The 116,296-nt window shown below is 34.8% G+C and overlaps 10 protein-coding genes across 16 annotated transcripts; 5 read left to right on the top strand and 5 right to left on the bottom strand.

Annotated features, from left to right (window-relative positions):
* Positions 1-4,720: 4,720 nt before the first annotated feature.
* Positions 4,721-18,345, bottom strand: LOC120337488 (uncharacterized). Its single transcript, XM_039405280.2, has 14 exons — positions 17,939-18,345; positions 14,373-14,466; positions 13,452-13,541; positions 12,099-12,175; positions 11,585-11,676; positions 10,823-10,875; positions 10,408-10,502; positions 9,578-9,671; positions 8,545-8,705; positions 8,094-8,184; positions 7,638-7,679; positions 7,139-7,376; positions 6,539-6,709; positions 4,721-5,832 (listed from the first exon to the last, which is right to left on the bottom strand). The coding sequence occupies exons 1-14, from the start codon at positions 18,130-18,132 to the stop codon at positions 5,642-5,644; spliced, it is 1,683 nt and encodes a 560-aa protein (XP_039261214.2). The 5' UTR covers positions 18,133-18,345; the 3' UTR covers positions 4,721-5,641.
* Positions 18,346-28,938: 10,593 nt separating this feature from the next.
* LOC120337123 (sulfoquinovosidase-like) lies at positions 28,939-40,505 on the bottom strand. Its single transcript, XM_039404844.2, has 20 exons — positions 40,341-40,505; positions 39,481-39,615; positions 38,999-39,125; positions 38,555-38,696; positions 38,236-38,398; positions 38,064-38,152; positions 37,681-37,777; positions 37,448-37,569; positions 37,106-37,205; positions 36,732-36,767; positions 35,878-36,005; positions 35,106-35,200; positions 34,406-34,547; positions 33,630-33,784; positions 33,238-33,369; positions 32,698-32,906; positions 32,226-32,410; positions 31,151-31,307; positions 30,375-30,540; positions 28,939-29,608 (listed from the first exon to the last, which is right to left on the bottom strand). The coding sequence occupies exons 1-20, from the start codon at positions 40,464-40,466 to the stop codon at positions 29,400-29,402; spliced, it is 2,715 nt and encodes a 904-aa protein (XP_039260778.2). The 5' UTR covers positions 40,467-40,505; the 3' UTR covers positions 28,939-29,399.
* A 265-nt stretch (positions 40,506-40,770) lies between these two features.
* On the bottom strand, positions 40,771-46,123 carry LOC120337907 (meiotic recombination protein DMC1/LIM15 homolog). Of its 2 annotated transcripts, none has more exons than XM_039405814.2 (11): positions 45,935-46,123; positions 45,292-45,336; positions 44,612-44,772; positions 44,203-44,253; positions 43,627-43,721; positions 43,310-43,474; positions 42,672-42,745; positions 42,435-42,549; positions 42,036-42,096; positions 41,420-41,536; positions 40,771-41,072 (listed from the first exon to the last, which is right to left on the bottom strand). In XM_039405814.2, the coding sequence occupies exons 1-11, from the start codon at positions 45,986-45,988 to the stop codon at positions 41,003-41,005; spliced, it is 1,008 nt and encodes a 335-aa protein (XP_039261748.2). In that variant the 5' UTR covers positions 45,989-46,123; the 3' UTR covers positions 40,771-41,002. The 2 variants fall into 2 exon arrangements, with proteins under 2 accessions (XP_039261748.2, XP_039261747.2); XM_039405813.2 differs by having other exon boundaries at positions 44,203-44,285; positions 44,623-44,772; positions 45,935-46,121.
* A 383-nt stretch (positions 46,124-46,506) lies between these two features.
* LOC120337908 (Golgi to ER traffic protein 4 homolog) lies at positions 46,507-51,535 on the top strand. The gene is made up of 9 exons (XM_039405815.2): positions 46,507-46,890; positions 47,236-47,314; positions 47,451-47,532; positions 48,318-48,473; positions 49,042-49,180; positions 49,300-49,440; positions 49,875-49,950; positions 50,033-50,108; positions 50,891-51,535. Exons 1-9 carry the CDS (start codon positions 46,772-46,774, stop codon positions 51,016-51,018), a joined length of 996 nt encoding a protein of 331 aa, XP_039261749.1. The 5' UTR covers positions 46,507-46,771; the 3' UTR covers positions 51,019-51,535.
* A 740-nt stretch (positions 51,536-52,275) lies between these two features.
* Positions 52,276-68,031, bottom strand: LOC120337906 (DNA excision repair protein ERCC-6-like). The gene is made up of 26 exons (XM_078117061.1): positions 67,844-68,031; positions 66,735-66,891; positions 66,416-66,515; positions 65,892-66,033; positions 65,563-65,650; positions 64,719-65,033; positions 64,279-64,377; positions 63,737-63,832; positions 63,422-63,545; positions 63,002-63,169; positions 62,179-62,476; positions 61,470-61,640; positions 60,888-61,064; positions 60,251-60,463; positions 59,351-59,569; positions 58,673-58,783; positions 58,282-58,496; positions 57,707-57,843; positions 56,774-57,319; positions 56,266-56,403; positions 55,546-55,627; positions 55,287-55,373; positions 54,930-55,063; positions 54,362-54,550; positions 53,778-53,860; positions 52,276-53,571 (listed from the first exon to the last, which is right to left on the bottom strand). Exons 1-26 carry the CDS (start codon positions 67,874-67,876, stop codon positions 53,407-53,409), a joined length of 4,287 nt encoding a protein of 1,428 aa, XP_077973187.1. The 5' UTR covers positions 67,877-68,031; the 3' UTR covers positions 52,276-53,406.
* A 163-nt stretch (positions 68,032-68,194) lies between these two features.
* On the top strand, positions 68,195-69,978 carry LOC120337911 (uncharacterized). Its single transcript, XM_039405817.2, has one exon. It carries the CDS (start codon positions 68,265-68,267, stop codon positions 68,913-68,915), a length of 651 nt encoding a protein of 216 aa, XP_039261751.2. The 5' UTR covers positions 68,195-68,264; the 3' UTR covers positions 68,916-69,978.
* Positions 69,979-69,990: 12 nt separating this feature from the next.
* On the top strand, positions 69,991-71,212 carry LOC120337909 (uncharacterized). Its single transcript, XM_039405816.2, has one exon. The coding sequence runs from the start codon at positions 69,991-69,993 to the stop codon at positions 70,657-70,659; it is 669 nt and encodes a 222-aa protein (XP_039261750.2). The 3' UTR covers positions 70,660-71,212.
* Positions 71,195-73,059, top strand: LOC120337913 (uncharacterized). The gene is made up of 2 exons (XM_039405819.2): positions 71,195-71,297; positions 71,914-73,059. Exons 1-2 carry the CDS (start codon positions 71,295-71,297, stop codon positions 72,448-72,450), a joined length of 540 nt encoding a protein of 179 aa, XP_039261753.2. The 5' UTR covers positions 71,195-71,294; the 3' UTR covers positions 72,451-73,059.
* LOC120337912 (protein BUD31 homolog) lies at positions 73,028-74,747 on the bottom strand. The gene is made up of 3 exons (XM_039405818.2): positions 74,449-74,747; positions 73,887-74,053; positions 73,028-73,387 (listed from the first exon to the last, which is right to left on the bottom strand). The coding sequence occupies exons 1-3, from the start codon at positions 74,663-74,665 to the stop codon at positions 73,337-73,339; spliced, it is 435 nt and encodes a 144-aa protein (XP_039261752.1). The 5' UTR covers positions 74,666-74,747; the 3' UTR covers positions 73,028-73,336.
* A 10,380-nt stretch (positions 74,748-85,127) lies between these two features.
* Positions 85,128-105,394, top strand: LOC120337526 (transmembrane protein 104-like). 6 transcript variants are annotated; one of them, XM_078116905.1, is made up of 18 exons: positions 85,128-85,382; positions 85,759-85,833; positions 85,916-85,987; positions 86,376-86,454; positions 88,985-89,038; positions 94,942-95,028; positions 95,523-95,644; positions 96,176-96,245; positions 96,801-96,845; positions 98,293-98,461; positions 98,962-99,066; positions 99,172-99,271; positions 100,506-100,614; positions 100,973-101,066; positions 101,805-102,103; positions 102,644-102,760; positions 103,040-103,290; positions 103,744-105,394. In XM_078116905.1, exons 6-18 carry the CDS (start codon positions 94,987-94,989, stop codon positions 103,934-103,936), a joined length of 1,716 nt encoding a protein of 571 aa, XP_077973031.1. In that variant the 5' UTR covers positions 85,128-85,382; positions 85,759-85,833; positions 85,916-85,987; positions 86,376-86,454; positions 88,985-89,038; positions 94,942-94,986; the 3' UTR covers positions 103,937-105,394. The 6 variants fall into 6 exon arrangements, with proteins under 6 accessions (XP_077973031.1, XP_077973032.1, XP_077973033.1 ...); XM_078116906.1 differs by having other exon boundaries at positions 85,140-85,382; positions 85,759-85,829; XM_078116907.1 differs by lacking the exons at positions 85,128-85,382; positions 85,759-85,833; positions 85,916-85,987; positions 86,376-86,454; positions 88,985-89,038 and adding an exon at positions 94,839-94,857.
* Positions 105,395-116,296: the final 10,902 nt, after the last annotated feature.

Raw genomic sequence — 116,296 nt, 5'->3', positions numbered from 1 at the left:
CAAGGCCTTTTGTCGACCAGTAAATTTCCACTACTACTCAGCTCATACAAACAATAACGTTTATAACGAAAAGTCTGACGCATTATATCTATTTTTCCAAACCTGCTAATTCAAGCACATGACTCATTTTCAGCACAAATATATTGCTAAATGCTCCCACCAAGGAAATGACTATAAATTCTCAAGCATAACGGATGGCCGAGTATGAGCTTCTTAGTTTTGAACACATTTAACATATAATCTGATTATTGTAGAACTGAACAAGCACAATGTGACAGTGTGGGCGGAAATTCTGACGAAGCATATTTCTTTCCTGAACATAACGACCTGAACACTGACTCAAGTCTCCGTGAAATAGACTACTGTAGCAATAATTCTTAGAATACATCACCGAGTCCAATGGTGATACTGACCTTGAATTAGTTGAAGCAAATATTGTCTGTAATGCTGGATTAATTGTTTTCAATATATATACTATACTATAGCACAGGGCTACTCAACTATTTTTACCGAGGATCCGCATACAAAGCTTCAAAATTATTTGGATCCGGTATTTCAAGGAATTATAATTCGGCATCATTAGACGCGCACTTTCTCGACCGGCTAATTAATATTAGCTAATCAAGATTGTTATTATGGTGTTATAGTTCTTTACATATATATTCAAAACTATAAAAGTCATTTTATAAAATGAAACTTTAAAAGTGGGAATAATGATCCAAAGTAAAGAATTAGGTGCGGTCCGAATCAAATACTTGAAAGGTCTGGATTCGGACAGCGGTCCGCAAGTTGAGTGGCCATGTAGTATTCACCCAATAAGCCGCCATTCGGAACAATGTTACCTCATCTTGCAACGCTCAGCCTATTGTCGAATTTGGTCGCGGACTTATCCGCCACATTATCTATAACACAATGGCTTTCATAAAACCTGTATACGTGCGCACTGAGCGAACGTATCCTGTCTATCATTTGATATCAATCTCGATATGCAAAATACCCTAATATGAGAGCTCGGTCATTGAATGAGATCAAATGCGTTGTACTATTTCACATTACCACCTACATATTATCATTATGGTATCATGAACAACCTGAGCTGGCAATACCTGTCTGCAAACAAACGTAATATGATATTTGGCATAAATCATAAACCGAAATACTGTATATATAGTAAAAATGGACGTAGAATAAAGCAGAGCGTCACTACTCCACATAAGTACATCACAAAGACACATTAGTATGCAATCTCAATGATTTTAGTCAGGGTTGGTAAATGAATTCTATGAGAATGTCTTCTTGAGATTACCAACGCGGCACCAATTGAAATGACATTCCAAAGTGGTACCAACGTCACAATAAAACCCGCCAATACAAACCCCAAATAAATCAATATGTGATATTATCAGGAAAACAATTCACGTCCTCGAAAGGATAGTTGGAATATAAGGCTTCGTCCTACTTAAAAAATATTCTGAATCAGAATCGATATCAAATTTTAGCGATTGATATTTCTGTCGTCACCAACAAGCTCACTAATAATTCATAGGATTATGCCGAACAATATATATATAAATACTACTCATTACCCCAAGTGTAGGAGCTCCAGAAATAATATTTAGACTTGAGTTTAATAGATTTAAAGTCTCGATCTAACATCGAAAATTCTTTTTGAGTTCCTTCTCCCACTATGATAGACTGTCGCAAATTTTGGATGAAAAACACCATTCTGTACTGACAAGCCTTGTTGAGCACAAAAGAGCTTGAAATAACAACTATTCTTTCTTACTGATAAGCTCCACTGTGACAACTTTGGTCTTTTTCTTGATAAAAAATTATAAAATATAATTTTTATTCAGCTAGTAATGCGGGCGTATATGTGACCTTGCTTTTAACGATTCCCAGTGCCATGTATGGTATAAGATAAACATTAGATTATTGAGTAATGAACTCTTTTGTTTATGCTACGTTGCCCCGTAACTGTTTCATCATTTAATAAATATGAGCAGTACTTCCTCGTTATACTTCCTCGATGCAGAAGGATTATATATACATTACTAAATCCAACCATTTGCAAAAGTATATAAATTTCAACGTATACAGAAACTACATTTTTGATTGTAACGAATCTACGCAAAGCGAGTAATAAACAATATTAAGTCGGATACCATTGATCCCTGCTTGTTATCGTAAATTACAATATTGTCTTAATTTTTAGCAAAGATATGCATAAACAAAATAGAAAATAACAATGACAAATGACTGTTTCGGAGTCATAACAACGCTGTCAACATAACAACGCTGCCTGGGAGCTTTATTACTTTCCAACGTCTCGGATTGTTACATCACATGGCATTTATTAGGCTGACTCCGATTGTACTTGATTCCCATAAACAAATCAATTACCGATATACAGGTAAACCGCGGTTCAGCGCTTGCGTGGCTATTTGCCTGGCGGTATGCGGTCCGCTCGAACGTGCACGGCGAAGTTTCAGATTTTTAGATGTACAGTGAATTTATAAATTGTTAAAAATGTTTATCGACACAAAGTAGACCATCGAATTGTTTTCCTAATAAATGTTGGTATCGTTTCTATACAATAGCTGCGCATAAGTATGTTTTCTTCCGCGCATTGAAGGAATTAGGTGCTGTCTTACGTCCGCAATTATACCACTCCTCAACCTTCTTATCTTCGACCCACTGCCCTACCTCTCCCAGACTTCCTGCTCTGTTCCATCCAGTTTTATATCGCCGACTCATCTCCCCCAGCCTTCCTATCTTTGACCCACTGTCCTATCTTCCTTTCCTCAAACAACTATCCTATCCTTCATAGCTTTCCTATCGCCAACCAACCATCCTTTTCGGATTCCCTATCCCCGACTCGCCGCTCTATCTTCCTCAGCTTTCCTTTTCTCTCTTAGCCTTTCTATCCTCGACCCACTTGCCCCACCCCCCTTTCCCTAAACCCCTTTCCTGCCCTCAACCACCCAACCTGGTGTATCCTAATCCAACCGCCTTCTACTCACTAATCCTGCACTTGATCCACTCTAACCTCACGCACGTTCTGACCGTCATACTCGACCTTCTTTGTGTGCAATTACGCAAACTTTCAAGCTTTATACGGTTCGAGCATGTCAATGATATTATTGAAGCGTACGTCGGGGAAAGGTTGAGGCATTTGTAAGATAATATAATGGGTATATTTAAATACAAATTTGACCACCCTAATTGGTAGCTTAGAAATGTGCTACTCGTACCCAATGTATATACGTATTTATTTTTATGTATTCATCACCCCAACTCTATAATTACTAATTTCTTATTTAAAAACGTGGCGTCATTTCTCCAGTCTTCCATTTTTTGCATTAGTGGCGGGTGATCTCTGTAGGCTTAAAAATGCACGATTAGGAATGAATAAATTTTTTGCTGGTTCCGTAGATTATTTTGAGAAAAATTATCTATTTTTTACCAACGTTGGTAGACGAAGTAAGTGTGTGTAGAGCTATCGGTACGGGCGACGAGCTTTTTGTTTATTTATTGAGTTACCTCACCCTAACTCCTGTAGGGCGTCGAACTCGTTGTTTATTTACTGACTTACCTCACCCTAACTCCTGTACCTTCACAGAGCAGCCTACACAATTTTTTACTGTCTGTATCCTGGGCACTCTGTTCTTCTGCCACCAATCCCAGTCCGACTGTTTGAATGACTTTCTTTCTTCCTATATTATTTCCCTGTCTCCTGGCAACTCTGTTCTTCTTAATGCCACTGATCATAGTCTGGCTGTCAACCGGCTTGCTCACTTCATCCTACATATTGGCCACTATATACTTCTTTCCGCCACTGATCCTGACCTTCCTATGCCACCACCTGATTTTTGGCCAGATATTTTTGCTCCTTTTATTGACTCCAGAACTCTGACTACCACTTCCTTTCCCCGACTATCATCACAGCCTGGTATATCCTCTTGGATTCAAACGCACTAGAGTTACGTTTAACGGCACCTAAACGCTTTCCATGCGCCACGGTTGCTGACGGGGATACTGCCGTCAGAATATTACTTAATTAATAGATTTTTTTTATCAACATCATGCTTAGCAAGTGAGGCTAATAAACTCGTCAATTACCATGCTGCGTTTGTTCGTGCTGTACATTGATGCTCATAAAATATATCCGACCAAAAGTGTAATGGGTTTCAACTCCAGAATATATATGTTATTATATATTATTACTAAAGTCGATAAGACGGCGTAATTTTACGGAGTAACACGGCCTCGCGTCCGGTTACCAGTCCATGTCTGGTATGGGATTGGTTAGCCAGGTATCCTGTCCAGTTAGTCTAGTTATCAAACATGGTATCAATTATTGATGCAACCAAGTTGGTTTGAAGTATTTCTTGTCAAAGCGGAACCCCAGTTATTTATTTCAGAAGATTTAAGAATTAAACAGTGCGATTGTTCAGTTGTCTGAATGGTAGGCTATAACTATAAATATAGATAAAAGCAAATCAAATACTGGCGACGTAAAATGATATCCTTCCTCAACGCCTTCGTGCTAGTGGTTCCCTGTGAGTATAATGCAAAGATGTTATAGCAGGAATAAACGAGACTATACCATGCAATTCAAAAAAGTTGCTGTCTTACGAGTTTCCTGTATCTCAAAAATACGCGTAACGTAGTTTTCTCCCCCTCATTACCACCTCTACCATAAACAACAAAAGCGCGATTTCGATTCGCATTTATTAAAAATTATCGAGATCAATGAAAATGGAAATGAGAAAAATTTCAGGAAAATTTTACAAAGGATTTTAAAAATCAAAATAAAATACAAACAAATAATTAGTAGAATAATTAGAACAGTGAGAGTTAGTTTAAAAACATTTGATTCAAGAATAAGATTTGTCGCGCTTGGTTGGATCATGCTGCCACTCTGAAAAGGCAAGTTCATTGGGGTTAAAAGTTTTGATTCGGCTCATAAATTGAAATAAGCCTAATTTATAATGGCAATTCTTCGATTCGTAAAACGATATTCAAACTTCAAATTTTGAAACTATTCAATACTCAAAGACCAGAATGGGTGAATGTAAGTTGTCAATACTGACAGGGAACAATATGTCATTTCAAACGATTAAACTCTTATTTTGAGCTTGTTTGAAATTTCCTAAATCAAATATTGTAAGATAATTTCAAATTAGATGCTGAACGATTTGACGAATCTCAGAATTAATTAATTAACCAATTTAGTCATTTGTTCTTCACAAATCAATATCAAAAACTACGATATGAATAATTTGGAATGTAGAAAGTAGTAAAGTAGAGAATCATCAGAAATTAACGAGAGACGCAATGGAATATATTTCAAAAACCATGAATGTCTTTGAACTTGATGGTATCGGCTTATGCGAATTAGAAAACATACAATTCGAAAGATTGTTGTTTCAAGTAACTTATATATTGCTCAAAAATTGAGTCGTTATTAGAGTTTTAGAATCAAAAATTACCCATAACGCACAAGATCATCGCAACTTTACCAACGTAATGTTTAATTGTTTGGGTATCCCACTACTTTTTGTTACGGTAAGAACCCCTCTCAAATTTCCGAACGTTCAAAAACAAAAATTATTTATATATGAATCAAAATGTATCCTTATGCAACGTTCATTCTTGCTGCCTCGGATTTCTTTTTCCCAGACAAAGATAAAGATCGTTTATGCCTCGCCGCCAACAAAGCACTTCTTCTGGTACTTTGTTCCCTAGAGAGTGGTGCGAGAGTAAATTCCTCTCCTAGAACCATAGATTTGCACCGTGTTGATTGTACTCGTCGCCGCATTATTGAAGCTGTAAAAACGGATTGAATTATTAGAAATTGACGAAACAACACCATGGTACGGGATTTGTATGCATATCTCTGTATTCCAGAGTGAGCATTCAATGGAATAAATTTCAATCTTTGGCTATTCAATATTAGCAAACGATCAAATTTCCGCGCAACACTGTTCAAGATTTACGCTTCATAGACATCGTGTCTGATAAGGATTCAACTATTTTCACTGGGTTTCTTATGCTTTCAGAACTCAAAATAGTTCGAATAGAGATTTTCAGATGCAGAAGATTTTCGGAGTAGTTTTTGAACTTGTTCGGTAAATAGGTACGATGATCGTTATCGTTATCGCATTCGATATAATCGTATTGGCGTCGCTCTTCACGGAGTGCAAAAATGGAAATTTTTCCCAAAGTAGCTTTGTGATATTGTGATATCTCACAACGCAGCTAACAATATAAATAAGAATTTTAACGATAGCTTAAATACACACATCATTATCTACTTGCCTATGGGACTTATTTGCAGCGAAAACATCAAACAACGCATGGCCCTAAACACAATGATTATATTTGAAAAAGAAGAGTTTTAGATTCAGCAGAATGTATGTACAACCATGTACAAAGCACACGATGAGTAATGATTTTTTTCAACTTCTAGTTAAAGCAGATTTCGTTACACCATCCCCAAATGTTTATAATTGAACAATCGACCATCACCCACCTCTCGCATACGCTTTTGCAGCAGCTGATTTCTCCGGTACCGGCGTTTGTTTTTCCGTTTCACTTGATTCGGTAGGATTATCTTTCACAGTGCCAGATGTCGTTGAACGCCTGACTGCAGGTACGGGCATGTCCTCAATTGTATTTTCGCGAGCACAATTTTCAAAGAATGCTGAAAGATATTTCAAGTCAGAATGCATAATGATAGCCAATAACATAACTCGATCATATGTCGAATCATGCTTCTATCCGATTACCATTCCATTATAAACTTATAATTAACTTCTTCTGAGTTCTATATGGTACCCAATATTTCATTTAAAATTTTGCTGTATTATTCTAATTCATGGAATTCTTTTTGTACTGTATGGAAACACTTTGTTCACGTCGCGCTTGCCAAACTTTGAGGCAAACTCGTTGGTTAGCTAAGTGCTTGCCGGCACCGATGCACATATTTCATGCCCACATATTCAAGCATTGCCCTCGTTTCTAACAGGGACAGATAGCTTGCAACTGTATTAGAGTTAATTTTAGTAGTACCGGTATATTTTGGAAATAGCTGATTTAAAATACAACAGTGATCTTTTATATTACTGTTTACCTCTCAAACTCTTTACATCACGAAGTATTTGTTCGTTGCTTTCCGCCGCTTCTTTCTGCTGTTCAATCGTTGACTTGTTCGAAGCTGGGCTGGTATCAGTACCGTGATTTTCTACGCCATTTTGAGTCGGCTTTCTTGCAAGCTGAGCGTTACTCAAAGCTTTTTCTTCCAAACGTTTCAAAGCGGCTTTGCATTCTTCTAGTTCGCGCTGAAGCTCCATTCGAGCGACGATCTCTTCCTGATAAAAATATTCGGAATTGTGATTGAGATTCCTTCGTAACAACGTGTCTAGTCTGTGTTAGTATTACTCCCTCGGTATTGTTACTTATCGATCTTAAGATCGGTTATTAATTAATTGGTGATGGGACACGCGGTGTCACTATTGAGTCAGAGTGAATAAATGGGGAATCCCCTAACTTTCATCGATAAGTATTCGGTCTCCGACCGATATTCTCGTTTTAATGTTAATAATTTTTATTTGGGTGATATAATAGTTTACCTTCAATTCTTTTTCTGCAATTTTCTTTTCAACTGAGAGATTCTGAAACAAAGTTACAATCACATTTATATTATAACGCTGAATTCAATACTTTATGACGCGGTTCACAGATAACCCAGCCTACTGGTGTACTGGGTGGCTCTCTCTAGTGGTCTATGTTAGACGAAAAGTCGCTAAAACCGTACTCAGTAACATGTGCTAATAACATTCATCCAAAAACCCAAACTCGCGAGCTTTTAATTCTCAATTTTTTATTAGAATCTTTAGTTACTGTCTATAACCAAATATGATGTCCCTCTTCCCGTAAATGTGTTCACCTTTTTTTTGAAATTTGGTAAGCGATTGTTTCTACTAGTGGGAAGGTATTGAAATGAAAATATTTATAAAAGATTAATTTTTGAATTGTGAAAAAATCGCAGAAATGTATTTAAAAAAATAATATATACTAAATTGTACCTGCATTTCAGATTTTAATTCTTCGGCTTCTAGCGATATTGCTTCTCTTTCCTTCAGTATGTCCGTCGACATTCTTTGGTTTTCTTCAAGTCTAAGGGATAGTACATAAAATAAATTTACGAAGCAGTGAGACTTTACAACAGGGCAGTATGATGCATGACCGTCTGGATTGACTTTAATGGACGCAGCACAAACGTGTCTTGGACGAGGTGAGGATTTGTTTAACATATTCCATTCACTGGATGTAAACGTTTTGGTTTGTGTAATGGCATTGCGACGGAGCATCCTTGTCTCAATCGTACAAGAAAAGAGCAGATAACAGAAATATATAATAAGTCAATGCTAAATGCATGTCGTATCATTTTCATGCCGCGTCATACAAATCATCACGGACATTAATCATCTACAAATTTACAATTTATTCCCAATATTCGACCTAACATATTCTTACTTGAGACGAATAGCCTCTTTATCTTTCTCCAGACTTATGGCTTTTTGTTCAATGGCAGCTAGTTGTCGCGCAAGTTCAGCATTTCGCTCAGCTGGCATTTCTGCCTTTGCCTCGTGATCCTGTAATTTTTGTATGATGGCTGCTCTCTCACTGGACAGGGCCTAGAAACGATGAATTAGGATTTAATTTCCCCAACGTGGTTTTGCCCCAGAATTAGTGGAAACTGTATTAGTTAGAACTTGGGAACAAGTAATTTATATGGCAGCAAAGTATACGAAAGCAAAGTAACAAAAGCTATAAAGGTGGTCTATCTATTCATATCAGAGTCAACATAGACGATATATGAATTACTGCTTTATCAAACAAACTGTATTGGCCAAAGTGCATATAGAATTTATGTCGCAGATAAATGATTAACACACAGGAAAGTTATGTTGATAATAAATAAGGCACAACCGGTGTTAGCAAAACGATGTAATTTGCCGACGTTATTATTTTCAGAAATAAGGTTCAAATTAATACTTAAATCGTTTTATCACTGCTCAGCATCTTCAAAAGTTAGACGAAATCGCTTCTACCAATTTGTCCCGGTTTTATAAAATTATGAGTCAGTATCTACTAAGTATGATAGTATGATATAGCATCATTCTGTCGCCAAGTCAATTTGATTGAAACAGAAACATGGTGAGCAAAATGTAACTTCCGCGTTGCACTCAGATCGTCAATAGCTTGGTCATAACTTGAGATTATACAGTCATATATTTTATTGCAACAAGGCTATGGAACAACGTTTGATGTCATGCGATGTTTTCTGGTATCTATTAACGATATTGACAAGCTTTGTATTCCACATTTAAACTTATTTTTTGTGATGACACCATTCTCTCGAGTGGCATATATAGGGCATGGCCATACTTGGAAAAATATAACAGCTTAAAGATAATATGATCTTTTACAAATTAATGGTCAGTGTTCAAAGATTTCGAATGCTGCTTGGTCCATGTGTAAATTACTTTAAGTTAAAACTACCCACCTCCAAACTTTTCTGTAAATCTTTCGTTGTTGATCTCATTATTTCTCTTTCTTTTTCGAGAGCTTTGCTTGATTCAATCGCTTTCAACAATTCACTGATTAAAGAGAACATTTAAATTTCTAACAAAGTAATTATTTGTACAATGTATTGTCTACTTGTATTTCTTTAAACATCATAAAAAATATCTCAGGAACGATTGAATATATTTAAATAATAACTCCAATAATCGAGATCAAAAGTCTATTTGTTAAAATTTGACATACATTTCAGAAGAAGAAAATTTCAAATCATAGGTAAAGTTTGTATGTCAAGATGAAATTTTGAACTGTTCCCTAAATACTAATTTCGGCATAACAACATGGTATGGTATTTGAAAATCATAATCCAATACTTTGGAATTGTAAACTTTCTCAGAAATATTTTGTTCAATAATAAAGAAAATCGCATTTATTCAAGTCAAAATGAAAAAATAATTGCAACGTGACTGTGGACCCTTGTCTAGAGGTGTGCCGGTAATAGTCTCAAAATGAATAAATTAAATTGGATTTTTTTTGTTTATCAATTTTTCACAAACTTTCGAAAAGTGTTTCCTAATCCCTTCAGCCGTGCTTTCATTAAATATATCGGTTATATGCAATGTGCCTACGTCACTACCCAGAGTGTTCAGGCATACGAAAAAGAGTAAATAAACCACAACTTGTGCAAAAAGTAGTTTATCTCGACGTATAGCTAGTCCACACAGTCTACGTAATATAACTGAAGTCATATCGGATTGAATATAATTTAAATCATAATTTGAAATATGAAAAGATTCTACTCTTCGTACTTACTTCTTAACTTGATTGTGAGCATCTTGTAATTCCTCGACCATTCCTTCAATTCTTGCGTTTTCTTCTTCTAATTCTTGGTTGAATTCTTCCAATGCCTGAACATATTCAATTGATTAAGCGCGAAGATAGAAATTGCAGTGTTATCGCTGTTACGATTCGGGGATTTTTTAGCGTATTTCAACTCTATCTTCGAAGAAAACAAGGTGGATGCTCCTCGAGATCTAACATGCTTATTTTTGTTTGTTTCAGTTCGTTACAGCCTGTCTAATTTATTACAGCTTGTGCCAGGTGAAAAGAATCGTTTAAAGAGTGAGCTACTGCCTTCCAATTTTGCTTGGCATTTTACCCGTGGTAGTAAAAATTAATCAACAAATAAATTATTGATATATGCTGCATAACAGTTGTGATAACATACCTCACGAAGTTCTCTTTCTGCTCCTAGTTCCTCTGCTTCGTTTATAAATTTATCTACAATATAGAAAGTTTGATTTCAATATTGTCAGAATACTTTCAATTCAATGAATGCTGCATTGATAATTTAGAAACATTCATTGGCATTGAATTACTGTGACGCATAAATCTTTTCGCGGTGAAAACATTCGAAACACAAACTAGATATGATAGAAAACTGTGGGTCAATTGATAAGTACGTTGCCCTTTAATTTTAGTTTCGTATGTCAGATGCTAAGTTTGGAGCAAAGGAAATGTAAAACCCATTCTTAAGACAAAGAATAAGAGAATTACTGTGAGTATTTATTCTACTCGATATATAGGTAAATCATTAATTGTTTTATTTCGTAATCGGGCAATCACGTAATTTTCGTTCATACATGGTCAAACATGAATGGCATCTCTGGATTATGCTAGCTGAAGCTGAATCACATTTGTTCTGCTAAGTCGGCAAATTTATTAAACTATCTATAGCCGACCGACTACTCTTTACAGATATTGAACGGAAGAGCGACTTCAGCTAGGCCCAAGTCACTAATCATTAGGACATAGAACCTACAAAGGTGAAACAAAAACAGGCGAAGCAACCAACTCTCCAGTTTTTCTAGCTTCTACTGAAATGCCTGCTTGTAATAAATATTTTCGTAGATAAGCAGTGGAAATACAAAAAAAAACTAATAGAATCTAAAATGTGGATATATTTATAATAAAGCAATATAACACATACCAACATATTCCTGTCTTTCTCTTGCTAATTGCAAACTCTGTTCTTGTAATGATTTAATCATTGTTTCTGATAATCCCGAGTTTTCTACAGTCCTGGAAAAGATATGGGGGGAATCAAACATAATTTGCAAAATATAATGGTTTGACAGCGATAACAAGTGCAATAAATTAACATTTTCAGCATTTTGTGTATTGCAATTTTTCAAAGCAGGAGGCAAATATTCAAGTATTCAAGTATATTCAAGTACAATCATCTTATAGGAAATAACAAAATTAGGGTTGATGAATTAAATTCGATGACTTCCTAGCGGTTTATTCCATATTTACGTATTGAAAATTCGGTATTAATTGATTCATCAGTTACGTATAACGGAGAATTTTCCCAACAATTTTTCAAAAAAATTGTGTGCATTTCCGGTCCACAAACTTTGACCACAAATTAACGACATCTTTGGGTAATCGTTTTACCATGCAGCCTTGAAGTACTCTACTGATATCATTACGCAAACGCTTACACTTTTGTTGCTCTATCCATTGCACGAAGCCACATCTTCCTCGTTTCTTCGTCGTCAGCAGCGACACGTACTTGCAACTGAATGTTAACAAATATGGTTAATAAGAATTCTATAAACTAAAATATAGAAGGGTAATCAATTACACACAATCATCTATCCAAAATATCCCAATATATGACAATGAATTCTATCAAGAAGAAAAATACTAGCAGCATGATGAACACAACATAATAACAAAATGAGCCATATGTACATTTCACGTCCAACAAGCAAACAGGTTCGTTCAGCCCTAACTGTTGCTAGTCTTGTACTACAAACCCCCTGGAAGGAGGCAAGGATTCGTATTAAGCCAAGGCTAAGCTTTATTTCTGCTAAAATAGCTACAGATTGCGGAGAAATCATCACCTGCATTTTTCATTACAAGTTCCAAAATTCAGATATATATTACTTTTCTCCTGGTGTTTATATTATTACTATTAGCAATATGATATGTACATTATTTGTCGATTAGTATAGAGTTTATGAAATATAGCTTGTTATTAGATTCTTAGTAAGCACGACACCGCCAAAGTACATACAAAATTTTTTATCATATACGGATGTCATTTTTGTTGTGATTAGCGGTAGAAATATTTTTTATATATGAAGCGTGGGAGTCATAGAGCAATGAACAAGTTCTGGAATACAAATTATACATTTGAGCTATAGTTGCCAAGATGATTTCACATATCTTGACTGATTTTTAAAAGTAAGTCCACACGCGTTGTCATGTCGGATATTTAACCGGGATGTGGTTAGTAAATATGTCTGTTATACTTCCTCGCGTCATAATCTATAAATCATGAATTCGTACGTTCAAATCTAAGTCATCTTTGTAAATACAAATAGCGCTTGTTGAAAATAGAATTAAGTGTACTGGAAGGTTGCAAAATGTTTCATAGCGTATTTTCAATGTTGCTGTGGTGAAAACTAGCTACAAAAATATAATATATCAAATATAAGGACCGATAACTAAGCGTAGTACCGTCAGCCCATGCAGCTCACACAACAATGCGGCTCAGCGCTGAGATAACAACAGTGTTCACGTGAATTAGAATAAATAAAAGTTAGAGTCATCTGGCGACGTCTACCATCTTTGTGTACTGAACATATGAATTCGAATGGTTCATCAGTTGCGGAGATAGTGATTTTTTCAAACCAAAAGGTTGTTTAAAAAAAACTATATAAGATACTGATGCATATGGCCACTTCATGTCTGAAAACTATACTATATTATCCGCCTAATTTTTTCCGGACAGCACCCATTTTCCAGCTAAACCCGAATAAAAGTATTAAGAACTAGTATTGACTTACCTTTAGCTCGGGATGTGAGATATTGATACAATGTGGCATTCCAGGTAACGTTACATTTTCAATCGTACAGTTTCCAAGAGGTATCACTCCCTGAACAATAATAATATTACAAATCAATGAACGCCATAACAAAAAGTTTAATTGAAAATTGGTCTATTTTCCGAGTAGTATAGAAATTCAGATAAACAATTCAGTATTATGGTGACACTGTAGGCCCAAGCAATTGCTTGCAGTATTTGTCATGCTTGATTTGAAATATCTAGCTCGGACAATCTGTATACCGATTCACCACAATGCAACAAATTACCATCGTCTCATTGTCCTTTGACCTGGTTAAATAGTAACTGAGTCACGCATAGCACGTCGTTATATATTAGAGCGATCTCGATCTAATAATGATCAGAATAGAAATTGGAATTACATTTTTATCAACTCTTCTCAATGACGACGTTTGTCTGCACCGCACCGTACAATTTCAAAACATGTATCAAATAAACCATAGGAAATTTGGTACTCCCGAAGTATATGAACCAAGATGGCGGACACCGAAACGTATAGTATGTTTACCAGGTTAGGGTTAGGCCATAATTTTATTCCTATTTTCCTTAATTTAGTTATATTACGAGTTCGGGGACTAGCCAAGTAACTCCCGTAATATTTTTACCTGAAATTATGGCTTAGCCCTAACGTGTTACACATACTACGTTCCGGTGTCCGCCATCTTGGTTCACATACTTCGGAAGTACCAAAAATCAAACATCAACTTTTCACTCTTCTTATTGACGACGCGTGTCTACACCGCATCGTATCATAGGTACAATTTTGAGATAACCTTTGAACTTATACTGTGTAATACAGAGTTTACCAAACCAAAATCACGTACACATGAACAATATAATGAGCTAGCTATATATACACTACCTTTGGATGTATATTGAATATTTTCTTCGTATCGAAAATTTTCTTCTCTGATTCCGCATAATATAATAAATATCCTTCTTTTAGGATGAAGAATCTAAAAAAAAACGTAACGAAATAAAATTAGCTGCTGAAAAACTAAAAAAAGTATGGTGCGTGTCAATTTATTACGAAAAATATTTATCTTCGAGTTTTTTATGGATTTGTTATTCGTCATTTTTATTCAGCTGTATTCTCATTGGTAAAAAGATCTGGAGTGTTTTAAACAGAAGGGAGTAAAACATAGAATCAAAGGATAACGTGATAGATCTTCTTAGTAAAAATGACCGTTGATCTGACACGCTTATATATAATTAACTATATTAAAAGCATGTGTAACATGTTATACGTCGCCCCACATTTTGACCACTAATTTGGATTTGGACAATACCAGTTTAAAAAGAAGACAAGATCCGAAAAATTGAACAAAACAGTCAAACACGAATATATATCACTCCTTGCCAGATTTATCATATTTCGTACAAAGTATATGAACGTATTTGCATTGTTGTTTTAAAGAAATATTTTTGTTTTTGATTTCAAGCTCAACCCCTAATCCGGCCCAAGGTCAACGCCCAATGTCTCAATGTGTATTGTGTGTGAAAAACTGAAGCTCATCAGTTTTCAGTCAATTGTACGGGAGTGAGTCACGAACGAAGAGTTGTTAACTGACTCACTCTTTTGAGTAGAATTCAGAGATACGCTTACGGCTCAAGTGATAAAGCCCACATTATCTTAGAGTCCGAAGTAGGCTCAGTAGTTGGATTAATCCAATAAGTTAATTATTAATACGTTTAATGTCAGAAATGAACGTGGTCTTACAGATTTTAATATTGTTCCGAACTGGCACTATATAAAATATAAATGAATAAGTTGCCCCGATCACCATTTGAATGACCCCCTCTTCAGTAGAGGGCTATTGGGCTGTCGCATAGATATGAATTTCTGTTACCTAGCTAGAGGGTAAAAAAAAGTAATCACGCATAGCCAGGCACCATTCCCTTTCAAGTGGATTACGACCACCTATCGGTTATGACAAAAATGAGAATTTTTTAGAGGGAACGTAACAACGATCCAATGCCAACTAATTTTCTGAGAAGAAGATATTTATTCTTATGATTTCTTAGACATTCTTATTCAAAGGCTACTTCGATTGCTATATAGCAGGGGTAGCCAACCTATCTTTGACTGAGATCGACCGAATTTTTTTTCGATATAAAATGCGATCGACCAATCGATAATAAATGAGTAGTAACAATTCTTGGTTTGCTAATTACTATTCAGAATTAACTTTCAATTGGATGTTACCACGCTACTGCTACTTTTGGGAACAAAATGTATAGACTCCAGGGTGATGGTGGAGAAGTTAAGAGCAATGAATTATATAGTTGAAGACAATTGTTTAGCATGTTGTTGATAAAGTTGACTTAAAATCAGGTACGATCGATGTGTTGCCCACCTCTGCTATACAGAAACAAGAATGCAGATGGAAACAATAAACGTCAGTATAAAGTACTGAATACAAAGCAGTATGTTTCCAAAAACATTCGAAGAAACATCCTTATATGGAATCTACGTATTGTTCTAATTTTACCCAGAGTTTCATGCCATGTGGGATTGTTTAACGAACGAATAAGATATGTCTCTGCCTATGGCTGAAATAAACGGATATATTAGTTGGTCCTTAACATAATATGATGCCAATCGAGATGATGGAATATAATTAAAATTTCAATAGTCATTTTATCTAAACGACATTTGGAGTAATCATTTATGGAAAACGTTATTGCTCATTGAGCTACTTCGAGTTCGGGGACTAGCCAAGTGACTCCCGTAGTATTTGTACCTGAAATTATGACCCAACCCTAACCTGGTTCACATACAACGTTCCGGTGTCCGCCATCTTGGTTCACATACTTCGGGAGTACCCTTCCGTTATAATAATATGTTATCATATATTACGCATTATTTGTACTCGCTTACAGTCGAAATAAGTTATTTATTTGCCGCCAACACGATGTATGCATCCCTTATCAGTGCATAAGGTGAATCATTTACTTTGAAACCTCTTTATTTACGTCAAAATTGCATTTACTTCTCATAATTTTTGGATATATTTGATGAGTAAGCTTATCAGGCCGATATGTATGTTACAAGGGATTATATTAGCATCCGCAATACTAGTGTGTCATCGATTGGTAATCGCTAAGCAACGCACCCACGTCATATTTTCAATCCAAACATACACGACACATATATATTAAATGTGGCCATGTATATGCCAATGATATCAATCTCAGTTTTCAGATTTCGTGAATTGCAATGTATAGCAAATAATTAACTCAGTAATATTGAGTCGTACAATAGGTCATGGCTTTCAAACCAAAAATCTTCAGAAACAGAATTTTTCTATCTCCCATACCTGACCATGCTGAATCAGAGAAATCTTTCCAAACCGGAATTTGTTGTCACGTGACTCATTCCACGGCATAACATTGAAGGGGAAAACAACCAAACTATACATTCCGACAAGCGAGGACCAGAGTTAAATATGCTTCTAATCGCATTAGTTTGGGCTCATACATACAGCATTAGCGGAACTCAATCCAAATAAATTACAAACGCATATTACAGCAATTGGTCTGGCATTTCCAACACGATAAAAACGTGTCGGTCTGTTTCATAAAATTCCATTATTATCATAAACGCGCACAAATATAGATTTGATTTCGATGATTTAAAATTAGCAACATATAGTAAATTGTAAAACGATTAGGTCAATTGCGTTTAGATTGTCTCGTAAGCTTCTACTATATTGGAAATTTGGTATCAATACATAAATAGCTGAATAGTGTTTGACGCTAAGTTATTGTTTTTTGTACTTTGGCATTGTGTTCTTCCATATCCAAACTACGCACTCAATAATATACTGCTTAAATAGTTTATGATAGATTACCAACATTGGCACTGGGTTGAGACAATAGAGTCTCGTTGTAATGTCCTATCAGAATTCTAGATACCTCCTATGCTGGATGCGCTTATAATGTTTTATGGTTACTCTATATATATATGCATAATACCTGTGCCACAAACGTAGTTGAAATTTAAAGATCATCAGCTGCGAATGTATGGGCCAAAACCCAAGATTTTAAGAATTCGTAGAGACGGATATAATTCTCTATTTCAATTTGATGAGATACAATGTGAAACCATTTACCATTTTTCAAATCATATGGATTTTAGTTTATCCGATACAACTGTACGTTATACATGACATACGTTCTTATGTTTCCTTCCGAATGAAATATCTTAAAATCTATCCGTATTCAATTTTAACAAGATATATAACGTATCAAAGCTAACGCATCGAATGAGTTTTATTTGGCTATTTTTTCTATTTACGTACGCAAAACTTTGTCAGCTAATGAATAAAGTTCACAGTCAATGCCTGTGAACCGCATTTTCTGAATGGAGATTAAAAAAAAATACTGAAATGCCCTAAATCGTTAAGAAAAGGTATATCAACGTACCTCCTTGACCATTTAGTTGATTGGTGTCCAAACGGTTTTTTCATCATGACACCACTCATTTGTACCACACCTGCTGACCCTTCACTCCCGGAAATATTCCCATTGTTACTTCCCACTGATCCACCATACCCTGAGTCCACAGTTGTATTCGACATTCCCGATTCTCTGCGACTTTTAAACCAACTGATTTCCATTACCCGGACGCTGCAACGTTATAAGCATAGACTTCTTAGTAATAGAACGAATCTGCTCGTTTTTTGCTCCTCACTCTTTTGTTTCTTTATTTTATTTTTATGAAAACGTCACAATCAGATACAGCTCATGAATAAACAATAATGCAAGCAGATGGCTGACGTGTTGCAGGAATATAAACTAGACTTGAAGTGTATCTTATTCTATCAAGATATCTGTCACAAATAGATAAAATTATTGACAAAAAATCATCATGAAAAATAAGATTTGGAATAAAATCGATGATTATTTTAATGTTACAAATATATGATCCTTTTATTTACGAGCTATTTATAGTTATTTTCGTTAAAATATGCTTTTTGTTATCATGCATATAAATAGCATGTTTGATGTACACATAGGAATTACTATGATGACAAAAAAATAACGTTCTAACAAATTGAAATCTTTTGACAAGGATTGCCATCATTTTTGCAGAAATTCCCCGTTATACTTTACTTCTTGACTAAGTATTCGGGCTATTTTCATATTATACAAATTCTATACCATTGCCACACGCATCTTTATATCCCAAAACATTAATGCTTTCCTGTACACTAGTCATTGCTATTTCTAAAAATAGAGACCAGACGAAACTGCATTGTATAAAATATAAAGCAACCATGTCCAAAAATACTGTAACATATGTACGTCACTCAAATTGACAAACATTAATTTTGATATTCAAAAAAAAAGTTTCATTGCTGGCTACCATTTTCTATGGAATATTTTTAGGGTCATTCAATATAACTGAAATATACTGCATATAAAAAAGTATATAAAGGACAAGTTATCCGCTTTTCCAACAAAATTCTCATCAAAGTATCAGTATAGCTTGCTTGAAGTTATTTGGTGTCGGATATTTCAGAAACCGTGGTTCCGTGGGGTTGAAACACGTAAAATAACCTCGCAACTAAAGACATGGAAGCACCCTTTGGTACATTCTTTTCAGTATAAATCCCTCCCAATTCAGGCAATATCCCAATATAACTATTATCCTCGCAATCCCAGTCATCGTTAATGTTCTTCTGTTCTACGTGAAGAATTACGGCTTTTATTTGTGTTTACATAATTTCGTGTTCTGGGGTAGACTGCATAACAATCTATATTTATTTCTAAATCCACAAATATGTTGCAAGTGTCATATATTCTCTTTGTTTGAGTTATTTACCTAAACTGCATTGTTTTAAAATGCATAAATTCAACTTTCGCAAACAATCTAATGTGTACGAAACTTGTTGATAAGCCCTAATTCGGGTACATGCAGATGTTTATATAACTACAAGAAAAATAGTAAAATTAACAAACTTCAATGCGTTAATGCATATCTAGATAATTGTTATGTGACATAACGAAGGTTTCCGTTCAGTCTTGACACAAAGATAATAATACATTTGTACACGTACCGTTTAGTTACACATATTTTCAACAACTGAATTCGTTTGTTGATTTGATATATGGTAACTGTAAAATGCATGTAAATCACCGATTTTTTAAAAGTATTTAAAATGTTCCGCTCTACTAATATACAACGAGGTCAGTCAACATTATCTCATGTATAATATAATAAAATAATGAACTATTAAATACTTATTAATTACACATTTTTTATTGCTTAAACTTTTTACGTTGGGCGTTTTACGAGGTATTCGTAATGATGTTGTTGCGAATCAATTTTCTATTTAATCAACTGCACGATATTTCAAAATATTCACAAATTTACTTATATTTTATTGTAATTTTATATTGAAATTATATTGTGAATCACCTCACTATAAGGTCAATGTATTAGACAGTATCTGGGCACCGGTAATCGCATCGTATTCTGGACTTCCGTGAGTGAACCTCATCGAAGTGTTACGTATTGAGGTAATTTTTGTGGCAAAGTTTTTCATTTTTCGTCACCAAGTTGACTTTTATTCACATGGAAATTCACGATTTACTTTTTGGAAAAATTTGTAAACTATATTCGATTTTGGAGTAATACAACATTTTCAATTCTAGTTTATTTGGCTAGATGATGTTCTTCCATACCAAGCAAACCCGAGGAATAAATTGTCTACATGTACACCCCTATTATCAAGTCTAATACATTGAAATTACATTAAAGTTTTCTACAATACTTAACAGTGCAGTTAGAATCAAAATTAGCATATTTAGCTAATGCACTTACATGCACTTTAGTTTACAGTATATGCAGACCACGCATGTTTTTAGTAAAAACGGAAATTAATAAAAATGACGACACATCCTTGAATAGTTCAAAATATGAACATTATAATCCTGTACTTAATAATAGTTTGAAATATTATAAAAACAACAAACAAAAGTAAGAAAAGGCAAAATTAGTTAAGATTGAAAATTTACCTTCGACATTAGTGCAAAATGAAAAGGGTATAAGGTCATCTGCTGTCATAAGACATCCGCCATATAAGGTCAAATAGTTAGCTTTCCAGGTTTTCTGACGTCTTTTAATTGCAAAATCGTAACGCACACTTCTATGCACGCAATTCCAACGCCTATAGTCTGTGTTTTAATGATTCCTGAGTGAACTATCATTCGGTTTTCTATAATTGCTCCAACAGTCGGTCGGTCGGTCTCAATTGCGACCCCAAAATGTAGGAAACACCTGACATTGTGACCAAATTTCTTATCTAAACGTAAAGGTGTATCCGACTAACAGCTGTTAAACCATATTCACTTATTAATGTTGAATGTTCTGAATTGAGTTCAAAATCATTTATTTGTCCATATTGAAACTCCTCTGTGTGGATCTCACTGTTTAGACTCAGCTTTTTTCTCTATATATATGACGCTTATTCACGTCCGAGCAAAGCACTATGTTAGCAGCCAATGATGCCTACCAATAAGTTAACATCTACAATTTCTATGACCTCAATATTTCCGGTTCCGCATTGTCTACCCAATCTATTTCACCCTGGGTGAGGTGATGAAAATAAAATTGAACCCGATATGTGTAGCCCACAAAATTGCTAAATTAGAACTTGTCATGTTCTATATTTTGTTCTTTCTCTGCGATCTTCAGCTGAATAGAAACCACGTCAGGCAATTCCTGATACCGATGTAACGACAAATCTCTAAACAATCGTTTAATGTCAATACAGCCGGAGCTCTTAAACAAATACGGCATTCAATCACATGATTGCAAATAATGGCATTTCATAATATTTCACCCTTACTCAATATATCATAAATGTTTCTCATCATCCGTCGCGATGTGTTTTTTACATATATACATTTACTGTTAGTAAATTGTACATATTTTAACACAGGCCATAAACAAACGTACATATGTGGTAATAACTAGAGTAGGCCAACCATGGAAAAACGTACTTTGATTCTACGTGGAATAATCCTAAAAAATTTAAAGTGAAAGTCTTTGAAGGTCACTAAAAGATTTCAGCAAATAAACGGTTGTATATTCAAACGTTTAAAGTTTGGTGACATACCTGAAATTGTGAGTACTTGCGGGATACCGCAAAAACATCAATCTGACAACAATTTTTGATCAAGATCTAACGGAATTAGTTTATTGGTACATCACTACACTAAAATGCTATTTATTTTACTTCATATTTAGAAGCTTAGTTTCGTGCTAATGGGGCTAGATAAATATTGCTCATATCTTAGGTACATTTCGTCCATGATTCACAGCTTTAAAAACTTCAACAAAAGTTACCTCAATTTTGAAGTAAATATAAACAGTCTCATACAAAACGTTTCAAGCTTGCAATTCGTGACGAATTATATCGTTGTACAATCCTGTCATTACCCCGAACTGATCTGTTTTTCTTCGTTCTTTTTATTTCAGGCTAGGACAAGTGAGGTTTGTTTGCCACCACCACCAGGGGAGTCGCCAGGAATTTTCAAAGAGGGGGAGTCCGAAATTTCTAAATGCTAAGCTAGTCTGTAACAGCTAGCGGGTATGGCCCGAGGCTGGCAAACGGGGATTTTCAAGATTCTTGAACGTCCCAAAAGGCGATTCAAGCTATGAAAAATTGGTATGTATAACACGAAAAAATCTTATTTACATTTCATCCCCCCCCCCTCTGGTTAGGCCCATGTTTGCGCGTAACACCTACTTAACACCCACCCCTGGTTACGGCCCATGTTTGTTACCCAGGTGGGACAATACAAGAATAGAAAGACCGTCACCGTTACCAAAAATCAGGTTATCCTACTCAGATTCTCAGCTATTAATGATTTGTATTATTTGTTTTAGTTATAACAAATTTTGATTTTAGGTTTGATTAAAAAATTAATTTTGGGTTGTAAAATAAAAATATTTTACAATTGCCACAGTCCTTGCCAATCGAAGACTTCTCGGGTCCACACTTGTTAATGGGTAATAAAAAATTTTTTGGTAAAACTAACATACTTTTGTAATCGAATCATGTAAAGCAATAGGCAAAAATATTTTTGTAATGTAATAATTAAAATTTTCTCAAAATTGATAATGACAGTCGATATAAATTAGTCGCTAATTTGATTACTGTAAACACGAGGATACGATAATTTATACATAACTTAATGTGGTAGAATCTAAAAGCAATAATATATAATGAATAAGTGACAAATTATTAATGATATTTATCATTCTAATATGCTCAATTTTCGCGATTTCAGTCACAAAAAAAAATTATGTTCAAAACTTTAAAAGTATATTTTAATGCCGAACATCCTTTACCTATTAGCTATAGCAAAAGGTATTGCTTTTAGATATTCCATGGGTAGATGTCATAGCATTGAAGTTGAGCTTATTTTTTATTCCAATAACTTGCACGCCTAAGTTTTTATTTGTCTTTCGATTGAAAATAAACTCTCCTTCATTGGAAAAGTAGAGATTCACTGAAAATACTTCTATACAACTCAAAAGTAACTAAGAGCTCACACTACACGAATACTACACTGAAATGAATGTTCATCTCATCGTATTTCAAAGAAAACAAGTTTTTGATACCTGAATTAAATTATTCATTGGTTTTATTCGTTCTACATAATTAATTGAAATTTGATCATCCATCCTGTAAAAATACACTTGATACCTACATCCCTCAATTGGCTGAGTTGAAATTAAAAAGGTACAATTTTACCAGAAAATAAAATCGTTGTCTCATGTTTGGCTATCTGCATTATAACAAAGAAATTCTATTTTAAAACGGTTAAAACGACAATTTTACACTTGATCTAATACTTAATGATATTATAATTACGAAGAAATAATTTACTTTACTACGAGAAAAATCAATTGAAATTCAATGTCAATCTGTCACGATCAAATTAAACTGTGTTATCATAATTACATACCATCAAACTAATGTAACGTCGATGCAATTAGGTTTTCAATGAAATTGAATATTTTTTCCGGTTTGCGGTTGTGCTTATTTATGCATATCATATTAGTTAGCTGTTAGTTTTATTGTTCCAACGCAGACATGGGCAAATACGACCCGCGGGCAAAATACGGCCCGTTGGGTAATTCAATCTGGCCCGCCTGTTGCTGCCACAACCAAAATGAAACCAAATTTTGATGCTTCACCTAAAAATAACTTGAAGAATTTGTAGAAATTGCGGTTAAATTTAGTTTTGGCACGAGGCTTATTGTTTTCCACTGTTGCTTTTGTAACACTGTAAATGTTGTTCATAAAATGTAACTTTTTTACGTCACACTTACATGGCCCGCCAGTCGAGGTAGGCAAAATCCCCCCCCCCCCCCCCCCCCTAGTTCAAAAACCTTGCTCACCCCTGTAATCCAACGTCCTTAGAACTTTTACTTCGTTGTTCGATTTCAGATGTATCCGTAGCTTATATTTAATATTTTATTTCGACAATGGTTTCCGTATTTATGGAATAATCTGATGTATAATATTGTGCCTAAAAATACCTGTCACAACTTTTCCGTAAAAACCATCTGACTTGAAAATTTATAAACCATGAGTGACATAATTCGGGAATAAAAACTAGAAATTGTCTAAAATTATTACAAAAATAGAACTTTCCTAATATCGCTCGCGCATTCGACTAATAGCACAAAACTAGGCACATTCCACTTCTGAAACTGCAAACTATAACATTGATGTTTTATAACTAATACTGATCAATACATGCACTACAGGTATATAACCGAAACAGTTTCACCTATTTCATAACTTTCAATAAATACGTCATTAAAATCGATGATTGTATAAAATCTAGTACTGTTAGAAAAATTCAGAAATTTCACTCGACTTATAGGTCTTCGTGAAGACAAAACTAAGGAATACCAACGTATTTTCATGGGATAGGATTCTAACACTAGAGATGTCATAAACCATATCAATGATTTACTAACAAGGTTAACGAACAACCAAACACTAAGGCTCATCATCAAAACATGAATCTTATTTTAAGTGACCCGCAATGGTCGATACTAAACTACCCACTTAAACTTGAAACTGCAGTTAGATTTTGAAAACCAATTTTATTCACCATCTATAATATATCATTGCAAAATATATCTTTGTTGTTTATTTGACAGTACTTGAGTGACTTAGACTTGTAAACTGGTATGACTTTTCAAATACACAATTTTGTTTCAAAATATTCAAGCAACTGCATTGAAATACTACCTACAGCTAATTTTAGCCTGGTTTATCCCCAATTTTTTGGGTCGTTTTTTCTGGTTACCGAAACTAAGCAGAAAGTGAAACCTTTTTGCAATAAAAGTACCGTTGAGTTATTTCATATTTACTAACACATAACTGAAAACTCGCAAATAGTAGTTAAACAACAAAACAATCATAGTTGAAATTTTATCAGAATGCTGGAATGGAGAAACTGTCTGAACGACTACTAAAATTTCATTTGTTGCGTTATCGTTATGTTATTTCTGATTGGTCATTGTGTCGAAGATAAACAAGGAAGCCAATGCTCGGCCAAACATTGCTATTACGAGTACTATATTGAGCAAAAATTGAACTTAAGATCTCTTATTTGCAATGGCAAAAAAATATGACCTACTTTCTAAATTCTGAACACTCAATCTAATCTCCAACTTGTACTTCACTAACACACTTGATTTGCAACGTTGCCATCAACGCAATCTATATGATTCATGTTTTCCATTATTTCTGTATTACTTATCAGGTCATCCAAAGGTCTGCACTCTTCATTAATAATATTTTCGGCAGCTATGTAGTGGTGGTATTGGAAGTAATCGGCGCCTAGATATCTTTAATCGTTAGAAATGGGCAGCTTTGGTCAGCAGGTCCGCTGAAATCTTGCACCACCCAATGTGGCTTAATGTAATCCATAATATGTTATATGCATCGAATCTAAATTATAGTATTAAAGAAAATCTGAAAACAAATGAATTGTGTTAAATTCTGTGGCGACTCGTAAAATTTAAAATACACGCGCGAAACTGAATTGAAAATGGGTTATTTACTCAAAAATCGATGTAAAAAGACATGAAATCTGAAACTGTCTAACGATCATATCTAACATATCTAACGATATGTTATATCAACCCTATTGATGTTATCCATCCATAATTGATTTACCGTTTTTCGTGAATCTAGTCGCCAACCAGGCGGAGTAGCTGGACACCACACAGCGGTGGTCAATACATTTTTGACAGACAATATGACGTAAGTGTAAGAGAACTGTTGACGTCATGTGTCACGCAGCGTCCAACAAAGTCGACAAAATTCAAAATCGTGTCGAAGATGCGTCAACTAATTCAAATATATTCTGATCGATTCTGTGTTCGTAGTTAAGGTGAGGCTGATAGTTCTAACAAATCTGGTACATATATAAATAAAGATACCATGGTGTGTTTTATACTTTAACCACGTTTGGTAATATCGTAAAAAATGACGGTTTTCCTTTTAGATTTGATTCAGTTTTCTTTTTGGTTATATTCTGCTACCTATGAACTTGATTATTTTGCGTGGATATCAAATCTAGGGTGTGAAAAATTTGAAATTTTGAATGGCATCGGAATCTAGAGATTTAGAAGGAAATTTTGAATCATACGACGTTAAATGTTGCAGTCGGAAGTTTGAGCTGCTGGGCATCTGAAAGTTGACTACTACGTTTTTAGTTGTTCTACGCCAATTTTCGATTCGCTGATGCCACAGTTTTGTCATAGCTGTCATTAAATGAGCGAATAATTTGAAACGGAAACAAAACGATTGCCAATACGGTAATTGTAATCGAACTCAGACTCGAAAACACTATCGAAAAGATGATAACCATATTCCCGCTGTCATGAATCCTAACCATTGCCAATATCTAAAGTGCCAAAACCTATACTTCTGCTGTCAACCACATATAACTGTATAAAAACCTAGGACGAATAATTGAATCTAGTTACAGAATCACGAACCTTATTACGTCGTACTGAATTGATAGACAAGACGCAGTTAAACATTTTTTCTTCAAGTAGTCTATCCACATCAAAAATATTCGCGGATTTACGGTAGAAAAGGTCACGTCAAAACGACCTGAACTCTAATGATTGAGAACACACAACAACGTGCCTTCTTGTTTGGCTTTATTCATACTAAACTGCGTCTATAGATTGAGGACGAACTTTCTTAACCTACCCAGCTACCGACAATTATAATCACTAAGTATCGTAAAATTTCCGAAGACTCACTTATATTTTAAATCTATAGTTATGGAATAAATCTCACCTTCGACAAAAGTTTGCATCACACGAACTATCTCATGTCTCACTCACATACAGCAATGAATCAATTGATAACACGTTCTAATGACGTCATCACCCGTTTCCTGTCTTGAATGTCTTCTTCATAAATGAACACGTGACAACGATCAGCTGATATTATCTTTGTGGGAACCAAATATTAGTATTTGTTTTGAATGCGATACCTTTGAATACTCTCTAGTTGGTTGGCGTTGGTGCAGTCTAGTGAACAATCCTCAAAACAAGTTTGTTTTCACCGCAGAAGGCTTTGCAACATCCAAATTTGGAGCAGTAGTCATCAATCTAACTTTGAACGACACTTTGATTGCTCTATCGCTTCATAGAATAGCCGATGTTGGCGGGTCAAATACTATGATAGAATTGATTGTTACAAAAAATTAAAAATTACAATTTTAAAAGGCAAATTTCAACTATATGGCATGTCTTTCTACTGCTTTTGCAAGCCTGGGCTTGACCTTCGGTGGCCAAAGCTATAGTGAGTAGAAGGGACACTAAATTATATTATGTAAAAGTAGTATTAAAGAATCGAGTTTAATGTATTTACGTGTACAGAAAATAATTAGACTCTTTTGCTTTCTTACAAATTGATTGTACTGTTGGCTATAGTATACTGTAACGATGTTGCGAAAGATATTTTTTGTATACTTCCCGATGCGAATTCCATTGAAATTACAGTATACTTTTTAAATTTTGTTAATAGCATAGGAAATTTGAAAGATATTAATAAACACTTCAAACGTTGGAAATCACATCCTGTATTGATATCCAGACAAAATTTCCAGGAAATCGGTTTTTATGTCTGAAGGCGCCCTCCTTCGAACATTGTATTATAGACTTGTTGGATGGTAATAACAATGTTATCACAAGCGATGTCTTTGATATTGACAAATTGTGTATTGTATAAAGAGAACCTCCTTTATTTATCATAGTACGTACATGGTGCGGGATCAATTAGAAACTGGCATACCGAGGAACTGATATTATCTAATTCAGTGGTTCTCAACCTTTTTTTGTGCAACCAAAGTCTATTTAAAGATAAATTTAGTAGAATCCCGCGACCCAGAGACATGCCCAAATACTAAACGACATGTAGCACTTTTATGGTCGCAAACTTAATGACCAATATTTTTACATAACGTTTATTACCCCCAGAAATAACCTCAAAGTGTGTTTTTGAAATGATGACGTAACTTTACTTAGCAAAATGAATGCTGCCAACTTTTTACGCATTGACACTTCCCACATATTCAATTACTTTTTAGCACACTTCAATACCAAATAAACAATAAAATGTACTAGAAAATAAAATTAGTAACTTTTAGGAAAATCGCGACCCATAGGAACATGGACCCGTTTCGAGAAAAAGGTAGTTTAGATACCATCCTGTTTCGCCACTGATTTTCTGATCTGTTTATTTTGATTCTGTTTATCTTACGATAGACCAGAATAGCTAACCTAACTTGTGTTTTGGCAACATGATAGGAGTACCCGTATATCAACGCAATAATGAGTTCACAGTCGACACTTGATATTCTCGAAACCAAATTTAGACCTTTGTTTTTATCTGGTCTGATAAGCTTCAAGAAATGATTTTGGTAGTCAAAACAGAATTGACAGGCAAATTATGCATCACTAGATCTATGTGATACACATTATATTGGACAAATAGTATGTTACGTCGTGCAAACTATAAATTTTCTGACAGATTTCAAATTATTTCCTCAGAGTTCTAATCACACTTTGTTCTTTGCTTTACTTTACGCTTACACTAATTTATTATTCATCCATACTATACTTTTCCTCACACTCCTACTTCGTCTCACCCAGTAGTCATGAAAATTGTTTTGCAATGCCGTCTATTGTCAAATCTTCGACAAAGGCGCTCGTCCGCCCAAATTTTCTGGTATTGCAGACAGGAATTACTTTCTTTTGTCGAGTAGACGATCAAAATTTTGTAATATCTTTTCCAGACTTATAATGCGTCATTTATAAATTGCGAGTCAATTAAGATCATTAAAAAGTTAATATATTTGTTATTGTATACTTATTTATAAGTCAATACTAGTCGTATTCAATAAATATGTAAATTTATCCACATAATAGACGTTCCGTAAATTGATTAAAATTTGGCAAATGATAATAACACAGTAGCAGACCAATTATCGAATATAGACTAAATCAATTTAGAAAATAAATAAAATAATGCACAGAACAATATCCAATACTGTATTCAAATATTTTAATTGCTCGTTTGGCGCGAAATACAATAGTATGCTTTGAAAATCTTTCACACTATTTAACATTACTATTGCGAAAATACTGAGACCAGTAGGCTGACAGACTTTTCTCATTTTAATATATGAAAACAGGAAATTTTATAGCACAATTACGAGTTTCTTTCTCAAATCAACCATTTTACAGAAGAGCTGAATACATTTAAAGTAGGAAATTTACTAAAAAAATCTGCAAATTGGGAGATTAGGTTAGATAAAGTCATTAATTCATCCCAATATCACGATCCATAGATCCCATGACAAACACATCAAATAATGGTGGAGTCAATTTAATCCACATGGTGTTCATTTCATCGTCAAAAAACCATTCCGATACCGTTGAATTATCGACTTTGGATAATAAATCTTGAACGCTAGAAGCTTTAGGCAATTTTATTTCACCTCCTTCTGTTTGGACGCCATTTGGCTTGACTAAAATAAAGATATTGTAAATAAGAGAGCTATGCTCAAATATATGAGTATGAAAGCCAAAACGAAGTAGTACCAGTGGCGTAGCATCCACCCCTGCAACCCCCGCGGTAGCGGGAGGGCCCACAGCGCAAAGGGGCCCAAGCGGTTAGAATTTAAAAATTTAAGCCGCAAAACCAAAAGCTGCATTGCAAAACCAGTAATGCACATCGCTTTCGTCGTCGCTTTTCGGCGTCTTGTGGTTTGATCGCACCGGCAAAATTACGAAGGCTGTCAGAATGATGTCGAGAGCAAAACCTCTCAGCGGCGCACAGAAACGCAGAAAAATGGCTGAAGGGGAAGCACGTATGAATAAAATTAAAAGTAATCAAGATAAACGGCAAATTTTAGGTTACCACTGCCTTTTAATAGCGACATTTTATGCTTTTTGACGAAATAAAAAAAGCGTTGTTTTAGCTTATGTCCGAGAGTTTTAAGGGTCATTTCCACTAAATCTTTTTGCGGGAGGCCCACGAGAGTCTTGCTACGCCACTGAGTAGTACATGTATGCAATCTGTCACAGTAGACTACCGGTACCGGAACGGCAGTCTTCACGACTAACTTAAATTGACTAATCAATAAATTGAATGAAAAAAACGATGTTTTCATAACAATGGAGAAGAACAACAAGAAGAAACTTATTAACAAGAACAACAACATGTAGCCTACTTACTTCTACAAAAAGTCCCGCATGCATGAAAAGTATTTAAAATAAATTCAAGTAACTAACCTATCCAAGGTCCTGCAATTTGAACAACATGGGTTATATTTTTTGGTGTATTGAACGCAATAAATTCACAAATGCAATTGTCTATTTTTCCGTAGTACAGAATATACATAGAATCGTCGTGAAGACGTCCTGACGCTATAAAATCATTTTCCCTCATTGGCCATGCCTGAAAAAAGAACACTCGAACCAAATGATAAGTGACTTGACTTCGACTACCCACTAATGACTACTCGTGATAAAAGATTAAGTCGTATTTTTAAACTATCCTACTAAAACCCAAACAGGATTAATTTTTCTTGTGATTTTTACAGCCAATAGAGAAGTCTTGCCAAAAGTTTTCCTTCTTAAAATTTGATTTTCTTGGAGCTGAAGTCGAAAATCTGAATTCATTAGTCGAAGTCAAGAGTCAATATTTTTGTCAACCCGGAGTCGGTAGTCCGGTAGTAATTTGTACATTTTTGACTCCCGACACCGCATCCATTGTTTGACAATAGCAGTCTGGCATTTTATTCACGCTTTAACGACCGTCAAGTTGTTTTTAACAACTGTGTCCGTGTCTCCTTACTCAGAGCGTGATAGGTTAAAATAAATTAATAGATCATAAAACTTTATCCCCGAATGCGCTCTTATTACAAACATTTTCAGTAAAATCACTAAAATTGAAGTACAACGCGAATGCGGTTCCAGTTTCCTCATATCCAGACTGAATGAAAGTAAAATTACAGTTAAGCCAACTTACTGCCACAATAATCGTATAACGAAATAAGATATATTACCCAGACGTGTCTTATGTGACTCATTGATTGAAAGGTCTTCACACTGGAATTTTTAGCAGGACTCAGTGTTTGTACTCTTGGATCTGTCGTTATAATAATATAACCAGCCCTAACAAATATCGGGATATTATCAACAGGAGCATCCACTTCAACCGTTCTAAAACCAAAAAAATTATCTATCAGGGCTGCTTGTGCATAGACTTGTTCAGAACGAACTTCATAAAATATAAAAATACGTCACGTCGTAAAAGCAAATCACGAAATAGAGCAGTGACTAAGTAATACGTGTCTGATATCCTATCTGATATTTATTTATAATTATATTTAAGTTTAACTCATATATTACAAATATACAGTTGACAATTCAGAATTTAATATTATTGAACACCAAGTGGACCAATGGATCGCTTTGTTATTATGTTGTTGTTATTTTTTATTTTCTTAGCATTTCATTTCTTCTTGGTGTTATTAAAACAAGCTTTTCTCTTCGGCTACTAGACCAATTGCTTTGTTGTCTCTAGATTTTTGATTATTTTTCAAAAATAGTTGTGAGCTCTGTGAGGCTCGTTTTTAACTTCGAAGTTTTGTGTGTGATGTGATCCTATCTCAGTAATCTGGTGGCCAGACTACCGGCACTGTAAAAGATTTGATACTTCGTCGTTTTGGCTTTCGTGTCCATATATTTGAGCGTTGCTTTGAGCTTTTATTAAGCTATGATGCTACAATCAAAAATAAAAAAACTCATATTGCCTTTCATGGGTCGGGTATATGAATAGTCAACGGCTTCAGAATTTTTATCACATAAGTTGACTTATAGATAAATTCTTCAATTCACTGGTATTAGATATTCTCAAAAAATGCAGTATAACTTGATATAGCCCACCACCACTCATTTTTTAAACTATGTCTGTTTATCAAAAATTGAGTTAATTTATTGTCTTACAGTTCAACTCATCCAAATCTAACCGAATGTAGATAGAATCGAAAAAGATCATAAAATTATCAATACTGACCGTTGTCAGATTGTTGAATCTGAAACTTGCAATCCTACGTACTGTCAATATTGTCAACTTACGTCCCACCCTTTAAATATTCTTTGAATCCAATTCGAAAACTACCATCCTTTTCAATATATTTGGAACTAGCAAAAAACTCAACCCAATTGTTAGAAAGGTCTTCAATTACAGGGAGATACACCGACAACTTCGTTACACCTTTTTCAATTACTGGTGCAACTAATATTCCTTCACCAAACATGTACTAAAAAAGAAAAAAAATCGTATTTTCAGAACAAAAAAAAAAAAGCTATCGAACGCAAAAGAAATCTATCTGTCAAAAGCGCAATGCAAGTTATGAAAATTACTAGAGGAGATGTGGCCATCACAGACAATTTTTCTGGTTTTGAGAGTTTGAGCCAGTGTCTTTTTTCTCGAAAGACTCCCACGGCAGACACTCTCGGTCTTGCATGGAACTAACTAGCTGTTAATTGAGGATTCACCAAATAGGGAAAAACCCACTTCAAGAATGAAAAGCATTTTAACACCTACCTGATACTCTTGCTCCATTGCTTTTGAATCCCTAGGATACGTTAGTATATGATGTCGCATTATTGGTGTTCCACTTTCGCGCGCTTGATGAGCAGCGTAGTAAATGTATAATGATAATTGAGTGCGAAGTTTTGCATATTTTCGCCAAATCCTTGTTCCTTCAGCTGTGTCAAATATATGAGTCTTTGGACCACGGCCGGTTCCGCTCCCTTGGTAGAAAAAAATACCCAATTTTTTTTTTTTTTATTAATTTCCCTGCTACTTCCGGGGTACTGGTAAACAACAAATTTTTGGTAAAAAGATATATTTTTGCACAACAACCAGACCGTATGTGATGTTCATCAACATTTCTCATTTCGCAAGTTCAATACGAACGCTCTGTTCATTTTCTTATACAAATTTTAATTTTTCTCATTCATTAACACGAGTCCGCGCAATCAGTTTTACATAGAAGCTTGTCCTAAATATTTGAGGCTATACCAGAATGTCGGATAAACATCTGAAATAGTAGCACAACAGGGCGTACGTTACTTTACATACCTTGTTCATGCATCAGACCACTAAAACATCCAAGTTGGGTCCATCTTGCCCAGAGTTCCATAGTCGGAGGTGGGTCTACGTACCATGCAAATCCGCCAATATCAGAACCAGAATATGGCATGCCAGATATGCCTATGACGTAAGACAAATAAATTCATTTATCATTGATTATTTGCCAAATCAAATATTTTCTGTCTTTTTCGAAGACGATCCATTAAAAAAAGCATGCCTTGATAAAGAGTTTGATATATCTGATAAAATAGATTTCAATTTTTCGTTCAAGTATCTCTTATCCCAATCTTTGCAAGCAATCTCGGTCCTTGATGGCCATCTTACTATCGACTTCTGGCAACCATAATATTTCAGTGAGTCGAGAAAAGAATCACCCTCACCTATATTCAACATTGCGACAAGTTGTGCTGGGAGTCCACTTGCTTTATTCCAATCGGCAGAAGGATCTCCGGTCCAATGCGCCCAGGTTACGCGCTGTGATCCAAGATAACCAGAACGAACATAGAATACAAAGTCAGGAGCGTAATCTGAATGCCTGAATAATATCATGTAAATGCATGTAATACTACTAAAGTACGTCAAAGTGTCGGTGAGGATAATAACACTTTTGATTATTAAAAGATAGATAGCATATAGTTTAAGGAGAGATTGATAGAAGTCTGCTATCTATCTGATATGTTATAAGGAGGTTATCATGTGTATCGTTTAATATACTACTAATAAAACTGATAACTCTTTAGTATAAGGGTTCGGTTTGCAACATTTGTTACTTTATGCGCCGACTCCCGCAGTTGAGGTTATAGATGCTGTACATTGTATTTAATAATATGCGACTATGTTACTATTCCAATTTATTATAAAAATGAGTTTTTTTTATACCACTCTGAATCACGCCTTTTGCCACAAACAAGGCCATGTACATCAGGCACCGCTATTTAACGATGTGTTGGGAGCTACTATATTCCAGTTAGACATTGTATGCCCAATTTATTGCACCAATTTATGAACTGTGCCCGAAATGTGTAATTTTCCACGCCATGATAGCGAAGACTAACTATATTATCGCTAGGCCATTTTCGATGCTATGAGTATGAATGAAAGTGTTATATAAAATAAAACATCCAAAAAACTGAAATGTTTCATGAAAATAACTCACGGTGTCCCAAATACATCCACGAGATGATCGAAACAAGCTTTTTGATATTGGAGAGGAAATAGATTGTGCATATATAAACCATCATGTCCATCGTATGATACTGAATCATGAGGAGTATATTCACCGAAGTCGTACATCCAACCTAGATTCAATCATAGATGTTATGAAACTTGAAGGTGTGTATTTTGATTTCATTGTTTTTTTACTCTGGCCAGTAATTTGAAAATGAACGAAACTTAAGTTATTGCGGATTTTTTCGTTATACTTTTACTACCACCTTAATATGTAAATAAAATATAATTTTTCATGTAGTTTCGAATTGAACTCGGCCAGCTTATTTACTACTTGTAAGCACTATTCTGGTATATATTCTGATTTACCCTCTTTTGAAATTGCAAAATTACTTTTTGGCCAACAACAGTAAAAAATTCACGACCCGAACTCGCAACCACGTCCAAACAGAAATACAATGTTACATTATAGATTTTGATATTGGGAGCCACTATCCTAGTATAATTTAATAACTCTTTATCTTTTTTTAATACAAAATTATACTATTTGGACTAAAATTGTTCAAAATAATCTTAGTTGATGAAAATTCGTAACAAGATCTAATGCTACATTACGAATTGTGGCCGATAAGGCTGTTTGTATTATAAGCTAATAAATTTATTAGTAGTTCATAACAATTATTAATTACCTTTAAATCCAGCTTCGATAGCAACATCCAGCTGTTGTTGGTACCAATCTACCGCTTTTGGGTTTGTAAAATCGACTTGTGAAACTTGGAAATCTCTGAATATCAGAATTTACATTATGATATAATAAACGGCTAACAACTGGTGTTTGCAAATAAACTTCATCAAACAGTTAGAACGTTTTTTTTTCTTTTTGTCGTTTTTGTCCCCGAACAAATATGTGCAATTTCATGTCTCTTATGTGAATAATAAACCCTTCCAAAACCCACTTGGACGAAAGTTGGAAAAGCCGAAAACACAAACAAAGCATGAGATTTCTAAACATTCTCCGAAAAGTGTACGTAAATGTCAAACAGCTGACAATAACTAACAATTTGAAAATGCTTTCTATTGTGTACAATATTCAGAAAAATAATGTAAATATTCGATATTGTTCTTTTATGAAATTTTGTTGGTACTCCCGTAGTATGTGAACCAAGATGACGGTCATCGGAACGTACTATGTGCACCAGGTTAGGGTTAGGCCATAAGTTCAGGTACAAATACTACGGGAGTTACTTGGCTAGTCCCCGAACTCGAAATGGAACTAAAATAAGGAAAATTAGAATAAAATTATGGCCTAACCCTAACCTGGTACACATACTACGTTCCGATGTCCGCCATCTTGGTTCACATACCACGGGAGTACCACTTTGTTTATAAAACAACTTATGTACTACGACATATATTAATGTTGAAAGTTCGGAATAATAATTCGGAATAAAAACATCTTACGATGTAGCAAGGTATGAATAATTATAAGGTAGTCCTTCTTTTGTCTTGAAAAAATATCCTGAAGATGCTGCATAGTCATAAGCACTTGTCCATTTTTGAGAAACCATTGCATTAAAATATGCTGTTGACTGAATAAATACTACGACGGTTACACAAATAGGAATTGGTAGATGATTAATCGAAATATAATACAAAATCGGCAAAAACCTGTACTAAAATGTCGATAATTGTGGATACAGTGGCCTAGCGCAGCTGTTGCCATTTTTTTTTGTTCGCGCGGGCCACATTATCACGGAAAAAACTAACGGCGCACTTATACGAAAAAAATTGCTGCGGTTGAATAAAACTGAATTTTGTGATCGTTAATGTGTGCTTTATGCTTTTAAAGTTTGAAAACATGTACGCCTAAAGAATAAAGGCAATGTCACCCTCGTTGGGAACCGCTGGCATAATAGGTGAAGCGTTAGACTTGACTATGATGGTATTGCAGGCCTAAACCTTGGGTTCAATATGCCCACCATCTCATCCAGGTGTAATAAATTTAGTACGCAATGCTGAACCAGAAAAATCCCGACCAGTCCAAAAGCAGTAGCTCATTATCCAGTAGTGGCCGCTTGTGCACAGACTCGTAATTGAGTATCGTAATTCTTCATAGCACTCAATGAACAAGCTCGTTGCTAACCATTTACTAACGTTTTCTGTCAACAGCTAATTTGGTATTGTGATAAGAATATGTAACTATAATGTTTATTTTTCATTTTATTTGTAATTTTCAAACTGCGAATAAAATCTATACTTCGATTAACGTTATTTCGTTATATTCTATATTACTATAAATTTAAATGCCAGCATACCTTTATACCCAAAGAAAGCAATTCCTCATTTTGAATCTGAAAAAAAGGTTGTACATTAGCTTTCCATCTGCTTACGCCATTTTGTACCGCTTTGTATTGTATTGCGAGTGACAAAATAAAGAACATGAATTTGCCAAAGTAATTGGATGAATAATTGGACAGTTCTCAAATTGGATCGTATACATCTAACTACATAAATAAAGGAGCAACTTTTTATTTTTTGCAATAATTGACACGACAATTGTGAAAGAAATCTTCTCAACCGATTACCAATATTAACAGATATGTGAATGCTGTAAAAAAGAATATTTTTGTTTGAGATTATTCTTATTTCAATGTCTTAATTACTAAATGATCAAGCTGAAATATCTCACTCTCAATTGTTTCCCATTGTCTCTTCCTCCTCCTTCAGGAAAATAATGCACCGTGTTAACACAATGAGAAAATGGTATGTCTTCCTTGAAAAGCAAATCCCTGAAATATTGAATTAAAGGCCTCACAGAAACAGTTGTATAATTGCTATCACAGTTTGAGGGTACCCTTGATTAAAATGTAAAAAATAATTAAGAAGATGTGATGTCGCATTGTGAAAATTTATTGGCACAATCGCAATGCCAAGGTACGGAAGGCATGGCTCACTACCCCAAGATCACTGCATAAATAGGCTGTGTGTACGGAGGTCTACTTAACTGGATTCAATCAACAGTGTTACTAACTTTGTTCTGTTTACTATTGACACTCCTGCTACTTCATCGCCCACTTGATTCCACGGTCCAAATGCCCACAATGGTGGAATGAGGGACTTTCCATTTTTTTCTGACATTTTATGAAAAGTACCCTAATAAATATAAATAAAATATAAAAATAGTTTTTTGTACATCATTTTCATGTGACAGTCACAACTACAATAGCTTAAACGTATATTGTGCCGATTTGCATCACAGCTCACCGAAATTGAATTTTTGCAAAATATCGTCAGGTCCATGGAATCTGTCTCTGCCAAGATATGCATGTGTTGATCTGATGTTTTTGAGTCGAATACGCTTCTAAAACATAAAAATATTCAGATTTATAAAAAAATTATAGATTAACGATATAGATACCATGCAATCAATTTCAAATATCTGCACAGTATTTGCTTTTTTATTTGTGTAGCTCTAAAGTCAACCCGTCTGCCTTCAAATAAAAAGTTTTGTAAACTAACCAATATTATTCAATCTTATTAATGTATTTTACAAAGACTTCACAACAAAAGAACATTTGTACTTTGAAAGTACATAATATTGTACATTGTAAGCACATATGAATTTTCGTGAAATCAATTTTGATTACCTGTGATACATGTTCAACTGCATTCCATAGCCTTTAGATGAAATAAGCAACGGCATTGGAACGTATGTCGCAAGCTCTCCTTTCGGTACCTTCAAATTACAAATATTATTAGTCCGTATTTGAAATAACAGATTTTAAGAGTTCAAACTTAAAAACTTTCTTTTCAACTCACCCTTATTTTCCCAGTTGGGTCAAATCTCCCTAGTCCCCAGTTTCCTTCTTCCAGCCACGATCCAACTTTATGTCCTCTTTGATTCGCGCCATTGAATCTCTCTCCAAATCCATAAAAAGACTCATTTTTATCCGGCGTCATATATCCCCAACCTACACGATTACTAGAATATAATTAATGCCAATGAAAACATTTTTCACTTTACTGGACAGAGCCAGACAGAACTTTGCGATTTTCTAACTCTTGACGAAAATACAATCGACAAGCAAAAGTTGAGCAATTTTATGTGCTTATTTTTTGTATATTCGTTAAAACTCACTATTTCTCTGTTGAAGAGCTTAATTCCACTTTCATTGTGAATACTCTTTCATCAAAATCCGTAAAACTAACCAACATGTTTGGAGCGGAAGGCGAAGAGGAATTTGATGCTACTTTCAATGTTGTGGCAATTACGCCATTCCCTGCAATAGTACCAGTAGTTATGGCTAATAAATAGGCTGCACATAACGACGTTTTATCCGAGATCGTGAATTCCCTGATAGTTGCGTTGCATACTTGATAATCAATCCATACTTGACGTTCTCTATAATCTTTCTAAAACTTTACAATTACGTGATGATAGACCGCATGCTAGAACTAATCAATTTTGTATCCAGAGGTATAGTGCCAATCGTCTGTGTGGCCTATTCAGACAGCCTATTCAGCATTGGCAGGGCCATGCGTAGCCCCGAGCTGTGTACGCATTGTTTAGCCTAGCCTTTACCATTTTGATCCTTTGTAACGTTATAAATAGCAGCTTCAGTGGCAGAATTCCACTCAACTATTTGTCCAATACGAAATAAATATCCTTGATATATATCCAAGTATTTTCCTTCCCATCTCCCGAAACCCTGCAGTGAAAAATAACACCAAATACTGAGCAGAGATGTGTTAACGTTACCACGATTTTGCATAGTTAGGAACAGGGCCTGCGTAAGTATTAATTTGTGCACAAAAAATGCATCTTCTTCAAATCAAATATTCATTCAAATATACTTTTACTATAATATATATATACGTTGTGTTGTAATTTGAACGCCCTGACTTAGTGTTTGGCTGTGTCTATAGCTGAGCTAAGTAATTACCGTCCATCTGTAGATCGTTGAAGAAATATTTCAAGAGAAGAAACACCATGTCTTTAAGTATCAATATTTCCCAACTTCAAATGAAATATTATATATACTAAAAATCTTACAAGCTACTTACAAGCCGCATTGACTCCTCCGTCGCTTCTTGTAAGTACACTTTTGACGTAAAATTGTCATGGATACTCAATCTCCACGAATTTCTGTCAACAATTAATGTTAAGTTTCCTCCGTAGATGTATATTCTGTTTGAATCCTAGAACGATTGTTACAAATTAAACGATGTAGAGAAAACTTGGCCTTCGACGGGTGCCCATGCACACGCGTTTTTGGCAATATCGGTTGCGTGTCAAAGAATTTGATGATCGACAACTCAAGTTTTTCAAGATAATAATGCGCCAGTGATCTGACTAAATAAGAATATACCGGTGAAGTGTCACTATCGGCCAATTTTCTCGATAGTAAGTTAATGCATTGGAAAATAATGTAATTTCGGGGCTCCCGAAGTATGCGAACCAAGATGGCGGACATCGGAATGTAATATGTGTACTAGACTACTAGGTTAGGGTTAGGCCATAATTTTAGGTATAAATACTACGGGGGGCTCTTGGCTAGTCTTCGAACTGATAATAGGACTAAAATAAGGAAAATTGGAAAAAAATTATCGCCTAACCCTAACCCATGTTACGTTCAGATGTCCGCCACTTGGTTCGCATACTTCGGGAGCACCGTAATTTCTTTAGTTCGGAGCTTCATTTTAGCTGTCTTACAATTATTTAAGTATAATTCTCCAAATCTTTGATTTCGTATTCTAATCACATCCTTACCAGTGCGATCTGGCTTTATGCCTCTTGTCTTGACCTTTTTATTACTTGAAGAATCACTAACTTTCTAGCAGAATATAGTTTGCAGGAACACATCTACTTTGCATTTTAGGCAATAAACTCATAAATATACACATTATCTTAGTTATACACTTACCTGTTGAACATGAATATACTGTCCAATCTTAGCAGGTGGTACTTGAGCTTCAACTATATTTTGTATCAACACACAACTCAAAACGGCCAGAATTATTACCCTGGGAAGATCCATTGTTAGCAGCATACATATATCTACCTAATGAAGTCTGCTACAGGTAGAACCGTCTTGTGACTTACCAATACCTATCTGGTAATATTTACAGAACGCACAATAATTGCAAGTAAGTAAACACTTTTGCGCACAATGCTGTCTAATACAACGTACATAATTTTTTGATTCAATTGAGCATGTCCTATTTGGTATGTGTTAGATTAGAGCGTCGCCACTCTACGACAGAAAAAGTAATTTTCAATGAATGAATTTGGTGAATAGTTTGTGCTATGTAGCCATTCCGATTCTCACTCAATCAACTGAACGCTTATTTTGAAATAAAATAAAAACGCAGACAACTTTATTAAAAAACATCCAACTAGAACAATAATAAATTAAAAACATTACAATCTCAATGTCAGGTAAACGATACATATATATACTAAGCCCACTTTTTCTGATCAAAAGTTCATGATTTGACCGAAAACCAAAGCAAACCCGGCACCCATTTCTATTGCATTTGGTTCAAACGTCGTTCTGCAAATGAATTTATGGACGTATTTAACTCTTCATTCTTTTGCATCTGTTATACCTCCATTAGTGATGCTGAATGTAGCTTCTGATTCTGGCATATCAGGACTGAAATAGAACAAGTACAGCTCATGGTAGGTACAATCAGTTCAAAAATAGCATAAGATCACCATCTTGGAATTTGAACCCACTGCACTGTGTATGATAATCAGTAGTGCGATGGCGATCCTGTTACGAAGGATAAAGCAAACGTATATTTACGTATAGACAAAGACATACAAAGTTTATGAATCACAGGACGTATGCCATAACTATAAAGCATTATGAATAGGATTTCGGTGATAGATATACTCTATCTCTATCGACTTTTAGTGCCATTAAATTTTAACTTACATTACATGTACCATATAAATTATTTCGACCTTATAAATACTTTTTAAAGTTATTCAACAAACCTGTCAAATATCTTAGCAATCCTATTCTCTCCTCTTCCTTTCCTCAGAGATATTCTTGTAGTTGAAGCATGAGCTAAGATGTGACCACCTATGGGTTTCTTAGGATCAGCCTGAAAGCTGAAAAAACAACCGATATAGAATACTTTTGGTTGCTTTTCTGATACGTTGAATATGGATATGTTCGTATCGAGTAGTTGCATATAAATGAAAAATAGCTTAACTTTTTTTCAAATGTTATCACCGCCATTTATATACTGTCTGTATCAGACTCCAGACATAAATATAATGTATCAAAAATTAAACCATAGTGAAAAATATGTCCCGATCGGCAGAATGGGGAGAGTAATATTACTATGGAAAGCCCAACTGATATTTTTCACCTGCTTTTTCAATTCTGCTATCACTGTAATAATGACGTTTTCAGAATTACATATAAATATTTGACCATTATGTCACGACAAATTTTCTTTGAATTTATAAATATTCATTGAAGATAATTTTTTCTGTTTGAAAGTAATGTAATATTGGTCTCCTATATTTCTCGCAGTATTGGATTGGTGAGATAACTTTTTTTTAATAAAATACAAACAGACGTTACGTCAGTGAATATCGTTACCTCATTGCGGCTCCGGGATCAGCTGTCATTTGATTTGTAACAAACACGGCAACGTTGTATTCTAAAAAAAAAATAGGAAGATTGGTAAAAGTCATCTAATTTAAAAATACTACTACTCTAGTCAATACGGAATAAAGGTGTGTATAAGCTACGCAATATCTGTAACTTGTGACTATTTTGTTTTCAAATCGCAAAGATATATAACAGAAAGAGTCTGCCATTGTTGTGCATTTATCAAATACACTGCTGTGTCACTCAAAACTGTGGAATTGTAGTACCAATTAAAACCACGATCAAGAAATTTAACAATGAAATACACCGCATTCGCCACACGATGTAAAAAATATCGACAAAAGCGACGAAGTTATCAGGGTGGGCAAACCACCGATTTCATCTTACCTTCAGATATTTTTTGCAATCTCGATAACATTTGAGCCAACTTTTGTTGTCGATCTGCAAGCTCTCCTCTACCACTAAAATCGACACGAAATAGTGCCATGATTGAGTCCACGATCTGTAAAAAAGATTATACTTTACAAAAGAAAAAGCTTGTCACTAGTTACGCGGTATGCCAAGTTTACGTAATAGATTTTTCGCTGTGCATGGATTTGTCCGTTTTGATAAAAAAATCTATACCAGCAATTTGAAAATTCCAGCTTCTTCATGAAATTTTGCGGCAACGTGGTCAAGGAGTTCCATCTGATGCTCACCTGTAAGTAAGATAAAGTGGTCATTGAAGAGCCAGTCAATCGAATCTATAAATATAAACTATACAAGGAAAATGTCAGGGACGTGGCATTGGCACGCAAGTATGTTGGAAATTTTTTACATTATTTTATGAACCTATACTGCTACCGTGTTTCCCCAAAAATAAGACCTAGCCTGAATTTAAAAAAAGATTTTAATATAAGCCCTCCCCCTTGAATAAGACCTAGTCAACATCGCGATTTTTTTTTATCTATAGTCAATAGCAAGAAATCTATGTTTTGCAGTTATTTTAAATAAAAACGTGTTATTTATAAGTAAATGGATATCGGTTTTCATAATTCGTAATTCTCTACTTTGTAATTTTGTTTTTGATAAATGAAAATATAAGACCTCTCCCGAAAATAGGCCCCCAGTGTTATTTTTCAGAAGAATGATAAATTTACAAGAGCGATAAATCGGAACAAATATCACTGCCGAACAAACCTTGGTTTCACACGCGAATCAAATCATATCGGACATGTCCTACTCGCCGAAAGATTCATAATGTAATGAAAATAAATACATACTTGTGTAAGCCCTAGCATACAAGACGTTGTCCAAGACAGCAGCTTGATCCAGATTGAAACGATCGGCAATAGGTCGAAGTCTATCAGGACGAAATGTATTTTCCGTGTCGATGAAAACAACTTTTCCTCCTGTGTATCCCATCGCTCCTGGCATTTGTGTTGTAACTAAAAAAGAAAAATGTAATAATAGTAAATCATATAATATTAATAACTGAATATGGTGATAAACATTACCGGCGAACTAATTTAATATATAAAATAAATAAATGGGCAAATTATACCGGAATTAGATTTTATATAAAACGGACTGGACATACCACACAGTGTATGTGAAATTTGTGTTTTTCCTGTGCGAAATTCTCCAAAAACTTCAGTAATGGCCATACTCTCTACACCTCCTCCTAGAAGTTTGCTGAATAAAAGAAAAAAAATTAATACATAGATAACGCCGGCTTCAGGCATGATTGGATGTTGTACTGGTGACGAGACTTTTTCGACTAAATTTCGGTGATTGTCACAAACCTTTAACTACTAATAATTATAATAAGGTGTGTTATTGTTTCATGATAATACTGATCAGAAGATAATTTTTATCTGAACTTGCTGTCTTTTGAAATAGGCTGATGCCTACATATAACACAGTGGCGTAGCCGGAGATCTTCAAAGGGGGGGGGGGGGGGGCTTCTGAAATTAGAATTTTTTAAGTTTGATCGAAACAGCTAGCGAGTCCGGAGAACGTGTGTTTTCGTGAGTCTTGAGAGGTTTAAGCGTTGTATGATACAGAAAGATGATTTTATTTTAATTTAATTTCAAAGGGGGGCAAAACCAATCTACGGCTACGCCCCTGCATAACATATAGTTAATAAATAACTTTGAGACATAAGTTCACTTACTCTAAGTCTTCGCTTCCAGTTGAAATCTTGAAGCATTGCTTTCTCTTCATACTGAAGTTGAGAGCAGACATAAACCCAGAATCCTAAATTTCGTAAATATTTTGCGCTACCAAAATTTTATAAACCAGCCGGGGATGGTATCACCAGATTACGCTTGATCTATATTTCGAAGGTATATTATCGGCTTTGATGTGATATTTGAATATTGTAATGGAATAGGAGAAGAAAAAAATTGCGAGAAATTCAAACTACGGACTTCAATATTCACGCAAATTGTAGCCAATGAAATGAGAAATATTTTCGATTCGATATCCGTCTGTATCAAAGCACTTTATCGTAATAGGGCGTGGAAACAGTGTCCCAAACATGACCTGGTGATACGCGCCAGCTGGACAAATAACAATAAAACCTCTCATCTACAATTGCCATCTTTGAAGCCGCCTCCTTGATTTTTTCAACTTTTGCTTCGGAGATTCCTTTGATGTTAGAAAGAGCCTTTTTCGTAGTCATTTGAACGCCTTTTATTGTGCATATTCCCGCTGCTTTGAGCTTTTTCAAATCTGCCGCATTCTGAAGTTCAATAAAACGAAGATCAAACTGAGCGTTTAATTGCCATTTGTCATACATACATTTATTACTACATACATACATGTAGTAATAAACAATTTTGGAAAAACTAATGGTGTTTAATATGCAAATGACATTACATTGAATCTGGGAATTAGGTAACATGCAAAAATACTGCATCTGAAACGAATACCTGTTCCCATACCCGACATATACAGATAACCGGACAAGATGTTTTCCCGTTTCGTTTTCCCGGACTAAATACGGAAATCATATTATATAGCTCTGATATTTTCGAAAATAACGGAAGCTGTAATAGCCTCAAATAGACATAAATGAGAGTTGAATTCCAGCGTAAATAACGACTAATTTGAATCGATTGGGGTAAATGTTGAAAATAATTGAAACGTCATGAACATGGCAAAAGTTAGATCTTCGTTATCAGGCTTGAAAAATATAAAAAATAGTTAAAAACAAGATTGTCATTTTTTAAAATTCCGTTTCAAATGTTTATCAACTTACGATGCCTTGATCCTGTAGCATATCAATATCTTGGAATGTAGCTTCCTGTAATTAAAATTGGACTTGTTAATTGATCGGAAATTGCGATGCCATACAAGCTATGATAGTAATTGATCTCACATTTGGAATTAGATGGAATGAATATTACTTTTGGAAATGTGTATAACCAAACTAGTCAAGCTTAGTTTACCCAGACTACTTTACTTCAGATGGTTTGGCAGGATGTCAGTCAGTCAGTCAGTAGTTTATTTTATCACATACAAAAAGTACACAATGGACAAACATAGATACGAAGGATATAAAAAAATACGTTTCAGCGTGAAAGGAGACGCGATAAACCAGGGATGGTTATCGAGCAGCGTCACCTACAAGGGAGTGAATCTAAAATTAAATCATACAAAGAAAAAAAAAGTCAAACATAAGATACTAACAAAAGTCGTAAATAATAAGACACAGTGATGGATGGATAAAAGTCTTTAAAAGAATTTATGTATTAGATTGAGTTACGCTCGTAGCGTCAATTTCCTTTCCCTTATGGGGATATTGCTTTTGAACTGCACAGATTTCCTATGACATGAAATGCGGAAAATATTGTATTTCTAACCAAACCTACCGGCACTTCTGCAACTATCTTATAACTTACCTCTCCATCACTGAAGTCTTCTGCATTCGAATCTACTACTTTTTGTTGTTGCATCGCGACGTTAATATTTATAATAAAGTGCAAATGCTTTATGAAGAATAGTAGAAAAACTATGGGCGAATGACAAAGCGAATATTCAGACCAGGAAGAGCGGAAAAGCGACGAAGTCGTCTGGTGACATTAGTTGCCAGAATAAATTTTGAAATGAATTACTTGCATTCAAAATGACGGACTTACAATGTCTAGCAAACCATGCATTTTATGTATAACTATTCCTTTTTCTAACAATTATAAAAATCTTTTCATTTTTTCAAAAATAGAAAAGAAATAAAAATATAGTCCAGTATTAATCTTCAAAATTATGATATCATTAATATAGATGCTCCGGTTGAACAAATTCTCCACATGTTTTGTTTTGATATTCTATGATTTTTACGATATAAATAAACTAAATTTTAGAATTTACCTTTAAAAAATATTTAAATGAGGAAACTGATTTAGGATAAATCATTTTTATTGTTATTTTCAACCATGCTATTGCAATTACAACGCACGGTTTATTGTGGGACTCTACGCACTTCAGAAAAGAAAACGAGCTGCCGAATTTGTTTTTCGATTTGTTCCTCATTGCGACTTCGTTTCTTCATTCCCGAATTTATTGATTGTATGTGTGCACTGATGAACAGCCCTGTCAATTGATTTCCTTCCGCCGTTGGGCGATAAATACGTTTCTGGATTATTTTCATAGCCTAAATCAGAAAGACAGTCAAAATCAACACGTCGGCCAAACGCTCAACACCTGTTTTTGAAGAGCCCACTAATAAGCGTCAGAAAGTCATGGCATCCCATACTGGGGGACGAGGGGGAGTGGGCCGCGTTGAAAAAAAGTTGGAAGCAAGTATTCAAAATGGAAATTACTATGAAGCTCATCAGATGTACAGAACTCTTTTTTCCAGGTGAATGTGGTTTTATTTTCTAAATTCTCAAACGCAATGTTTGTCAGTTATTATATCTGTAGTCTATATTCAGATATTGTAGTATTAGGTTACAGGGTTTTAACTATTTTTGGCAGACCCTGCAGACAAAACGGTATATGAATTCATCTAACATTCTAACTCTGAATTTAGACAATGTTTTTTCATTTTCTATCTTTCACAGTTTCAGTATTTGTTTTACTATTATTTTTGCTACATGTTATAAAACATTCATGCACCATAGTACATCATAAGTGTCGAAATCAAGATGTTGATATCGAGAAAGTGTGGTTATTAGAAAGTATAATTATCATAACTATTTTTCAGATATATGGCGCAAAACAGGCATAAAGAAGTTCAGAATTTAATGCAAGCTGGGGCTTTTTTGTTCTTTTCGAAGAATGAGGTAAGAAAACATTATTATCATTGTCAAAATCACTTTTGTGCCATTCAGGTTATCAGGAGTATGTCAAAGTGTGACGAAGCGTTCTTGTTGCGGTTCAATAATGTTTGTCGTTTATGACTGTTTTTAAAATTTACAGAGTGGCAGTGGAGTTGATTTATCCTTGCTTCTATTAGATTCGTTGGAATCCGCTAAAGCTCCAGTGACTGAAGAGCTGATTGGTAATTATTATCACATAGGATAGGAATAGGATTTACATATTTATCCCAAGGAGAAGAAACCCGATAAGACGGCTTATCCATATGGCGAACCACGGCCTCTCGTCCGGTTACCATTCCAAGTCGGGTATGGGATTAGTTTTACTGTATTGTTTGTTTTCGGAAGCATGGACTTGGTGGTGGAGGAAGCCGTAACCAACCAGCGGTTACGTGAACCACCCAACGCACATAACCATCCCTGCATGGGATTCGAACCTGCGAACCCACGCAGAGTAATTAGAGGTGCGGTGGCGAGCGTATTCCTAACGCTTAGCCCGTTGAGCCACACCGCCGCGTATCGTTTATTTAGTTTGACAGAACAGAAAATTATTTGGGTATAGGCATCTTTACTTGGAGCTGTGTCAGGGGTTATAGCTAGTTTGATTCCATGTTTTATTTTACTCGAGGATTTGTGAATTACCCGAGATTTTTTTCAATCAGGCGCTCATTCACGCCTTTTGCTTCAAACATGACCTTATACCAGCAACCAATGATATAATTCAGAAGGACCGGAATCTTTTCGAAATTTTCGCAATTCAGCATTTCTTACATAGACACCTTGGGTGGAGTGGGGGCTTTGGGATTTGAACTATAGATATATCATCATAATTCTTTGAACACAAAAATGCAGAAAATAATTTGCAGTTGTGTTGAAAGGGATTCAAATTAAAAAAAAATATGCAATTTGTAAAGGTTTTTTCATTCATTACTGATATGCTATATTAGTTAACAAACTTCTCGTTTTGCAGTAACAATCGGGAATCTTCATAAGAACATTGGTGTATCTCATCCACAGTTATCAAATTTTGAAGTGAAAGCGATTACATGGTCAACACATACTGATGGTGTTCCTAAAACAGGCCATGCAAAAATAAGGCATGCGTTTGCTCATAATCTATGGAAAGGTAATTCGTATTTTTTACGCACATATATCGTTAATGTAGTATTGACCAAAAATGTTACTAGTATTTTGTCAACTGCCATCTGCTATTTTTATTACATAGCTCATAGCGCATCAGTAATACTTGCATAATGCTATTCTTTCTATTATACCCCACTTCTGATTACTCCACTTTTGTTTGCTCGTTCGAATTTTGTGGGGGATAATTATGTGCGAGAGCCGAGAAGGAGGTTCAAGTAATCATCGGTTACGGCTTACGTCTTCCTCCACCATCAAGTCCATGCATCTGAAAACAAACAACTGAATACCTAAACCCCTTACCCGACATGGACTGGTAACTGGACGTGAAGCCATGGTTCACCCTATGATTAAGCCGTCTAATCCTTTCCTTTCCACCAGGATAAATATGTGAATCCTAACTTCCAGCTGAAGGCATGATATATTTCTTTATGGAAACTTGTGTATAAAATAGTATTATTACAATTTACAACCTTTTTCTTTACTCTAGTTTTTAGTAAGTAATCTTCCGTTCAATACTGAGTAAGAAAATCTATTTTTATTTCTATTTATAGAAAAATTGTATGGCGAAGCCAGACAGCATTTCTTATATTCAAATGATGGAGTAGGATCTGGTGAAATGTTAGTTGAATTCTCAGTCCAGCATGGGAAGAAAGAAGAAGATGATCTTTTTATAGCACAATTCGTTTTACAGTGAGATATAATGTATTTTACTTGTTTTTTACTCAAATTTTAATTTTTCGCTCAAGCTAAATTTATTTCAAAATAAAACGACTATTCTCCTTCTTTATTAAAAGTTATATTTAAAACAGGTTATTGTGCATTCAAGCGAAACAACCAGCTAGTGATGCGTTTAATACATACACAGAGAAACATCCGAGATGTGGAAAGAAATGGCCATTCACGATTCCTCTTCTTAATTTCTTATTTTTTCTTCTCTCAGCTGTTGAAACGTAAGTCGTTAGTTTTTGTTCGTAGTTTCACATCGGTTCATATTTCAGCAGCTGTAGCTTGAGTTAGCAGATATTAATGAATAATTTAATTATTAAATAATTGCCTAATTAAATAATTTAGTAACCGTTAGGCGTTAGCCTACTATCAGTATTTTTGCATTCCATATACAACTATTCAATAAGTACAGGAGTCAGAGTACAAGTTGCAAGTATCACAAGCAAATGTTCAGTTGAATATTGAATCACAAATGCAAAGATAGTTTTTATTATTAGTAGGACGGTCGATGACGAGCTTAAAAGGGAGGAATGTGTCAAAAAAGGTTGACAACCGCTACCATAACCTGTTGAACAGGTTACTCGTACCTTTAGACTTTATTAGACGAAAAATTTTCTGTATTGGGTTTCTATGAATTTTTATCCGTATATTTTTACAGTCAGAAGCTGGTTACATTCACTACTCTTTGTGACAAATATCAAACATCACTGAACAGAGATCCCACTTATTTTCAGGTTTGTTTTAATTTTGTCCAAATTTAATATGAATGCTCGTAGCCTCATTCTAATATTCTTTATTGTTCTGTTTACGTTTCAGTATTTAGAAAGGATAGGGGAGAATTTCTTTGGAGTCAAATTACCTAAGAAGCAGAAGAGACCCCAAGGTTTGATGGGTATGTAGAGTTTTCTTTACAGTTCTTTTAAACTTTGGAACTGGTTCTATCTAGAGCAGAGATGTTCAACCTTAGGCATATGCATATGAGCGCCATTTGGTCTTCTATAAGTAAACAGAATTTTCTTAATTGAAGTTGCCTATTTCCATGCATCTGGATGATCAACTACAAAATTTTTTTTTTACTCAAACCCTAGAGATAGCTGCACAAGAAGCAATTGTTTGCTATATGATTACCGTGTCTCAGTTATACTCTCAGCTTTAATTAATTTTTGCCAAGGCTTTTCTGGGTATTTTTATTTTTTGGTTGAAATTCAGACTCGCTATTGCAGGGGGTAAGAAATTCTGAATCATTACTCAGATTCGATTTCAGTACTACTGGAAAATTTCGCTTCCACATTCCATGTAACTGCAACCCATTTTAATATTTTTTATCGGACCCACGAAGTGTACCTATGAATCGTTTTGTTATGTCGTTGACTCGTTGTTAGTATTTATTTTCTTCTTATTGTGAAAATCACAACTTCTAAACCAATTGCTATTAAATTTTCAATGGTTTGAGATCGAATTTGTGGCTAGAAGGCTAGTACTTTTATTTATTTTATAAATTTTGTGGGCTCCGTGGGATTGTTTTTTTGTGTGTGATGTCATCAAAATTGAAAATTGCGCGCCTTTCTGCGTTGGTTGCTTTCTTTTTGGTGGTCAGGTGAAGTTGTGAAGACTGCGTACCGGTGGGTGATGTGATAGACCTGGGATTTGACAACATAAATTTTTTGTTTTCAGGTAACCTTTTTCAAGGTCTTATGGATGGAGACAAGGAAGGTGGTGATAATTTATTAAATGGAGGAAGTTCTTCATCAACAAGTACAAAAACTTCTCAACAAGCCATGACTGTTGAAGACTTGGACTAAACTTTTTTCTGTCTCTTGTTGTTTTAATTATCAATAACTTGCTTTTGCTGGATTGAGTTCAGGGTTGTTCATACGCTCGCTATCAATTATTGTTTTTTTGCAGCTCTTCGGAGAGTCCAATGTTTCATTTTGTTTCTAAATGATGTGTATGCGAACAACGCATCACAAGAATATTTTTCCATTAGGACTAGGCAAGTTAGTATTCAGCAATTGAAAAGTACTCAAGGCACAGTTCTTGAAATGCCACCAAGAAATGCCATTCTTCATTGACCCTGATAAATCAAAGAATAGAACTGTGGACCTTGATTCACTATCTCATTTTCACGCTTAACATATTCATTATTGAAATTCACAAGTTATGAAAGATACAAAATGACATCTCATGGTATGAATCTTTATTTCTTCTGAAAGGCTTATGTAAGAGCAACATTTATGTTACTATTGAAATAATAAATTTTATGAAGCTTTTAATTGGGTTGTGTTTAGATTTTATGAATAAATTTGGAGCAAAAGTGTATGTTATAAACTTTTCATGTCTATCCCAACATCCAAAGATTTGTTGTAAATGTCCCTCCGTCCACAGTGTTTGAAGTCTTTTTTTTTTCTGACGTGTTCGACTTCTTTCTCACCACAACCATAGTGTATACTTTCCATGAGAAGATTGAATAACATTCGTAATTGCTTCTATGCTATGTGTGCAGTCATGTTTCTGAAAGAGTTTGTAAACTTCTTTTGAATGCTGATAAAAGTTGTCTTAGTTAGAGATATTTTTTGAAGATTTTGTAAAAAGATAATAATTAGGTATAAACTTTTTTGAATATTCTTTTAATCTCTATGACTCCTAGTTAATTCTAGATTAAATCTCGAAAAAAACAGTGTTTCATAAAAGTCCCCAAATCCGAAGTCTCAAGTCTCACTCGGTATTAGGTAACGCAAAGTCTCCTCTTGGATTTTCCGTTAATGGTCTCTCCCTTTCCCAACTCTGGTCGAGTTAACATTACGCTCTCCGTTGCAACTGTGGTTGACTTATTTTCTTACAGTTTGATAAGATATATTTGATAGTGCGACTTATTTTGTCTTAAAAAACATTAATTAACATTTTCTGGTATTCGTTCAGTCAATAGAGTTCAAAGTTTGTATGAAAAACTATTCAGGAACTCTAGAACCAGTGCTGTAGTACAAATCCCGTCACTGGCCGTGGTTCGCCATATGAATATTACGTCTTATCGTCTTTCCTATCCTGGGCTACAACATGAGTGCGTTTTGGAGAGGAGGCATTTATCAGAGTATTCTTTATATGATACAATAATGCGAAATACTGTTACTTTTTTTGATTCCTCAAATTACAGTACCTTTTCTCGCTATTGGCTATCAAATATAACATACAAAGTTAGAAATTAATTCTTTTCACAGTGATTGCCAGATTAGAAATAGCAGCAGTGAAAATTATAAAACTGATAAAGGAACTTAGCATACACTGACTAGTCTTTTTCATGACTACTAACATTCAAGAAAAATCTTGATGCCACACGGATAAAAATAACATACTCTTCAGCTCAGCCGATTTAAAAATACTGGAATTATTCGACAAATGGAAGATTAAAACAAAATTAAAAACGTCAAAAGAATTAAAAATAGTCAGAAGCGAGGTCTTGATCGTTTACATGATTTGATGTTGCTAGTTCATAAAATGGCACATTTGGTATGATGGTAGATTAGGTTGAGGTCTTATTAAACAAAAAATTTGTTTTCACATCCTAATTTGGCAAGGTTTATGTATTACTATGCCCACAGATATAGTTTCAGGAAGGATTTATTTGTTTTTTTATGGCAGCGAAACAAATTTGCTATCATGCTCACTCATAAGTAAAAGAGTCGGGGGTTAGGTTGATAGTACAATCGTCAAATTTTTTTTTTTTTTTCAGTTTTCACACAATTTGAATAAACTAAGAAAAAGTATTTATAATAAAATAGATTTCGTAAATCCTAGAAAACTATCAGCAAAGTTATGGCCAGCCAATAGATAGCTACACAGAAAGATTATGAATTCATTTGCAGCAGTGGTTTTTAAACATGTCATAACCCTAGCCCAGATCTTATTCAAGGCATGTTGGCTGTGAATGATTACCACTGGATGTTCTAATCATATAATATATATATATATATATGCCTACCGAAACTCAGTCAAAAAATATTTATGGTAGACCTCTGAAAAAACAATTATGAGGCACCTTATATCTTTGCTCCAATCAAAGGGTTACCCAAGGAGCAACATCTACTGTGATATATATTTATCCAACATGATTGAGGGCACACATTTTTTTTGCATAATAATTGTACTGAATTATAATCTCAACAGCAGAAGATTAGCTAGTGGAATTGAACACATTATCTAAATTCAGGTTTCAGCGTCCATATTTTTTCATTTGTGTCTCTGGAATCTTCTGAAGTGCAAAGTTCTTTCAATATTGATTTGAAAACAGCAGCATGTTCTGGATCTACTCTATCACCAAAATATGACATGATTTCTGATGTTCTTGCTTGACCATCAACCTAAACAAAAAACAGTTGACATTGGAGAGGTAATTCCTAATTAGAGAAATATATCTTAGCAAGTTGCATGAGTATTATTTATGTATGATAACATACGTTTGATGAATTTAGACTAAGTTTTCTGGCCAAATTAACCCATACATATATTTTAAGGCCGAATGCATGGTCACGACAAACTTACAACATGAAATATAAATGTATCCTACCTCACACTGGAATGCAATAACATTTCTTAAATCATCCAAAATTTCATCATGTTCTGTTGGATTCTGGGTACAGCCATCCAAACCTAAATATACAAATAGACTGTTGGAAATTTTATCGACAAAACAAAAATTTGACTGGTTTCCAACCATGAACTGTAAAAGATGTGCTATATTCACGTGCCATGTATAAGCGAGATACATAAAAAAAGTGAATCATAATTAAACGCCTGAGAGTTGTGTAACCAAATTTCAAAATTATATTTAAATACCACTGCTGAAAGCATAGCTGCCAACTACAAATAAAATGGAGCAATACCTAATACAACAATAGCAACAACAATTACACCCACTCATTTATCAGCAAAATTTCTTTATTATGAACGAACTTGTATTTGGTATTTTACGGCAACAACTTGAGCTTTAGATAACTATGGTTAATGAACGACTGAACCATGATGCTAAGGTATGCTCAGAAAAATAAAGAATATGGAGCTCCCATAAAGCCTAGGTAACCAGTGGGTACAAACAGATAACGAATTTGTGTATAAACCAATTGATTTTTGAAAATACACAACGGATTTTACCGGATGTTTGAGAAATAGTGAATCCAAACATCTCGTTCTCCTCATTTTGTTGAGCAGTATCAAATGCTTCTTGTTTGTGAATTTCATCATGATTTCGTCTTCTCATCGATAGTAATAGTTGAGAAGCAGATAAAGGAGCAGGAGAATTACTTTTGCTTGAACCTGATTCACTTTCGGAATCTGATTTATCTACAAAGATTTTTTTTTTTATAATTTTGAAAAGTATTTTGTAATTTTTTAGTATATTGTGTAAGAGAATAATTCCCCAATAAAAAGATGACTAACAACCATCTATATTTTACAGAGCTTTTGTCATAAACCAAATCAGTCATGCATGGAATGCTAAAACCGAAATAATCTATCCAAAAATCGTGATTGTGGACTTTTATTTATATATACCCATATATTATAAATATATATCCATATATACCAGTCCCTTTATACAAATTGATGTATGAAGTAGGCAAACAAAATTAGTTACCTCATTATTGGTACATACACTTCTGGAGCGCCCTAGTTTCTATATTAATTTGACATGTTGATTCTAACCTTAAATAAAAAATCTTACCATCTTTTGACTCAGGTTTGATGTGAGAAGCTTTGAATATTTTATTTTTTTCTTTCTCGAGTTTGACAACAGAACTGTCATCTTTTTCCATCTTTCTTTTAGTCGTTGAAGATGGCTTCTTACCAAATCTCAACCTGAAAAAAAAAGTAGTTTGCTCATTGTAGGGTATTTCATTGTGGTTGTTTAATCTTATAAAATAAATCGAAATTGAATGATAAGCTAAAATTCACATCACAAAATTTGATATATATCAAATTCAGACAAAGAATGGAATATTGTTGTTCAAGTCAGCTTATTATTTAATACTAACACCGTTTTCAAATATCAATAACTCCCAAATTCATAATAAAATCTTACTTTGTTGTATTAGGTGATTGCCTTCCAGTAGGAAACTGATATTGCCTTCTTGATAAACGTAGGTTTCGCACAGATTCTTTTGCCACTCTGAAACAGAAAAATTACTTTTATTTGTCAGGGTAATGCCTTTTGAATACCTAAATAGATATAGTTATAGAAAAATCATGAATACTATGAAAATTAAACAGCAAAATTTGAGGACTATGGCAGTAATTCCAATAATTCAAATTCTGAAATTTGAATCTTTGAATATTCGTACCTTTCAGCTTCCACTTCAATCAAAGCAAAATCTGGATGAGCACTATCCATGATTGTATTGTGTTGTAATGCACTGTGTACACCTAAATAATCGAAAACAAAAAAAGGTCTTAGGTAAGAGGTTAAGAATTCCATCAATTATAACACGTTCCTGCTATTTCAAATGAGTGTTTCATACCCTCACTCTGAGAAGAGCGCTCTAGATTAAAAGCCACTGAGCTTTATGATAATAAATTGGGTACAAAATGCAGAACCAGAGAAATTCTGATTGTAAGCTACTCAGTGGCTACTTTTCTCCAGTCTGGTTTGGAGTGAACAAAACTCCCATAAATACTGCTATGTTTTGGAGAACAAGGGCCTTAGGGATGTAAGTTGTTCCAAAAATGGTAACTCCTTAATTAAAATGTCTACTGGTTCACAGACTCGTATGGTGTGAATGAATAAATTCCTCATGTAAAACTATATTCTGAAGATGTTTCTGCTATTATCAGTGGCGTAGCTACAGTTGTTAACTTGAGATGGTTGTATGTTATTATTTTATTGAAACATTTTACGATAAAAAATTTTCGCTCTTTTTGTGCCACAATCCAAGTGGCACCGCACCCATGGCACGAGCCATGTCTGCCATACCGTAGACAGGCCACTGACAATTATTACATGAAGTGTAGGGCATGTTTTTTACTACAGACCTCCATATACATTAATTTAATTTACATCTTACCTGCCCTCTTAAACAATCTTCGAAGAACATAATCATCTGTTGCTTTTTTACTTTTTTCTTCAATAACTTCGGCAGAATCATTATTTGATTTGAATTGTTCTACTGCTGTAACATTGTTCACTATTTCCCCGTCCACTTCTGTTAACAAAATGTCAAGGCAGAGATATTATAAATGATAGTACTGCTGATAAAAGTTGAAGTCTGTAGATTTAGGTTGGGTCATATTTCCAGTATTCATTTAGTCAAAAATTGATTGCAGGAGTCAAAATTTTCCACCGGCATCTCACCCACGTTGAAATAAATTGAGTAGACAAAGTTAAAATGAAACGATCTCAGTCCTCCTAAAAAATAATGGCCCCTTACACATCGTTAAATACCAGTGGATGATTTATTCAAATCTAATAAAAATAATCCAAAACTGGGGTCAAAGTGTAAAAATCCTAAATTTCTTGAACTACACCGATTTATCGTCTTAATTAAGAATTATTCACCATAAAACCATACTAACCTGCTTTCTTTCTCTTCCTTTTATTTTTTCTTGACTTTTTATTTTCTTTTGTCATAATATCAAGTTCCTCAGCCCTTTTCTTTTCTTCAAACTTTAATTTTGCTTTCATCAACGATTCTTTGAAACTAGGAGTTGTTTTTCCATTTCTATTTTCAGAAATTTCTCCATCTTTCATTGCATCTTTTAAATCATCTGTTTTTATATCTTCTTCAAGAGGCAAAGTTGTGATTTTACCTGTTTCTTCGGAATAAATTCCAAAATTAGTCGATTTTGCATTTGAATAATCAGAGGTAATGGCAGGTTTTTGAGGTAGTATAGAAATCATGTCTTGTTTCGGTTCTTTGTCGAGTTTCGTTTGATCCGCTAATTTTGATTCTGGTTTGCTTTTTCCTGATGTAATAGCATATTTTGTTTTCGAATTCACCATGATCATTAATTGGTTATTTTCTTGTTTTTGCAACATCTTTTTCTTCTTTGGAAGAACTTCTGAACCAGTTCCAGCAAAAATAGCAGCAGTTTCTGTCTTGCAATTTGCAGTTTCGCCATCTGAAATGAAGATTTTTAATATGGAACAAATGATGGATTGTGCAAATATAGATTAAAAGGTACACTAAATAGTGCTCCCGAAGTATTCGTACCAAGATGGCGCACAACCTGAACATAGTATGTGTACCAGGTTAGGGTTTTTTTAGGCTGTGCGTCATCTTGGTACGAATACTTCCAGAGCGCCCACTAAATACCAAAGAGAAAAAATTTAAATATACCTAACTACTTATCTTCCACCTATGATTTTATCCTTTTATGTGTTTCTGTATCCATATAATGCAAGAGTACTCTAGCAAAAGTGACCAAATATATATTGTCAAATTTCTTATTTGGACCAAAATGAGAGCAAAAAATTGTTTTCCGTTGATACATTGTAGTTAATATTACCTTTTTTCTTATCACTTTTCTCCTCGTCTCCGTAATCTTTTAAAAGAAATAATTCATGCAGATCATTTGATTTAAAAAATCTTCTTTGTAATGGATCTTTCAAAATACGATTCGACAGAAATTGTTTGAAAATTTGCCTGCAAAATAATAATTTTTTTCAATTTCAAAATCAAAACTCCAAATTACAATAAAACATTCATTAATATAAGGACTAAAATTAGGCAGAAATACAAGTGAAAGTATGTTATTGAAATCATTGAAAGTACTCTGAGATTTAAGGGTATAATGATATGCATTGTACAACTTTTTATGTTGGAAGTTATTCTCTCAAGATCATAACCCCCGTCTCAATGTACGGTAGTTTATTTGTATTACTTTAATTGAAAGAGGCATTGTATCATCATATGTGCAAGAAATTGCTAGATTTCCAATGTTAGAAAATGGTAAGATATTCCCCAACACATTTCAAACACATTCTTTTATTTAGAATGTTGAGATGGCTAAATTCATTAAAAAGGTTGAAAGTATTAATCAAAACTGTTTTTCACAGCGTTGTTCACAGAGAACCAATTTACCTATGATATATTTTTTCTTCTATTGTTCCCGATGTTAAAAGTCGATAAATCGTTACATCACGTTTTTGTCCGATGCGCCATGCTCGTTCTTGTGCTTGAGCATCTGTGCTGGGGTTCCAGTCAGGGTCAAAGATCACGACCCTATTTGCCCCAGTGAGATTGACCCCCAACCCACCCACTCTGGTTGTGAGCAGAAATACAAATAGTGAAGGGTCCTGGAACAATGATAAATTTTGGTTAAAATTGCTTGCCAGTCATTAACAGTCCCTTCTACCATCACATTAAAAATATCCCCCACAGAAAAATGACAAACAACCAGTTATATTTCACACAGCTTTTGTCATAAACTGAATCAATGCAATACATGGAGTGCTAAAGCAAACTTACTTACTTTGTTGAACCTGCTTACAAGTGGTTGTCTGGATGATACAGGTGTTCCACCATGCATTGTAAAATATCTGTATCCCTTCGATGAAACAAATATTTCTAGGACATCCAGCATCTGTGTTATAAAATAAAATCAGTAATTTATAATGCATTAATTAGTAATTATTAATTAATAAAATTCGCTTAAATCATTACTTATTCTGTATAGGAACGATAGGAAGATAGTTGATTTCATATAGGATATGATTTTCATATCTATTCCAAGTGAAGGAATCTAATAAGATGGCTTAATCGTATGACAAACCGTGGTCTCTCGTCCGGATACCAGTCCATGTCGAGTACTGAAATAGTTACTGCGTGCTTTCGTAGGTTTGAATCATGCAGGCGATTATCACATGCGAAAGGATTGCTGGACTGGTTATTCCTTGGTGTGACAGAATAAAGATCCCAGGTTTGAACCCCAGGCCCAAATGAAGTGAAGTGCAATAAAACTGGATGTCAGCCATAAATATTTTGGTCCTTTTCCAAAACCCTTCACATAATATTTCTGTCTGGAACCTTGTCTTGAGCACGAAGATATGAAAACAACCCGTCGAAATTTGATTTGATTACTGTCTGATCAAACTTTCATATATACTATATCAAAATTTATTCAATTTACAGCGAATTCATTCATACTCACTGCTTTACTTTGAGTGAACAACAATACTTTATGTCCCTGCTTTTTCCATATTTTAAGTAACGAAGCTATGACCAACATTTTCCCAGATCGTTTATAAAATCCGAAGCTACGTTCATCATTTGGATTTGGTGTGTCTTCACCAACCATAATCTTAGGACCTCCTGTATATAAGTCTGGGTGATTGCAAATTTTACGAAGTTGGATCAGCCCAGCAAACACCTAGAAAAAGAGTTTGGTTGAAATAAGATGGTACGAAATTATTCATGATCAGACCTAGTCACTGCTGGCTCACTGGCACAAACTTGTATATTACTACAAAATGACTATTTTTGAAATCTTTCAAATTCTTCTGAATGTTTCAGTGAAAAAGTTACCTGAAAAAATCCTGTATTTATGGTATAATCAAGAATGGCCAAATCTAATAATTTACTACATACTAATATTTAAGTACATTTAAAAAAAAATAATATTCAAGAGAGAATATGCGAAGAACTGTTTAGAGAGAAGGTTTCAAACATCTGATAAACATAGTAATACAGGGTGTTCATAAAGTCCCTTTACAATTTCAATTTTGTTATGAAATCAGTTCTCAATATAACCAGGTCTGTTGTTTTAAATCAGTTTTAAATAATTGTTTACGTATTTTTACTTCATTTAATACATCTGTGTCGTACATCTGATGATTTGATCTGATGTCACACCTGTAAACTGCACCCAGGACATTTGCACCTGCATACTTTTGCACCCATATATTTCCAACCATTTTAGCAACCGCATATAGATTTCACCCGCTGACATTTGCACCCATGGACGTTTGAACCCATTTGTAAACATTCGTCTATGAGCCAAAATATTCTATGTCTTATACATTAGATGCTTCAAAAAAAACGTGAACTATACCTTCATTTCTCTTGTCAGTATAGAATGCACGGCATCGGAGTCTAAATATTTTTTATAAACTTCGATTTGATGTTCACTCAATCTACAGAACAACACTTGTTCATTCTTTGACGGCAAATCAATAGCAACTTGCACATCACGTTTCATTCGACGTAACAAATACGGTGAAATTGTATCTCGTAATTTGCAAGCACATTTGTACGCAGTGTGCACCTAAAGATAGAAATAATACAATATATAAAACATATCCCCTATTCTACTTTTTCCTAATTAAAAACTCGAAGTGTGCTACTGAATATGAAAAGCTCCAACAAGCCAGTCCAAAATGAACCAAAATCCAAACTGATTTGAAATTATACATATTGAATATTCTTAAATTCTTGATTCAAGGAATAGTCTGGAATAGGAATCTGGATTTTTTCTACGACGCTTATTTCTGCCTTTTCCTCGAAATAAGGCCTTGTACAAACTTGAAAGAACAGAAATCCGTCAATGAACCCCCTTTATTACAACCTGGGTGAGAGGTTCAGAACGGGATTTGAACCCGAGATGTGAAACCTGTAATGCCATTATAGTCTCTAACGCTTCAAAACCACTAGGCACCCACAGACCCAAGACCCGGTTTACAAGTGCTTACCTGTATTTCAGTTGCATTTGAATATCCACCTTGTGTGATAGGAATGGAGAATTGTTCCATAAATACAGGCAGTGTTCCAAGTTTTCCAGGAAATATAAAATCAAACAACGACCATAATTCTCTCAAATTGTTTTGAACTGGAGATCCAGACAGAATAAGACGATGTGGAGTTCGAAACTGTATAATAAAAAATAACATTCCAGATTTGAAAACATTTTTTCCAAATAATATTATTTCCCGGTCTTCCCGACCATCAGTGAGAGTTAGTAACCTACCGTACTTGAAATTGGATATAAAAAATGAAGATTTATTAGTTTAAAGGTTTTTGAGGACCTTTCCATGAGCCACCTGAGGATTGTGATTTATTTACAATTATACTATCAAACTAGTAATAAACTATATTATCTGATAAGACTCCCGACTAAAACTACAAGTCTACATTTTGGCAGAGTGTACATTGCTGTTCTTGTTGTAATAAATTAGCAAAATAACTTCTTCATCTGCCTGTAGTATTTAACATACTTATTTAATCATCACCAGACGTACATATACATAGCCATTTATGAAGAACAAACATCTTACCAATTTGAGTGCAGTTGTCACAGCAGCCTCAGGGTTTCTTATTTTATGGCCTTCATCAAGGATCACATAATGCCATCCATATTCTAACAACATTTCGATGTTAATTCGAGCTCTTTCGAATGATGTTATCAAAATTCCTTTAGTTTGAGAAATATTGTCAATTAGTTGAGCCTGTAGAAAATAAAAAGATTTTTTGGATCTGTTAGATGTGTGTTGAGTTGTATATAGCTAGGTAGAATGTATGTATCCAAAAGTTGGTAGCACAAAGCTTCAACACATTATTGGCAATATAGACTCGAGTTATCTTAATGAATTTACTTCTTATTAACTTGAACGTGGACTAGCAAATCCATCAGAGCTTGAATTGACGATGACAAAAATATTTTGATCTTTGAAAGATTTTACGCTAGTGAAAAAATAACGTGTTTAATGCAAGATGGAAGATCAAAGTGTCAGTGTAAATAGGATTCATGTTTTACCATTTCACTGTTGTTTATGGAATTTACGATGTATCGTATTCGGCCCGAATGTAATTGAATTGGGACTCTCGAAATCTATTCAACCCAATTGTCAGACTAGAGAAATCGACAAATTGTATCCGTAGGAAGGCATCATTATGAGCCTTCTTAAAATTTTCTTTCAGAATGAATTAATTGAAATTAATAATACCAAATTCAAATTGATTTCATAAGCTATTGTACAAACTCACCCTTGAGCTATCGAAAGTTCCTGAATCGTGAAGAATAGCGACACGAGCCGGCGGCCACCAAGTTTGAAACTCACGAACCCACTGATGCATGACAGTTGTCGGGGTAACAATCAAAACAGGGCCGAGTCCTTCATACGCATGTCCAGGCACACTTCTACTCCTGAGACCTGAAAGTTGCAACCCAGCAAGAAAAGATATAATTTGAACTGTTTTTCCGAGCCCCATTTCATCTCCTAAGATTCCGCCAACTTTTTGTGAATGAAGCTCAAACATCCAGCGTACTCCTGTTTTTTGATACCTGAAAATAAACGAGCTAATTAAAAAAATTTAAAAAAAATCATGTACAATATCAAAGTACTTACTCCATTAGAATTATTCATTTTTAAATAGTCCAGAACTCTACTGAAAAGAGCTTCCAGTTCCAAGTTAGTTCACAAAAATTGAAATCCTTGAGTCTGACATAACTTACTCAATTTAGTACATTTCGATAATTATTAAGATAACGACATAGACACAAGATATGTGACTTCCGAAATCCACATACCAGTGGCAGTAGGCAATGTTCTTATCATTCTACGCCTACATTTATCGGCTACATAGATCACTTAAATTGGAAATTTTTGACTATGAAGATACAAAGAATTGAATTTTAATTATACTAGTCAGAAAGTACGAATATTTTAATAAAAAAGGCGATAATTTAAATTGTAAAATATTTAGTTTTTTAAGAATTCTTGACAAGTATTTTTTGTTTTTATACAATATGAAATGAAAAGAAAACTAATACAGGATTGAATAGTGTAAATTTCAAATGATTTTTTACTTGTATAATTTACTCCAAATCCGTCCTGGAACTTTGAATCCATTTCCTAAATCTTTATCCTCCGGTATTTCAATTCCGAGAGATTTTTCTTCAGCAATTTTCCGTCGATAAATTTCCATCCTATATTTATAATTTTCTATCTTTCCATCATCTTTGATTCTTGTGTAACTGAAAATAATTTTGTGAGGTGGTCAAGACTTTGCTGTGAAAAAGGTTCTGTACAAGCAAGTAAAAATCTTGAGAAATTCAGAAGAGTATAAAACAATCTTTTCATATTTGTATAGCTTAACAAACACTAAACCCTGATTGAGTGAGGAGGGGTGGCATGACAGAACAAGCAATTGCACAAATTTTTGATCTAAATTCTAACCGCAACAAATTTATTCAAACTCTATTTATAATACAGAAATAGGTTCTCACCCTTTTTTCAACTTCAATTTTGAGCTCTTTCTCTCAAATTCATCTTCATATTCATAGATGGGAAGTCCGGTATCTGGATCATATTTAGGTTGTTTTATCGGCTTTCTTTCATATTCTATATCTCCTGAGTTGAAAAATGAAAATGTGGAATAGATTATATAGCAGTCTAGCAGCTTGAAATATCAGGGTCTCCAGGGATAGTCATATTTATGTTGCAAGATAATATTTTAGATAAATTCAAATAAAAAAAATTATTTACAAAATGTGTCAAATTTATATTGATTGATAGTGAGCCGAAATTCTAGCATTCCTTACTTTCCATCATTCTTTCATTTATTTCTTCCTCCTGTTCTATCCTGGATGTTTCATCCTGATCTGGAATATAATCTTCATCACTTCCTTCTGGTGACGCTAAAAAAAATTAATAAAAATAATTTCTCCCAAACAGAAAGAAAACCAGGCACAAACTTGTAAAAGTTTATTCCAATACATTTTAAATTTTGATATTAAGTTTTTATCATTATCTTATTATTTTATTATCTTGAATCTCATTCCAAATTTTACCCTTTTGTGTAGCAGTTAACTGACAGTCAAATGAAACTAATAACAGGAAAAAAAAAACAATAAAAAAACCTTGTTTAACAGTTTATATGCCTAATCAAAAATTCAATTTCAAAAATAATATCAATTCGTACATGTCCACGGTTGAGCGTAATCAAGTCAACCAACAATAACTTATGCATAATGCACCACCATAACTCATTATAGTTTCTTGACTTTGCTCTGAGCAAATGTTACATTACTGATAGACATAAGTTACCGGTACATAACATTTGTATTATATATATTTATCAAACCCTTTGATGTTGATTCAAGTTCAACAGCTTCAGAACCATTCTTTGGACTCGATGTTCCTTCATTGCCTGCTGCTTCATCAACAATATCAGTCGATTCATCTAAAAACATATTTAACAATGTCATGATAGATGGGTCTCTGCTATAAACTCTGTCCGTCAGTGGCTGCTCATCACTGTTGGAATTTCACTTGTGGTTGAGAACTCAAAACCTTTTTTTAGGCAAACTTGTAAGAAGAAACAAAAGAATTGGAATGTTCTGATTAGCGTTAGTTAGTTTTACAATTTATCAGAAAATAAGACACATAAAACACAGGCCTACATTCAAGACTAGCTACATATAAGCACATATGACTGTTGAAAAACTGTATGTAAAAAAAATATACCCGAATAATTCGATATTTGTATTCAAAAATGTTCATGGTTTCAACTGTTAAGATTACCTTCAAGCCAAGACTTCAATCCTGTTCCTTTTCCCTTTTTGGGTATTTTAAAATTTTTATTTAATTCTGTATTCGTTTTCACTCTTTTCTTTGGCATTTTATCTTTATCCGACTTCTTTTTTGGTTTTATTTGTGCACTTAAAAAATTATTAAATCCTTCGTCCAAAAAAAATTTTTTCTTCGGAGGCTTTTCTTCGATTTTTTGTGATACTTCGGCAACTGAGCCAAATGGAGTCATGTATCCTAATTTTATTAATCGATCTCTTTCTTCGTCATTTTGACCTGTTAACGTCCAACTAACTGCAGAAGAAGTAGCTAAAATAAAAAAATTAAAATAAATTAGGATAGAATAGGATGTTCATATGAATCCTCAGGGGAAGAAAAGATGAAAAGACAGCGCTATGTCCAAAATGAATCGAATATTTGAAAACATTCAAAATTGGTTACCTATATTCAATAGAATAATTTCATTCAAAAATTTCTTTTTGAGCATTTGTTATCTTATGATAGACAAGAAAATTAGTAACTTCTGATAAAATAAATAGAGAATAATAATTAAAACAATATTAAAATCGATTATTCTGCATGACTTAATTTGATTTCTATGAATTTACAATTGTCTTATTTAAAGAATTTTTCTTGTCGAAAAGACCCATTTCAGAATATATTCGATATTTCATTAAGATTATTTTAGAATGAATTCGAAATACTGAATTATTCGGTTTTTGGCCATCCTTGGTTACCACTCCCAAAATTTTGTTACCCAGATGAAGTTTTTCTGTATTGATATTAAAAATCTGGTAGAAACCACTTTCTAACAACCACAAATGTTAGCATATTCTACCTTTCTCAATTTCTTGATCTTGGGTGCTCGATTCCGTCTCATCTTCGCTTATAAGACCTGCTGTCTTCTGTAGCCGTTTCAGCTTTGCCTATGGTTGGTATAATTGGAAAATTGTGGGGTTATTATATTATACAGGGGGGGGCATTCAGGAGGAATTCGCTCGTACCCATTCTTGGAATGTCATAGTATTCAGCAAACGCGTTCTTGTTCTAAATATTAGACAACTGCAGAAGACAATAACGAACAGTGCAATCTGATTAGTGACTATATTATATTGAATCATCAACCAGATAAAGGCATTCAATTGTTTTTATTTTGTTATTTTGCACCTGTAATGTTTTCAGCTGTTTTTCCTTGTTTGACTTTTGACATTTAATAGAATCCAATCTTTTCTTCGTTTCTTTATCATGAGCTTGTGATGTCACAATTCCCAGAGTTCTTTCCGCTTGAGCAATGCTGAATTTGACTTCTCTGCACAGAAGTTGAAATTATTTATTTACGGTAGATGAAAAAGTATAATTTAGATGAAACGTTTTTGCATTTAGAACTGTTTAAAAAAGGCATTATTTACAAAGAATTTTATATCTAATTTAGTTTTTCTATAATGTGCTTATTCACGGCTTTCGTTCTCAAAAAGGCCCGGTACAAGTAGCCACTGAAATCTAAAAATACCTTGCTACTATTTTTGGAAAGACCGGATTGTTTTGGGGTTAGAGGTAAAGATAGAATTCACTGACCAAATAAGCATATAGCATAAGAAGCGGTTCAAAACGAAACATTAAAACACCGATATTCATGGCAGAAAAAATTTCTTCGTTCAAGCAATATTGTTAATCAGGTGACATCACTTTACCTAATATCTGCCTGCACCAGTTTGATCTCCCTGTTTGCTCTTTTTACTTCTAATACTTTCTTTCTTTCATTAAATGCAGCATCCATTTGATTTATCATACCTGAAATGGTTTATAAAAAATTACAGATATACTTAATTGCAGCTTGTGTATTCAAAATTCTAAGGAAAGAAGCTTGTCTTGGAGTTGAAAAAGATTGTATATTAGGAAGTATAAGAAATTGTTAAGAAGTTGTTTCAGATTCATGTATTCAACTTGAAGGATAGTCCATAAGGTAGTAAGATGGCTTGAATGAATAGACAATTCGATATAATAAATTACCTTGCTCCAAGGCTTGTTGGTCGTACACAGTTACACCTTCAATATCCAATTCATGTTGCTGATTAACATGATGAACATCGGGTGCATTCATTTCACCAATCCTATCAACTTGTTGCCAAATATTCATTTTGCTTGTTGATGGCTTGGACCTGGAAGGCTATAAATATAATTTAAAAATAATGTATTATATGTTCATAATATGCCATAAAAGTATAGAGAATATTATATACTGCGACTCTGACTGTAGTATTAAAAGTTTTAAGCCTGATTAAAAAGTTGAAGAAAAGGGGTCTGCAGGTCTGGCATAGTTTAGTACCACATGCACTTCTAGTTGGCCTGGCTCAACAATTTTTGCATATGTCAATCCTAACCCCCACCTGACTACGTCACCGAAAAATTACGTCATTTCGTCGTCACAGTGGCGTAATAAGGCCCACTGAAGTATGCGGATGATCGTCCAAAAGGCGCAGACGGTCACCCGAAATCGAGCAAGCCATTTCTCTTGTTTTCTCGTCACAACGATCACGATCGGAGATAGATCGTTATCAGCGGCGCAGATGCCATTTCGGGCGATCGTAATTATACTTTTGCAATCCTATGACGTGATGGCGACGTCGTAGTGACGTAATTTTTGGATAGCATTTTCACATGGTATTTTGCATTTTCCCATGGTAGCAATGAAGGATAATAAAAAACAGCAACATACAAAAACTCGACTGTCATCCAAGTACCCCTGGAAATCTTCTCGTGAACCCCTGGGGGTCGCGAACCCCAAGTTTAGAACCCCTGTACTAAACCATACCGGTACTAGACCCAAGAAAAGCTTATCATGTTTCGATGTTCTTTCAATTCTGCAATTATCTATATAACAGTTTACAGTTATATTCAGATGTTACACGATGATATTTCCGATATATAGTACGCTTATACTTCTTATGTTTCAATATCAATTGAAATTTCGGGAACATTTTCTGTTTTTAACTCGCAGTCTTGTGTACCGTATTGTAATTTCACAGTACCGGTACCGGTACATTATTTCATCTAATTACTGAATTAGAAGTAAAAGTTTCAAACGCATCCAGAAATCACTAAAAAAAATTTTTACTTACTCCAGGGCCATTTCCATGACTTTTTCGCTCCATATCAGTGATGTCACAGCTTTCAAGCTTTCAAGATCTAGGGCTGAAATACTGTACTGAATTTGCATACGAAAACTACCGGTACTGACTGAAAATGAAGAAATTGCGTCAGTGTTGTGCAAGGAATCACTCGAGTGAAACCATATAAATCACTAGTTACGTAACAGAATTAACGATCAGCTGGTATCCTCTCGTCACGTGTCTTCGCACGATGTTTATAGTCAACGTAAACAAAGTTACGTAACAACAAAAATCGCAGCAAGCCCCCCTTCTTTGAATATTATCACATTAAATTAGGGAAAATAGATAGTTACGTTCACGCTAGTGGGCGCTCGATAGTTTGTTTTGATGTTTTCCAACTTGCCAATTCCGACAACTCAAGTCATTTCGAATGTCGGATTTATATTTTGGGTATTTTGACGTTTTATTTCTCGCTGTCATGATAACTCTTGTTCTTGTTGTCACGAAATTCATAATGGCCAGTTCGTCATCGGAACCACCACACACAGGACAGAAAGCTCCTATTTCTATGAAGCTTGTGATGGCGGGGATTCGAAAGAAATATCCTTCAGTTAAACACGTTTCCACGACCGATTTACATTCAAAAATGGATAAAATTCAACCAACTGAAAATTCTCCAAATCTTATGCTTTTGGACGTACGTTATGTGGACGAGTTTGAAGTTAGTTGTCTATCTAATGCTGTATGGATCGACGAAAAACTCCCTACTAAAGAAAAACTATGCGAAGTAGAGGAAAAACTTTTAGAAAAACAAAACACCGACGTCTATGTTTATTGCTCAGTTGGATATAGGTCGTCTGATTTAATTAGTCAAATCACGAAAAGTCCTTCATATGAGAAATTTTCAAAACAAAACATCAATTTTTACAATATTACTGGTGGAATATTTCAATGGGCAAATGAAAAACGGCAAGTATTTAACAAAGATGGAAATAAAGCTGACTTAGTTCATCCATACAATGCATTCTTTGGTAAATTACTGAACAAATCTTATCGATTTAAGCCAAAGAAACCACTTTGATCCTGCCCATGTCATGTGAGTATATAAGCAAATTTTAGTATTTTAAAAATATGTTTGAAATTTATCTTCTTTATAATGTTATTGTCAATTTATATTCAAGCATCTAAATGGGCATGTTTTAATATTTTATCATAATGCTATAAAAATTACTTCACTTATAAACCTCTCCCTTAAATAATATGCATTACATGTTGTGATTTTAGTAATTTCTCAATGTGCAAGTCTTTGTTACTAAGTCAGAATATTATCTGCTATTTTTGCAGTATTGATTGCACTTTTAATATCGGTTAGTTCAGCAATCCGCTGATATATTATGAGACATTCCATTTGCACAATATGGCAACTTCTTCAAGCTGTTTATATGGCGCTCCAGAAGTATGTGTACCAATATGTAGGTAACTAATTTTGTTCACCTACTTTACATCAAGTTGTGTAAAGGGACTGAAACCTATGGCCAGGGGGTATATTCACTTGGCTATAACATAGACAGTCCCCAAACTCAAAATAGACCTAAAATAAGGAAAATCGGAATAAAACTATGCCCTAACCCCAATCTGGTACACATACTACGGGAGTACCGTTTATATTTAAAAATTTTATACACAATTTTATATGTTATATTTTTGTTGTTGAATGCATTCATTTTCAGGTACTTTTTCGACTTAGATCTATAGTTACTTGACTATTGAGTGACCTATATTTTGAAATTGGTTCAACATTACTGGTATCTCATTTAGATATCCCTTAAAATTGCCAACACATTATTATGGTGTAAATTGGATTATGGTACCTATGTTTGAGTGGCCTTTCGATCAGAACTAATTAACATCTCAATATTAGCAATATGGTGTGAAAGATTAAGTTAATTCATCATTCGTTTGATGCTTCAGCATTCTACAGGTTTTTCTTGAATATTATAGTTTATTACTTTATTGTATTAACATGTGTATGTTAAAGTATACTACCATCAATGGGTCTTCACTTGTAAAAAAGTTTTCAAAAACATTTGTTACAATTTTTATCTGCCTACCATTATTGTTGATTGATATTTTTGTATCTCAGATTTAAATAAAACATGAGTGATACAGAGCGCGAGGATTTAAAAAAATTGAGCAAATCTTTACGTACTATAATATCATTGACATCCAAACAATTTCCAGAAGTTGAGACAATTACAACTCAAGAATTTGAGAATATTTTGTCTAAGGAGTCTTTACTTGAGCCGAATTCGAATGTCAATGAATCAAATTCGGATATCCTAGTCGTAGACATCAGAGAAAGAGCGGAGTTCGACGTCAGTCACTTGTTGTGTGCTAACTGGGTGGATTTTAACAAACCATATAGAGAGCAATGCGACTGTGTCATCGACCTTATACAGGAAAAGATTGAAGAGAGAGAGAAAAGGGATAAAGAGTTGGATGTATTTGTGTACTGCGCTGTGGGAATCAGGGCTTCAATTTTGGTGTCAATTACGCAACGAAGGCTTAAGCGAATGAAAGAAAAAGAAGGGTCGCCTGTTGACCCTGAAGAATTCCTCACAGATAATACTGAGAAATTACCGTATTCCAGCATTATACTTCGAAATGTAGAAGGGAGTATCTACAAGTGGGCACACGAGCACAGGCCATTGGTCGATAAAGATAATCAAAAAACAACACTGGTACATTGCTGTAGCACACTTTGGGGGAAATTGTTTGTCAACAAAGAACTTCGGCACCCCGGACCATACAGTCTCATTTTTTAAATAACAAGCGCAATCATAAATGCCAAAGCATGCTCTGATAACTTTCAATGTTATTGTTGTTTCAAAAATCTTGCCAAAGTGTGAAGAAGTGCAATGTATCATCCTGTTTTTTGCCAAAAAAACTTAAAATATGCTCCATATTATTGAACCATGCATGACAATATGTTAATCAGGGAACGAATATTATATATATATTCTCGTTATTTTATTAATCATGTTTATTCAATTAATAAGTTTCCCTCTATTACTTTCTTTTATGCTACTATTCAAAGATTGATAATTATCCTTCATAATAAAATACTTTAATATGCACTTAGTATAGAAATTAGTTGAATGTTTTCGATAAATCATGGCCAAGCCAGCACTTACCTTCGTTTACAATTCTATTATTGTTAAAAAGTGCCACATTCACGTTTAAATGTATTACCAGTAATTATTTGTCAACAATCAATCATATGATAATCCCTTTGATGCAATATACTTTTTGTTTATTACTTCATTGAAAACATTATGCTGATTAAACTTTCATATTTTTGTGTTTTATTTTACGCAGGTGTATTTTTATATCTTAATTACTAAAATACAATAATAGCAAGAGGATGTCCGATGCTGTGTGATCTGAAATTTCAATTGGAATGGTAATGAAATTATAGTATGATCAAAGGATGATTCATGTCATTACTCTGCGTGTTGGGTTGCTATATTAGCTAGATTAGGGTCACCATATTTGGAAAAGCAAAATTCCGGACAGTGCATGACTATTTTCATGACCTCGTAGTAAAAATACGCGCACGGTACAAAATAACATGTTCTGTATTAGCAGTGCGCACAGTACGATTGCAGATGCAGTAAAATTCCGGATTCCGAACATTTAAATTGTTCTCGGACACAAAATTTAACCCTAAATCCCGGACGGTATGGCAACCCTAAGCTAGATCCCAGCTAACAAAAAACTAGGGCTGGGCATTGTACAATGTAATTCATATGAATATACCAATATCATAATTTTCCTTATATCAGATATGTATTGGTCTATAAATGCATTCTTTGTCCATATTACAATCATCCAGTATTTTTTCCTATAACATGAATGTGTATAATCAATAGAAATTAATAAAGTGTTATGCAGTCATTATCATAACATTTCAATGCTACGATATAATAACTGAAGGTAATATTATTAGTGCCTAAATCCAAGCTAATCTCGTTATGAGCACCCATCTCCATTAATTCAATATGTAAATACTTATTTAGGGTCAGGGGGCGTCATATTTCACAACAGAAGAGCAGAATAAGTTGTTGGAAGAAACTGGGTTCTCACCCCAAGAGATCCAAGAAATACAGAAGAGATATTCAAAGCTTGACAAAGCAACCTCCGCTGATGAGACTTACGGCATCCCAGTAGACGATCTCATGAAAATTCCAGAACTATCTGGTTGCAAACTTGCACGATTTGTTGCCGAAAAATACGGAGGAAGGTCACAAATCTTGTTTCCGAGGGAAACTGTTTTGTTTTTTGGTGAACTCAGCTCCCATCGAACTCCACAAGAAAAAGTGGAAGGACTTTTCAAACTTCTTGATGTTAAAAAAATGGGATATTTGAGTGGAATTGAAATGTATCGATATTATCACACACTTTTTACACCTGGATTGAGTGATCAAAGAATAAAAGAAATCACTGAAAATTTACTTCAGAAAGTTGGTGGAAAAATCGATCTTGAAAAATTTAAAGAAATAATGCCGGCATGGGAAGTGTCTGAAAAATTAACCGTAGATTTACAATTGAGCTAGCACCAAATATGTCTGTACTTCACCTGGAGTTGCACTTTTGGATAGGGCTGGGCATTTTCGAATACCTGATGATTTCAGAATCGGATCGAATATTTTTTTCGAATCGAATCTCGAATACTTGGAAGGTATGAAATTGTATGTAAATTTCTTAGTATTTTAGGTCCTTCAGACACATAAATTACCGAAAACATAGAATACATCACTGACAATAAAAAAAAACACGTTTTCATCAATACCTCAATACAGAAAAGAGTCATGAAAGAATATGGCTTCAATGAAAAAAAAATTGAGAAATTTACCTCGACCATTGGCGGAAAGAGTAAAACAAGATGGCGGCAATTCGAAAATTTGCTCTACACCGATTCGAATAATTTACTATTAGATTCGAAATGCCCAGCCCTACTTTTGGACAAATCTTAGTCACCTCAAACGATGCCAGTTATATTTTTAGTGTGTAATATAAAATCACTATTAACACAGGTAGCTAACCTTGGGGCTAGCATTCAATGTCCTTATTATTTATACCCTTGGCCCTTACCAACTGGTCAGTTTTAGTCCATTTTCTATTTGTACATAATTTTTATAATAAAAATGTCTATATTTCACCGATTTCTTGAAAACACTATAAAGCGATAGAATCACAGCAATGCAAGAAGAAGCGATTGAATAGTTTGAAAGCTTAATCTGTAAATGACTCTCAATCAATCCATCATCAAAAAGTTTGTTCATAATGGTTCACTTGATTCAAGTGACTTGAATCATTTTAGGCTCGATTGTCACTAACATTGAGTTGTGCACCAGTCTTTTCTGGTAATTTGTTAAAATCACAATAAGCTCTGATGCAGGTTATTAGTCCATATAAACTTTTGTTCGCTGTGGCTTTGTTTCATCCAGAACATCCTCTACATCCACAGTGAATGCATTCAACAACTTTACCCTGAAAAATGAATACACATAGTTAGAAGAGCCTCGACCACCTGGGTTATTCGAGATTTTCTCAGCTTTTTTGAACACTATTTCACTCAGTGGAGTAGCCTAAGCCAAGTTTAGTGAAACTGAAATGCACTGAAATGCAAATGCAATCACTTTCTTTTCATCAAAAATAGGGATTTTTATACTTATTTGAAGGATTAGAAAGCCAATGAAATAGCTTCATCGCATGGTAGAGCACAGCCTCACTAGGGTGGTTCACGTAACCGCTGGCGGGTTACGGCTCCCTCCACCATCAAGTCCATGCTTCTGAAACCAAATAACTGGTAACCGGACGAGAGGCCATGGTTCGCCAAATGATTAAGCCATCTTATCGTCTTTCCTCTTCCCTGAGATAAATATGTAAACTAGCTAACGGTTTATCATTTCAGAGGCATGGGCATGGCCTTCCACCGAAACCTCATTTATTTGTTGATATTTGAGTTTACTTATTAAACAATCCTCACCGCCTCAAGTTTTGATTTTGGAACTCTGCAAATACAATTTGTTCCGAAGTTTGTATCTCTTGCTTGAATGCATCGAAGACAACATAAATTCTCATATCCTTGTTTTTTCCATTTAGCAATCAAATTTTTATCAGCGATTGATTCTTTTAAACAATATTCATAAAGCTCTGCAAGTCAATATATTAGTTTGTTAGGTTATGTACACAATTTTTATTAATACTGAACAGAGCAGAGCCTAGGTAGCCAGAAAATATTAACTGACAATGAATTGCAACTACAAATCTGAAAACAGGATTTTTGTATTTATCCATGAAGGATGGTTAGTTTTCATGAACCGATTTAAAGCATGTTCATAAAGTCAACCGTGGCCCCTTTCCTGGTTATGAATCTGCCAAGACAGGTATGAAATAGTTAACTAGTCAATCGTTCAAGTGTGGACTGTGATGCAAGTCATTTGAAAAATAAGATAATGTCTGAATGTGTAAGAATTAGTCAAAAACATGAAATTCAATCACATCATATAATTGCCCAGGAAATAGAAACCAACTAGGCTACCACTTACCTCGACTAATTGCTTTTCTTCTATAAAACAAGTCATAAATATATCTTGACTTTTGGTGATGAAGTTTGAATATGGGCCATAGAGTTTCGACTTTTCTTTTTCCATCATGAGGATCCGTTTCTGCCTCTCTCATCTTTTGATCAAGTTCATCCAAAGTTGGTTCTATCAATTCCCAGCCATCCGGAGGTGGTTTGCGACTTCGCCTTACTTTAGGCATTGCAGAAACTTCAAATCAACGAAATACCGGAGCGCTTCACTAGGAACAGCAGAAGACTGGAAGAGCAATAGATTGAAGTAAAGCATCAATGAGACGGCAGAGCTTCGGTAGTGGACGGAGTCGAAAATTTCTCAATAGCCTTCAACCGGTAAGCTAGTCATTTTTGTAAAATCGAAACTGATTAAAATATAAGTACGTTGTTGCTGTATTGTAGGGGTCTTACTACTTACTGAATACAACGCAAAACCACAAAGAGCGCGAAACAGCGCAGAAGAAAGGGAAACAGCGCAAAAGAGAAGGAAACGGAGAGAAACAGTGTAGAAGAGAGGAAAACAGCGCAGAAAAGAGGGAAATAGCGCGGAACAGAGGGAAACGGCGCAAAATAAGAGGAGCAATTTATTACCACTCCATAGCTGCTCCTGCCACGTACAAACCGCGGCTTCTCTTGACATGATTCTATGGCGCTATCACCAGTATTTTCACAAAGCCATGTACCATTTTTTTAGTTTATCAAGTGAAATTATATCTATCTAAACCCGAAACCTAACCTCAAATCAGTCGAAACTATATCCATAAGGAAAAGGTTATCCTAAGTATGTTGTCATCAGGAGTGGTCCTGCCATTACAGCCTACACGCATTAGTTTGTGGCAGCACAATTTTACCCGCCATGATTTTCAATTTGCTGCCCTGATACCCCGCCTCGCGCCATTTGTTTGTGGCGATTAAAAAGTTAGTTGACATGGTTTGGCCATAGCGGCCATGGTTCATATTAAGTCTATCCAAGATAAGTTGGAAATTGCTACGGGAGAACGGGTAATGGACCGATTTTTTACTATCGAGCAATTATATATTCGAGTTACAGCAGAGAATTTCCTCGGAAGTATACCTCTGAGTGGTAAGAGCAATTAGGCCTATGCATTCTTTGTAAACAATGCGAAAGGAATATCCAACACGGGGAATTTTGTTGTCGACGATTGCGGAGTATGGGACAGCAAAAAAACAGGTTCCATCGAATCTGTATTAAATAAATGACGGAAAATTCCGTCATATCAGGCAAAAATGGGAAAGTACCTTGAATAGCGTGTAAAAATGTTAAAAAAAATTAAGGGGACCATAAACTTGGTTAGGGATGATTTGGTTCTTGTTTTTTACAGGTAATATCCACGCTTGAGAAGATGACCTGGATTCAAAAGACGAGTATTTTAGTTTGACATATTCTAGCTACGAAAGTGGGTGCGTCAAAAACACTGATGAAGAATATGGCCATTAACACCGTCTCACTACGCTTATATTCCTGGTAGAGAGTATTTTCGCACCCCGGAACATGTCACACAAACAATCGACAAAGGTTTCGATGCAACGGACAACCAGAAAAATTTTCCGAAAAATGGTGTTAAATGGTCCGACATCTTCGCCAAGCGACTTCAAACAAGTTCGAAACAGAAAAACTCTAAGAGTACAAAATATAATATTGCCGATGACGTTCTGGATGTTCTAAATATGATAAACACAAATCCTTATCTGAAAGAAGTTATACTGACCCCTGAAAAACCGCCAAGTGTAATTTTGTATACAGGATATCAATTGGTGGATTTGCAATCTATATATATATATCCATTCAGACATCCGACCAAACGATCATAGTAGTAGATCGGACATTCAACATAGCATCTTGCTATGTCACTACCATTGTATTTAAACACTACAAAGTAATAAAAAATGACACAGACGATAGCCCAACTTTTTATCTAGGCCTACTCTGGGATGCAAGATTTGAAACTTACTGTCGCTGTTTGTCCTTTTCCGCGCTGTTCCCCTCTGTTCCGCGCTGTAGGATAAGAACGGACAATCTAGAACAGTGATTCTCAAACTTTCTGAGCCGCGCCCCCTTTTTAGGAATTGTTCAAGTCTCGCGTCCTAACTCAAAAATAACTAGTTAAGTTAGTAACAATAAGTTACAAATACCATATATATATATATAAAAAGACGAAAGTGTGGTTTATTCAACGAAAACGATAAAAATACGTGGATGGAATGTAAATATCCAAAATAAAGAAATGTGGGTACTCCCGCAGTATGTGTACCAGGTTAGGGTTGAGCCAACATTTTATTCAGATTTTAGTTCTATTACGAGTTCGGGGACTGCCTCTGTTAGTCAAGTAAATATATTTTTCAGTCCCGTTACACAACTTGATGTAAAGTAGGCGAACAAAATTAGTTACCTCCATATTGGTACATACACTTATGGAGCGCCAAAATAGGGGGCGGGCAAGATCAAATCCAACAAATATTTTTATTATTAATTAGCTTCACACCCCGTCGTTTGATAACCACTGTTCTAGTAAATGCGCGGATAGTAAATATCAGAGTAAGTAGGTCAAAGCGTTGATTGGTAAAACCCAAGATTAAAAAAAACGCGCGGTGTAAAATTCATCAGAATAAGTAGAAACGAGTGTTGATTGGTAAAACCGAAGATTCTAGAAAAAGGGCGTGGTAATAGCCACCAAGGAAACCAGGCACAAGCGTTGATTGGTAGAACCGAAAATTGTAAAAAAAAAGGCGCGTGGTAAAAGTCATCAGAAAAATCTGGATCGGGCGTTGATAGGTGGAGACGAGGATTCTACAAAACGCGGGATAGTAATCATCTGTAATCAACGCTGCTTCGACATGAACCGTGTTAGTCAACTTGCCGTTCGTGTGTAGTGAGGTTGTTCAAAAATGCGTTTGTAAGTTGTTCATGTGGCATTTCCAAGGCAATGGTGTATTTGTAATAGGTTAGTATTGAATATAATCAAAAGTTATGAAAGAAGAGCAGTCTTCAGAGTGATAAAACCTCGTACACATGAGCCTTTCATAGTTGAGTTTTGAGCGCACGCGTTTTTTTTCAACTGACAATGTAGACTAGTTACCGGTATAAGTTCTATTTTTCGACATTTTATATTATATTTTAGAGGGCGTTTCGAAATTTAGGGGATGATAGATATTTTGTTATTAGTGATAAAACTAATTGTAACTTATAAAAACGTGTTTTGTATTTTACTGATCATCTTCATATGAGCATACGGCATATGAGCCAATTTCGGAATATTCGAATAGGCCTACACTTTTTTACATTAAGAATTTAAGTATGGTGTCACGCCTAAAAATTAGGGGGGTGTTTGAAATTTTAAGAGGGGTATAGGAAAATCAATGTTTTGAATATTTTTTTTCTGGTTTCTGTCACCTTTTTGATGATGATGACGCTTATTTATCAGTGTATATATTTTATTGTTTCAGTTGATACATACCGTAGTATATGCATAAATACCATGCTGCAAACCCGTGGGTATTAAAGAGATTGACTATTGAAAATGCAATCGTCTTATTCGCAACAGCCAAAGAACTTTCAGATGGGTACTTTTTAGTTTAGTTTATCCTTCTGTACGCTCATCGTGCTACGCTCTAGAGATACAACCCAGTTGCAACAGTCTAAACTCGAAAGATGGAATTTCGCGGGCGGTGATTGTTTCGTCGGCGCTTCATGAGCATCAAGTGTGTGTACCAATATGAAAGTACCTAATTTTGTTCGGCCATTTTACATCAATATATGTAAAGGGACTGCAGCTTATGTGCAACGGGGAATTTTCCCTTGTTTATCACAGACAGCCTCCGCCCCGTGCTCGCAATAGAAAGAAAATGAGGAAAATTGCAATAAAAATGGCCTTATCCTAATATGGTACCCATACTTCGGGAATACCACTTTGTCCAACAAATTGGAAGTGGAATGTACCAGCAGGATCTGTGGTTAGCGCCCTGGTATGGGGCTTATTCTTGGTTTCACTGTTATCAACAGGATTCGGAAATACATTTTCAATGGGAATTTCTCGGTTCCTGCCTCCTGAAGTAAGAGTGCCAGGATGGCGGACACTGGAACGTAGTGTGTGTACCAGGATAGGGCTAGGTCATAATAGTAGCTACTAATACTACACGAATCAATTGGCTAATCCCCGAACTCGTATTAGAACTGAAATAAGGAAAATTGGAATAAAATAATGGGCGAACCCTAACCCGGTACACATACTACGTTCCTATTTTCGCCATCTTAGTTCACACACTTCAGGAGTATCAAAAATTTAATGGCATCTTCGGCGCTACAATCAAAGTAGTTGATTGTTAAACGATTAATAAAAACTCGGTAATAACAAAATTGTTAAATGTTATATAGAAAACGAAAAATATCTACAGTTTAGTACGGCGATTTTGAAAACTGATTTGCAAATCATGTCGTGCATCTTTACGTCATCATGGACTGACTGACTGAATGTTCCGAAGATTCCAAACACGTTGACGAGTCGTTGGGGTTCATAACTGCCCTTGCTCATTCGTTTTCGAATCTTGCTAGGCAGGGCAGAGCAGTTGTTAGAATATAATTTTACGCTTAAAAGCAAATATAAAATTCCGAATTTCATATTTAGTTTTCCTATTTGTTTTTATCTGAGGTCAACTGAACTTATAATTTCGCTTGTCGTTTTGTGTTTCTTTCACCGACACTTTTTCGCTTATATTTTTACCCTGAAAAACAAGTATGAATTCCCAAATATCACACTCAGTGTTCTCATCTTTTTCATCTCTGGCCAACTGAACTTATATTATCAATAACTGCAGTATAACTAAGCTCTCAATGTTTCACAGGAGCCGAGAAAGATCCACAGTTTGTACGGCAACCTGAAAACTGATTTGCAATTCCTCTGCCGCATGTTCATTCCACCCGAAGATATTAAATACGTCATCGACTTGGAAAGGTATTTATTAAAACTGTATTTGGTTGTCGTTTTAGCCTACTGATTGCTGCTTATGCAGATATTGTTTGGTGATAAAAAAAAACGGCGCTCCAGATTCAGAAGTGTACGTACCAACGTCGAGGTAACTATTTTATATTGTTCTTCTGGTTTACATCAAGTTACGTATAGGGACTGAAACTTATGGACAGAGGGCAACACAGACAGCCCCCGGACTCGTAATAAAATTAAAATTAGGTAAATCGGAATAAACTTATAGCTAATCCCAAACAGGTACACCTACCACAGGAGTAGCAGAATTTGATTAGAAAAATACCAAGAGCGTGGAAAGATTTTATTTTTTTACAAATGCATTGCATTGAAATAAAAACGCACAAATTATCATTCTATTGCCATTTATAGGTTTGAGAAAATATCCCAATCATCGAGTGCTTGAGAAGACCGTCCACGACATCAACCAACTAAGGTGAGATACAACAATAAATATCTAACTTCTTTGACTAATCATTCAATGCAATAAAGTTTCTAAAACGTTGGATAAAATGCTTATTAATTTGGTACTTATAGGTCAGCGGTTCTTAACCAAGATTGAGCACAGAACAGATGGGGAGGGGGGCGTACAATGCTAGGCGCAAAACTGCTTTTACTTTTCACTTTACTAGAAACCTCCTCATTCATTTTAGTGTCATTGCTTGTTAAAGTTATTTCACGCTGTGTTCTTGTTTGCACATGATGGGATTTGAAAATCTGCTAATCAAACTAGTACTATAAATACCACTGCAACCCATGAGTGCCGAAAGAAGGGGTCATGAACTGAAAAAAACTGTTCGATTGCCTTGAATTTTTACCTTGAGCAGAAGAACTCAGTGTTCTATTTTTTTATATTCCAGGCCAGCTGAACGTGTTGTTCATGTTCGTTGTACGAACACTTGATGTAGAATCCGAGCCATCGGGAGAAAAGCAAAGGGCGCGAATATGGAAGATAGAATTCTTCGCTTCGCTAGAGGATTCTTCACTTGTGTGGTACTACCAATTTCGTCTGTCGATTTATTAATTAGTCAGCAAGGAATGACTAGATAGGGTTCGACAGACGAATCTAACCTAGGTGTTTAGATGGCTCTTATTAGGATTGTCTACCGAAGAACAACTCAGTCCGGCGGGTGAAAAGAATTGAATAATTTTTAATGATGATTTACTATTCATGGGCGTGTACATGATATATATATATATATATATAAATTTATCAGCATAAATTGCTGATTGAACTTTTTTTGGTATCATTCTCATTTATCGATCCACAGCAATATTTAATACGTGGTCGATTTGATACGAATAATATATAAAATAGGGCAAACTAACCATGTTTTTTTTTACCAATGCCGAAACCTTTCTGTTATCATAATTAGCAATGCGATCTTTGAAGTTAAACAAAATTTGCTCCTTTGACCGACCAAATTAAAGAAGGGTTTCGCTTAGGCTTAACACTGCACTGAATTATGTATTGTTAGTTAGATAGGGCGCTAGGTTTTATTCTTTATTCTGGGGATTAAGCTTCAAAGTCTCCTAAATTAAATCGGTCACATGGAGCACATATTTGAATGAGACTTGAGCTTTTCCCCTTTGCATATTAGGCCATATAGTACAGGGTCTCACAAATTGTGAGACGAAGCAGACGAAAGACCTCGGAAGGTACAATAGATCTTCTCGGGTGCAATAAATGGCAATAACTGTTAAATTTCTCTAAAAATTGTTTGAAAAAGTTTCAAATCATTTATTTTGAATCATTTGTTCGAATATTTCCGACATTCGGATTTATTTGAATACTATTGGCCACTACTGCGCTCAAAGAGGCGAAGTCTGGGTTTAATATTGAACCGGATTTCTGTACGTTGAATTTCGATTCAATATTGCCAAGCCAAGTAGCACTAAGCTTCTGGTAAGGTAGTTGGACTAAGGCAAAAAGTAGTTGATGAATTAAGCATTGTGACGCACTTAATTGTATTGTGAAATTTGGCTAACAAACCACTAGAAAACGACGTTTTCAAAATGAAATTTAACTTATTATTACGATTATGTCCACTATGCGTCCATGCAAAGTTGTCTGCTATTCTTCTTGGATGTTGCCTCTAGGTCTCAAGCAACTTAAGGTTTTTAGGCCGGTCAGCTTTCAGTTTATATATAAAAAGTATAGTACGGCAGTCATAAACAAACTCATAAGTTGCAATATTTGGGTTCGTGTTTATGATTGCAGGGGAGCTGACGCCCGCGCTTCAAACTGGATAGCTTGAACCTCTGGTGCTTGCACCATTTAGCCAGGATTCACTCAATGTAGCGGAGTGAAATCGCCCGCGCGCATGATAAATACAGATTGGGTTAAAAAAGCTAGAATATATATGGGGACCCTTCGATCATTGTAATTTTAGATCAGGTCGGCGATAAAATAGATTTCGTCAAACTAGGGTCAAAAATTCCTTTCGCTGGGATGTTGAGTTCGGTGGTTGGGACGGCTGGATAGATAGTTATAAGGGTGAAGAGTAATTATCACTCGCACTGTTGTCCTCTCTTGTGACTTCAAGCTGGGTTTGATAATTTACTTTTCACAGTGTTAGGGACGCAGTAGGAGAATGAATGATGTAACGGTTCCAGACATCTTGTCTGGGCATTGAAACTCTTTCTCTTCCAATCTACTTATGGGCTGTATTTTTACACTTGTGCATAGCTTTTATGTTGCATGGTTTATTGTCCTAGCGACAAAACCATGTTCTAACACTGATGTCGTGCAGTAAAATGCAAGACATCTGTAACGTAATACGTAGTCTTACGTTCATTTCACTGTGTGGTGCTTATGCGTTGCGCATGTGTTGTGTTGCCACGTGTTTTTGATTATTTGTTCTTTTTAAGTCTTGTCTGTTGCATCGGGCAGACTGTTCTTTTCTGTTCTCTGACCTTGATGGCTGGGTTGGCGTTGAATACAAAAGTGCACCGTGAATATTTTTTGACTGTTGATCGTGTGAACCTGTGGACTGGGGCAACAGAATAGTCGAGTATTTGCCAGTATTCAAAAGTCAATTAAGCTGTCGTTTAGCGAGGGAGTAAACGGTCTTTTCTACACAGTATATCACCGTCGAACGCCATCCTCTGAAAACCCCGCTACGTTACACATCTATCATATCCGACTTGGTTTTTATCATATTCACATACACCCTACTGCCGTGCAATCAAATGCAAGACATTTTTTACATACAGTGACGTGCAAACAACTGTACGACACTTTTTATTTACTACATTTCCGTTTTCTGGATTATATTTTAGTGTACCCCATTTCCTGATTTTTTTTCTGTATGGACTACCATTTCGTCAACTAACACTTGTTTTTATATTTTCAGGTACCATCCAAAGAAGATGAATAAACATTAGTTATTTTCAATAATTTTTTCCGAATCGTAACTTAATTTTTTGTCAATAATATGGCATTCCGAAATTGGGCTTAGGGAGAACTTTAATTGGTACTAATATAGCAATATTATTTGAAAAGTTGACGGAATTTGTGAATTTATTCCACTATTGCGTAATAAAATTATAATTTAAAAGTAATCCATTCATTGATTCCAAACACTGTAGAAAAATCTGAATCATCTATCCCTTTTACAATATCATATCTGGCGCTTAATTGCTTTCTATTTAATTAAACAGATTAAACATAAAGCTACCAAAAGTATAGCAAACGCAGAAGGGGTTAAACGTATTTGTGATCCTTCCCTTTCTGTTGTGTACGTTTATAATTCTTGGCCACTTTTACTATATTTTAAGGGAAGATCATTATTCAAGTAAGCTCGATGTTGCAATCTCACGAATGTTGGAGCGCGGTAGACGGAAGAATATACAAGAAAGCTGCCTTATGGGTTTAATGAGCGCTAGCATGATTCCGACAAAATCGATGTTTAACATAAAATATAATGCATGTTGTATAATGAGTTGGTAACGATGAAGACTCAGATCGTGGAGAATGAATAAACGCAATGGTGGAAATTTTCATTCCTATATGCAAACAAAATTTATATATTTCAGGTACCTTTCTATGTTGCACCCATGTGGAGAGTTGAAACATGATATTGCAGGTGAAACTGGACATTAAGGTTGTGTGACCGCTCAAGATGGTTTGTTGATAATTGATCTTCGTTTATGCTGCGATTTTATACGATTCTTTTGCAGATTTTATGTTTAAGTTAATATTGTTGATGGTTCTGATGTAATTTGATGAACTGCGGATGCATGGTATTTGAAATGGGAGGATTTTTATATAAAGTCAACAGTAGCGAACGAGACATGGTCCCTCGTTTCAACCTAACCATGTTCATTTTAATGGTTATATATGTTATTTTTGTCTTGAAATCGGCATCTAACCGTTTTTTGCAGGTTGGGTGTAACAGTTTTTGCAAACTGGGACTTACCCTTTTTACAGGCTGGGTCTAACTATTTTTTGCAGGGGCCGCGTCTCATAATTTCACCATTTTTTGCTGGCTGTGTCTAACTATTTTTGCAGGGGCCGCGTGTAACCGTTTTACCATTTTTTGCTGGCTGTGTCTAACTATTATTTGCAGGGACCGCGTCTGACCATTTTTCGCTGGCTGTGTCTAACTATTTTTTGCAGGGACCGCGTCTAACCATTTTTTGCTGGCTGTGTCTAACTTTTTTTTGCAGGGACCGCGTCTAACCATCTTTGCAGACTGGGTCTAACTATTTTTTTGCAGGGGCCGCGTCTAACCATTTTACCATTTTTTGTTGGCTGCGTCCAAACATGTTTTCTTGCAGGTACCAGGTCTAACGATTGTTGTTGACTGATGAATTTCAGATCGTTGACCATTTTATTTCGAGTTGAGTTGAGTGTATATGATGAAATCGTTGACATATCTGCAATAAAAAGACCGTTCAATTGTTGTAGCACCTCTGATCAGTCCTCACAGGTGGCACCTCTGGTCATCTGTTAAAACTTATGTTGGTACTTGAATTTTGATTTAGGTCAAAAAACTTCTTCGAGTGAGTCACGTTGATGAATGGGGAAAAATTGTTGATGAAACCATTGATTTATTTGCAATGAAATTGTACTTGAATTGTTGATGAACACGAGCATCACTGCTGACCTTATTCCGAGTTGACATTTGCATGACTGAAACAAAGTGTAGGCGATGAAACTGTTGATTTATCTGCTATTATTGTTCTGCAAGCTGAGAATAACCGTTTATTTTTTGCAGGTTGGGTCTAACCGTTTTTTTTACAGGCTGGTTTTAACCGTTTTTTTACAGACCGGGTCTAACCGTTTTTTTTTACAGGCTTGGTCTAATCTAAGCGTTTTTACAGGCTGGTCTAACCGTTTTTATTTTTATACAGGCCGGGTCTAACCGGTTTATTACAGGCTGTGTCTAACCATTTTTCCTGGGGCCTGGTGTAACCATTTTTGTTGACTAATGAATTTTCAAATGTTAACTAATTCTTTTTGAGTTGCGTTCACGGTATATGATGAAATCGTTGATATCATATATACCTACAATGAAAGGATCGTTGAATTGTTGATGAACCACAGGTGGCACCGCTGGTCGTCTGATAAAACGTGAATTTCTATTTAGATTTAGCTGAAATATTTCTCGAGTGGTCCGTGTGATAACTGAGGACGAATCTTTGATGAAAACGTTGGTTTATTTGCAATGGAATTGTATTTGTATTGTTGATGAACACAGAGCGTCACTGCTGACCTACTGACCTTATTCCAAGTTGACATTTTCGTGACCGAGCCAAATTATGGCCGATGAAACTGTTGATTTACTTGATATGAATTGGTATTGGAGCCCAAGTAGCACTGTTGGTCGCCTGATAAAACCATTCGCATTCTGAACTTGAACTGGTTGCAGAAAAGTATAGAGTGCATCGAATGTTTGAAAAGGTTGGTTAATTTTGTTTTCGACATGTTGTCGTCTCTACATAATTTATAACCACAAAAAAAAAATTTTGCAATATTTTTTTATGTATAGATTTGCACTATAAAAAAATGACCATCAACATCATGGCATGAGTGATTTCGATCATTCAAAATTCAATAAAAGGGAACACTACTTCATGGGAACACATTGGCAAGCAAATATTTAATACTTTTTAGACAACATAACCAAGAATGTATATAAGATGAATCAGAAACTTTTTATCGTAAATTCTCGAAGTCATGTCACTATATTATATCGATTAGAGTACTTTAGTAGATGTAAGCAACAATCATTCGCCGTAGGTAGTTTGTTAAAGCTGATTGTGTTATTCAACTTTAGAGAGAAGCCAGAAGCGTTGTGAAACTGGAGTTGAATTCAAATCATCCAATTATCGTTTAGCAAAGACTAAAGTAGGTAAAATATTTAAACCTTTCATCTTGTTTTCCTAGTTAGTAATACAATGCTTTGTTAAACCTGAATTTTTCTTATTTGACAGGAGTGGCGGAAGCGTTGCGGACCTGGAATTAAGGTCAATTCAACGAATTAATGTTTTGCGAAGACATACCAGGTAAAAAATGGCCTATTTCGGTATTTGAACAAAATATTCTTGCATAATCGGGTAAAGAACATTACCCACATGTCACAGAACTCCTTGGTATATTATTGTATTTTGCTGTTTAATGGGTACTCCCAAAGTATGTGTACCAGCCCAGGGTTAGGCCATACTCTTATTCCGATTTTCTTTGTTTTAGTTCTATGACTATTACGAGCTCGGGGACTGTCAGTGTTAGCCAGGTGAATACACCCCCGTCCATATGTTTCAGTTCCCTTACACAAATTGATGTAAAATAGGCAAACAATAATAGTTACTTCCATATTGGGCATTGTGTGTAAGGTATATTGTTATCTAACTATATAAAATTTATGTATTATTTATATTCTTTTTTTTTTTATAGGTGGGCTGTTTTGGAAGCGTCGACATGACCGTCACAATCTAAATCCGGTTCTTCACTACTGCATTAATTCCGATCTCTGGTAAGACTATTACCATATTTAACTCTGGAATGTATGATCAGTGCCATCTCGGACCAATTCTGAAGCTCTTGGGTCAGACTATCGAGACTTCATAACTCATTTGCATAACTCGGTGCATTTAAACCAGGGATGGGCAAGGTTTTTTGCCCGCGGGCCAAGTGCGACGTAAAAGTTGCATTTTATTAACAATATTTACATGTCACGAAAGCAAAAGGGGACAACAATAAGCCTCGTGTCAAAACTAAATTTTATCGGTAATCTCTCAAATTTCTCTTGAGCTATTTTCTACGCTCAAAATGTGGTTGTGGAAGCATCGGGCGGGCCAGATTGAATTGTCCAACCTGCCGGATTCGGCCCGCGGGCCGTAGCTTGCCCATGTCAGATTTAAACCATTAACAGTGATTCTAAATGAACCTGTAATGAACTATCTTGCCACACGTGTTACACCGTGGTAATGAAATATGTATAGCCTTGAAGAAACACTAGATTAACGGGATAAATAATATGTGAACTGAACGTTGAAATGCTTACAGAAGCGTGGTATTATCTGCTCAAAATGTATTGAAGCAAACAGTTTTTTTTCTGAGAATTCTTTTTTTCATTATAGCATTATTATTATGTGAAAATTAAATTCGTATCTTTTTTTTTTAATTTTATTTCCAAGCAAAACTATTCGTCTTTCGTGGGGTGGGCTTTATACGTAGAGCTGGATTCGATCCATTAAAATATCCAGCTTCGTGTATGGTTCATAGCAATTTTTTTCCCGTATCAACTATTGATTCGTGTTACCTTTCGAAATGAAAAGGTTCAAATTTAACCTCTATATAATCTCGATATAGTAATGTAATTCCTTCATTTTACACCGTACAATCTGATTTCCTGAAAATCCTAAACACTTTTTCATTAGTGAACGTTTATATTTATTTTGTGCTGCTTTGTTCTAAGAAGATTTATTTTTCCTCATGTGCCCAGGAGATTTTGTGTAGTTTCTTACCTCAATAACTTCTAATGTGTTTGACGTAACAATTTGAGTAAGGTTGTCGTTATCAGTTTTTTTTTAAATACTGGAACGAACCTGATTATGTGAATATATTTACCAAAATTACATGTTTTTGACGAAATATGTAAGATTGCTTGATTACCTTATTGATTTCAAATTATTCTGAATTCTGTTTTTAAATTTGCTGTGGGATTGGGGTGGGCTTTTTACACAGAGCTGGAGGCTGATGAATCTGGAATTTGCTTAATTTATTCAAATGTCCAGCTCCAACTCAGTGTAAGGTTTACAGCTATTTTATTTTTGTAGTGACATGTATTAACATTGAAATATGAAGGTTTAACGACGGCTGCGTAGATTCAATATAGTAACGTAGCTCCTTCAGTTTGCATCCGCACAATCTGATTACTACTAAATTTGAGAAACCTTTGCATTAGCAATTTCTTATATTTATTTTTACTGCTCTGTTTCAGAAATATTCTAGTTGTTTTGCCATTATTAACATGAGAATACTATGACGCTATGTGAAAAACAATCCTTGGTCACTAATTAGAAGGAGAAAAAGATTGCAGTTTTTTTTTTCTTTATTATAAATAACAACTCCTTCTTGATATTGCCCCTATTTCATCTCTTTTGGCCTTCGAAAAATAACTCAATCCAGGGCCTGGTAGCACGAGGTATTCTCTGCGCTTGTGTGTTTCAGGTATATGCAAAGTTTTAAGGCAGGTAAGGTAGGGTTACAAGTACGTCAGCTAATTTATTCTCATTCTTCAGGTTCGTTCTCTTTTAGACTAAGCTAGAGTTTGAAAATTTATAAATAATAATTTATTCTGATGCGATTAGGTAGCGCACGAAGAAGGCAGAAGATAATGTTAAAGCTGATGTCGAGTGACGATTGATCGATGTAAATAAAAAATGTAGGTAGTTGGTGTGAAATGTTCTGACATCTAAACTAAAGTTTATCATCTCATTTGAAAGGTAAGGATCTTATAATTTTCAATCCGATTACAGCGCTTTGCGAGGGCCGAAGACATTGTTACAGCTGATGTCTAGTGACGACAGATCGATGTATTGTAAATGGTGGATTGGTGGGTCGCATACGGTTTTCGCTTTTCTAAGAAGAACGTCACTCAGCCGGTTCGCTGATTTATTTTCTACAATAAGAATCATGTTTCATCAATAACTCACTGGGAAGAGAGGAGTCGTCTGTCCATCACCCATGACAGCGCACTTGGTCAAATAGCCACAGATATCTGAATAGCTATTTTTCTTGTAAAAATATTTTGGCGTTCCTGAAGTGTGAGTACCAATGAAGAAATAGCTAGTTTTGTTCGCCTATTTTACATCGATTTGTGTAAAGAGACTAAAACCTATGGACAGGAGGGTATTCACTGTCTAACACTGACAGTCCCCGAGCTCGTGGTAGAACCAAAACAAGGGAAATCGAAACAATTATGGCTTAATCCTAACCCGGTACACATAATTCGGGAGCACCAAAATTTCTGCATTTTTTAACTTACCCTTATCATTCAGATTTTACCAGGAACAGCGAATCAAGGCAATGTCAATCTTACAAATCGGGATAAAGTAAGTAATTATTCAATGTCTCATAGAAACGTAAAATATAGTAAAAATTATTTAATCCATATTAATATCTTTATCGATGTATTTATTTTCCAATTTCAATTGTTTTACATTTCCAGAATATTTGCCTAGCTATAATTTGTTTAACTCCCGAATTATTCTTGTTGGGATGGGTAAAGAAAGGGGTATCATCTGATACTTGTCTTGTGCGGCAGAGACGTTCGCCACGCCTCTGCCAATGGATTTCACCATTACATCCCTTTAAGGTTATAGAATCATTTTGCGAAGATCATTTTTGTTTAAAATTACATTACATGTTCATGCTGATATCTAAAAGAGACCTAAATATTTTTTTGTGCAGCTTGCTTCTGTAGTTTCAATATCGCACGTTTTGATCGGCTTGTCTAACGGCAAAAATTCCTATATTGTTAGTAAGAATGTTCTAAAATATTCTATACCTATTCACAAGAGAGCAATGCTCAAATGTATGGACACGCAGAACAATTCCCCAAAAATCATATGCGGTGACCAACGACTAACATACCGGCGGTGACTTACCAGTACCTGTATCGGGGTACCGTGACGGTACAGAGACTGTCATAGATATTTTAGGTTCTGTGACAATTGAAACATCAGTTGAAATATCTCGTGATATGAGTCAATTATGTACCGTATTATCGGATCAGGTACCGAACCACAGTCAAATATTTCACATAAAAACGTTACTAAATAACATGCGTCAACTCAACACCACCCGAATCGGGGTACAAATTTCGATACAGTGACTGTCATAGCCGTTTAGGGCTGATGGACAATTCGACTACACGGACAACTCACCAGGCCTAGGGCGATGTAGCCAGTCTGTAGACGATTTCATTCCAACCGCTCTTAAACAAAAACCAATATTTCTAACCCGTTAATTTTTCCACCGTGGGTGCATTGGCATTTATTCTACACGCTAAACCTCGAATTAACTTTCTACAACCAAGGGTTAAAGCTATACAAACCCCCAAAGTACGACACTTGGAAGACGTATTTGCGACCGAATGAACAGTGTGCGACCACGGATTTCAAGCCTTGAACATCGTTTCTGCTGCATCAAGACTACGCATACGCAGCCATACAGCCATCAAACAGACAAAACACGATATTATCGACGTATTAAGATAGGATTGGCATATTTATCCCGGAGAAGAGAAGTAACTTTCAAAGATGGTTATAAGAAACACAACTCTACCCACCTGTCAAGTATCATCTTTTTATCTCTTATATTTGTATGGATTTTCAAGCTTTTGACAGCTACGAGTTAGTTCAGTGTCACCGCGCCGTGTTACGGTACCAGAACTACTCTATGGTGGCCCATCGTTGTCACGCGTAAAATTGAAAATAAAAAACCGAAAATAAAAAAATTGTTGTAAAAAAACATAAAAATAAAAAAAAAAAAAATTAAAATTAAAAAAAAAAAAATAAATAAAAATGAAATAAAAATCAAAAAAAAAATTAAAAAAAAAAAAAAATTATAAAAAAAAAAATTAAATAAAAATAAAATAAAAAGGTTGACAACGATGGTCCGCCTCGTGGCCCATCGTTGTCACGCGTTTTTATTTTTAGAAAATTTGCTTCTGCTTGGGACCAACGTTGTCAGGCATAATCCTACGCGCACAAATGTGTTCCCTGGGTTTCAAACTCACTACTGATTTTCTTGAGCAATATGAAAATGTTCTATAAATTCTCCATGCTACAAGTTCAACAAGAAGTAATATATTTATAATAATGATAAGAGAATATAGAATTGAACACGAAAATTCGGAAAATTTGTTTTTACGTGTATAAGGTAATTTAATTGGAGAATGCTGCTTAACTACTCAGTTGGCTGGACACTCGCGATGCCGCTTTGCGTCTGACCGTACCGGTAGCCATACAATCACTCATGAAAGAATGGGAGATACGGATAGTCTCGTAGAATATAGACTACTGAAACACTCTCTGCGCCTGCCCCATACCGTACAGCCGTAACGTACCGATCCAGACAAATGATAAATCGCCCGTGCTCAACCATTTATTTCAATCCATACCTCGATCCTAGTAGAATATAGTGAGTCGAGGTATGGATTGAAATAAATGGTTGAGCACGGGCGATTTATCATTTGTCTGGATCGGTACGGTATGGGGCAGGCGCAGAGAGTGTTTCAGTAGACTATATTCTACGAGACTATCCGTATCTCCCATTCTTTCACGAGTGATTGCATGGGTACCGGTACGGTCAGACGGTACCGTACCGGCATCGCACGAGTGTCTGAGCAGTTAAGCAGCATTTTCCAATTAAATTATCTTCTACACGTAAAAACAAATTTTCGTATCCAATACTATATTCTCTTATCATTATTATAAATATATTGCTTGTGGTTGAACTTGTAGCATGGAGAATTTAAAGAACATTTTTATGTTGAATTTATTGGATATTGCTCATGAAAATCAGTAGTGAGTTAGGAACCCAGGAAACACATTTGTGCGTGTAGGATTAAGCCTGACAACGTTGGTCCCAAGCAGCATCAAATTTTCCAAAAATAAAAACGCGTGACAACGATGGGCCACGAGGCGGACCATCGTTGTCAACCTTTTTATTTTCTTTTTATCCAATTTTTTTTTTTTTTTTTTTTAATTTTTTTTTAATTTTAATTTTTTTATTAAATTTTTTTTTTTTTATTTTCGCTTTTTCATTTTTTTTTTCATTTTTTTTTTAAATTTTACACGTGACAACGATGGGCCACCATACTACTCTATCTTTAGAAGTTTCTGTCTTGTGACAGCGTGGAAACATTGGGCTTCTAATTGCATTTCTGACCGTCATATATTTTTCAAGAACACGGTTATTTCGAACAAAACTCGTTTATCAAACAGACAAAAACACGGTGGTCGCAAATTGGTTGACAAAGATATTATCGACGTATCGGAAATGCGCACCCCCCTATTCCCCCTCCTTCAAATGTAGAAACCCGAATCCTTCAAATATGGTTAAAAGAAACACAACTCTACCCACCTGCCAAGTTTCATCTTTTTATCTCTGATATTTGTATGGATTTTCAAGCTTTTGACAGCTACGAGTTAGTTCAGTGTCACCGCGCTGTGTTTTGCTACAGGGGTGGTGACTCCACTACGACCCATGGGCCGGGGCCACGGCCCAACTAATTGGGCCACATGGGCCGTGGCCCATCAAGCTATGGGCCGCGGCCCCGTCAGGAAAAATTCAATTATCTTACCAAAATTTTCAATTTTTACAAAATTGTCAATATTCGAACCAAAAAATAAACTCCTGTAGTATGTGTACCAGGTTAGGGTTAGGGCAAAATTTTGTTCAGATTTTTTATATTATGAGTTTGGGGACTGTCTGTGTTAGCCAAGTGAATAGTTCCTTTACATAACTTGATGGGCCGCGGCCCATAGCCTGATGGGCCTAGGCCCAATTTGATGGGCCGTGGCCCCGGCCCATGGGCCGAAGAGGAGTCACCACTTCCACTCGTGTTTTGGTACCAGAACAAATCTATCTTTAGAATTATCCTGTCTTGTGACAGCGTGACTTGAAATTGCAAGATGGTCCGTTGGACACAAAATGGCGTCCGAAGTTCGCAAACGTTTAGTGACGTCATAGCAAACAAAAACAAATCTCACAGAGCTAACAGAAATATTTGAAATAAATAAAAGCAATAGCCTTCTGGAGAAAAATTTCATCTTTAGCCACTGAAAATTTCAATGCAATTGGTCCAGTGATCAAAGAGAAAGGTGACTTTTTAAAAACGTGTCAAAAAACAAGAACAAGAACAACAACCACAACATAATATTGGAACGATCGCTATGTTCACTACGTGTCCAATAAATATTATATAGGGGTGGTGACCCATGGGCCGGGGCTATGGGCCGCGGCCCACCAGAAAAAATTCAATTATCTTACCAAAGTTTTCAATTCTTACAAAATTGTCAATATTCGAACCAAAAAAAAAATCGCGGGTTGCCACCAAACCTTTTTCTTACAATAAGCCTTTACACAAAAATAAAGCAAAATACTAAGCTACAGAAAAGGATACACCTGAAGTATGTGTACCAGGTTAGGGTTAGGACAAAAGTTTGTTCAGATTTTCCACATTATAGTTCTATTATAAGTTCGGGGAGTGGGTAGGATTCAGGTAGGATTTACATATTTATTAGTCTTTATTATTTCATCCCATTACACAACTTGATGGACCGAGGCCCATTTCGGACAAAAGTTTGTTCAGATTTTCCACATTATAGTTCTATTATAAGTTCGGGGAGTGGGTAGGATTCAGGTAGGATCCACATATTTATTAGTCTTTATTATTTCATCCCATTACACAACTTGATGGACCGAGGCCCATTTCGATGGGCCGTGGCCCCGGCCCATTGGCCGTAGAAGAGTCACCACTCCCACTCTAAATATTATTACCAGAATCTTATTTCCCCCGTTTGTCCCGCTTTTATCAACTGACGGCTGTCTGGTTTGGATTAGAGATGTACCGATACCACTTTTGTCGCCGATACCGATACCGATCCGATACCAGCTAAAAAAGCCGATACCGATATACCGATACTACAGAAAGGCCGATATTACCGATATTCCGATACCGATACTATGTAAATATTACTTAATTAGGTGTGCTGTGTAGGGCAGACGGGTTAAAACAATGGTCTTTGAGCGTTGTTCATAGTACACATTATTTCAGATTGAAATAAAGATATATCACATAATATGAAATTAATGTTTGGTGTTTGCTTTAACTGATTAAGATACACTGTACAGTAACGCTAGTAATCTCGGTGTTCAATTAGAAAACTCATAAGCCGGGATGTCCAATTTGAATTTAATGTTAATATCGCGACCTTCGAATATCGTTATTCGTGTTTAAAAGAATATCGAATATCACCCACACATTCTAGAGCCGCCGTCCTACGTTCAAATTAAAAGCATTTTTCAAATATTTTATTTCGTGGCTAATCGTAATCGTCGACGCAATAAGTCAAAGCCAACATGAAAGAATATCAATCGGCACCGACCAAAAGAAGGCCTACATATATACGTCGAGGATGTTTTTTTACTTTACTATTTTATATTATTATACAATTGCCATCATCTATTTTGAGACAGTCTAGGATTCTAGGCCCTCTGGGGCTAGGCGATCATGTCAATATATCTATAAAGAAATTGTGTAGTTAAACAAAATTAATATCTGCGTAGAGGGATAATTGTGTCGGAATTTAGTTTATCGATGTCGTCGGACCAAATGACACTCGTACTTGACGACAAACAGTCAGAATTTATACCCGTGCCAAAAGTCCATGTGCCGTTAATAAGGACTCCAATTCCACTGTATGATTTAAAACTGGGCGCCTAATTGCTTTTTGTTATGTGCCGTGTTGATATATATCTTCATAATTACTATGTAATATTAAAAATGTCAATATAAAAATTTGACAGCGAAAATAGCTAAAAATACGTGAATCCTATTCTCTCGCGGGGGTAGGGACATGTATGGCTCATAGCTCACGATCTGTCCAGACAAAAAATAAATTAAAAAGTAGTATTCCAACTTATCTTTTAAAACATTCTGGACCATATCAAAAAGGTAAATATATCGGAAATATCGGCCTTAATCTAACCGATACCGATACATGGCCGATACCGAAAAAATGACCGATATTGCCGATACCGATACCCGATACCGATACATCGGTACATCTCTAGTTTGGATTGGAGTCGAATGCAGTTGGAGTCGCTGTTGCCCTCTGTTCTGCGCTGTATTCAGTAAGTGGTAAGACCGGCATGGTAGCGATGAACGGGCGAACGGCTTAACTGTAGGTTAGTCAATTCTGATTTTAATTCTTATCTTTATACTACTAGCTACTTTGCTTCACATTGGTGGACCTTTTGAGAAAGCAGGATGCCAGAATCAGCGAATGTGGGAGCTATGTATTCGCCAATGGTAAGATATTTTCTTTTTCAGTGTTGCGTTTGTTTTTAATAATAACGAAATAAGTTGCACATAAGTGGCCTTTGATTTCAGCATTTGCCATGTTTGCCGAGTAATTCAATTACTTTGCTACGGTACCGATACAGCAATAGATTTAACATAGAACTCGCAATCATGCTTTGGAACTGGAACATGGTTGTAAATACAGAAATTAGATTTTACTTTTGTCAAATGGCCTTTTCCCAGTCTGCCAGTATTTGTTATGGCTGTACCGGTACCGTACCTATGTCATCCAGCAAAAAATGTGATATGAAAATACGGACCAAATTTCAGTTTTTTCGATTAACATCAATTTTATGTCACCTTTTGTTTGAGCACCCACCATTTTTACTTTGCTAGACCTGTGGACTCTTTACTCTGTTCTTTATCAAATCGCAATTACTGAATTACGATTCAGATTTTTGGTGCATAAGATACAAATTTGAAATTCCATTTTATGTTTTCAGATGGGATTCATTTATGTTTTTAATCTCATTGTTGGCACGGGAGCTCTAACTATGCCCAAAGCTTTTGCCTCAGCTGGATGGGCAGCTGGAATCGTTCTTATACTGTTTCTTGCATTTATGAGGTAAGTTTCATTGGGTATTAAGGAAAAAAATCATTTAATCATTCAAGAAAAATTGCGAAGTTCAATTGTATCAGGAAACCCAAACGAGATTTATTAAATGAAGATTTATTAAATGAAGAAATTATAGTCTCATTTCAACTACTTCACTTCTAAAATAGCCTTATTGGATAACACAAAATGTTTGAAGCTGTTTGAAAATGGTTATTGATCCTAATGAATGAACTTCGATCTAAACTAAACTCGGGGATTGCTTGACTCCTCGCCACCGTAGTGTGGTTCATGTGATCCCTGGTCAGTCAGTGCTCCTCCGCCATCAAATTCATGTTTCCTAAAACAAATTATTGGCTAATCCCATACCCGACAAGGACTGGTAACCAGATGAGAGGCCTTGGTTCGCCATATATGATTGAGCCATCTTATGAACTTTCTTTACCCCGTTGGTTCAAGTGTGCTTCCATGATTAGCTTATTTATGTCCAACTTACTGGAAAGTTATTAAAATAATAACAAGCAAATTTATATTTTATTTCAGTTATATGTCAACAACATTTGTTATTGAAGTAATGGCAATTGCGAATGCAAAGCTACGACACGATAAAAAGGTACGTGAAAATGGTATTGAAACTTTGGTATTGTCATTAATCGATAGGACAATGACGCATGGTTTCACTTTTTAGTGATTGAACATTTACCATAGTAAATGGAATGACAAAATTGCCACCAAATGTTTTTTATTTAAATAAATAATTTTAGTAGATTGAACACAAATTATTTTTTCATGTTACCACAACAATGATAAAATATTCTTTGCACAGATACATTTGTTCTTATATTAAAGAGTTGACTTTCGCATGTTTACATCATATTGAATCGTTGTAAACTTTGACATTTTGACAGTGTTTTTGCATGTTGTGGTAAATTTAACTTAACTCAGTCAATTAATTGTTATTGTCAATTGTATTATTGATGATTATTCATCTATGTTTAAGTCATTACAAACTAAATGAAACACTTTTTCTTTTTATATAATTAAATTACTTTTCAATGTATTGTAAATAACATGGTTTAATTTTATGAGATGCTAAAATTCAAAGTTAAGATTTCAGTTTCTTTATTCATAATTAATTCATTATGAATAATATTACATAACCATTTAGACAAATCGTCGATTACGCAACTCGATAGCGAGACCATATGTATTGGTTAGTAGAGTGTGTTCTCTAATTTCTATAATTATTTGCACGGAATGAGAATTGAGAGTAATCTGCATGATCAAAAGCTGTTGTTGTATGTTGATAATTCTGGTTATTTATGTTTTTACTCTCCTCTGTAGTGTCAGGGACTCGCATTTCATCGCAAGGAAAATACATGGTCATCTGATCATCATAAATCATCTGATAGTTTAGAAATTTCATGGCATGATTCAAGTTTGAAACATTTACGGTAGATACAAAACAGTTCTTGAGTAATAAACCACTATTATCGATTTTTAACTTATTCATCATTTGATTACTCGGGCTATGTTTTGTGGTGATATGTTTTGTGTATTACCAAAATGCCAAAATTAGTGATGTTGTAATTACCATATAGTGAAACTGTCGATGATATAATTTTCTTGCGATGAAATTACAGTAAATTCTAGAAGCCTGCATATATGTTAGCAATAGCATTAACAGATTAAATATCTAACTAGCCAAAAAGCAAAATTTCCAGATTGTTCAATAATCAAACTAAACCTGTTTAATTCTTCAAATATTTTATTCAAAAAAATAATGTTGAAAGTAAAATTTTTCTATTATGGAATTGGATTAGTTCAGCCATGATACATAATTTGAAATTTTTCTCTTACGTGTGTTTGTTTTTAAATAATAATTACAGTAGACCAACCTCTAATAAGACGAATTTTGATTGGCTAATTTATCAACTATATTTGCATATGTTTTGTTTGATGTTGTATGAGTCAATTTACCTTTATAAAATCAACACTAACAGCTAGCATTTTATGTTGATTTGCACTTACCGGTCTGCATACATCTGCATAACTTGACATAGAATATTATTTTAGTTGTTTTCTGCTTTTTTAATCTTTAAGTTTTAATAAATATATCTTATATTCTAATCTGTCATGCCTGTAATATGTTGTTGGAGTAACGATTAATTTGCAAACTTACTTTTTCAACTAATGTTAGCTCTCAACTCCTATTTAGGGTTATTTTAGTTAATTTTCATCCATTCAATAACCATATCAAGAAAATAATTACGGTAATGTAGATATAGGTCGAAAGTGAATTTATAAATTGGAATGTATGAATGAACATTGTTGCCATTGCCAAACCCATTGTTTTATGGTATTTGGTCAACTAAAGCTCACTATTACTGCAAGCACAAAGAGCACATTTCCAAATCAGACTTTATTCAGTTAGAATCTAAATAGGGCTGTAGAACCAGAGTCTGGAGTCATAGTCAAAATTTTGATTTTCCAGAGTCATGGCCAAAGTTTTCGGTATTAAAATTTATGAGTTTGAAGCGTAAGTCGGAGTCAAATATTTTTTTGCGACACCACTACCCTGGTTCCAAATTTTATGAATCCCTATTCTCACATCTATGTAACTTATATAGTAATCACTATTACAATATATATCATTTCAGAATGATGGTGATACTTCATCATCAGATCCTTACTTCACAGAGAATGACAATGCAGATGACAACGTAATATTTCCACCGAATGAAAGCACAAATACAAACAATGGGAATGATAATTTCAGTGAAACCAGACCTTTGCTGGATACGACTCATTTAGAACGTAATTATCAAGGTTTTTGCTCTTTTGATGTTTTCATTTTTGAGGGGGGAAGGGGGCATAACCCTGCTTTGAATCGGGGTGTTTCAGAATAACAGACAGATGCAAGAGATTTGCAAAATTTAAGTTTTTGCAATCGCATACGGAAGTAGTAAAATCATGTAATAATATTATGTAATTTTGTTTGTGATATGTTATCTATCGTATTTTTCGTAACTATTGAGACTATTTTCTGTTCCCAATTTTTAACCTGATTTTCAATTTATTGGGAGACTAAGCTCATTTTGATTTTTTCTTGGTCGACCTATTTTTTTGCACAAGCCTTCTTAAGCCTAATTATCTCTGGCTTGATATGTTTTATAATGGCGTCGCCAGCCAACTCGTTTTCTATTTACGGCTAATGTTATTCAACTTTGTATTGCTAGCTGTACAAGATGAGGTCACAATGTCTAGTATGACTCTTTTTTTGTTTTATATCTTTGTTACACTTTATTTATTTGTTGTTACTTTCACAGGAAAATACAATAAAAACACTCCAAGGTCAAGCCTTCAGGAAGATTATTTCAAAATTGATGAAAGAATTGAAATGGGACAAATGGCTGATATGTTTTTCAATAGAGGTATTCGCTTTTTGCATATTGTGCATACTATTAAATTAAATTCGCTAAATTTTTTTTTTGTCAGTTCAATGTATGTTGTTACACACTCGTTTTTATTTGTTTCAGTGGGACGTATCTTATTCTACCTCTGTATATCAATATATTTATATGGTGATCTAGCAATATATGCAGCGGCCGTTCCAAAGACATTGCGAGATATCGCTTGGTAAATATTTATTCTGTGTGAGCTATCGAGTTAACTTGAGTGGCATTGTTCAATTGTATTGTGTAATCAGCCATATTACTGATAACAAATTTTATAAAGATAAATAGTACTTCGTTTAAATTGCTATTTTCGTCTTTACTTTGCTGGTGGTTTAATACAAGCATGTGCAGCCTGTGGGTTATATTGTGTGGCCTACAAATAAGTGTCAATTTTGAATGGTATGCGGCTCCCAAAACGAGTGTTTAATTTGGTATGTGTGAATAATTCCAATCCCTCTGTGTTGCAAAGCCTATACCCGAGTCCAATTTATTATCTATGCCTATGACATTACAATGCACAAACAGCTAGCTTGTGTGAAGTGAACAACCCATGTCAAAACATCAACAGTCACAATTTTTGTGCTTGCAATCACTAGAAATATGTTGATTCTTAAAATATTCATGTCGAGGTATTGTGATATTAGAAAATTATCGTTGAAATATTATGTCCCGTCAATTTTGACCAACTCTCTAATAACGATAATATCGGTCAGAGACCGAAGACTCGAAGATCGATCGAAAGTTAGGGGATCCCCCTAAACAGCGCTCATACTCCATAGTGACACCTTTTGTCCCATCACTGATTAATTAATAACTTGCTAATTATACGACATAATTCATTCAAAATCAATAGACTTCTGGTCCGACAAATGATGAATGCACATGCAAAATCTGGAGCAGATTCAATCTCGCTTTTGTGAGATATCGCATGCATCTAACAGACAAATACCTATCAACATACTTACCGATTAAAATCGATAAGTAACAATCAAAATGACATCTTAATTACCTGAAAGGTTGACTCATTGTCCTAAACAATAGGGACAATCCCTACTACTATGTGGAGTAAATTAGAGTTAATTAACAGGCGGAATTCTGCTAGATATGCTAAAGGAAGTAAATATGTATAAGAGAATTTGCATCTATATCTATTAACTAGCTAGCTATTGCCATAGTCAACTCAGACTGATATCTGAGGAAAGCTTAGGTTTGCCGTATGGAATAAATATGAGAATTGCTATTTGATTGCATGTTATGATTTATCTTTTAAAGGATGTATAAAGAATGAATAGTTAGTTTTCTTTATGATCCAATACTTGAAAAGGGTTTTCAATATACAGTATAGGGTACTAATTTATTTTGTTTTGGTAATCCTAATTCTTGCAAACTCTTAAAAGATGATGTTTTATTTTCAGTGGCAATTTATCCTGCAGTTTGTTAAATGCAACACACACAGAACCTAAAGATAGTGATATATGTTGGGCTCCTAATATATCAAGGGGAGATGCTTACAGGATATTTTTGGTAAATATCATTATTTAATCAAAGTTACTTCTTTTGCCTCACCTCCAGCCAGTGTTTTATTAAGATTGTTTACATTACAATACATTTTGGGCAATAGTAATAAAAGATAGCATATATGCTTCGCTCCGCTTCAGATAACGTCTTTTATCACGGTCTTCAGCGGCATGTTTGAGATTAGCTTGACAAGTTCGAACATTTCTATCCCATATCTTAATACAAATTGCTATTCAAATATGCAGCGTTTTTGAAAAAGTGATAGTATACAGTTTGTTTTATTCTTCGAATTTAAACTGTTTTTTCCATTTCATGATTCAATTGAACTGTTTTCTTCATGTAATATTTGTAAATTTTCACTCAGGGTGGATTCGTGTTAGTCCTTGGACCGTTTACATTTTTCAATGTTCAGAAAACAAAATATCTTCAACTCAGTACTTCGGTTCTTAGATGGGTTGGTGAGTAGATTTTTTAATGCTTTTTTAGAGGGAGTATACTAATATTATGATGCTTGTTCGTGGTCTTTGTTGCTTTTTTCAAGGACATATCAGTCCGCCTCATATTACTGGAAAATATGGGACGCAATAGTGATTGTCCAGTTATATTTTGATATCTTGTACTTCAGTAGGCTAGGGATATTTTCAAGTGGTATATAAAATTGTTAAAAGTACCAATTTCTTCTAAAAAAATGAATGGTGCTCCCGAAGTATGCGAACCAAGATGGCGAACATCGGAACGTAACATGGGTAACAGGTTAGGATTAGGCGATAATTTTTTTTCCAATTTTCTATATTTTAGTCCTATTATCAGTTCGAAGACTAGCCAAGAGCCTCCCGTAGTATTTATACCTAAAATTATGGCCTAACTCTAACCTAGTACACATATTACATTCCGATGTCTGCCATCTTGGTTTGCATACTTCGGGAGCCCCAAATGAACATTATGCTAATGTAATCATGATTATTCTTTGTGAAAATACTCCTCCATGCTTATTGAATAAATTTACATCTGACTCAGACTCGTCAGATTTAGAAAATTTCCTGAATTATAGTTTTGTACAGATTTTAGTTCTTATTTAATTATTATCAATTTTAAAATTTAGTCTCGAAGATGTCACATATTTTTGAAAATCTTGTACAGAATCCCTCCCTTTTTAATATTTATTATCATACAGAACTCGTTTACCTTTATTGCAGCATTCATCAGTATGATATCATTAACCATAATCAAAATATCAGAGGGCAAAGGTCAAGGCCACCCAAAACCTTTTGAATTTGATGGAATTCCAGTATTATTTGGAGTTTGTGTATATTCGTTCATGTGCCAACATTCCCTGCCTTCACTCATCACTCCAATCCGAAACAAAGGTTTTCTATCAAAACTATTAGCTGCTGATTACTCAGTTATTTTGATGTTTTACCTGCTGCTTTGTCTAACTGCGATTTATGCATTTGATAATGAAAATCTTATGGATATGTATACTTTGAACTTTCAGGTGAGAAAATATCATAATAAACCAATCTTTTAATCGTTTGTTCGTTCGAAACTAGTATTTTCCGGCATATTTTTGGCTTTAATACTTTGGATTGATTTAGGAAGGCGTCTATGAACTATAGTATAATGATAGGTATTTCCCATGATGGCTGTCTTTAGTTGGCTCTTGTGATATTTCACAACTATGTGTGATTGGGCCAACTGGTGACTCTGAAATAGGATAAAATAAGATAAGGCTGCAAAAGTGTGATTGTGGTTAATGTTTACTACTATGCTATCTAACTTTAGTGTAGCCTATATCTTGATTGTCTCAATTTTTGAGAGAACATCAGGGATCACTTCTAAGACCTACGTTATTTTAATATTCATTATCAGCCACCCCGTTGGTCTTTTTTGCAGGGGACTAATTTATGCCGCCAAAAAACTCTTATGCATAATTTTGCTGATAGATGAGACGTCTTTACTTTACTTTAGCGTGAATGACATTGTTTTGGCAAATTTTGATATATTGAGTTTGAATATTTATTCAATATTTTTCCAGGATTCATGTGATGTTACTGACAAGACATTTCTTCGTTATTTTCTTGGATTATTTCCAGTATTTACTCTCGGAACTAGTTTTCCTATTATTGCTGTTACTTTGAGAAATAATTTGAAGGTTGGTTGGTACTATTTATGATGGTGTGAATGCAATTGAATTGAAAAAAGTTTTTTTTTCTAGTAATTTTTGAATTGGCTAGTTTTCTTGCTTTACACCGGTCAAATATTCAATCACGTTTACTCCAAACCTGCAACCCCCCACCGGCTGATAATAATATCAGAATCCCTGCTTATGCTGTTTTTTATTCTATTCCTAATTCAGTCGTATATCATTTGTGAACTAAACTGCAGTGTTACACACGTTCATGAAATACACTATTTTTTGTTGTTGTTACAGGCAATGTTCAATTGCAACAGATCAAGGCCATATCCTTTCGTTATTGACAAAATATTCTTTCCAATACTTACTATTGTGCCTCCAGTAGCTGTAGCTTTTGTCACCAATGATTTGACTGCATTAGTTGGATACACGGGATCATATGCAGGAAGTGGTGTGCAATATATTATACCTGCTTTCTTAGTATTGCTCGCAAGGCAGGATGCAAACAGAGTATTAGGAGTGAGTGTAGCTTCAAAGAATACAAATAGGTGAGTCTGCCGATATCTTTGGTATCTGATTTATTACAGAGATAGAAAAAAAAACAGAAGACCACTATAAATGTTCTATGGGTATTTCATTTGTATCTCTATTCTGTGTGTTAATGTTAGACTAATTCGAAATTACGGGATAGTGAACTAGATGTATCATTTTAATTCATTGTTATCTGCATTTGCCAAATACTATTAGGTATATTATGTCTATCTATTCCCGACAATGCATTTTTAGACTTCTATTTATACCGAACCCTAAGCCCTTTAAAAATTAGAGGTAAAAATTGTTAACTACCACTGAATGAGTTTAAAATTTTTTGTTGTTATTTAGTTTTAGCTGGGTAACAGTAATGGTTTCTTTATACCTAATGTTATTCAGAATTGTGGCTTTTAAGGTATTAAATTTATATATTGAACATTTCTAAAATTTATCATTTTATCTATTTCCAGATCACCATTCAAACGAAGAGGATGGATAATAGCCATGTTTATTTGGGCGATAGTTTGCATTGCCTTCGTGACGGCAAATCATATTATGTCATCACAACACCACACTGGGAAAAACGGAACATCTTGGTTAGAAAGCAAGTGGTCTTGGATGGACGTTGGAAGCTATTTTTCAAGACATGTTCATATTTCATGAAAACTTTGAAGTATTTGATATATCGATTTTATTCTCAGTCATGTTTGTATGTGCCTTCATGTTCTTAAATATTTGAATCCGTGACTAAGAGATAATAATGAATTTTCAACTCCCATGAGTGAAATGATGATCAGTCATGATGTATTTGACTACTTCCTGAATACTTCAGTTTCACGTCACCTTGCTATTTTTTCAATTTTACATCATTTCTGCATCATGCCTCTTTAATAGTAGTTCATAATATAAAATACATGTACATGCAACGATATTGCTTATTTATCTGCAAAAAATACCGGTCCTTGTAATTTTGGCCTAACCTTCGCCGATGAAATATATTTCAAATTAATAAATTTGTATAGATAAATTGCTTTTAGGGATGATTTACTTTTTCCCACTAAACAGTGAAAAGTGGCATAAAAAAGAAATAATAAAACACATCTTTTTCAATATCTGTAACTAGTTTCATTTCCAAATGACTTTTAATTCCTATTACTACTGATTTATTGTATTTGAGTAGCTAAAACTGCCATGTATCATATAGTGTTTGAATGGTACTCACGTAACAGAATGGACTTCTAGAAATACAAATAACAAAAATACATTACATATGAATCGATTTGCACTCCATCATCTTCGCAGAAGGCTCTATATTACTAACCGCTCAAACTAGAAGATTTGGACTTGCAGGATTCTAAATTGTTTGGGTTTAATATAGCTTCCCAGACCTTTTTTTCACATCTTGCTCCGTGGGACTTGCTTTTAAAAACGATTCTTTCGGTCTGTTAAATGTCCCTTGGATGATTTCTTTTCATCTACTTTGCTTATTACTGTATTTCTCTTTGAACTTATTTTACTGATTATGCCTTTTGATGGAGTTTAATTTTAATATATCAGACGCCAAGTATTTTTCAAGTTATAAAGAAATAATTATTTTATTTCTTAATATTATTCTCATTTAAGAAATATATCTTTGTGCAATATTGCATATATTTTTGTGACTTTATTTATTATATATATTTTCCTTAGTATATGATATTTTTGTCTCACCGCCAACCATTTAAGACCAATTTTTACTAGGTACGGTATCCTGCAATCTTTCATTACTGCTAGACTATGTTACTTCTTGTATTGTAGTCTCTACCTGGAAAACTAGAGGCTTCAATAAAAAGCCGTTGAATTTGAAATAAATAACTGGTTAACTGATCTGATGCCAGACGAGAGGCTGTGATTAAACCGTCTTGTTGGTTTTTCCATTCTCCGGTATAAACATGAAAATCTTATCCTGATCTTAGCAGGCAGTATCGACATTGTGCCTTACTGATTTTCTATTTTTAGCTGTTGTGTTGCGCATTTATGATATAAGGAATGTATGTGGTATCGTCCCAGAAGCTATTTTTTTCTTTATATTTTCAATGATTCCAGAAGAGTAACAGAATAAATTTACCTATTTTGCGCGTACTTTATTACTATATGTATTCAAGAAAGACTGGCAGTCGCTAAGGGATTTTTTATTCCAACCTAAATTTCTTGTCATAGCGGTGAGACGTGAGTTAAGTTTTAGGTGTTGTGACGATTGTCCAGTAAAATTCCAGGCCCCTCGGACAATTCTTAATCAAAAAAATTTTAGAACGAAAAGCATAATTGGGGTTAGTCACGTGCGGAGGATTTCTGAACTCCTTGAGAACTCCCGCCCACGAGAAATTATTCTCATATCACGAATATCGGTTTATTGCAATATGTTATAGGCTAATGTGTTATTCATTTACAGGTTTTGAAATTTGTGTCTAGAATGTACATTTTTATGAAATATAGAATTAATGTAAATGACACTGTTTGCTTTAATGACAGTACTCGACGATTTTCTTTGCACCTATACACAAAAATATTGATAATGATTAGCATTCGTGTTTATACGTTTCGCTCTTCGAGTGTTTTTCATTTAGGTTACGTGAACGCGTATTGATGTACGTTTTAACTTCATTTCAGACTATGCTCGCTCTCCTTATTGACTTATCTGAATTTTATTTTTGTGTAAACATTGTAAAAGTATCATCATGTTCTGTGGTACAGAAGAAAGAATAATTGATTGATGGCCTAATGCAAACACTCACGGAGAGAAGCTTGCCAAGGTCAACGTACGTTACATACTCAAGTAAGCTAAAAACATGGAAATATTATTGACGCTCGAAGCCCCACCACTACTCAATCACATTTACTCTTACTTGCGACTAGCGAAAATTTCAAGTCCTACCGTGTTTCCTCTAAAATAAGAACTAGCCTGATTTTTTAAAATGATTTTAATATAAGCCCTCCCCCTAAAATAAGACCACCTAGCTAGTCGATAGCGCGATTTTATTTATTTATTTTTTTTACCTACTAGTCGATAGCAATTAAAGTCAGTTAAATGATAAATAAATTTTCATCTCCATTTATGAAATTTATAAATCTAGTGCCTTGCAAGGCATTCCCGAGGATGATAATATGGTCATTTTTGAAATAATCCGTGTTTAGCATTTTTTTTTTAAATAAAAACGTTATTTATAAGTAAATTAATATCGGTTTATGTATATTTGAAAATCACGTAATTCTCTACTTTGTAATTTTGTTTTTGATAAATAAAAATAATAGACACTATACACATCTAAAATAGGTCCTATTGTTATATTCGAAAAAAAAACTAGATTTTATTTACGGGAAAACACGGCAGTGACCTGCAAGAGTAATATGGCATGTTTCGCGGAACTTAGGCGAACCACTGGTATTTGTTTAGATCAGATCTTGTCCGTTCGATGTTATCCTATTTCCAAATGATATTTTCGTTTTATTCGTGATAGTTCATAATACTTTTATTTCAATGTTGCGGGCAAGTATTCGATTATATCACAGTAAACTGGTTTAGTCCGGTTCGTGTCGGTTTTCACTGCCTCAAGATTGCGTAAGATATTGTAACACAAGATAGTTGAATATACTGGAGCGTGCCATATGCTCTCATCACATCGACAAAAAGAAGAAATTTTCGTATATATATTATAAATCAGTGGTAGGTGGGCGTAGACAATTTTATAAAGGCGGGCTGAAGCTAATTGAAAATAATAAAAAATTGTTAGATTTGATCATACCCTTTTGATTTATTTTATTATTTACGTTCCATCCATATATTTTCAACGTGTTTTTGAATAAAACATACTTTCGCCTTACTATCCGTTGTTTCTAGCTTATTGTTAGCTAATTATATCGAAGTGGGGCGCGAGACTTCTAAAATTTTAGACGAAAATTCTAAAGAGGGGGGGCTTAAAACGTTTGAAACCCACTGTTATAAATCATATATCAACCTCACACATCAAACTTATATATTTTTTGCATACTGCAAAGTGCAAACTCAAACTAAGTAATTCCATGATTTTCACACAATGTTCAAATATATGGACATGAAGGCTAGCACGCAAATTTGTATTCATAATTCTTCAAAAAATCATATCCTGAACGAGGCTAGAACTGTGCAACAGCTACCGTAACTTATCAATGCCCGTACCGGTACCCGAACTGTCCTGCCGATGATGATTCATGCATCGAGTTTCGACGTGGTATTATTATAGTATTACTAAATAATTTGAGGCACGACTGTAGTATAACACCATACTGTACCGGTCGTCCACTTTATCAAAACTCCCGAATTCGCAAAGCACCAGATCTGAAGCACCGCTGGCGCTGACTATAATCGCAGAATTGCCACATGGTGCGCAATTTTCTTCTTCAAATCGAAAAACGAATCCCATGGATTCCAAAGAAATTTTCAAAATAAATGAAAGTAACAGTTTTCTAGTGACAACAACAATCTTCATTTAATGAATATTTTAAAAGCAATTGGTCCGGTAGTTCAATCAACCATCATTTATTTGTCAACACAATATAGACCATCATGAAAAATATGGCGAATATCATAAAAAGTTATAACTAACTTCAATTGCATGACTGTCGCCAGTGACCTCTAAAGGTCTCCAAGCAGCGACACCTACAACGCCGATTCAGAAAAACAAGGTAAATTTAGTAAATGCAGATGCTTCTATGAAGATTATTATAAATTTCGTATTATTTTCAAGATAACCGAAAATTAGGCACCAAAAGAATACTTGCAACAGCGTACCAACAAAATTACCCAACAATCCACTTCATGTCCAAAAATTCAATTTCAGGTGGTATTCCCCCTTTCCATCTTTATTTAACATGAAGGTGCGTATAGCCTACCTATGTATCATTTTGATCAAATATTTGTTATTGTTTTGGGTTAATCAATGGACCAATCAGTTTCTAATATTCAGTATTTGAACATCGCTGTGACCCCCAAATTTATTCCGAGTCTAATGGGGACCGATATTTCGCCAAAATTTTTGCAGTTTGATTTGAAATTTGCATTTGAATCTGTTGAATTATCAGACAAGGACTTACGTGTAATTGGATACGAAATGGACCTATGGATCGTTTTGTCATTCAGAGTTAAACTACCGGTACTGCAACAGATTTGATGCTACTTTGCTTTTGCTTCGTGTCCATATATTTGAGAATTGCTCTTGTTACATAGAGCCTAGGCTACCGGTAGTGCAGTTAATCATCGGACCTTTTGGTACGTAACTCTTTTTTAACTTCTTATCTTTGCTGTGATATACTATGCAAAATGAAATTTCTCCGATTTCCCCCGTTATTATTTTGTTTAGATTTCGTTCGATGTTATCATATTTCCAAATTACATTTTGGTTTTATTCGTGGCAGTTTATGATACTTTGATTTCAATGTTGTGTGGAAGTATTCGATTTTATCGGAGTAAACTGGTTTATTCCGGTTTGTGTTAGTTTTTCTCGTCTTTAGATTACGTAAGGCGCTGTTATACAAGATTCTCAAACGAACTATCTGCATTTTTACATTGCCACAAAAGATTCTTAAATTAGATAAAATTTATATATTCCAGGTTATTTGGAAATTGAAATCACGAGGCGTTCCTAAATGGAGGATTATGTATTGTTGCTGAATTAGTTCCAACATAAGCTAAAGAGGAATTAATAATCGCATTTTTTTCTCATTGATAATTCTTCGTACTTTCAACAACATGTGTATATAACTATATTTGTCGCTCGTAATTCGACTTGTTTTGTACGACTTTGTTTAGATTATTTTGCTTTTCAATTGAACTTGATTTCATAATGACATTGAGAAGTGAGATAACATCGGAACATCTCAGCCTGTTTTTGTGATTTTCGGCAACTTCTAAGATTGTTTTTTTGAAAATGGACTTATCTGACGATGTTAATTTATTATTAAAAATTACGTCTTTTCTGTTATTTGTAAATAAGTGTTTTCAAGTCGGAAGTTTAATCATCTTAAGTAGCTTAGATTGAGACAACCTCGTATTTTGTTCTTTGTTACCCGTACCGAACATATGGTATTGTTTTTAAACCAATCTTTAATTTAGAATTCAAAATTATATAATTGATCATTTTTATTTCTGATAAAATCTATTCTAGAAGAACATTTCAATGGTACCAGCGCATAAGCACAAGATAGTAGACATAGAGATCATAACTGAATAAAAATGTTAACCCAATCAGTGAAATTTTATTTTGATAAAAATTAGATCTTTTTATATAATTTTCATCTTGCGAGAATTGTGCGACTAATCCTTTTGTTTAGGGTATGATGTAATTGTGATGGGTGATTAACTAGCAGCCTTTGCAACTCATAGGTCAATACTACAATTTTTTTAAAAAGGAAAGATTGTTATATTATTCTCGTTGAGGATTATTATTAGCTTTAATTAAAGCAAAACTACTGAAACATCCCCATTCCTGTTATATTTGTTATTAGCCTTTTTATTGAACTTTCTTCATATTTTTACTTCCGTAATTTGCGGACGCCGCCAATCCGGTATGACGTCAACGGTGTTGACCTTTGACTTGTTTGTCCATTTGGATTGTCTTGGATTTCACGTCTGTTGCGCAAAAAACTGAATTATGCTTCGTGAGATGGCACTGCCTTAAGCCAAGTTAGGTAAGCAGTCTCGGTGGTCAGAATAAGACGGTTCCCGTACATTTGAACCCACGTACATTTGAACCCACGTCAATTGCACCTGCATACTACTGTACATTTTTTTTGTTTTACGAATAATTGAACCCATACTAACCCTAACCCGTGGGTTTTAGCACCCGCATATAGATTAAACCCGCGGATATACGGATGTACGGTCACCGAATAAGACACGTTTCGTATTGGGGGAAGATAAACTCGGGAAAATTCACGGTCTCTCACCCGGTTATCAATCAAAATAGGATCCTGAAATAAAAATATACCATTCCAAGTCTTCCTCTTTCTAGCAACCTCGTCGTTGCAGGGTCAGTGTTCCAGTCATATCAGCTATCAACATCGATATTTTAGGAGGATCATCTTATGTTGACTAAAAATATTTCCTACTAGTTATATTGGTGATATTTGATGTTTGTTACACTACTTGACGCTATTTTATTCTGAGAATCAATAGTAGTACCAGCACTTTTTATATTAGTGTTACCGACAATACGCATCAATGACTCCGATTGGTTGCTGTTGTTGTATATCGGTGATGCAAATGAACAATTCAATTTGATTTATATCCACTAACTGCATTTGCTTTAAAGCTCCTTCTCATATAGTTGAATTCCTTTTCTTAAAATGCTTTCTTGTAATGTCTTTGTCGCGAAGTATGAAAATCACTCTATGGATATTTTTGACCAATGAGAGTCATTCATCTCCGGAAGCCTTCTTGATATCTATTAAATTCTCATTTTTTTTTATATCAATAATAATATTATTATAATACGTAACGATTTCACGACTGTATTTGTTCCATACGTAGCACAGATGGCATGATGGTTTAATCTTGTAACAAAAATACAAAAAAACGGCAACGAACGAGGGGTCGTTGAACCTTTTTCGTCGGGGAAACCAACATCTCCAAAAAGGCACGATTTGTTTCATCTGTTGAAATTTAGACGTGGGAATAGAAAATTAATGGGTAAATTTGTAAACAAACTGATAGCTTAATTAGTGTCGTGACTTGATTGAATTGTTAAAAAAACGTGGTGTGTATACTGGAATTTCACGCTATTTGTCGAAATGCAGCTGGATAGTAACGATTGTTCCATTACAACTTAGTCACATGAAAATCTATTCAAATTCACCTATTTTGCCAACAAGATTTAGTAAACTGTTTACGTTTCTAATGTGGTTAGATATCCAGAAGACAACAAAAACCCTACTTGAGACGTTGATTCGTGAGGTACGGCACGTATGAGGAAAATGTGTGACTCAAAAGAAGTTGCAATTGCGATTTTTGCTGTGTAAGATGAACAAAGCTCAACGTAACGTTACTCAAAATGGAATATTAGATCACGTGGTGTAAATGCGTTCATTATGTGAAGATTTATTTAGAAATACAGACTGAAATCTCTTATCGAGGAATTGTTTACGCGTATGGACGAGGGATTTTTAAATATAAAACTGGAGGTAGGTGAAATTCCGATGACCGCCTAGGTTATTTTTTAGCTAATTTTAAATCATACTCCCTCTAAATTTGAATAGCATTAGATTAATTTATGTGGTTAATATTTGTTGGTACAGAAATTTATTGCAGATTTTGTTTTGGTATAGCCGTAGTGTGTGTACCAGGTTATGAATAGGACCAGGGAGTAATTTTATTCCGATTTTACTTATTTTAGTTCGTATTACGAGTTCGGGGTCTGTCTGTGTTAGCCAAGTTAAATACCCCCTGCCCATTTATGTAAAGTAGGCGAACAAAATTAGTTACTTACATATTGGTACACATACTTCTGGAGCGCCGTTGTTCCGGCATGTGTAGCCATTGCCACATGACCAAGACAAGCATAGATCGGGAAAACGATACTGATTCATATTTTTTTTCACATTATGACTTTCCTACTCTTACATTTCGATCAATGTCTTGAAGTTATTGGAAATGAAATTTGTGCATTTAATGGAAGTTATCGCTTGAAAACGGATATTTCCACTAACTAAATTGTTACTCCGATAGCTTTTTGGAATGTGTCCCCTGGCTTGGAAACGGCTTCGCGACCATTGCTTCTTAGCTACTTACTGCGGCTTATACTATTAGTGTTTGTTAGTATTTGGTAACTTTCACCCTACTGCGTTCACTTCACCTTACATAGTCGTGCCCGCTGATTCGTGGATTTGATTAAATTTGCTCCTTGATAAAGAGACAATGTATATAATATTACAAAATTAATTGTTGATGCAACAACATCATCTTGTCACGGAATTCGGGAGTAGATGGATTCTGTTTAATATTTATAGTTTAATAATAATGGATTAAAAATGGCGATTTTCTTTTTTTATAAAAAATATTTCCACTGAGGCTGAAGTTTTAATAACTTTTAAGTAATTGGGTTTACGCCAAGCTTTGTTTTTATATATTGTCTGCATTACTGTGATTAAGATTAATGTACTATTTTTAATTATTAATAAAGGCTGGATACACAGTTAGTAATTAGAATAGTCACACTGTTCCATACCTGTGATATAATGTATAGATAGAATTCAGCGCTTTAACCTCCCATAGCGGGAGGCATCACTGTTCATGGTATATACAAGCGGTTGTTATATACCTACCAGAATAGTGTAAGTATATTTTAAAGTTATTGTGAAAATAACTTTGAAACTCGGGAATTTTCACATGTTTTCTTGCAGTGTATATGTAATTTTTTCTGTGTATTATCACTTCAATTAGCGCATATTATATTTGATGGAATATGTATACCTCGCATGTTAAATAGGCTTATAAACAAGACCACCGCTACACGGAAATCTCGTTAATCTCAGATATTTTAAGACAGTAATGTGAAACAATGTTGACATGTGTTTAACATCGTTTATTTAGGGTCGTTTTATGTTCGTTTCTTATAATATTATTGAGAAATTGCGTTATAGATTATTACGCGTCGCGTGTTAAAGATATATATGCAAGAACTAGATTTTTCGCATACTCATGTGAAATCCCAAGAACGTTTAGGCAACGTAATTATAATCAGTCTTTTTCTTCTCAAAAATTGAAACAACGAAATTTTCAAAATATTGAACAAAATTTGTTGAAGCAGAATGATATGAAACGTTTACTTGATTTTTTTGGGTCAAATAAGCGCAATAAACGGAAGGTATCTTCAAAAGGTAACTTCAGCGCACCTTGGGGGGTCAAAAATGGGCGAGGTATTTCCGTACTGCATTACAATCTGATTGTATAATTAGAATAAGAATTGCTACATAAATATTAATCGGAATGGATTCTAAGTAGTATGGAAAAGGCGATATCTTAATTCACTTCTACCTGCATTGTTCGACGTAAGATATTACAAGATATGTTTACAGTTTTCTGACGAAAATTTAATCTAATGAATATGGCAACTTAGCATAAAATTGGTGGACTACCGCATTGTATATGATTGACTGCCGAAAAACATCACGTTTTCATACAACAGACGTTTGGTATTTTCAGTTTAAACGCTATAAATATTAAAGAAAATTTGATTTTTCGTTTTTTTCTGTTTTACATTGCATATACTAAAATTGTGTTTAATTTGAAGCTCATTCAGTGGTGTCTCTCAGATGATCTTAGTTTTGTAGAATAAGTTTTTAGAGTATTGATTTTTATGAGCTGTGTCGGACTTTATCACCTGCTAACAGTCAAACAGACCCAGTTAAACAGTGAGCAAATGGGATTTTGAATCGTCTAGAATCTTCTCGGCAATTGACCTACCCGATTTTGGAAGCCGTTTAACTTCAGAAAATACGTCAAATCGGGGCTTTTGTATATGCAATAAAACAGAAAATACTCTACCGATTTTATTTCGATTCTAGGTTATCAGCAAATACCTCTTGCGAAAATTTAAAACGACACCATATGGACTTGTGCCTAACATACCAGCACTGTTCTAGGCATGGTGCAAGATTTGTTCATATTATAATCTTGGTGATGATGGTTCTTCGCCTTTTTCGAATTTTGGATATCGATTTATACAGTTGTCACGTGATAGAAAATGCTAATAGAATAATGGCATGTTATACAAGTACAACACATGCTAAATTACGGATCATAGAGATAGAAGTATATGTTCCCTTGTCACAGAAAATAGATAAATCGATCATTTACACCACAACAAAAAATCTTCAAATCCGACATTTGATAAGAATTGAGAAAAACACAATAAATATCATCTCGTACGTATTGTCTCGACGATATTTAAGAAGATACCATTTCATAAATAGTTTGACATTATGCTCTACGCCTGCAGCCAAATTTCATGGCGAAATATACATAGGTAGGCTACATGGTATTTTTTGATATAACGAATCTACCTCAATTTTGAAAGTTGACAAACAGGTACTATTAAACGTATTTAGAGATTTAAGATTACTTTATATGAAATACGATTGACTGGTTAGGGGTAAAATAGCAATATCAACTTGAATGTAGCAAAAGCACGTGCCGATCCTTGATACATTTGTGAAAACAAGATCAAATCGAGATCGTTCAAGTCCTATAGATCGTTTTGTTAATATATTGTTCTTGTTGGTATTTTTCTTCTTGTTCTTATAAAAAAATCGCTTTTTATTTTTTTAATTACTGGACCAATTGCTTTAAAATTTTTCAGTGGTTAAAGATGGTATTTTACGCTGAAAGGATAATAATTATATTTACTTAAACAATATCTGTGGGCTTTGTTGGGTTTGTTTTTGTGTATCACAACGTCATTCAAAATTTGCGATCTTTGTGCAGTTCCGTATTCGCGATAGTCGTGAAGACTGCGGTACCGGTAGTCTATACTGTGACAGATTGCATACCTCTTCTATTTCGTTTTGGCTTTCGTGTCCTTGTTTGTGAAATCCCTGTCTAGTTTTCCTATGGACGAATCCTTTAGGAACCTTTTTAGGCTCGAATCATATCATAAAATATTCCGATATAAGAGAACTGCGATTGTCACTCACTATTCATTACCTACATTGGTTTTTGGGGTAAATTCAAAGGAAAAATAGCGAATGTTACCCTATATAAATATTATCAATATTTGTTTTAGATCAAATGCAAAATTATATTTAGTTTCAAAATTTGTTCTGCAATGGAGAATAACCAAGGTGTTAGTTAACACGTGTAAAATTTCTAAAGATTGTAGAAACCGACGGGCGCAAGTCTTGTTTGTTATAATTAAAACTTGAACCACAGAAAGTTTAATATTAGCCAGATTCGTAATAAACTAATAAACATAAGAATATAATCTGACACCACACGAAGTAGATTATTCAGCATTGTATATTATGATAAGCGGATAAGCTAATCGAATACGGAAGTATTTTTTCACCTGTATTTTTATGGTTCATATAATAAACTGTCTCGCGTTAGCATGTAGTTTATTCGAGTCGTTTTGTACCAGTCGAACAAAGTTTTGCGTGTGCATTTTATTTTCTGTGTGTCGTGGGGTTGGTTGTTCGGGCACGGTCCTGATTTCCCTTATTTTACTAAATTTTGAATTGTAGCATTGAGAGGCCTTCGTTTTTTTTTCAATTTTTATAGAAATAGCTCGTGCATGCTAACCGCGTATGCAGCTATTTATTCATCTCTTTATGTGAGCGTCGAATACTGGTGACCAACCTTGCTCACGCGCATCGTCCTATACTATGATGTCATTAATAGAAAGGCGGAAGTTCTCTGATACTATTTAAACAAAACTCTAAAAATTAAGAAATTTCAGTCATGGGCCAGAGTTGAACCGCGAATATCGTTGACACGCGAGTGACGTTTTTCGTCATATATCAAAGGCCTAGGTGAATAAATCATTTGCTATTGTGTGCAATTAAGTGTGTATTTTGATATGGACGATAGTCATGTTAAATGCCGGTAGTTTATGTTTTTGCTATAAACGCAAGGTTCTGTGGCCACAAATATTCATAACAATCCGCTGCTTTTCATCAAGAAGCAAGGGGTGTGTGACATTGCAAGAATAAGAGTTAAATTGGGTCCTTTGTAATTTTTAGGGTCGCGTAGAAAAGGTCAGAAAAATCTTAAAGCCAATGAAAGTATTCAATCTTTCTACAGTTTTTTTAGTTTGAACGTTTATGAATTTGATCTCGGATTGAGAAATCGCCTTTTTATGAATAAAAATTGATTATTATGTTTCAAGTTGGCAGTAAATCACTAAAACTGTCATATAGTTAGCGAAGGCAGGATCAGACTCGTCCGACGAAACGATACGAATGTCTGGTATCCCAGTGAACCAGATAATCGTCGTCGTTCGGGTTACACGTGCTTTT

This window comes from Styela clava, chromosome 10 (genome assembly GCF_964204865.1).
Source record: "Styela clava chromosome 10, kaStyClav1.hap1.2, whole genome shotgun sequence".
NCBI classification, from domain to species: Eukaryota; Metazoa; Chordata; class Ascidiacea; order Stolidobranchia; family Styelidae; genus Styela; species Styela clava.
Note: the sequence above shows the minus strand (reverse complement) of the source record. Positions and strands in the feature narration are given on the sequence as shown.

Excerpts from the sequence above, each read along its gene's own strand:
- LOC120337488 (XM_039405280.2), bottom strand. The coding sequence starts at position 18,132 with ATGGAAATCAGTTGGTTTAAAAGTCGCAGAGAATCGGGAATGTCGAAT. Across the intron at positions 13,542-14,372 it reads TATTCAATATACATCCAAAG|GGAGTGATACCTCTTGGAAA; the intron begins GTAGTGTATATA and ends ATTATTGTTCAG. Across the intron at positions 7,377-7,637 it reads TTGCAGAAAAAGAATTGAAG|GAAGAGATCGTCGCTCGAAT; the intron begins GTAAACTATTAT and ends TATTTTTATCAG.
- LOC120337123 (XM_039404844.2), bottom strand. The coding sequence starts at position 40,466 with ATGCTGCTAACAATGGATCTTCCCAGGGTAATAATTCTGGCCGTTTTG. Across the intron at positions 33,785-34,405 it reads GTGGATGTATTTGGGACACC|GCATTCAGATTACGCTCCTG; the intron begins GTGAGTTATTTT and ends GATATTATTCAG. Across the intron at positions 32,411-32,697 it reads CAATGGAGCAAGAGTATCAG|TACATGTTTGGTGAAGGAAT; the intron begins GTAGGTGTTAAA and ends TTTCTTTTTTAG.
- LOC120337907 (XM_039405813.2), bottom strand. The coding sequence starts at position 45,988 with ATGCAACAACAAAAAGTAGTAGATTCGAATGCAGAAGACTTCAGTGAT. Across the intron at positions 43,722-44,202 it reads ACTGGAAGCGAAGACTTAGA|CAAACTTCTAGGAGGAGGTG; the intron begins GTAAGTGAACTT and ends TCTTTTATTCAG. Across the intron at positions 41,073-41,419 it reads ATTGCTAAGATATTTGACAG|TCCTGATATGCCAGAATCAG; the intron begins GTTTGTTGAATA and ends GTTCTATTTCAG.
- LOC120337908 (XM_039405815.2), top strand. The coding sequence starts at position 46,772 with ATGGCATCCCATACTGGGGGACGAGGGGGAGTGGGCCGCGTTGAAAAA. Across the intron at positions 47,315-47,450 it reads TGTTCTTTTCGAAGAATGAG|AGTGGCAGTGGAGTTGATTT; the intron begins GTAAGAAAACAT and ends TAAAATTTACAG. Across the intron at positions 47,533-48,317 it reads AGTGACTGAAGAGCTGATTG|TAACAATCGGGAATCTTCAT; the intron begins GTAATTATTATC and ends CTCGTTTTGCAG.
- LOC120337906 (XM_078117061.1), bottom strand. The coding sequence starts at position 67,876 with ATGGAGCGAAAAAGTCATGGAAATGGCCCTGGA. Across the intron at positions 57,844-58,281 it reads GAAGAAAAAATATATCATAG|GCAAATTTTCAAACAATTTC; the intron begins GTAAATTGGTTC and ends ATTATTTTGCAG. Across the intron at positions 55,628-56,265 it reads AAGATTGTTTAAGAGGGCAG|GTGTACACAGTGCATTACAA; the intron begins GTAAGATGTAAA and ends TCGATTATTTAG.
- LOC120337911 (XM_039405817.2), top strand. The coding sequence starts at position 68,265 with ATGTCGGATTTATATTTTGGGTATTTTGACGTTTTATTTCTCGCTGTC.
- LOC120337909 (XM_039405816.2), top strand. The coding sequence starts at position 69,991 with ATGAGTGATACAGAGCGCGAGGATTTAAAAAAATTGAGCAAATCTTTA.
- LOC120337912 (XM_039405818.2), bottom strand. The coding sequence starts at position 74,665 with ATGCCTAAAGTAAGGCGAAGTCGCAAACCACCTCCGGATGGCTGGGAA. Across the intron at positions 74,054-74,448 it reads AAGAAAAGCAATTAGTCGAG|AGCTTTATGAATATTGTTTA; the intron begins GTAAGTGGTAGC and ends ATTGACTTGCAG. Across the intron at positions 73,388-73,886 it reads CAAAATCAAAACTTGAGGCG|GGTAAAGTTGTTGAATGCAT; the intron begins GTGAGGATTGTT and ends TTCATTTTTCAG.
- LOC120337526 (XM_078116905.1), top strand. The coding sequence starts at position 94,987 with ATGCCAGAATCAGCGAATGTGGGAGCTATGTATTCGCCAATG. Across the intron at positions 101,067-101,804 it reads TTCGGTTCTTAGATGGGTTG|CATTCATCAGTATGATATCA; the intron begins GTGAGTAGATTT and ends CCTTTATTGCAG. Across the intron at positions 102,104-102,643 it reads TGTATACTTTGAACTTTCAG|GATTCATGTGATGTTACTGA; the intron begins GTGAGAAAATAT and ends ATATTTTTCCAG.